This window comes from Staurois parvus, unplaced genomic scaffold (genome assembly GCF_062004578.1).
Source record: "Staurois parvus isolate SC_StPar_1 unplaced genomic scaffold, SC_StPar_1.0 ptg000082l, whole genome shotgun sequence".
Taxonomy (NCBI): Eukaryota; Metazoa; Chordata; class Amphibia; order Anura; family Ranidae; genus Staurois; species Staurois parvus.
In genome coordinates this window covers 3,464,219-3,608,397 of record NW_028317878.1, presented here as the reverse complement: position 1 = coordinate 3,608,397, position 144,179 = coordinate 3,464,219, and the positions used below count along the sequence as shown (strand labels likewise).

Sequence of the window (144,179 nt, the reverse complement as noted above, 5' to 3'; positions counted from 1 at the left end):
TTAAATGTCCAATCATAAATTCTTGCTAAAATTACTGCTTTATAGTATCTCCTGACGTCGGGTAGTCCCATTCCCCCTTTTTCTTTAGTCCTACTCAATATTTCGTATGATATTCTTGGTTTTTTATTCCTCCAAATATATCTTGTTAACATTTTTTTTATTATCTTAAAAAAAGCCTCTGGGAGTTTGATCGGAACCATTTGGAATCTATACAGTATTTTAGGTATGATTACCATTTTAACTAGGTTTATACGTCCTATCCATGATGAGTTTCCTCCTAATAATTTCAATTCTTCCTTAGTCTCATTTATCAAGGAAATATAGTTTAATCTACAGTTGTTTATAAGAGATAGCGAGTTTTATTCCTAGGTATTTTAGATCTTTTTCTCTCCACATAAAGGGGAATTCTTTTTGTAACTTTTCCTTTTCACTCTTTAATATATTGATGTTCAAGATCTCTGTTTTTGTTGGATTCATTTTTAAATTTGATAGTTCCCCATACTCCTTCAAAAACTTCATTATATTTGGTAATGTTATTCGGGGGTTACCTACATAGAACAATAGGTCATCCGCATAGGCCGCTACTTTGTGTTCTATATTTTCGATCTGGATTCCCTTTACCGCACCACTATTCCTTATCATTGACAACAGGGGTTCCAATGACAAAACATATAGCAGGGGGGACAGAGGACAGCCCTGTCTTGTTCCATTGGACATCTCTATGGATTCCGATCTCTCTCCATTTACCGTAATAATTGCGGTGGGCTCCCTGTATAATTTACCTATCCACTCGCGCATTCTCTCTCCAATCCCCAACACTTCTAAGTTGTCCATCATGAAGCCCCAGTCCACTCTATCGAACGCCTTTTTGGTATCAATCGACAACAGCACCACCGGGGCTTTCCCTTTTCTACTTTTCTGGATTAGCATCAGGAATATTAGGTGTTACCTTGGCTCCAAGTCAGAGTGTCATGCTCTTCATCATGTTTTTGCTGTGACAGCATAGAAGATTCAACCAATTTAACAATATCAGATAGCTCATTGGGACTAATAAGCCTTTTAGTAGTTTGTAACATTTTAACAACAGCACCACTCTCTTCCTGCTACCCCTGCTAAAACGTATTGTTAACCATTTTATTTCTTCTTAATGATATGGTTACCATAATTAAAGTGTCCGACAATACAATAAAATCCTTTGAATTATAGCATATATAGTGTATTTATAAATATTTAACATTAACTAGTTTTTATGATTTACATAGGAGAAAATATCCGTAGGTGACTTAAAGACAATGACCATTGCCAATGTCAGAAAATTATGGGGTTTATTTACTAAAGCTGGTTCACAGAATCTGGTGCACTTCTGCATAGAAACCAATCAGCTTCCAGGTTTTATTGCTAAAGTTTAATTGAACAAGCTGAGGTTAGAAGCTGATTGGCTACCATGCACAGGTACACTAGATTCTGAGTGAACCAGCTTTAGTAAATAAACCCCTATATTAGGATCAATTCACCAAGGCATAATACATGTGATACTTAAAATAACAAAAAACACCTTGCTAATTTTGACAGTTGGAAAGTATTTTCAGTTTGCTAAAACTATTATCACATAGATCAGCTGAATTTAGTGATACTGTATATTGTTTATTTTTTTTATTTTGTAGTTAATAGTTAATCAACTGAGGTTATTATGCCTTAAAAGGTAACTGTATTTTTAGTGTATTGACCCCCAGTACCCCTCCCCAAGTCTTTCACTTAGCTATTCCTCTAAGATCTTTACCGTTTGACACATTGGAAGACATGCAGCCTCTTCACCAAGTCTTCTGGCAGGGTCGTTCACTGTTCTGATATATGAAACTATCCTTTCTTCGGATACCTTTCTAGCTGGTGTGAGTTGCAAGGTATCTATTAAAGGCAACAAAGGAGCCATTTTGGGAGGATATAAAATACTGACTCATGAGTGATAATAGCTTTCTTTAGAAAAATAACTATTTCATGCAAAGTCCAGGATTATGCAGTATTTTGGTATGTAAAGTGAATGTTTTGAAGTGAAAATGATCAAGTGATAAAATACCAAATACAGATAAATTAACTCATGCACTACTATCCACTGTGCATTTATTCTTGATAGTGTATGCTCTTGTTAGCTGTATATAATGCAGGAGCAGGGGCGGACTGACAACTCATGGGGCCCCCGGGCAATAGGGGATCATGGGGCCCCTGTTTCCTTGCCCAAACTCAAAACAGCCAATGAAAAAAGGTACCAGGGGCATCTCATGGGGCCCCCTATTGACCCCGGGCCCCTCTGGCAGTGCTCGAGTTTCCAAATGGTCAGTCCGCCCCTGTGCAGGAGGTGGGTACTATCATTGTAAATGGTGTAGGATCAAGAATTAAAAAAAAGAAAACAGTACCTTGTCTAACAGGGCCGAATCTAGCCTGTCTAATGTGAGGGTGCAGTAAAAATTGTCAGGAGGGCAGAGGATAGGAGGCCAGTAGAGCGGTGTACAGGGGGTAAGCAGGGCAGAGGATAGGGTCAGTAGTTTGTAAGGTAGAGTTCAGGGGTTATAAGTAAGTGACACAGAGGGCAGATTTTGCCTAACAGTAAGAGGAGCTTAAAGGGGGATGATTAAACAGAATCTGTGCCTAGTCGCTGTATACACTGCAAACATATACCACAATCCTTGTATTATTATTAATATTATTATTATAATGCAGAATTTATATAGTGCCAACAGTTTGCGCAGCCTTTACAATATAAAGGGAGACGGTACAATTACAATATATTTTAGTACAGAAGGAATATGAGGGCCCTGCTCATGGAGCTTACAATCTAAAAGAAGGGAGAGGTGGTACAAAAGGTGATAACTGCAGGGGATAATGAGGTGGCTCAAGTACAGTTCTTAGGCGGAGATGGGGTAGGCTTCCCTGAATAAGTGAGTTTTCAAAGATCGCCTAAAGGCAGACAGGGTGGGGGCTGACCAGACATATTGTGGTAGGGAGTTCCAGTGGATGGAAGAGGCTCTGAAGAAGTCTTGGAGGTGAGCGTTGGAGGAGGTGACGAGGGAGCTAGAGAACAGGATGTCTTGGGAGGAGCGCAGCGGGCAATTTGGCCAATATCTGTGGATGAGGTTGGTGATGTAGCTAGGGGCAGTGTTGTGGATGGCTTTGTATGTTGTGGTTAGTATTTTGAATTTTATACGTTGGGTTAGTGGAAGCCAAAGGAGGGACTGGCAGAGAGGAGCAGCAGTTGCTGATAGGTTGGTAAGGTGTACCCACAAAATACCCCTACTTACTATTTCTCAAGTGAATCTCACAGATACATATAAATCTCAGAAAGATCATTTTTAAAAATGTAAATGTTTCCATCTCATTCTCATATGCTTTTCTGCACACAAAAAGTGTTCACTTTGTCTGTCTGAGCTGACCCTAAAGAAGAACTTTATTAAAACCAGCAACTGTTGAAACAATGAACACTTTGGTCAGGACTATGTAATGTCCACATAATGTCTGCTTGCATTAGTAAACAGTTAAAAAGTTGCAAAGTTCATATAGTCGGGTATTATGGTGGTCCCGGCTGTGTGAGATGAACTTGTATTTTCGACCTGTCAGGAGTTGCAAGTTGCCTAAATTCCTATGTGTGGCATATGAATGCTGTGTGCCAGATTACTGTTAATCCTATTTCCTAGTGACTACACCATCAGAGAGACTGTGCAATTTACTACGGTTGTATATATTTCACTTTAAAGTGGTTGTAAACCCTTTTTAAAGTGACGCCTCAGGCAATACACTGAGATGAAATAAATCCTCCTACATAAATTGTACCTGTTTATCTGCGGCCCTTTTCCTCTTTCCAAAACACACAAATTAATGGCTATGTCTCAGTTTCAGCAAGCAGAGGTCAGTGATCTGAAGTCACACACTGCATAGAATAGAGCAGGGAGCTGAATGTAAACTGATATATGAGTGGAGGGAAAATATGCACCCCCTCTACACAGTCCCATAGGGAAATATGCATAGCTGAGGCTGTCAATCACCTTCTGTGTGTTGACCATCTGTGACCAGATGTGACCATCTTCTGAGATTCTGTGGTGTCAGGGTAACCTATCAGAAGTGACTAATGCAGATAGAACAGAGAAGAGAGAGGAGGCAGAAAGAATAGAGAGGAGACACTGCTGGATCTAGGGCTGTGCAGGGGTGGGCTGTAGTCCTCAGATTTCAGTTGCATCCCCCTCCCAAAGCCAACAGCCCCTCTTCTGCCTCCACCCTGGGACACTGTGCCCAGCCACTAAATTACAGCCACTAAACAGAGCCGCCACAAGGAAGGTACACTGAATAGAGGCAGAGATGCATTGAGAGCTCCAGCAGCTTAATTAAAGGAGATTAAAGGAAATCATCTCCCCTGATAACAGAACTTTCAGCTACACAGCCTGGTCTACTGCTGGGCTGACTGTGTATTTCCACCTCCACTCTATACTGAACAGTAAATAAGGCTGGGCCAGAATGTGCAGTGATCGTTCATGCTTGTTTGCTGGACCTGTCAGTGTAGAATGGAGGTAGAAATACACAATCAGCAGGGCAGTAAATAAAGCTGTGTACACTGAACATTCTGTTATCAGGGGAGAAAGTTTACTTCAGTTTAACCCTTTATTTCTGTGCAATTGTTTGCTTGGCTACTTTTAGGCTATCCATACATTATGCAATTTTCGTTTGGTTCCCCCATCAACAGATTCAGTGTTGATGGAGGGAATCCCTCCCATGGAGCTATTATATTCTGATAGCTGGAGTTTTCCCAGCTGTCAGAATACAATGATCACTGCTGCTGGCTATATCTGCCGGCAGCAATTGTACGAAAAAACGCTACAGGCTTGCAGTACTGAAGTCAACTGATACATCGATTTTTGTACAACTAGTCTGCCCATACAAAATTTGCCCGGTTCCTGCTGAACCTGCTAAATTTTGATCCATCTATGGCCAGCTTTAGAAGCGCCCCCTTCATTTTATCTTTCATTCTCATTGCCTATAATTCAAGAGGGGCTCTTAGGACCTTGATGTAAGGAGAGTGGGGACCCTGATGAAAATAGGGGGACTTTGGGCCTGATGTAACTAGGGATTCTCTGGGGACTCTCCTTTAGAGAAGTCACTGTAGGGAAACTGATGTAAGGGGGGAGTGGGGGCTCTGAGGACCCTGACATAAGGGGGTGACTCTAGAGACTCTGATGTTAGGGGGTAACTCTATGGACCCTGATGTTGGGGGGGGGCTCTGGCTACCCTAATGTAAAGGGTGTGATTCTGGGGACCCTGATGTAAAGGGGGTTACTCTGAGGACTCTGATGTAAGGGGGGTTCTGGGGACAATGAGGTAAGGCTGAGGAACCCCAGAGACCCCAATGTTAGGGGGGTGACTCTAGGGACCCTGATGTATGGGGATTACTCTGTGGACCCTGATGTAAAGGCGATTATGTGAGATGGGGAAACAGCTCTCATTGTCTGAACACTGTTTGTGTGGAAGTAAATTAGTGTTTTGACTGACATTCTGCGGTTTAGCCACAAGATGTCACTGTTTTTCTAACATAGCCTCAGACTGCATAGATTTTTGTATATTCATGAAGGGGTGGGGTTTTTTGCACACAGAGTTGGAGAGAACAGGAAGGAGAGAGAGAAGCCATGTTTTGGAGCATGGTGAATAAGGGGCCCTGTGAGCTGAGAATCTGATGACATTTAGGTATGAAAGCATCCCTCCGTAACCAGAGCTTCAGCTAAGTGAAGCTGATGAGATTGCTGCCAGGAATGCTGATGAGATTGCTGCCAGGAAGGCTGATGAGAGCAGAGGAACTAAGCAACATATACAGCGAGACCGCATGCTTGTTGGAGACATATTTGTTCTGTTCAGAGTCACCAGCGGATGCAAAGCAGACCCGGGTCGGTAAGATTGTGCACACACCTCATTTCAGTGTTGGCGCCTTGAGACTGAGTCCAGGCCTATAGTTAGTTAGTGTCTCTGTTTGTGTCAGGCCACAAGTGTTGTTACTGATCACTGGAAGGACTCCACAACTTAAAGTGACATTTCACATTGGAGAGCTGATAAAATCCTACAAACTCAAGCCAGACTGGCGTTTTGCTCAGAAGGAATACTCAGGCACGTGCTACAGGACCAGTTATGGGAGAGGGAATACTGTAGATCTGTGTAAGATTGTAAGCTGTTGTGCTGCACCGCAGGCTACCCCATACCATACACCCATACACTGATTCCTGCTCTTTTAGGGTAATAACAGGTAAGGGGTGGCAGCTTAGTTGTGCCCGCCAGTAGGTAAATTACTTCACTTTCTACATTCATCAGAAGGCGCCGTGCTGTGCAGCACAAGGGTCTCAGCCTTTGGGCTGGGTGTATGTAAATTTATTGTATGTTTCCAGCATTTGTGTTTATTTGCCACATCTAAGTAAAATTCTGTTGTGGCAAAAGCTGGTGTTGGGGTTGCTTTCCTCATTCTTGACTTTACTGTATCCTGGGGAGCCCACCCCGGTACACGGCTTACAACTACTCTCGGGATCCTGATGTTAGGGGGGTGATTCTTGGGACGCTGATGTAAGGGGGAGGACTGTGATGTAGAGGGGAGACTCTGAGGAGTGATTCTGATGTGGATTCTTGATGTAAGGGAGATCTGATGTGAACAAGTGGGCTCAGCCTGATGCTGCACTCAAAGAAGCTCTGAAAAGAAGGGAAACTCTGCTAACTTCTATAATCCATTACTAAGCTCTGGAGCAACTATACTTGCAGTGCGCAGTCTATTTTCTTTTAGTAAAGCAACCCCAATATTTTTAAAACTGAGGAAAAAAAAACCCTAGCGTGGAAGTGAAGTTAAAACAGAGCTTCACCCAATGCCTAATTTGGCATGTCATTTTTTTTTTTTGGGTGAGAGCGGGTACCTAGCTTTGACAGGTACCCACTCCCACTTCATCTCAGATCACCCCTAGGCGATCCAAGCAGAAATAATCCTCTTTCCCTCCCTCCCTGCAGTCCTCTGGGACACATCACAGGTCCCAGACGAATGCTGGACCATTCACAAACTGCAGAGTGGATTGTGCATGTGCAATGGGCAGCCGGCTGGGAGCCACAAGCAGCACAGCCGACTGCACACAGTTAAGATGCTGGCACCGGGAACATGAAGGCTAGTGAAGGACTAGCCCGGTTGAGGATGGTGTTGGATCCATTGACAGGTAAGTGTCCTATTTTTAAAAGTCAGAAGCTACAGGATTTGTAGAAGTCAGTCAGTTGCTTTGTGGTTCTTTCCCTCACCATTATTAATTAACCTCTGTAAACCTATATGGGTAAATACATGGTGCTGCTTCTATGTAAAAGATTAGATCTTTACACTCACAGCTAATGTTGTCCTCTCAGGGTATCAACCTCTTTATATACACTATCTTCCATTCAATATGTGGTACTTGTAAACTTTTTTTACCCTCCCTCATTAGGGTGGTGATGTGAAGAAGATGGTCATACGATTGAAACACGGTGGAAAGCAGGAGAGCACAAGCATTTTCAGTCCAGTTTCCTTGGGTTACCACTGAAGGGAGCTGGCCTCTGATGGAAACACTTTGGTGACACTACGTATTTTATTGAATTGGTAAGATTAGAGAATGATGAAAAGAGAGGATATATATAAAAAAGATGGGGAATGGGAGCTAGGACGATAGGGTAGAGGAGAGGAAGGTCTTGAGAATAGAAAGGAAGAGAAGGAACTGGGGAAAATAGGGGAAAAGAAATGTGTGGGCGGGTGGATAGGACTGGGATTGGGTAGGGGGATGTGGGGTGCAATGAGATAAGGAAAAGTTTTTTTATCTTCTCTTTTGTTTGTATTGTTGAATAATGTGATAATGGACTTTTGTAATACTGAGATTATGAAGCTAATAATAAAAAAAATACATGTACTGTATATACGTTTTTCATGCAGTTTTGATGTGCTTCCATTGATGTCTATGGACCCAAAAGTGCACAGTCCTGTGTGTAAAAAAGTGACTGCACCTTTTCTAAAAACACACTGCAGGAAACTGTAGAGATGTGAATGGGACCCATAGGAAATAATATAGATGGATTGCAGTGTATTTCTGTGTTTCAGCAAGTGCAATAAAAAATGCACAGATGTGAACCTAGCTTTAGGCCCCATTCATACCTGCAACAGGAAGAAGGGTCAGCCGTACACTGGAGGATTGATGAATATAGTGTATATTGATCCATAAGATACACAAAACACCAGGACATGAATACAGGACCTGTTAATGCTTTTCGCAGGATCTCATGCTTAACCACAATGCCCCCCCCATCCCGGTGCCCTAAGGCGGCTGCTTAAGCTGCCTTGTGCTGGCGCCGGCCCTGTGTGACAGGCAGACCCGGGCTGTCATTAGTACATAGCAGCGATCAGTGGATGGTGTCATGTGGGAGAAGTGATGAGGAACTCAGATGATGCCAGCCAGGGATGTGCCCCCCCCATTGTGGTCAGGGCTGGCACAGGGCTCCCTGGCTCTGGCAGTGATGAAGGGGGTGATGATGTTTCCACCCTCCCCAGACAGGTCCATGACCAGTATGAGAGAGAAGTGTCTACTCAACACTCACTGATCTCATTAATCCCGGCTGTCTTCTTCCACAATGCTGCCCACCCTGCTCCTCCAATGGCTGCACAAAGCCCAGCACCAGCTTCACAGCACCCAGGAAGGGAGGAAGGCAGAGAGCTGACACTGGCATCACTCACATCCCAGGGACAGAGGAGGAGAAGAAGGGAAGATGGCTGCTACAGGCTGACTGAATGGCTGCAAATCTCCCCCTCCTCCTTGGTGTGAGTCTGGGGTTGATTTACTAAAGACAAATAGTCTGAGCACTACAAGTCCACTTTCAAGTGCAGTTGTTCTAGATCTAAGGGGAAAATCTGAAATGAAGGGAAGCTCTGCTGAATTATATCATCCAAACAAGTGCAGGCAAAAATGCAGTTTTTTTAATTTTGCTTGCATGTGATTGGGTATTCTTTGCAAAGTGAAACTTTACCTCATTTACTAAGCTCTGGAGCAACTGGACTTGCATTGCACAGTGTATTTGTCTTTAGTAAATCAACCCCAGTGTGTGTGTGATTATGGCTGCAGAGCTGGGAGGAGACGAAGACAGGCTGGGCTATGACATCCCCACTCTGCACTACACTCCACCACCACAGGTGGGCACAGGAGCCTCACTGGGGACTACAAACACTGCACAGAGGATAGCTGCACCCTAGATGGGCAGTGCATTCTAGGTGGGCAGTGCATTCTAGGTGGGCAGTGCACCCTAGGTGGGCAGTGCATTCTAGGTGGGCAGTGCACTCTAGGTGGGCAGTGCATTCTAGGTGGGCAGTGCATTCTAAGTGGGCAGTGCACCCTAGATGGGCAGTGCATTCTAAGTGGGCAGTGCACCCTAGGTGGGCAGTGCACTCTAGTTGGGCAGTGCACCCTAGGTGGGCAGTGCACCCTAGGTGGGCAGTGCATTCTAGGTGGGCAGTGCACCCTAGGTGGGCAGTGCATTCTAGATGGGCAGTGCATTCTAGATGGGCAGTGCATTCTAGGTGGCTGTCTAGTTCACCTAGCAGTAGCGCCGGCCCTGATTACCCCCTTACAGATACCTAAAACAGATCAATGGTGTCAATGGAAACTTATGAGAGGCAGAAATTGCTTATTGCTCAAGGAACCCCTAGCGACCTCTGAAGGAACCCTGGTTGAGAAACCCTGCTCTATTGTTTATTCAAAGTGACAATGAAAAAAAATTCACAGTCATGGAAAAGGGTTTTCATTCCTGAATCCTGCATGCCGTTTTTATCTAATGTTCAAATTGAACACACCTGTAAATATATTCACCGTGCTAGCATCCACTTTGGTAAGGACAGTTCACACTCATCCATTTTCCTGCATTGTGCTACATTTAAATGCATTGCAAGTATAAAAAATAGGCTGCAGAATTTCTGTGCATTTACATGGCAACTGAAATTATTTATAAATGCAAAGAAATATTATATTATATTATACAGTTTTGTGTATATTCCAAATGTTACAGCCTCAGGCTTTATGAAGAAACAAAAAAACACATATAAATGCATTTACATGCTTGCTTAAAGAGGTTGTAAACCCTCCCAGATACTGATTGAAATGACCAGCCTCATGTGATACACAGAGATGAAACAAATCCTCCTACATAAGTTGTACCTGTTTCTCTGAAGTCTTCTCATCTCTACATCCATTCAAAGTGCAGAATTTTCACTGGCTTTATCAGCTCTGAAGGTATCCAACACTTCTGGTTGTGTCAACTGCTGCATACCCCACTGCATGCTGTGGTTTACCTTGCTGGCCACTACATCCATAGTATTACATACATAGTAGTACTCCACTCATTGCATTGGTGACTATTACTAATCTTTTACTAACTGCCTTTAGTTTAATTTTGCTTGTGGGTCACTTTAAATTAGACATTACAAAAATAGCTCAAAATACAAACTGAACTTTGCCTTTAAGGCCTTATTCACACTGGCACTCCTGCATAGAAGTTATACAGGATGTATAAACAACTTTTATGCTACCTTCATCACTTTTTCCTGTGTTTTAGATGTTCCTGTATTAAAGTGGTTGTAAACCCTTACATATACACATTGAAATGACTGGCTTCAGGTAATACACAGGGATTAAACAAATCCTCCTACATTATTAATATTGTTATTATTATTATTATACAGGATTTATATAGCACCAACAGTTTGCTCAGCGCTTTACAATATAAAGGGAGACAATACAGCAACAATACAGATCAATACAAGAGGGTTAGGAAGGCCCTGCTCCTTGGAGCTTACAATCTAAGATAAGTTGTACCTGCTTATCTGTAGTCTTCTCTTCCAGTTCATCAGTTCAAAGTGCAGAATTTATAAAGCTTGTCTGAGCTGTCAGAAAAAAGGTGGTGGAGAGCTGACGTTGCATCGGTGAGGATAGCTCTTTTATTTTTATCTGGGCTGTTTTTCAATTCATATTTAACGTATCACTGTTGTAGCACCGTCCTAGTTTAACTAGGGGAAGCTAGACCATAATGGTTAATAAGGAGCTGGTTAGCAGCTCAGTTGATATAGCCAGAGGGGCCAAAATCTGTTCAGGACTGAGAGACTCTGCAGGCCAGCCCCTCTGGACTTTCCCCCTGCTCTGAGGCTTTCAGAAGAGGGCCTTGGAGGCAGTGGATGTATCTGAGGAGTGGTTGGCTGCACTTTTAATGGACCTTAGCCAATCCCCAACAGAAGGCTTGGCAAGGGGCTGGACTCCCTTAAAAGTGTTGGAGCCTGCTCAGTAGCAAGAGTGTGGAGAGTTGGGTGGAAGAAGAACAGAAGATGTGAGGCTGAGGAGGAAGGCTGCCAGGAGGCCTAGTCGGATGGGGCCTGCCTGCAAGCATGAAGCTGGAAAGGAGGAAAACTCAGTACTCACTGGCCCCCTGATAGAGGACCACCTGAATGGTGGAAAGGAGCAGCCCAGCCTGGTAGCAGCAGCCATTCCGCAAGCGGTACAGGAGAGGATCTGAGTGAGTACACCTGCACCCTCTTGGCAGATAGGGGAAGGAGCACTCTGGTGGGAAACCAGATTAGCCATCTGCTAGTGACTTTTACCCATTTAAAAGAACAGGAGCCAGATCTCCTGCTCAGGAAGAAAGTATTCAGATTGCTGGATGAAGAGGAGTTCTCCTAGGGTCTGGGGTAGTACAACTGAAGCTGTTGGCTAGAACTCCAACAAAGACTGTGTTAGAGAGAAAAGAAGCTGTGTATAGTTCAGGAAGTTGTCCTCAGATTTTGTTTCCCTTGGGCATCCTATACACCCCTTACCCTATACAAGTTTAATCCCTTCATTAAATAACAAAAAAAACCACTCAAGGCCTGATTTCTATCTACGGATGAAAGCTTGTGTGAAAAATGCTAACTGACTGGCTGTGCAGGACTAAAGGGGGACCCAAACTTCATCAGCAATCCTTAAGGAGGTAGTGCTACACTGTTTATTAAACACCCCACTAGGGGATTTTTATTGCTATAAGCACTGAAAAGTCTTATCATCAGCTTTTCACTTTAAAGGGTGCATTCAAACCTGTGAATGCATCCTGCCTCTGATTGGCCACAATAAGCTGTGAGAGGCAGCCCCATTGAAAGCAATGGCAGGCTGCTGGTTCCCGCAGCTAATCGTGGCCACTCACATGTAATCTGTCATGCAGCTATCACATGCGACTGATGGGCTCTGGATGTAGATTACATTCCAATGGCTGCAATTAGCTGCAGGAGCCAGCAGCCTCCCATTGCTTTATTGGGGCTGCCTCTTGCAGCTAATTGCTGTAAACCCCACTGAGGTTCCGGAATCTAATTGGAGGCAGGGTGCATTTGCAAGAGTGAATGCACCCTTATTAAAGTCTGTGAATAATAAATGGTGAAAAGCGGATGATAAGCATTGAATAGATATTTCACCACTTATCATGGCAAAAGCCTCTATAAATACTCACCATACAGAATGTTCAGTGTGATTCTACAGCTGTCTCTGCAAGCTCTATAGCCCTGTACACAGGGGCCGAATATTAGGCAGTATTGGCAGGTTGAACAGAACGTTTGTCTGGCTTTTGTCAAAGGGACATGACCGAAAAAGGTCTGCCGATCATCTTCCAATCAGCACTCTCAGTCAATGGCGAAGAGCGCTGACCAGTGTGTTCTGGTGGGGGGCAAATCTCCCTGTCAGGACACAATAGCACAATGGCGGAGATTGCTGTACTAACACCACTTGTGTTAGTACAGCGATCTCTCAGGTTTTTTTTTTTGTTTGGCCTGCTAGGTTGTTAGTGTGTACAGGGAATGAGCCTAGGAACTGAGTGATCACATGACCACAGATCATTCAGTTCTTTGTCAGTTCTGGGCAAAGTGCGTTGACTGTCAAACACCACTCTGTGATCTGCCCCTCCAGCACTCAATGTAGTGCTGGGCTGTGGAGAGGGCAGGAGTGGCTGCCTCTCAGTCGCTGATCAGACATCTGGTTGGCTGATTCTGGATCACAGGAAAGCACAAGTAAGTACACTCCTGTGACCCATAAGAGAAGTATGTCCAAAAAACCTTTGGCCATACTTCTCTTTTAATAAACAATGCTAAGTAAGGTAGGAACTGAATATCTTGTCCCTTTTATTCACTGTACGCTATAAACATGTTTAATAAACAGTGAAAGGCACTATGATATTTAGTCTTTTCTCTGCATATCACCATGATTTTTTATCACTGCTGAGGAAAAAGTCTGTTTAAGAGGCTGAATTATCATGGTGATAAGCTGTGGTAAGTAGTAGTAAAATATCACCAGGATATGCAACAAAAAGGCTGGAGGGAAGGACAGGGAAGGTTTTTCAAAGATGCGCTGTGGGTGGAACCTAATAGAAAGGGTCATACGTTAGTCCTCCCATATACAAAAATTACAAATAAAAACATATATATAGCTCCATAATATTAGTATTAATATTTGTATTATAAAAAGCCCCCTAAACACTTTGCTGCTTTAATCTGCAATTTTTTTCTAAGTGTCCAGTTCACACTATAATGCTGTGTTGTGGTGCCTTGTGTTGTAGTGCATTTCATAAAATGTAGCTTATCTTCATTTGTACTCAGCACAATGCACCTCCCTGCATTCCACCAAACTGTAGTGTGTCACAGTGCACTGTAGTGCATAGAGTTCAATGAAGTGTAATTTTTTGGTCACTTTTTAAAAAATAGAAAAAAAGGTAAACTGATGAATCACACCACCCCTAGGCAATGCATACCAGTGTGAATGTGTTTTTGATTGCAGGCTGGTGTGAATGAGCCCTTACAAATCATAAACATGAAAATGTAAATGGTGAGATGCATTATTAATATGCAAACCAGAGGATGCATTATATGCATTATAAAGTGCAAAAAAAGAGAAATAATAATCAGCGCAAATACTGGAACCAAGTCCGGAACAGTCTGATAGTAGGTCAAGATGGTTAGGGTGACTTGGATTGGGGGGTCCGTATGGCACTAAGGGCAAGCTCCATGTAGTACTGTAGCAGACTCTGTGTAGTAAGGAGAGAAGGAGAAGCGCCTCTAAGTGCAGCAGACCACTTTAATATAGCATAAAAGTAGGAACACTCAAATGTAGGTAGATTAATACAGGCATGTTAAATGTAAGGTTTTGAACACCAAGTAGAACGGCTGTCATTGGTGCCCACTGTGTCCGCGTCTCACTGGAGCAGCGTGGTAGCAGGAGGGAGACAGCTGTGGAGCCGGCCGGCGTGCACGTTCTCCTCAATGGCAGCTGGAACGCACGTTGGAGCGCAACGTCGGTATGGGCGTGATGACATCAGTGACCAGGTAGCAATACGAAGTGTTTCGGAGCATGCGCTGGCCTCTTGTGGAGGAAGCACTCTCCTTTGTCAAGCTTGACAAAGGCGTGACCAGGGTGCAATGACGCCAGTGACCAGGATGCAATGCAACGCGTTTCGGAGTATGTGCTGGCATCTAGTGGAGGAAGCGCACTCCTTTGTCAAGCTTGACAAAGGAACACGCTACCACCACTAGAGGCCAGCGCATGCTCCGAAACGCGTCGCATTGCATTATGGTCACTGACGTCATCACGCCCACGCCGACATTGCGCAGCAGCGTGCGTTCCAGCTACCATTGAGGAGTACATGCACGCCAGCCGGCTCCTCAGGTCTCCCTCCTGCTACCACAATGCTCCAGTGAGACGTGGACACAGTGGGTACCAGTGACAGCCATTCTACTTGGTGTTCAACACCTTACATTTAACATCTACAAGTATTATTCTATTATTCTACCTACATGTGAGTGTTCCTACTTTTATGCTATATTAAAGTGGTCTGCTGCACTTAGAGGCGCTTCTCCTTCTCTCCTTATTATAAAGTGCACCTGCTGTTGTGACTAAGCCTCAAATTCATTAAGTGCAGCGGTTGCAAGCAGCAAAAAAATGGCTCTTGCCAAACTGAATGTGTTGTGTGTCTTTTCCATTGTGTTTGTGCACCAAAAACAGTCCTATAGATGATAATGAATTAGCCCCCTGAGGTTCAAAGAAAGAGAAAAGATGAGCTACATGCTGCAAAGCACCCAATCAGCACAAACAATCCTGTAGATACAGTGCTCAGCATAAATGATTACACTCCTTTTGAAAAGTAAAATTTAATCAATATCTTAATTAGAGATGAGCGAATCGAACTAGGCGAACCGGAATTCGAGTCGAATTTCAGGAAATATTCGATTCGTGTCGAAACCGAAATTTTGCCTACTTCGGGTGCGCGAATCGAACATTTCCCGATCAGCCGGCAAAAGTGTCCCTGCAGTGAGCTCCGCTATTTCTGACAGTTCTCTGACAGAAGGAACACATGTTTAGCGGTTGAAACATTGTATCTATTAGTTTACATTTAGGATACAGATGTTTCAACCACTGTACATGTGAAGAAGTTGTGAGAGAACTGTCAGAAATAGAGGAACTCTGCACATACACTTTTTGCCGGCTTGGAATTATTCTTCTTTTCATCCTACTTCTTCTTCTTCTTCATCCTCAGAAGAAGAGGATGAGGATGAGGATGAAGAAGAAGAAGAAGAAGAAGAAGAAGAAGAAGAAGAAGAAGAAGAAGAAGAAGAAGTAGGATGAAAAGAAGAATAATTCCAAGCCGGCAAAAAGTGTATGTGCAGAGTTCCTCTATTTCTGACAGTTCTCTCACAGCTTCTTCACATGTACAGCGGTTGAAACATCTGTATCCTAAATGGAAACTAATAGATACAATTTGTATCTATTAGTTTCCATTTAGGATACAGATATTTCAACCGCTGTACATGTGAAGAAGCTGTGAGAGAACTGTCAGAAATAGAGGAACTCTGCACATACACTTTTTGCCGGCATGGAATTATTCTTCTTTTCATTATACTTCTTCTTCTTCTTCTTCTTCTTCTTCTTCTTCTTCTTCTTCTTCTTCCTCATCCTCATCCTCTTCTTCTGAGGATGAGGATGAAGAAGAAGAAGAAGTAGGATGAAAAGAAGAATAATTCCAAGCCGGCAAAAAGTGTATGTGCAGAGTTCCTCTATTCTGCAGATACACTTAGAGGAGCTCTGCAGATACACTTAGAGGAGCTCTGCACATACACTTTTTGCCGGCTTGGAATTAATCTTATTTTCATCCTACTTCTTCTTCTTCTTCTTCTTCTTCTTCTTCATCCTCATCCTCATCCTCAGAAGAAGAAGAGGATGAGGATGAGGATGAAGAAGAAGAAGAAGTAGGATGAAAATAAGAATAATTCCAAACCGGAAAAAAGTGTATGTGCAGAGCTCCTCTAAGTGTATCTGCAGAGCTCCTCTAAGTGTATCTGCAGAATAGAGGAACTCTGCACATACACTTTTTGCCGGAAACCGCTGTATGGAGTGAATGTCCCAGAACTGTCAGAAATAGACTATTTATGACAGTTCTGGGACATTCACTGCATACAGCTGTTTTAACCGCTGTATGGAGGGAATGTCATGGAACTGTCAGAAATAGACTATTAATGACAGTTCTGGGACTGTCCTTCAATGCAGCGGTTGAAACATTGTATGTATTTGTTTCCATAAATGGATCCATTTATGGAAACAAATACATACAATGTTTCAACCGCTGTATGGAAGGACAGTCCCACAACTGTCATTAATAGTCTATTTCTGACAGTTCCATGACATTCCCTCCATACAGCGGTTAAAACAGCTGTATGGAGTGAATGTCCCAGATCTATCAGAAATAGACTATTTATGACAGTTCTGGGACATTCACTGCATACAGCTGTTTTAACCGCTGTATGGAGGGAATGTCATGGAACTGTCAGAAATAGACTATTAATGACAGTTCTGGGACTGTCCTTCAATGCAGCGGTTGAAACATTGTATGTATTTGTTTCCATAAATGGATCCATTTATGGAAACAAATACATACAATGTTTCAACCGCTGTATGGAAGGACAGTCCCAGAACTGTCATTAATAGTCTATTTCTGACAGTTCCATGACATTCCCTCCATACAGCGGTTAAAACAGCTGTATGGAGTGAATGTCCCAGATCTATCAGAAATAGACTATTTATGACAGTTCTGGGACATTCACTGCATACAGCTGTTTTAACCGCTGTATGGAGGGAATGTCATGGAACTGTCAGAAATAGACTATTAATGACAGTTCTTGGACTGTCCTTCAATGCAGCGGTTGAAACATTGTATGTATTTGTTTCCATAAATGGATCCATTTATGGAAACAAATACATACAATGTTTCAACCGCTGCATGGAAGGACAGTCCCAGAACTGTCATTAATAGTCTATTTCTGACAGTTCCATGACATTCCCTCCATACAGCGGTTAAAACAGCTGTATGGAGTGAATGTCCCAGATCTGTCAAAAATAGACTATTTATGACAGTTCTGGGACATTCACTGCATACAGCTGTTTTAACCGCTGTATGGAGGGAATGTCATGGAACTGTCAGAAATAGACTATTAATGACAGTTCTGGGACTGTCCTTCCATACAGCGGTTGAAACATTGTATGTATTTGTTTCCATAAATGGATCCATTTATGGAAACAAATACATACAATGTTTCAACCGCTGCATGGAAGGACAGTCCCAGAACTGTCATTAATAGTCTATTTCTGACAGTTCCATGACATTCCCTCCATACAGCGGTTAAAACAGCTGTATGGAGTGAATGTCCCAGATCTATCAGAAATAGACTATTTATGACAGTTCTGGGACATTCACTGCATACAGCTGTTTTAACCGCTGTATGGAGGGAATGTCATGGAACTGTCAGAAATAGACTATTAATGACAGTTCTGGGACTGTCCTTCAATGCAGCGGTTGAAACATTGTATGTATTTGTTTCCATAAATGGATCCATTTATGGAAACAAATACATACAATGTTTCAACCGCTGTATGGAAGGACAGTCCCACAACTGTCATTAATAGTCTATTTCTGACAGTTCCATGACATTCCCTCCATACAGCGGTTAAAACAGCTGTATGGAGTGAATGTCCCAGATCTGTCAGAAATAGACTATTTATGACAGTTCTGGGACATTCACTGCATACAGCTGTTTTAACCGCTGTATGGAGGGAATGTCATGGAACTGTCAGAAATAGACTATTAATGACAGTTCTGGGACTGTCCTTCAATGCAGCGGTTGAAACATTGTATGTATTTGTTTCCATAAATGGATCCATTTATGGAAACAAATACATACAATGTTTCAACCGCTGTATGGAAGGACAGTCCCACAACTGTCATTAATAGTCTATTTCTGACAGTTCCATGACATTCCCTCCATACAGCGGTTAAAACAGCTGTATGGAGTGAATGTCCCAGATCTGTCAGAAATAGACTATTTATGACAGTTCTGGGACATTCACTGCATACAGCTGTTTTAACCGCTGTATGGAGGGAATGTCATGGAACTGTCAGAAATAGACTATTAATGACAGTTCTGGGACTGTCCTTCCATGCAGCGGTTGAAACATTGTATGTATTTGTTTCCATAAATGGATCCATTTATGGAAACAAATACATACAATGTTTCAACCGCTGCATGGAAGGACAGTCCCAGAACTGTCATTAATAGTCTATTTCTGACAGTTCTATGACATTCCCTCCATACAGCGGTTGAAACCGCTGTATGGAGTGAATGTCCCAGAACTGTCAGAAATAGACAGAAACTGTCACAGAACTGTCCTTCTTCTCATCCTTCTCCTTCTTCTCATCCTTCTTCTCATCCTTCTTCTCATCCTTCTCCTTCTTCTCATCCTTCTCCTTCTTCTCATCCTTCTCCTTCTGCTCATCCTTCTTCTCATCCTTCTCCTTCTTCTCATCCTTCTCCTTCTCCTTCTTCTCATCCTTCTCCTTCTCCTTCTTCTCATCCTTCTTCTTCTGCTTCTCCTTCTCCTTCTTCTCATCCTTCTCCTTCTTCTCATCCTTCTCCTTCTTCTCATCCTTCTCCTTCTCCTTCTTCTCATCCTTCTCCTTCTCCTTCTCATCCTTCTCTTTCTTCTCATCCTTCTCCTTCTCCTTCTTCTCATCCTTTTTCTTCTCATCCTTCTCCTTCTCCTTCTTCTCATCCTTCTCCTTCTTCTCATCCTTCTCCTTCTTCTCATCCTTCTCCTTCTTCTCATCATTCTCCTTCTTCTCATCCTTCTCCTTCTTCTCATCCTTCTTCTTCTCATCCTTCTCCTCCTTCTTCTCATCCTTCTTCTCATCCTTCTTCTTCTCATCCTTCTCCTTCTTCTCATCCTTCTCCTTCTCCTTCTTCTCATCCTTCTCCTTCTCCTTCTTCTCATCCTTCTCCTTCTTCTCATCCTTCTCCTTCTTCTCATCCTTCTCCTTCTTCTCTTCCTTCTCCTTCTTATCATCCTTCTCCTTCTTCTCATCATTCTCCTTCTTCTCATCCTTCTCCTTCTTCTCATCCTTCTTCTTCTCATCCTTTTCCTTCTTCTCATCCTTCTTCTTCTCATCCTTCTCCTTCTTCTCATCCTTCTTCTTCTCATCCTTCTCCTTCTCATCCTTCTCTTTCTTCTCATCCTTCTCCTTCTCCTTCTTCTCATCCTTCTCCTTCTCCTTCTTCTCATCCTTCTCCTTCTTCTCATCCTTCTTCTTCTCATCCTTCTCCTTCTCATCCTTCTCCTTCTTCTCATCCTTCTCCTTCTCCTTCTTCTCATCCTTCTCCTTCTCCTTCTTCTCATCCTTCTCCTTCTCCTTCTCCTTCTTCTCATCCTTCTCCTTCTTCTCATCCTTCTCCTTCTTCTCATCCTTCTCCTTCTCCTTCTTCTCATCCTTCAACTTCTCCTTCTTCTCATCCTTCTCCTTCTCCTTCTCCTTCCTCATCTCCAAGGGCATTTAAATTAAAGGTACAGTGTTCTGCACTAATTTAAAGGCTCTCTGAAGCCTAGAAACCCTTTAAATAAGTCATCTTCGTAGCGGAGAAATTCGCATCGAATCGAATTTCACACTGGAATTCGCCGAATCAGCCGAATCGAATTTTTCATTTCTTCGCTCATCTCTAATCTTAATGAACACAAGAACAATTTCCAAAATTTTGACAAAACTGAGTTTTATAGAACATTTGTTTAGCTCATTACATGAAAGTAAGGTTAATAATATAACTTAGATTACAAAATCTTCAGTTTTGCTCAAATTAGTTAATGCAACAATGAATACACCCCACAACAAAAACAACTACAGCTAATATTTTGTATGACCTCCATGATTTGTAAGGACAGCTCCAAGTCTTCTAGGCATGGAATGAACAAGTTGGCAACATATTGCAACATCAATCTTTTTCCATTCTTCAAGAACAATCTCTATTAGAGCCTGGATGCTGGATGGAGAGTGATGCTCAACTTGTCTCTTCAGAATTCCCCATAGGTGTTCGATTGGGTTCAAATCAGGAGACATACTTGGCCACTGAATCACTTTCACCCTGTCCTTCTTCAGAAATGCAACAGTGGCCTTAGATGTGTGTTTTGGATCATTGTTATATTGGAAAAGTGCATGAAGACTAAGGGCATGGAGTGATGGTAGCATCCTTTCAATATGGAGCAGTACATCTGTGAATTCATGATACCATCAATTAAATGCAGGTCCCCAACACCAGCAGCACTCATGCAGCCCCCCAGGAGGACACTGTCACCATCATGTTTCACTGTAAGCACCATGCATTTTACTTTGTACTCATCATCTTTGAGACGCCATACAGTTTTGAAGCCATCAGTTCCAAAAACATTTATCTTGGTCTCATCACTTCAGAGTACAGAGTTCCAGTAGTCTTCATGCTCAGCATGGGCCCTGGCAAATTTTAGGCGGGCTTTTTTGTGCATGGGCTTTAGGAGAGGCTTCCTTCATGGATGACACCCATGCATGACATTCCTCTGCAGTGTACTTCGTTTTGTGTCATGGAAACAATCACCCCAGTTTGGCTTTCTATTTCTTTAGCTAACTGCAGTGAACTTGCATTGTGATTTTCTTCAATCCTTCTCATCAGAAGACGCTCCTGTCGAGGTGTAAACTTTCATGGACAGCCTGGACATCTCTATTAGATGGTTGCAGTCCCATCTTTGTTAAATGTCTGTACCACTTTTGCTACAGTATTCTGACTGATAAGGAAAGCTTTGTTGATCTTCTTGTAGCCTTCACCTTTTTTGTGTAAAGAAACTCAGGCCTTTTCTCTTCCATTTGGTGCCATTTCTCTTCCATTTGGTGCCATTTCTCTTCCATTTGGTGCCATTGCTGACAGCATGAAATGGGAAGGGATTTTCTTTGTTAAGTAAAACCCTTTTATAATCAACTGTCTGCTGGACACCTGTTTAATGAATAATTTGACTCACCTGTAATTGAATTCTTGTTAATTAGGATTTTGTTGTCTAAAATTTAGCTTTGCTTCTATAAGACTTTCATTGGGGAGTGTTAATTTTGCTACATGGTCTTGAATTAATTTGTTCGGAAAAATACTTTTTTTGTGTGTAAAAATTTACAAATCTTGTTTGCAATCAATGGCCCACATTTGTGCAAGTACTTTGTAGTATAGTGTCCCATAGAAAATGTTGATTCTGAAAGTAAAGTAAATATTTTCTGACAAATTTGTTGGGGTGTATTCACTTATGCTGGGCACTGTATGCCTGATTAATATTAAATGGGCACTTCCTGGCTTCTTTTTCAGTTTTTCACCAAAAGAAAGGCCTTTATTACCAAGTTTTAATTGGTGATAAATACAGGGTGCTTTTCTCCATATTTATCAGGGTGCTAAAACAGATTTTTGCCTTTCAAAGTTTATGAAATAGGTCCATTCCTATTACTTTCTGTGTACTTATCAACAAGAATTAGTGGTGAAGACAAGCAATGAAAAATCCCCTGAATTTTAATTCCTGTGACTATGTCCCTTATGTTTATCACCATGTCAGACTTGAAAGACCTTTTTCTGGGAAGCACTGAGAAAAGAGCCAGGAGATTGCCATAAACCTATCTCATGGGCAGACAGAGCAGGAAAGAGCAGCATAATTCCCTATGGACATTATACATCTTTAGCTATGTTTGATGAGGGTAATTTCATTTTAGCAGCAGAAGTATTTGCATTTTCAACAGTTGTGTTTATTGTAGCTCAGGAACTGACCAAGAATGTTAGGTTCAGAAGGCTTTATTTGTCCAGGACACACATAGTACTGAATGAGCTATCTGCTAATGTTGTGGAGGAGATGTTTAGACTGGACCACTAGGTGATCCCCAAGGTTTACAACCTAATTGCAGAAGATATTGAGTCCCTGGCAATGACAGGGCATGTCATCCCAGATATGGATGAAATGCTTTGTGTTAAGCTACCTGGGGAATTGATCATTTTCAGGCCAATGCGGACATCAATGGAATCAGTCACCCTAGCCTACAGTGCCTCTAAAAAGTATGCCTTGAAATTTTCTACATTTTGTCATGTTACAACCAAAATGTAAATGTATTTTATTGGTATTTTATGTGATAGGCCAACACAAAGTGGCACATAATTGTGAAGTGGAAGGAAAATGATATATGGTTTTAAAAAAATAAACATCTGAAAAGTGTGGCGAGCATTTGTATTCATTTGTATACTTTGCAGAACCAACTTTCGCTGCAATTACAGCTGCAAGTCTTTTTGAGTATCTCTACCAGCTTTGCACATGTAGAGAGTGAAAGTTTTGCCCATTCTCTGCAAAATAGCTCAGGCTCTGTCAGATTCGATGGAGAGCGTCTGTGAACAGCAATGATCAAGTCTTGCCACAGATTCTCAATTGGATTTAGGTCTGGACTTTGATTGGGCCATTCTAACACATGAAACAGCATCATAGTTTGACCCTCCCCTGTCCCTTTCCATCAGTGCTGAGGTCACAGTAGCTCAGTGATGGAGAAAAACTGAAGGAAAAGAGAAACACTAAAATACTTGTCAGTACCAGTGTGCAAAAGTGTATTTGCTTTGGAAGAATAAATCACCTCTAATGTTGGGTGTCCTACATGTGTGGATGTTGCTGCGTTATATAAAAGTATTAGAATAGTTTTTTCACATTTTACAATGGGGTGCCCTTTTAAAATTATGGACAGTGTAGAGGCACCCTATTTTAGAATGGGGTGCCTCAAGACTGTCCGTAATTTTAAAGGGTGCCTTGACTGAAAAAAGGTTGAGAAACACTGAATTAGAGGTCTGGTGGCATGACAGATTTTAAGTTACCAGGGACTAAAAAGCAGGATAGATAGGCTAGCCCTAAGTTCAAGTATCAAACCACAGTTTCTGCTGGTGAGAAGAAATGTTTCAGAGCGGTTGGACAACAGTTGGAACGTTCCCCCATCATCACTGACTCTGTCTTCAGGTCTTTGACACCAAGGTAGGCGCTGCATCATGATTATCATCAACTAGACTTTGCTACAACATTCATCTGAAATTATCTCTAGTAATACCTATATATACCTGGGTATAAGTGCACAATTCCACCAGGACTCCTGAGGACCCTTTTTATATTACCTGTTTGTACATTGGATATCTGTAATATTATTAACTTTTTATTACAAAAGCACCTATTCTTCCTATACTGGTGTGTATCTATATACTTATGGTTAATGGTATATGCTGGTTTCATTGATTTATTTATTTGAAATGTAAATTTTTAAAGCCAAACTCTGCCTTAGCAATAAAAACCCTTGCAGTGGGGCCCCCTGCACTATAAGGATTAAATTCTTGTTATGGGCATGAATGTAGCCTAGCTAATTGGGACAGCATAGATGCGATCATGTTACAGCTTCCCAATGGTGTTGCTGAACTAGGTTCGGACTCAGTTTGGACTGAACCAAGCTTATCCCTACTTTAGAGCAACCATTTAACTCTGACAGGTGCATACAAATGTCAGCTTTTAGGATGCATTCAAACTTGCGAAGAACCCCAGCGAGGGTTTCCCTGATTAGCTGGGAGTAGGCAGACCCATTAAAATCAATTGAAGGCTGCCAGCTCTTGCAGCTAATCGTGCCCACTCCCATATAATTGTCCATGCTGCAATCACATGCGAGTGATTGACCTTGGATGCAGACTGCCTGCATTGCTTTCAATGGGGTTGCCTACTTTTCCTGTGCAAACCTTCTGAAACGGGTTCTTTCAATATGGTGTCCTCACATATAGCTGCTGGTGAACTCTATACCAGTGACTTTCAGAAAGCCGTCTTTGGATCACTGATACCCTCCCCATATCCTAAACTCTCAGATTCGCCAGCAACCATAATCTCCACATGAGATCGCTCAACTTTATAGGCCTACAATGAGGAGGACCTGCACTCCCTCATTCTTTCCCTCTTGACAAAAAAGGAGCTCAAGCCTCTGCAGGGAGGATTGAGACCATCTTCAAAGATAAACTCTGCTTGGTTCAACAAAAAGCCGCCTTTTGGATTATAAGTTTTCAACTTTAGTGGGAACCTAGTCCCATATGGAAGGGCAACTAGCTGCTCTGAAGGCCCAGTATATCTCTCAACAGCAACAGATTATTACCTTTCAGTTAAGGTTAGAAGATGGTAACAGAACAGCCTACAGCTCTGTGGCATCCCTGAGTGCATGACGTGTCCTTAGAAGATCCTAAGGACACGGTTAACTGCTATTTTGAACCAAGTCTTTATGAAACCTACAACAGAACCCCTTGAGGTGGACCATGTTCATCATGTGACTGGAATTTTCAACCCTTCACCTGAATATCCCAGGGATGTTCACTGCAGGGGCCACTTTTACACAATTAAATTCTCCAAAGGGCATAACAACAGGGCCAAATTTTTTTATAAGCAGCGGATATCCATATATTGTCTGATCTTTCCAGCCATAGTCTATTTGTGTGACGACTGTTGAAACCCCTACTGAAGTGGATTCAGAGTGACAAGACTAGTTACAAGTGAGGATGTCCCTTCCAGCTAGTAGTCTGCAAAGAAGGGTCTTCTTTTGCTTTTCACTTACCTTCACAGTTACCACCATTGTTTCAGTTCTTAGGGTGTGAGGAAATGTTTGTGCCTGACTGGCCTTCAGTCACAGAGACACAGAGACCCATGGGGCTCCCTCTGCCATGTCCACAGAGGCAGCAATTTTCATGGTTGCATGCCTTAGATAGAGGTTATATACATGGTGTCCTGGACTCAACTAATGCACCTTTGAGCACTTTTGTTAATTTTAGGTAACCCGTTTTTTCATTCCATCATTTGACTGCTATGTTTTCTGATTTTTATTCATTTGGATAATGTAACTATGTAGAAAATGCCATACCTGAAAATCTTCTTTAATATATTTTCTGCTTACTTGGCTGTAAAAGGCCTAGTTATCCTGCCATCATTATCATACCTATGCCCATCATAAAATATGCAAAGTGTGATTCTTTGAGTCTGAGCTGATCAGATGTATTACAGTTTCATGAATTCTTAAATATTACTCCTTTTTTTAAATTAAAACAGGAAAATAAATTACAATACATAACAAACAAATGTGTACAAATTTGACCTGGACCCCCAGAATAGACTCTAAATAATTTGAATATGGTGGTATTTCAGACAAAAATTGTGTTCTATAATAAGTATCACACATGTCTTGAATCTTGTAATCAGACAACCAGACTGGAAGAAAGCAAAGAAGGGGCAGACTCTCCTCGTGCATTACCGTGATAAAAAGGAATTTATTTAAAAATTACAAAAGTATATACTCACAAACCAAGATTCATAAAACAAGCTAGGAACCAATGTGACAGTCCGAGCAAGTGGTAGTCTGGCAACAGGGTATTCTAACGCATTTCGGGAGACATACTCCCTTCTTCAGAGCTCTGCAGAAGGGAGTACGTCTACCGAAATGCGTTAGCATTCCCTGCTGCTAGACTATCGCTTGCTCGGACTGTCACATTGGTTCCTAGCTTGTTTTATGACTCTTGGTTTGTGAGTATGTATTTTTGTCATTTTTAAATAAATTCCTTTTTATCACGGTAATGCACGAGGAGAGTGCGCCCCTTCTTTGCTTTCTTCCAGTATTATCAAGATTCCCCGATCTTTAGAGGGCTGCACCTCAGCGAGTGACTGCTACTGTGGTCCTGGGATGCTCACAGACTTGAGCGCTTGTGTTGTTTTTTTTTCTCTAGACAGCCAGACTATTTTAATGGAGAAAATGATTGATTCTAACCATCTCAAATCAGCTTGATGTTCATGTGACCACAGTTACATATATTATCATAAAGGATAAGGTTCATGGGAGCATTGCCAATCAACCTGGATGTGGTCACAAGATTAAAATTGACTCCTGAGCACCATTGATTTGTCTTTATAAGCACCAATTGACTACCACTGAAAAGGGGCTCTTAAGAAGGGGGCAGTGAGCATTGACCACAAATGCCACATTGGGATACTAATCACCAATGCTGGGGGGTGACTACTAACCACCAATGCTGAGAGGGGGTTAGCACTAACTATCAATGATACTGTGAGCACTTACAAAATGCTACAAGAGGTAACTGACCACCAGTGCTTTAGGGGGCACTGGTCACGAAAGCAAAGGGAGAGGTGAGCACTGACCATTAATTATACAGGAAACATTGACCTCAAATGCTCCTGGGGGCACTGGCTACTAGTGCTTAACCACTGTCATATGTTGTCTTGACTCCTCCATTTGTGTTTGTGATCAGATTTCCCAGGGTGTCTTGCAAATGGCTTGAACAACTTATTGTCTCTGCTAGCCTAGTTAGCCATTGAGCCTTAAACGGTGGCTGCCCTTTCTTGTTGATGCTATGCTGCTGCATTTGGGGCATTTTCTGTGACAGATACTGGCTCCAGCTCTATGTATGCTTTTTCTGGGACTGCAAGATCCAAACATGTATAGTAAAATTAGAGATAAAATGTTATAATTACAATGTCTCAGTGCTTATCATTTATGCCTTCTACAAATGGGGCTCTTGGTTGTAATCTTCACCAGGTCACTACATGCATGGAGTTTGTATGTTCATCCTGTGCATTAACCCATCCTCAAACAATAAGATAGCATTCAGTTGTCTTCTATCAGGGTCCACTGGTGTTTCTGGTCTGAAGGAAGTGGCAGCCCCCTGCTCTGTTAATGATGTAAAAATATAATCTTAAAAATGCATTAGTGTATAATTTTTGTTCAAATTATGTCTTAAAAATGTACAATGTACATTAGATCCTCATGGAAGTAATTTTCTAATTTAGCAATCTAATTTAAATTAAAACATTTAGCCTCATTCAGGCTAGCTATGGCATCTGATCCTGTGCGATTGTACAGGAGATGTGTTTTTTAATGTGCCCTGGTGTACAGGTAAAAACAGATCTCAAAGGACACGGATGCCACAGATGTGACATGTGTGTCAGTTCTGGTTTTTATACATCGTCAGATGGCTGATGGACAGACCCTGCTATTTCCTATGGGGTAAATGGTTGTAAATGGATGCACACACATATCACACACACACAAACACACACCAATCATATGTATACATCCCACAAACTTGCACTCACTCACACACGGACAATTGCTGAAGGGCCATACATGTTAAGCACATAGTTCTTGCTTCTCAAATCTTAATCACTGTCTCTGGCAACACCTTCAATAACATCAGGTCCACCAGTCTTTTGATGTCATTTAGGTGTCTTTTACAGGTTTCACTTTTACTATTTGCCACACCAACATCATTTAGCTTGAACCACCTGCTCCTATATGTTGTTTTTGTCTGAGAAAGGCCCCACTTCTCAACAACTCTTTCTACTAAAATGCTGTTCTCCTCCATTGAGAATCTTGTATTCCTTTGATCTTTGGTCACTCTCCTTTTATTCCACGGCCATCATTTGTGGAGGTGCCTTTGGCAACCAACCTGCACCAGCCTGCTCCTACGAGTGTAAATGTCTTCCTATTTAAGTTAGGAGTGGCAGTGGTGGTCTGTGTCAGTAAAAGGGCTGGAAATTCCCACATGGAAGAAAAATATATTTGAAATATATTTTAAAAATATTCTTCCCAAAAATATTGACATATATTTGAAATACTACAATTCTGGCCATATTCAATATATTTCAAAATATATATATATATATATATATATATACTGTATGTGAAAATGCGTTTTTATTACAAAATATATGAAAAATATTTTAAAAATATATATTTTTTAAATATATTCTTCAGTTTTTTTTAACATATAAAAAAGTCATTTTAACATTAATGTTGATATATTTTTACATATATTTGTAAATGCATTCCAAAAATGTAGATTTGTATTTTTAAAGACATACTGTAAAGTATATTTGAAAATGTATTTTTAAAAATATTTTTCATATATTTTGTAATAAAAGTGCATTTCAACATACAGTATATACATTTATTGAAATATATTTTGAAATATATTGAATATTACCAAAATTGTTATATTTCAAATATATGGCAATATATTTTGAAGAATATTTTTTAAATATATTTCAAATATATTTTTCTTCCATATGGGTTGCTGCAGGCAGTGGAGTGGAGCAGACAGATGGCTGCAGATTGCTGTGGGTGTTGGAAAGTGGCAGGCAAATTTCAAATGGCTGTGGATTGCTGCACGTGTTTATCTGTGCCAATGGAATGGCTGCAAATTGCTGTAAGTGGTGGCTCATAGCAGTATAGCAGTGCTAGTGAAATGGCTGAAGATTGCTGAAGGTGGTGGCATTTGATAGGTACATCTACTGCAGGATGCCGGTTGGTTCCATGGTGGTCTGTGCCAGGGAAATGGGTGAAAATTGCCACAGATGGTTGCGTGTGCCAGGCAGATGGCTGCTAATTGCTGCAGGTGATGGTCTGTGCCAGGAAATGGGCTGCCAATTGCTGCATATTGTGGTCCATTCCAGTGAATAGCTGCTGACTGCTTCAGGTGGTGGTCTGTGCCAGTGAAATAATTACACATTGCTGCAGGTGTTGGAGTGAGGCAAGCCGATGGCTGTAGATTATGGTTATTGTTTGTTTCTGTTTCCATCCCCATTTTTAGGGGTCTTTCCCTGAGAAATAGGTGTCCCTGGAGTTGCCTTGGTCAGAATTGCAGTGAAGGGACTTCCCATCTCTTCTGGGGAGCCCCAGGCCCTGATGTTGTGACCACCTGACTCTTTTTTAAAAGCCACAGTGGACGTACAGAGACAGGGAAGGCTCCCCCTAAGCTCCTCCTCAACCTTGATGTGCATTTTCACTGGGCAATATAGAAGACTTCCCCATAACTGTGACCTATCACTGTATCTGAGGTCTGGAAAGGGATTTCAGGAGAGTGGGGGTGCCTATTGTCTGTTCTGGGGGGGAGGGCCAGTGGCCTGTGCTGAGGGAAGAGGTCTGTACTGGATGGGGGACTCTGTACCCAGGTAGGGAGGTCTATTTTGACGGGGATTTATGTACTGGGGTGAATTGTGAGGAGAGAGCTCTGTACTGGGAGGGACTTGGGGGGATAGATCTGTACTGTGGGGGATTCGGAGGAAATCCATACTGGGGGGATTATTACTGGGAGGAAGGTAACATTTTGTAAATATGCATTCTGGGGATATGATATTTACATAAAACCCTCCTGGAACGCAAGGTGTGCTGGATCCACAGGTTGGTCTTAACAACTATTGGGATATGGATTTATTATAGTGTTGATTATATTATAATACAGACCATGGAGGTTAAAAGATAATTCTGTTTTTTGTAGGATATATGCTATGTAACAAGAAATATAAATGGTACATTTGTGACATTGTGCTGATTTTAGCATTTTTCATTACATTTTCACACAGGTGCTCTTTACTTAGGCCGTGTCCCCTTCCAGGTGGGTGGGTATATAGGCTATAAATATGTACTTTTTGATGCTTGCGTTTGTAGTCAGGGGTCACTCTGTTGCTCCTTTAAGGAAGTTCCTCCTATAAAATCCTTCCAGGAAAGAAAAACAGTTAATTTCTGTTAGAATGCAGTGTTCAGGTATTTTGTGCGACAACTAAATCAGGATACAGTAGAGATATATTCTTCAGCCGGTAGGTGGCAGTGTTTAAAAGTTTTTAGCTGTATCTATGGTACTGTAAACTCTATGTCTTTTTTCTGAAAATGAAGTTTCCTGTTTCCTTCTTGCAGTGAAGCAAGCAGCAGAAAAGCACATGCGGGCTGTGCACTGTGTGTTCTGTAGGGCTATATACAGAATATCTAACAGGTTATGAGCCCAGAAGCATAGGAAGCCCAGCCATAGCCAATTACAGCAAATAAGTACAAGGTACAGCAACATAAAGAAGAATGCAACAGAAAAAAGAAAATGTCTAGTGACACAGCTGAAACAAAGCTTTCATTTGCAAACCTGACGAACCAGAACTACCAGTCTTGGAAATTCAAGATGAAAATGCTGCTAATAAGAGAAGGTACGGAAGATGATCAAATCATGCATACACTATATTGCCAAAAGTATTGGATTCAGTTATTCCAATCACCTTCATTGCCACAGGTGTATGAAATCAAGCACCTAGGCATGCAGATGGCTTCTACAAACATTTATGAAAGAATGGGTTGCACTTAGAAGCTCAGTGAATTCAAGCGTGGTATCGTGATAGGATGCCACCTGTGCAAAAGGTCTATCCGTGATATTTCCTTGCTACTAATATTCCATGGTCAACTGTTAGTGGTATTACAACAAAGTGGAAGCAACTGAGAACAACAGCAACTCAGCCACCAAGTGGTGTACCACGTAAAATGACAGAGCGGGGTCAGCTCATGCTGAAGCACACAGTGTGTAGAAGTTGTCAACTGTCTACAAAGTCAATAGCTAAAGACCCACAAACTTCATGTGTCCTTCAGATTAACACAACAACACTGCATAGAGAGCTTTATGAAATGGATTTCCATAACCGAGCAGCTGCATCCAAGCTTTATATCACCAAGTCAATGCAAAGTGTCGGATGCAGTGGTGAAAAGCACGCCGCCACTGGACTCTAGAGCACTGGAGATGTGTTCTCTGAAGTGACAAATCACGTTTCTCTGTCTGGCAATCAGATGGACATGTCTGGGTTTGGTATTGAGAATGGTACTTGCCTGACTGCATTGCGTCAAGTGTAAAGTTTGGTAGAGGGGGGGATTATGGTGTGGGATTTCTTTTCAGGATTTGGGCTTCGCCCCTTAGTTCCAGTGAGGGGAACTCTTAAGCCATCAGCATACCAAGACATTTTGGAAAACTTCATGCTCACAACTTTGTGGGAACAGTTTGGGGATGGCCTCTTCCTGTTCCAACATGCCTGTGCACCACTGCACAAAGCAAGGTCCATACAGACATGGATGAACAAGTTTGGGGTCAGTGCCTGACCTCACAATTCTGGAAGACACTCTCCTAAACCTTGTGGACAGCCTTCCCACAAGAGTTGAAGCCGTTATAGCTGTAAAGGGTGGGCCAACTCAATATTAAACCCAACAGACTAAAGCTGGGATGCCAGTAAAGCTCATGTAAAGGCAGGTGTCTCAATACTTTTGGCAATATAGTGTATATGTAAGTGTGAAACTGCTAAAGAAATGTGAGGATTGCAAAAGGTGCATGTAAGAGCTAATCTCAGTGGATGTCTAGAGGGAACTCCACCCTACAGGCAGAGAATTTACTTTCTACTCTAATCCCCATGACAGCTTTTGTAGGATCGACCATGTTTTTGTGACCTTAAGGGGCATCTCATCTCATCTCATCTATAGGCAAAATTACCATTCCCTCCTTCCCATGGTCTGACCCTGATCCCATAGTATTCTTCTTTACAATTTCATGGCTGACCTGTCTTCCTTCCAGTGGAGACTTAACGAATCCCTCCTTACATCTCACTCATCTTACTATTAATTCTCATATCCAAACTTTCTTTATGGATAATGCGGGCTCTGTATCCACAATATCCTTATGGGAAGCCCACAAGGACACCTATCGAGACCACCTTATCCAGCTAGCTTCCACCAGGAAAAGGGAGAAAGAGCGTAGACTGCAGGAGCTGACCTCGTAGCTAGCCTCAGCTGATGAATTATGGAAGTCACACCCCTCGGCTTCCAAAAGGAGAATGCGTAATTCCTTTACTGCAGAGCTAGACCTTCTTTCCTTAGAAGACCTTCAGAAGGACAATACATAATGTCAGCACCTGTGGTAGTGAGCCCTTGTAGATAGTCAACTTGGGGTATCCCAGGGCGCGGAGTTTAAGCTCCAGCCTGTTTCTTCACCAGAGCCCCAGAGATGGTGGGGATGGACTTGCAGCAAGCTGGGACCAGGTCGCGGCCCCCGAGTACGCCCAGCTGAGGATGAGGAGACCGCTCGCAGAAGCAGAGTACAATGGAAGGAGACAAATGGAAATCCAATAGACTAGCCGAGGTCAGGATGGGTGGAAAACAAGCACAGTCAGAGAATGAAGCCGGGATCAGTACAAGAGTAGCCAATGCAGGATACAGGAGATGGCAACACACAGGATACTCAGACAACTAGGAAGTTGCTCTTAGGAGGTCTCCCCACTTTATGAGGGCCAGGCTTAAGGGGAAACTTCTGATGAAAAAATTCCATCAGTATAAGGAATCCAACACCTCTCCTCAGGACCATATCCCTTCCAGTCAATTAGATACAAGAGCTTCCCTCTGATGAATTTAGAATCCAAGATTTGCTTGACTACATACTGATCTGAAGTATTCACTATTGGGGAAGGATGACGATGAGGACGGGAAAACCTGTTGATGATGTAGGATCTCAGAAGAAAAACATGGAAAACATTAGGGATTCTCAGATGTGAAGGGAGGTGAAGTTTGAAAGCAACAGGATTGACCTGGTGGAGAATGGTAAATGGACCAATAAAACAAGGAGCAAAATTCATAGAGGGTACTCGTAGACGGGTATTCTTGGTAGAGAGCCAAACCTTGTCACCAGGGCAAAATTTGAGACTCGCCCGGCGATGACAATCTGCAGCTACTTTGTACTTGGAATTTGACAGATGTAAGTTCTTGGAAACATTTGCCTCAGAAGGAGTAAGAATGGTAGAACATAAGACAGGAAGCTGGGCTGGAGCAGACACCAATAACCAGGATGAAGAGTCTGGTGAGGAGGCTGCCAGGGGGGACACAGGAGTAGGGTGAAGGCTTTGATTTGTAGAGTGGGCAAGACAGGCTGTGCAGAACAGTAACCTGGGGTAATACAGGGGACAGAGGGCACTATAGGGTGTATGGGGACAGGACAGGGGACAGAAGGCACAGTAGCTACTAATGTGGAAACCACGGCTGGGTCCAAAGCAGCTGAAGGCCACATGAAGCTGGGAACTCAGATGGTACAGAGGTTACAGATGTTGGGGCCTCCACCCATCCAGAAAGTAGTGAAATAGGAGCTCTGAGCTGCACAGTATGTAAAGGGACTGATGGTTTGGGCAGCAAAGAGGGTAAGGAACTAGAGGTGGACAGCACCGGAAGGGGGCCTGCAATAGGAGTAGGCAGGGGAGCAGCTTTACTACAAAAAACATCTTGGAAGGCCTGACGATGTTGAGGGAGCATTGAAGAGGTGGTGACCTCAGCCACGGGTACAGTGCGATATGGGAGCACCTTAGGGAGACAAGTCCAATTGCATTTAGACCCCCAAGACAATACTTGGCCAGAGTTCCAGACAAAATTGGGTGAGTGTTTCTGCAACCATGGAAGTCCAAGAATGATGGGACTAGAAGACTTAGGGGGGATCAGGAAGGAAATTTCCTCACAATGAAGAGCGCCAACATGCATAGTTATGAAGGTGGTTCGGAAGCGTAGAGGTCCTAAGACCAAGGTAGAGCCATCAACTGTAGATACTGATTGGGGTGTCATCTAGGGGACAAGAGGATTGCCCAATTCAGTGGCCAAAGTTTGCTCGATGAAGTTCCCTGCTGCCCCAGAGTCCACATAAGCAGATACCTGGTACGAGTTCAGGGCCCAATGAATGGAGACAGGTATGATAAATCGAGGGAAGGAGGCATAATTCAGGTTCTGGTCTAGATCACCTCCATCAGAGTGACCTAGACCCGAGAGTTTCATGGACGTACAGAACAGGACTTAATTATATGAACTTCAGCCCCACAGTAAAGGCATAGACCAAATCTTAGGCGCCAAGATCGCTCTTTTGGAGTGAGCCTAACTGCATAGGCTCTTCAGATGTCGGTATGGTTGCAGAGGTAAGTTGATCAGGGGCTTTCTGGAAAACAGGAAAGAATGAACCCACTGGGGGGGGTGACGTAGACGAGCCCTTTCCAGAACTTGCTTCTGGAAGCGGATATCGATTTGGATGCTAAGAGCAATCAAGTCATCCAGAGTGGTGGGTATGGTTCTTCCAGCTAGTTCGTCCTTAATACGGTCTGCTAGACCCTGCCAAAAAGTTGCAGAAAGGGTCTTATTATTCCATGACAGTTCTGAAGCTAAGGTGCGAAACTGAACTGCATACTGTCCAACAGTCATGCTATCTTGACAAAGCCAAAGAAGAGCTCCTGCGGCAGATGAAGTCCTGCCGGGCACATTGAAGGTTTTACAGGAAGGCTGTAAATAGTTGCTTGCAGGAAGGCTGTAAATAGTTGGATCTTGACGCTCCCACAGTGGCGAGACCCAAGCCAGTGCTTCACCAGAAAGGAGGTACGCCACCTTGGAACGGTCAGTAGAAAAATGGTGGGCTGCTAGCTCGAAGTGAATTGCACACTGATTGATGAATCCCCGACAAACTTTGGAATCACCAGAGAAGTGAGGTGGTGGAGGCAGCTGGAGTTTCGAAGGACTGTGTTCCACTGGAGGAACAGTGGGGGTTGGAGCAGCAGGAACCGGAGCAGGAGCCGAAACTGAGGGTGAGGAAGGGGACACAACCTGCAGCTAATCCAACCGGGAGGAAAGTTCCTGCAGACACTGCATAATACGTTCCTGATAGGCCTGCTGGACATCGACTCTGCGCCAAAGACTGGAAATGTTCCAGGAGAGGCTGCAGGGTCTCCAAGGAGCTCATGGCCTGAGCACACTGTCAGCAGCTGTGGTAGTGAGCCCTTGTAGATAGTCAACTTTGGGTTCCCCAGGGTGCAGAGTCTAAGCCCCAGCCTGCTTCTTCACCAGAGCCCCTGATGGTGGGGATGGACTTGCAGCAAGCTGGGACCAGGTTGTGGCCCCCGAGTACACCCAGCTGAGGATGAGGAGACCACTTGCAGGAGCAGAGTACAATGAGAGGAGACAAACGGAAATCTGATAAGACTAGCCGAGGTCAGGACGGGCGGAAAACAAACACAGTTGGATAATGAAGCCAGGGTCAGTACACGAGTAGTCAATGCAGGATACAGGAGATAGCAACACACAGGATACTCAGGCAACTAGGAAGTTGCTCAGGCAAAGTGGGCTAGACTGAGCATGTCTTATATAGGCAGGCAAACAAGGAGGCAGGCCAGGAAGTGATGGAAGGGAAGGAAATAAAACCCAGAGAACAGCAGACGACGCCCATAGGTGAGCACAGACAAACACACATGTGAAAGGGATCAGGAACAGCACTGCAGCAAGGAGGTAAGAATGCACAAACAAGAAACTGCAGGCTAACTTGTGACACATAAATTTCATACCTGCGCAAACAAGCCTGGCACCATGTTGACTTGGAAACTGAATGCCGTGGGACGTTCTTACAGACCCATTCACCTAAGAATTTTATCACTGAACCCTTCTAAGTAACCTCTTCCTTTGCATATTTCTTATTTTCACTATATGGTATACCAGCCTCTTTCTCCGCAGACCTTGCAGATCAGTTCTTCCAAGACCTTCGCCTTCCCCCTCTTTCTGACTGTGCCTGCGATGCCCTTAATGCTGATGTTTCTGAACTGGAGGTTGCCCAGGCCATCAAATCCATGTACACCTCTAAAGCTTCTGGCCCTGATGGATTTTCAGGCCTCTCCCTCTTGACGCCTCACCTGATGGCATAATTCAATAGCCTGAAATGAGGATTGTTGCTTTCTATGAATTTGCCTAGGGGGCATATCATCATGATTTCCAAATCTACAGAGGAAGCAATAGATCCCCAGATGCTCCGACCGATTTCCCTATTGAATAAAAACATGAAAGTCTTGGAGGAAAATTTCAGATCTTTGCATTAACAAATATCTGCACTCCTTCATTCATAGTGACCAAGTGGACTTCCTCCTTGGATGACAGGCAGGGGACAGTATCCATAGGGTGATCTACCTGATTCACTTATTACACCACTGCAAACTCCCCGGCTTTCTCCTTTCACTTGATATCTATAAATCTTTTGACTCCCTTTTTTGGGATTACCTATTTTATGTCCTGGATTGCTGGGGCTTTGAATGTCACGTGGAACGGCCGCATACACACAGTTAAAATGACCATCCTCCTCAAACACCTATACTTCTTCTGAAGCCTACCTATCCATGTTCCCTCCTATTTGCACCTTATCCAGAACAGGGCCCTTTTATTTGGGCCTATAAATATCCCAGGGTCCCACGCTCTACCCTATACACAAATAGACTTTGGGGAGGGCTTGGGGATCCTAACAAAGAAAAATATTACATGGCAGTGCAAATTTTCCAATTGACCCAGCTCCATGCCACTACAGAAGTCCCGTTGTGGGTGCTCTTAGAAATCCCTAATTGTGCACCAATTCCAGTGTCAGCCCTACTGTGGATTCCTCATGAACTCTGTCCTCCCTCTTTAGGTTCACTCATGTTACATGGCTACAACTCTGGGACTCGGTCTGTTTCTACCCCTCCTTCCTCTCCTTAAAGTGGTAGTAAAATCCTGTTTCTTTATTTATACCTACAGGCAAGCCTGTAATAACACTTACCTGTAGGTACAGTACATAGCTCCTAAACGTGCACTGTTTAGTTGATATTTACTTTAGCAGCACTGGTGATGTCACAGCGCATGCGCATTGCGCTCTCAGTGAACGGTGTGCCGTCTTTTGAAAGAACATGCCATGACCAAGACTCCAGCCAGTGCGTGGGAGTGACATCTTCATGGCTTGGCCAGTCAAACCCGCGAACCTGGAATGAAGACCAGGTGAACATGGAAACCCTGGGGAGCTGTGACGGTGCTCCGCTGGAGGGCTTCGTTTTAAGGTAAGTCTATCATATTGTGCTAGTATGCAATGCCTACCAGCACATTATGCTGTTAACTTTCAGGGGGATAATTTTTTTGTTTTATTTTTTGTGGTTTATTACCGCTTTAATAATCCCACCAGGTCTCAACCAACCGGAAACCTTTTCTTGGTGGTCGTCTCATGGCTTCACACTAATTCACCATTTCTTCATGTCCCACACCTTTCGCTCTTGGTCCTCCCTACAGGAGACCCACGAGGCACTACCTGTGGAATTTTCCATTACACAGAACTTCATCTTTAGATAACCTCTCTAGAATGTAACTCCACATATCCTTTTCAAAAAATGGCCTTTGAACATATCTGCCTACTTTCACCTGGCTTGCCAGGTACCATTTCAATGGTTTACTCATCTCTGAATGCTACAGATTCACCAACTTCTAGCTCCTACAAATCCGATGGGAATGTGATCTATCTACCTCCATTTATCCAGAGGAGTGGAGTAAAGCCTGGTCTTTCCATTGCAAAATGCTACTTTAATACTGCAACCCTAGAGGCGGCATACAAGCTACTGTATAGGTGGTATTGGGTCCCTGCCCATATAGCGAGTTCAATCCCATCATGCAGTAGTAGGTGCTTCAGGGGATGTGGCCAACATGGAGATGTTGCCCATATGTTGGTCTTGCCCTGTGTTTAACAGGGTTTTGGTCCAGGGTTTTCAGGTTTCTTTACACCCTATTTCATGTGCCCAAACGAGCCATAGCTAAGACCTGGAAGAAACCCTCTGTTACGTTTGCTGTGGTAAACAGCAACCTGACCACACTCATAATTAATGAAAAGATGTCTAGCATCGTACATGACTCCCATGCTACATTTCCTAAAGTGCAGGAACCATGGTGGTTATGCACTCCCCACCCTGAATCCGACTGGTTTGGGTGGCCTATAATCAATTCTACCTCTATCCAAGCCCCCCCCTTTTTTTCTTCCATTTCCCTTTTTTTTTTCTTTAACATGCCCCTGGGCCCTCGGACCTAGGAATCTTACGCTGACCCGCGGCCCACATCGTAAGGTCGACCTGTTGCTTGTTTATTATACAAAATTGTTATGATGTATGTGACCCCACCAAAGTATTCATTTATGCCTCCAGTTATGATACCCCTGCGTGGATGACCAGTTGGTTATCTGTTTACAGACCTTTCAATAAAATGACTGTACCAGAAAGAGATAATTAAAGCAATAAACTGTATTTGATTAGAATGCTATACCAAACCAAGCTGATGAAAGGCCAGGATATGCAGAATTACATAAGGCACACTTTGGAATTGGTTGAATGCCTGAAAAAGAAAATAAATAAAAGAATTTCTAACAGATTTTCATGTCGCAGCACTATTACTTAGTGGTTTACCATAAAGATTTTAAACACTTGTTACAGCACTTGACGCATGCCCAGGTGATGAACTGACATTGGAATATGTTAAGGGCAAGCTTATGGATGAATATAAGCATAAAACAGAAAGCATTAATAGTGATGGTGCTTCTATCGCAGAGTCTGCTTTAAAGACAAAAAATAGGAATAAAAACGGTAACATGCAATAAGAAACACGTGAGAGCTTTGTGTGCAAGAAACAAGGCCATTTAAAAGCAGACTGCAGAATTTGGAAAGATAGAATGCAAAATCAAATTAAACTACAAAAGGTCAAAAGTGCAAAGAAAGAAACTGATTTTTCTTCAGATTATGAATATGATTCTCAATCCAAACGTTGCACCTCATCTTTGCAGGCATGGTGTGTAGATTCAGATCTATGAGTCACATGACAAATGACAGAAATCTCTTTATTCACCTTGACCAGAGTAAAACAGAACAAATTACCACAGCTAATGGGCAAATATTGAAATCAAAAGGAATAGGAGGTTGTTTTCTTTACTGACCTTTTTCCCAGAGTGTCACCAGAAAGATACCTGTGAAAAATGTACTGTATGTCCCTGCTCTTGAAACCAATCTTTTGTTAGTGAAGAAGCAGAGGCAATCTCCCAAGGTGACAGTTGTGCCATCACAAAAGGGGATATCTTGCTGGCAAAAACTAAAATTATAGATGAAACTTCAGTGTGTTAAAAATTTCATGAACTAACTCAAACGCTTCAAACTGAGTGAAATTCCACATCAGTGCCATGAGAAGATAAGCAACAAAGTGACACAGAAATAGAAATTAATGCAGATATTGTAAAACAAGAAACCAGGTCACAAGAGCCTTCAATCCATTGGAAGCAATAGAGGCATCCCAATCAAACACCTGTCCTATGTTGCTCTGATAGCAATAAAACCAGAGCCAGATATATGTAATAAGATGCAAAGACTCCCAAGCCATGATACACAAAAGTGGATCAGAGCTGCTGATGAAGAGATTACATCTTTTAGTGAACTGAAGACATGGACACTTTCAGAGCTAAACAGATTTATAGAACTGAGATCTGAAATGGGACTAATATAAAGAGTAGTTGTGGAGTGGGGGTGTTGGAATGCAGTGTTTATGTATTTTGTGAGACAAATAAATCAGTATTCAGTAGAGACATATTCTTCAACCAGTAGATGGCAGTGTTTATAAGTTTGTAGCTGCATCTATGGTACTGTAAACTCTATGTCTTTTCTCTGAAAATAAAGTTTCCTGTTTCCATCTTGCAGTGAAGCAAGCAGCAGAAAAGCACATGCGGGCTGTGCACTCTATTCTGTAGGGCTATATACAGAATTTCTAACAGTTTCCTTCATGGCCGGATCTCATAAATATTTGGGGTGGAGCTTAGCTCAGGGGAAAGTAACCAGGATAGAGAGATTATCTAAGAAGCTATTTTTTCCTATATTACCCCAGGGATGGGCACCCCTGCATTCAGGCACACAAAGGTACTCTGCCACTCATTATTGAACTCCTTCTTGACTATTGAAAGAGTGAATAAATTCATGGACTTGTGCCAAGAGTTGTTATAAAAAATTGAGTTGAAAGAAGCCTGTGGCTGTTTCATTTGTCTAAAGTGGATTTTCAGTATCCTTGCTGCTGTAAGCAGTAAGTAGCACACCGATAAGTCATTCTAGACCATGCAACGCATGAGCTACACACTGGAAGAAGAATAATCCTGGTGAACCCAACTGATTGCAAACTTGTTTGGGCTAGGGATGATGGTGGATGGAGAAGTGAGGGTCTGTCCTGGAATTGTGTGCAAATCGCCAAGCCTGATGCAGGTTGTGTCCTCAGCCAAAGAAGCAGTGCTGACAGTAGTGACCAGGAGTATTGTATTTTTTGTGTATTGGGCTCACCTGTACATGCAGATATTAATTTCAAGGGGCTGCCCTACTCACAGAAATGCAGGGAAAGAAGTCCTTGGCCCTCTGTTTAAAATTACACTGCACCAAAAACACCCCGCATTTACAACTGTGTGGGGTACTTTTAAGAATTAATGGCACCCCTATGCATCTGCTAAAGAGCAGAGCATTTGTCTGTGTGTCACAAACGAGTGTGATTTTGCATGCACTCTGCGACATGCAGTAACATGAACCAAGTCTTAGACTGGGGTGCCTCAAGATTGAAAATACTGTTTAAGGGCTCCTTGACTGGAACAAGGTTGAGAAACACTGATCTATTTCATGAGTGAAGGTGAACAGGAACCTCCGCCAAGCACTAGCATTGCCTGGAAATTAAAAATTTTAGAGATGTCCCCAGGGCAAAAGGTAAGAGGGTATCTCCCAATTGGATATAGGAGTGAAACCCATGCGCTACCTCAATAATGAGAGAGAGGAAAAAAAAACAAACAAAAAACAACAACAAAAAAAAACCACACACAAGCAGAAAGGAAAATAAAAATAGTGTGATGATAGTGGCTGCTGCTAACATCAAATTGTGTTCCCACAATAGTAAAGCAAATTAAAAATAAATAAGTGATGTAGCGCTACTAAATAATAGCTACAAAAAATAAAAGTGTGACATAGCTGAATAAAATGTCCATGATGAGTCCATATATGTAAAATCAATCAATTTGTAATAAAGATTCTTCCATAATTCATGTGTTTTCTTCTTGTGCTTATATCCCAAACACCATCAAGTAAAATAGTGCACATAACATATAGTGCCACCTCAGTGCTCACAGAACTCTCACCTTAGAGCACATGGAAATGCACTTTATGATATCAAATAGCCAAAAGGATTCTTCACTTTTTCAATCCACAGCCATGTGATAGTAATCAAACACCTTTGAGCTTTCAATAGATTGCCAAACCAGAGCAAGGGATCGGTCCCTATAAGGGTGATGGAGGTCACACCTTCCTATCTATTCATGTCTGCCCAGAGCCAAGCCCCTTACAGGTTACATCACGCCCAGGTGACTTCATCAGAGGGATCCTCTGATGAAGTCACGTGGGCGTGATGTAACGCGTAAGGAGCTTGGCTCTGGGCAGACATGAATAGATAGGAATGTGTGAGCACTGTTCTGTCAGCACTGAGGTGGCACGATATGTTATGTGCACTATTTTATTTGATGGTGTTTGGGATATCAGCACAAGAAGAAAACACATGAATTATGGAAGAATCTTTATTACAAATTGGACTCATTATGGATGTTTTATTCAGCTGTATCACTCTTTTATTTTTTGTAGCTATTATTTAGCAGCACTACATCACTTATTTATTTTTAATTATCTCCCAGTTGGGACACTTCTTCTGGGGACACCTCTCTAAAAAGGGAATATCCCTCATTTTGGGAGATTTCCACTGACTTCCTGCTGTATCTCTGGGACAGATAGTGAATGGGAAATGTCCCCAATGGTATGGAGATGGCAAAAAAAAACTGGAGGGGTTTTAATTGAACCCTTCTCTACTCTATCCAAAACTTTAAAATATGTTTGCCTACACATACACTTATACTAGAGGCAGCGAGTAAAGAAGGTTAGTAATCCCAGTCCAGCCAATAAAAATAGTTAAGTCTAAATTTACCAGTCTGGCCAGGAAAAGAAGATAAGGAACACTTACCAGTATGGCCAGTAAAAATAAGATTACTTACTAGTACAGCCAACAAAAGAAGATTAATTATTATTATTATGCAGGATTTATATAGCACCAACGGTTTGCGCAGCGCTTCACAATAAAAAAGGAGACAGTATAATTACAATACATTTCAGTACAGAAGGAATTGGAGGGCCCTGCTCATGAAGCTTACAATCTAAAGGGAGGAGATGATAGCTGCAGGGGATGATCTGATGGAGGTGGCTCAAGTACAGTTCTTAGGTGGAGGTGGGGTAGGCTTCCCTGAATAAGTGAGTTTTCCTAAAGGCAGACAGAGACAGGGTGGGGGCTGACTGGACATAATGCAGTAGGGAGTTCCAGAGGATGGGAGAAGCTCTGGAGAGGTCCTGGAGGCGAGCGTGGGAGGAGGTGACAAGGGAGCTACAGAGCAAGATGTCTTGGGAGGAGCGGAGCAAGCGATTTGGACGATATCTGTAGAGGAGGTTGGTGATGTAACTAGGGGCAGTGTTGTGGATGGCTTTGTATGTTGTGGTTAGTATTTTGAATTTACCAGTCTGATACATACCATTGCAGGAAACAGAAACTCCAATGTTCATTCTCTTGAAGAGGTATGTCTGCTACAGGCAGGGCTGCTGTTAGAAACCATGGGACCCCATACAGCTGACCTGACAGGGGCCCCCTCCAAAAAAAACCCCAACAGATTACAATGCTACAATTATGAATGAACACAGTGAGTGATTGATACTGATCACTCATTGTGTTCTTTCAGGAAAAAAAGGGGCTGGTAAATGTGACATGTTTACTGAACCCTTCCCCCACTCTCCATCCTGAAGGATCCTATTGTGTGCTTGCAGAAGAGGGAAGCTGGAAGCACCGCGGGGGCGGAGGCACACAGGGGGATCTGGGCAGCAGAGGGAAACGTATGGTGCACAGGGAGGGTGATGGGTGCAGTGGGGGGAGGTGTAATTATTGGAACCAATTATCTGTACGGCTATCTCTGCAGCCAAGAGGGAGAGGAGGAAAATCCAGCTTTCAGCTGCTGTAGGAAGAGCCATACAGTTGTTAATTTCCAGTAATTCTCCCCCACATGCTGTGCCGTGCCGTTCACCCTCTCTGCCATATCCAATTCGCCCTGCCTGGGCCCCCCTGCTGGCCTGGGCCCCATACAGGAGGACTGGTGGTACCCCCTTATGCACAGCCCTGGCTGCAGGTATCTGACACTTCTGGGTGTGTCAAATGCTGCATACCCCACTGCATGCTGTGGTTTAACCTGCTGGCCACTACATCATTAAAGAACATAGTAGTACAGAATAGTTGTAACTCAGCAAAATTGGAGTCTCCACCCTCTGCACTGGTGAGTATTACTAATCTTCTTCTACTAACTACCTCTAGTTTAATTTTACTTGTGGGGTCACTATAAATTAGACTTTACAAAAATAGCTAAAAATACAAACTCACAAAAATAGACTGAACTTTGCCTTTAAGGCCTTATTCACACTGGCACTCCTGCATAGAAGTTATACAGGATGTATAAACAACTTTTATGCTTCCTTCATCACTTTTTCCTGTGTTTTAGATGTTCCTGTTTTAAAGCGGTTGTAAACCCTTACATATACCCATTGAAGTGACTGGCTTCAGGTAATACACTGGGATGAAACAAATCCTCCTACATAAGTTGTACCAGCTCACCTGCAGTCTTCCCTACATCAGTTCAAAGTGCAGAATTTATAAAGCTTGTCTGAGCTATCAGAAAAAAGGGGGCAGAGAGCTGAAATTACACACTGAAGCGGTCAGTAAGGAGAGCTCTGAAAGCTGATTGGAGGGAAAGGACACCCCCCCACACACACACACACACGCACAGCACACAGGAACAGAGCTAAGGTTGTCAATCTGCTAGAAGTCCCTCCCTTGTCACCTTCTTTCTCTTGATGTTAGGAAAACTTGTCAGAAGTCATTCATTTAGATAAATGAAGAAGTGGGCAGCAGATAGAAATGGCACTTAAAGTGTTACTAAACCCAGGACCCTGCATCCACTATGGTGTCCCTTTATCATGGAGCGGTAAATCATTCTCTACCTCTGGGCTGAAGAATCTGGAGGGAGAACACAGATCACCAGTGAAGGGCTGACATCGCTCCTTCATACACTGGCAGTCTGTGTGCTCAGATGATCAGTGGAGAACATGTTCTCTGCTGATCATCTCTGTTTCCTAAACCATTAATGATCTGAGATCAGCAACGATCCTTAGGATTGCCACTGATCTGTTTCATAAAAGGACACCTATATCTGGTCTCCCACAGTACACACAACATGGAAATGCAATTATTTTAGTAAATATAAATTGTTATCAGCAGTTAGAGCAGTCTTGTGACATCTAACATTGTTCAGCTGAGCACTGGCAAAGTTTGTAGGAGTTTTCATTCTGCTCTGACTGTCCTATGAGGCTGCATAACCCCTGACCCTCTATCTGGACAATACTGAATGGTCCTGTGCTGATCACATGCACCCTCCCAAAGAAAAAAAAAACTCTCTAGCAATACACACCAACTGAGCATGTGCAGAGTGACTCCTAGAGCTCTGTGCTATCAGCAGATGGTTTGGGGACAGTAGAAAATGGGGAGGATCAGAGAAGACAGGATAAAACAGCCTTTTTACACAATGCAGAGGTTTAACCCCTTAGGTTCCACAGTAAGTATAACAAGTATGCTTTACTGTATATACAGACTGATTTTACTGCTGTGGGTTTAGTAACACTTTAAGTGCTCTGGATAGAGACAAGTATACACTATAGAGGGATATGCTTTGTTAATATTTCATGCCTGAGGTTTACAACCACTTTAAAGCATATTTTGCTGCATTTAGACATGTTTAATTGCTTTTAGACATGTTTACAATTTCTAATTAGATCCTGGACACACAGTATTCTATTTTCTGTAAACAATTGTTCAGTGTGAATGGTAAAATTGAAAAATCATTACATACATTTATATGTGTTTAGAAATGTCCTGTGAACTCATATAAAAACAGGTTTGAAGTGTCAGAGTGAATGAGGCCTTAGGCTACATTGACAGCCTCCTAAATTTGGTTTACGTAAACACAGGAGAAATTATCTAGGAATTAAAAGCCACTTTATGCTTGCCACATCAACTTCTCCTGCATTTAGATGTACTTGTGCTTACATGCGTTAATAACACAATCATCATTATAGGCAGAAAAATGCAAGGAATGACTTTAAAGGGATAGTTCACCCTTACCAAAAAACTGCCTACGCAGGTAATGGGTATCTGTAGATGAAAACAAACTGGGCGGCTTTGACTAAAGTTGAATAACGCCCTTGCTGTATGTGTAGGCCATTTATGCTTTCCAGATCACTTTCATTCAAATGTAGCTGCGTTTACATGCATTTATAGATAATAAGCGTTTGGATGCACTCAGAATATCTGATATGTTCCTAAACACACAGATTTCTGTTTTCTCTAAACTCAGGTAACTTGAATGCATCTAAATGCAGTGAAACTTACAAGATGAAATATACCTGATATGAAAATGCCCTATAAATGCATGTATGCCACTGCCAGTGTAAATGAGGCCTATGGGGACAGCTGCAATTAGGGACAAACCAGGGGCGGACTGACCATTTGGAAACTTGGGCACTGCCCAAGGGCCCGGGGTCAGTAGGGGGCCCCATGAGATGCCCCTGGTACGTTTTTCATAGGCTTTTTTGAGTTTGGGCAAGGACACAGGGGCCCCATGATCCCCTATTGCCCAGGGGCCCCATGAGTTGTCAGTCCACTCCTGGGACAGACAGTGGATTTCTGTAGTAAAGACCAGTAGGTTCATGTGCCTGGGAACCCAGGTGTGTACAAGCAGCAGTGGCTACTCCTAGATTGTAAGCTCCAAGGAGCAGGGCCCTCGAACCCCTCGTGTATCACATTGTATTGTTATTGTACTGTCTCATGTATTGTCCCCCATTGTAATGTACAGCGCTGAGCGAACTGTTGGTGCTTTATAAATACTTTATAATAATAATAATACTCAGCCTGTACAAAGTTCTGACAGGTGTCACTGCTGCCTGCAGCTGTCTGCATGTATCATCACACCAAGTGGTTACCGGCAGTTAAATACAGATAGTTGGATGTAGATGCAGATAGATTGTGTTTAGGAACGATCATCTAGTTGCCTAATTGGATACATGTGAAGTGTGGTGGATAGTCTCAGTTCCTGTCAACCTGTCATTGCTTTGTACAAGTTTCCCACCGGCAGCTGTTCACACATACCCAGGGGCGGACTGACCATTCGAGCTCCCGGGCACTGCCAGTCAGTAGGGGGCCCCATAAGATGCCCCTGGTACCTTTCATAGGCTTTTTTGGGTGTGGTTTGAGTGTGGGCGAGGACACAGGGGCCCCATGATCCCCTATTGCCCGGGGGCCCCATGAGTTGTCAGTCCGCCCCTGCACATACCTGTGATTCCAGCCACAGGAATCCACACAGAAACCTGCAGTCTGGCCCTAATCACAGGAGTAAATGAGCCCCTAGGTTCACACTTATGTGGGTTGTGTGGGCCTGAGTTTGCACAAACGCGGCAGCCCATTCATTTGAATAGAAAAGAGAAGAACAGGAGGCACATCTGTACTGTGCTTCCATGGTATGAACTGGCCCTTAAGCCCTCAGGGCCAGTTCACACTATAGAAACGCAGTCCAGATGCATTCCGGATGCAGTTTCTCATGCACTTTTTTCCTTGTGCGTTTTTGACGTGTTCCAGTGCGTTTTTATGCATTCCAGTTAATTTTTCCCTTTCTCTTTTTCTTCAATGTAAATAGGGACATGTGCATTCCAGTGCATTTTGGCGTGTTTTAGTGCGTTCCAGTACAGTTCTGTGCAGAAAAAATACAGCATGTTCTACTTTTTTTTTCTGCACTGGAACTGCAATCACTGATCTGAACTATGACATTGACAACCATATAACCTACTTTCTGTGCGTTTTGGATGCAGAAAAAAGCAACTGAAACGCATGTAGTGTGAACTGGCCCTAAGGGCCAGTTCACACTACAAAAATGCACTCCAGATGCATTCAGGATATGTTTTTGCTTACAGTTCACTCCACACGCAGTTCCGGTGCAGTTTTGATGCAGTTTGTTATGTTCCAGTATGGTTCTGTACAGAGAAAATGCAGCATTGCATTCTTAATGCAGAAAAAAGCACACTGAACTGCATTTAGTCTGAACTAGCCCTTTGGGCTGGTTCACACTATAGAAACGCAGTCCAGATGCGTTTTTTGGATGCACATTTTTCATGCATTTTTGGTGCATTCAGGTGTGTTTCTGACACATTTTTAGTGCGTTCCAGGGTGTTTTTATGCATTCCAGGTAATTTGTTCCCCTTTTTCTTCAATTTAAATAGGTACGTGTGCGTACGCTCTGCAGAAAAAATGCAGCATGTTCTACTTTTTTTTTCTGCTTCCAGAACGCACTGGAACTGAAAGCACTGATGTGAACTATGACATTGACAACCATATAACCTACTTTCTGTGCGTTTTGGATGCAGCAAAAATGCAACTGAAATGCATGTAGTGTGAACTGGCCCTTAGTTGAAGAAAAAGAAAGTGGAAAAAATGAACTGGAATTGATAAAAAAAACTCACTGGAACGCGTCAAAAACTCACTGGAATACGTAAAAAATGCACATGCAAAAACACATCCAGAACGCATCTGGACTGCGTTACTATAATGTGAACTGGCCCTTAATCTTTTACTTTTGTCATTTTCTTATGTCATATTTGGCACAGTTATTTCTATAGACTACTTATGCTTGTCTTAGGAATCCTGCACATTTCACTCATTTTACCGCAAGAAAATTGACGCTGGGTCGGCGAATCGCTCTCCCTGCGTCGCTCTTTTCCCATGGCTCATTCCTATTGCTGGGACAGTGTTCCCTGTACACCAGATCCAAGTCTCCAGGATAAAATTCCTGCACTGTGATCAGTGTGCCACTGTGTATGTTCTGGAGGAAGTCCAAACCTCCTGTGACCTGGACGCCCTGGTATTATAAAATGCCAATGTTCAGGTTTCCTTCTGCCTCCCGTCTAGACTTCATATATCACACCACATATATTTTACATGGAGAAGTGTCAGCTTTACAGCATCCATCACATCCACTCTCAGCGTTCAGCAACGTTCCGATCTTTGATGGATCTGGTCCTCTGTGCAGCATGCTGTGTACACTGATTTGGGACTCAATTTCTTGTAAGACATCAGAGTCTGCGGCAAATGACTGATTTAACCCTATAAATGAAAGTGTATTCAGCTTCCTCTTCGGAAATGATTTTAGAGTAAATATGAGCTCAGCCAACAATAATCAGTTTAGTTGCACGTCCAGCAGGACAACCACGTTCAATGGTCTGATCGTGTCCTTAGAGGGAAGCGCTATGGAAGCGCTGACGCTGTCATCTGATGTCCTGCATGCTGCTCACCGGCGGATGGGGGCGCAATAACACAGCAGATAGTTCATCAGTCTCAGCTCTGCTGATAAGATAACAATGGAGAAGGCAGAGGATCAGCACAGACCTAGACTGCTGCTTTCCGAATCTGCTCTAGCAGTAGAAATCAGGCTTAAATTAGTTTCAGTGATTTTTTTTTTGTATTTTTATTCTTGATTTTCCATCATTAAAAAAATACAGCACGAATTCTTGTTTGATATTTGCTAATACTGTCATTGTTTTTAACAAATTAAAAAAAAAACGTCCATGACTGTCAGCACTGACATCATGCTGTTTACCAATTTTCGGTGGATCTCCCCAATGTGGACGTTGTCCAGTCTAATGTCTACCAGCTACTGCTACATAGAAACTGAGACTTCAATCTGCCAGCACACGATCTGTACACATGAGCATCCCTGTACACTGGAAGTACAGCTCGGATCTCACCGCACAGGAGTCAGACAGACCAGGACAAGGGAGGGATGTACTAAAGAAGTGTGTGATCCTACCTGGGGCAATACCTGGAGCGGATCCTTCCTTCAGCCTGGTAGCCATTAACAAGGAGAGGCAGTAGACGGAAATGATAGGTCATAAAACGGACGTGCTGGGGAAGCTGCCAGCACAGAGGATGCCCCCCAACCCAGGGAGGGGGGGGGGGGATTTCATCATTCATTGGTTAACTCTGGCAGCAGGGGAGATCATTTGTTTTCTGGTACAAAAGGGTCACTTCTGCAAATTCAAAGATGTTGTTGCAAGCAAAAGCAAGGAAAAATAAAGACAAAATAAAACAAAAAAGAAAAAATCAAAACAGAACGAAAAACAAAACAATTTTCTTTCAATTTACACTATCTCTCTCTATCAAATAAATATGAATAAAAAAAAATTAAGAAAAATGTATGTATATATACAGTTTTTAACACTCTTGTCCGTTTATGAAGGAGAGAGAAGCAGCGATCCTGATGGTCATGGCTTATCTGTCATTTGTTGCAGTTTATGTAGCTGAGATGAGAAGCTGATAAAATGTTCTCCACTTCTCATCAGGGCAACAACAGGTTCTGTCAAGAAAATGGCCAGTTCATGAGGGTGAGATCTGAAGATCTCACTGGCCGTTAGTGGGAAATATCTCCATGCCAGCTTCTCCAGCCCAGAGGTGGAGAATCTGGGAGAGAAGCTGGTGCGATGTGAGGAAGAAGACGTCTTTCTTCTTATATGTCAGCACGAGAGGGTTAAAAATTAATATGAAAAAGATATGTGTGTGTGTGTGTGTGTGTATATATATATATATATATATATATATATATATATATATATATATACATATATATATATATATATATATATATATATAAAAAATATATATATATATATAATTTTGGAAAGCACTGTGCAAACTGTTGGTGCTATATAAATCCTGTATTATAATAATAAATATATATGTATTTACATGTGTGTGTGTGTATATATATATATTTATTTATTTATAATAATATAGTATATATATAACTTCTACATATATGTATCTAGCTATTGAGATATATATATATATATATATATATATATATATCTCGATAGATAGATACATATATGTAGAAGTTATATATATACTATATTACTATAAATAAATTATATATATATATATACACACACACACACACATGTAAATATTTAAAATGTTATATATAGTTATACTGTATTGTCTTTTAGGCCCTGTTCACATCTGAGCAATACAGAATCATGAGCAAAATTGCATGATTCTGCCCACGATTCCAAATCACACTAAAATTGTATCAAAATACTCAATACACTTTTGGGTACTACATTGTTAATGGCACCTCAAATGCGGCTAGCAGACATGCATTTTGCAACACATTTTGTTATGTGAGAAATGCACAAAAAACATGCACAACACTGCATTTTTTAAAATGTGTGTTGTGTGCATTTTGGTGCTTTTTTTTTTTAACACGCAGTTTTGTGCGTGTTTTTGTGCACATTTTGGAAATGCATGCCAAATGCATGCCACGCTTGCGATGCAGTTAATTGTTAATGGCACCCTAAATGAGACTAGCAGATGCATGTTTTGCAAAACTGCATAAAAATGTGCCAAAACATTAAAAAATTTACAAAATGGGTGTTAAAAAAGAGGCATAATGCATGTTACACACCACACCACAGTGTGCAATAAAAAAGTGTGCCAAAATGTGCATTATTAAAGCAGAAAAATATGCATTTAAAAAAAAACCAATATGCACATTAAAAAACCTGAGGCAAAATGCATGTTAAAGAAAGCGCCAAAATTGCATAAACATGCCAATATGCTTAAAAAGTGCCAAAATATGCATTTAAAGAATGCTCCACAAAGGGCATTAAAATTTGTGCCAAAATGTGCATTAAAGAAAACACGAGAAAACACGTTAAGAAAGCACAAGTGATTAATGCTTATTATTTTCATGTAATTCCGTTTATGACGCAGAGAATAGCTGCGATTCAACAGATCTCAGCTATTCTCTGGTCATTCACAGTTTATGACACTCAGGAGATCATGTCAGCCCTTCTCTGGAGATCTGGGTTCTCCCTCCAGATTCTCCAGCCCAGAGCTAGAGAATCAGAGGGACCGAAAACTAAGCAGAGATAATTTACCTCTGCTTAGTAAACTGATCTTTTACTGTAATCTCGCGAGATTATAGTAAAATCAGCCGTTTTCCAGAGTTTGTAGACCGTTCTCCAGCGTTTGGAGACCGTTCTCCCTTCCTTGGGAGAACTGCTTCATAAACTGCATTCACAGGAGAACTGTGTTCTCCGAGAATGCCGGAGAACTGAGCAGCGATCATTTACCGCTGGTTCATAAATGGACACCATTGTGCAAATCTTAATCTTGATTTATCTGCAATTTGCAAAAAGTTATTTATATACAATTTACTGATGGATCAAGATTATCATTTGCATAATAAAATGATAAAACATAATAAAATACAAAATGTGATATATATATATATATATATATATATATATATATATATATACAATTATTTTAAACTTTCAGATGGGTCAACATTAACATTTGCATAATAAAACAATACCAAAAATTATATAGTTATATTATTTTTGTTGTGTTTTATCATTCAAGTGTAAATCTTGATCCATCTGCAAGCTGTTAAAAAATGAATAGCCTATCCAAGATTTGTATACACATCATGTAATGTGCAGTCCTGTGACCGCTCGTTCGGTGTAGGTCCATGTGACAGACTTCTCCGTTTATTGACGTACATCAGCGCTTTGCTGGGGGTGTTGATTTGATAAACAGGCCCTCAATATCCAAGGACCCTGCAGTATCTGTAGTATCTGGAGAAGAAAACATATGCTGAACGGCGTTTTTTTTTTGTCATTGGTGTCTGTTGTATATTATGCAGCGTTTAGTTTTCTCCAATCCTCCCTTATTACCTCTGTCCTATTATCACATATACGATGTTACATATTTATCTGACACTTTACAAAATAGTTCTGTGCAATTAATGCTTTTAAGTGAAACACAAAAAGAGAAGGGTGTTAATAAAACAATTCTCAGCCACAAGCTGGAATCTTGAATCTTTAAGAAGCAGACAGGACTTCTGGCAATTCAGATTATGTAGGGCTGTATATATATATATATATATATATATATATATATATATAGTGTGTGTTCTTTTTTCCGATATTTTTAACTGGGCGATTCCTCTACGATTTACAGCTAATATATACCCTGTCACAATAAATATATATATAACAGCGATAGCAATAAATAAAATTACCAAGGACATAGAACGCTTCTGTTTTAGCCATATTCCCCGTTTGTCCCTTTCTCACAAGTATTTGAATTATTTGCAGGACAAACATGGTAGAATAACTGTGGGATGTTCTCTACGTGAGGTCCCTGGGACAGTAGAGGGGCGATGCTAACTCCATCCACAGATCTTCTGCGCTGTTTTCTGCCTCATTTTGTCACTACAATTTAATAAATCAAAGAGTCTCAACATTTTTTATTAGTAGCTGTTGATTTTGTCTCGGGTAGCAGAGGCGTGCAACAGATAGGAACTGCAATAAAACATATATGATCAATATATAATAGCAAAAAATATATAAAAGCAATACAGTACTGACTGGATCTCATGGGAAATATTGAACACTGTATATTGTTTATATACCTAAAGACCTCTAAATATTACAGCGATAAATTAATAACATAAATGTAACTGTGAATGTTGGGAAGAAAAACTTTGCTACCAATAAACATAAAAGTAACACAAAATGATTGTACAAATTAAATAATGTATAAATGTATGCATGTATATGACAAAAAAGTTTATTACATGTAAAATAAATAAATAATAATAAAAAAGATGTTAGCTATATATATATATATATATATATATATATATATGTGTGTGTGTGTGTCTATATCTTTGGCTGTTCCAAAGATATTTTCTATCATTTTATTTTTTCATTATTCAGGTAATTCATTTTTTTCATTATTTTTGTCATTCCATTTTTCCATTTTTTTTTTCTTCTTTTTATCTGTCATCTCAATTTTTATATGCTTTTATTTTCTTAAGATTTGTGCTTCTGGTCATTTCAAACCTGATTTTAAATACAAGAATGTATTATAAAAAATTAAAATAAAATTAATTTTTAAAACAAAAAAATATAAAAATAAATATATATAAAAAATTATGACCAACGCTTTAGTAACAACAGGAACACTTCTACTTCCGAGGTCACGTTATATGAACATTATAATTTGGATAAAAAGATATACACGAACGTTCCCAGTTCTGTTCCCAAGTATCCATCATTTACATGATATTTAATTAACATCAATCCCAGACACCTTCCCTGTCTCTAGAAGTTTTAGGGCCGACTTCAGAGGACATAGAGCAGACTCATGTGTACAGCACTGTTCCAGCAAACGTGACTTTGACGTTGCAGCTATCACACCTCTGAGTCGGTGCTGCCTATTAAATCTTGTATATTCAATGCCTTACATTTAAATATCTCCTACAAAAGAAATCATTCCACCCAAACCTATGAATCCACAGGTCACCTTCTGTCGGATTTCATGTAAAAATAGTGACGAAATTCGACACTTCTAATCCTTCTTAAATATTCCAGTAGACTTTGGTGAGAAACACAAATAGGAAGCAGGTTCACAAGAAACGTGTTCCACTCCATAAAAGACAGAAATAAAAAGACCATGGTATTTCATAAACCGGATTCTGAATGGAAATGGTTATAAATCTTTATTCATGAAATAATTTATGTATTTATTTGTTTCTATTAAGCCATTATTGTAGCAGATCAAGGAATGGCATTGAAGTTAAAATAAAATGCGATAAACCATTTTAATAGGTTTATATTTTTATGTGTTACATTTACAAACTGATGATAATTCTAATAGGCTTGATTTAGTAAAGATGTAAGAAATGCTCACTTAGAAGCTGGGTTCACTTTGTGTGCCCAAATATTAAACAAGTAACAAAAAAAAGAAAACAAAATAGAAAGGAAGAAAGAAAGAAAGAAAGAAAGAAAGAAAGAAAGATGAAAGAAAGACAGAAAGAAACAAAGAAAGATAGAAAGAAAGAAAGATAGAAAGATAGAAAGAAAGAAAGAAAGAAAAAGAAAGAAGAAAAAAAAAGAGAAAGAAAAAAAGAAAGAAAGAAAGAGAGAAAGAAAGAAAGAAAGAAAGAAAGAAAAAGAAAAAAAGAGAAAAAAAAAAGACAAAGGAGTCTATTCACTAAGCATTAAATAACGACACTGAAAAAATGCGGTAACTTTTTGGCAAATGTGCAATTCACTAAGAATTTTGTGGTAAATAACTCTTGCGGTAAAATATCTGTATTGTAGTAATTACTGCATATTTCCACGCCGTAATTTATCACAGGTAGATGGTTCTTAAGGAAGTCAGCTGCAGGGTCCTTAACAATGGATGACTCTTAAGCTGTCAGGACGTGTCCACCTGACAGCTGAATGTAAACAAAACATGCCAGGAATTACAAATGATAAAAAAACAGTGTGGGCTCCCCTCCCCCATCCATACCAGGGCCTTTGGGTCTGGTATGGATTTTAAGGAAAACCCTACACCAAAATAAAAAAAAAAATGGTGTGTGGGTTCCCTCACAATCCTAAGGGATTTTGAGTCTGGTATGGATCTGGGGGGACCCCACGCAATTTCTTTAAAAAAGAATTGCCATGGGGTTCCACTTAATATCCATACCAGATCCCTAGGGGTTTGGGGGGACCGCCTTGCTGCATCTGAAAAAATACCGCATATGATACCGCCAGCAAAACCCTGGTGGTAAATATTGCATCTTTTAAGTTTCTGTTCTGTTTGTGAATTGGACTTAACAGCTTACCGCATTTTTTTTTTTGCGGTATTTACAGACACATTTTTAATTTTGCGTTAAATACCACAGAATCGTTTTTTTTTTTGTGAATTGGACATTTGGTTACCGCTTGCAATAATTTATGCTAATTAGTCACATGATAGTGTTATCGCATGCGGTAACCTTTAGTGAATTGACCCCTTTGCCTTGCACATATCTGTATGGAGAAATTCTACAGAGCTTCGCTTTATGTACTAAGCTAAGTACCTGTTCCCTACTGTTTTGATAAGTCAGTCCTATTATGCATTAGGCCACCTGCCTGAGCATTTAGGGTACCTTGAAACCTAGGCATTCCTTTGTGGTATGTTAGCGGTACGTTAGAAAATGGATGTTATGTTACCTGTTCATGTATGTTGCTCAAGCCCTTTTTCACATAGGCAACAGGCTTTACTGCCTTCTGAAAAGCAACAACAGTGAATCACTTCTCATGCGCTGGTAGAGTAACAGCTTCTAGGCATTCAGGAGGCTATCCTGCCACCTTCTGAATACATTTGTTTTTTTGGCTGTTTGACAAGTAATGCTGCCTGTCATAACACAAGTCGAGTTTAAGTTGTCACAGCCAAAGCTTATGTACTATCATCTTCAGCTGCTATGGTAGGCTTTAGGTGGGTAGTAAAAGCATGGATTAATTGCCTGTTTTTACTGCCGCATTGCTGCTTGTGAGAAAGGGGGCCTAGTGTATTGGGTTTGAAATGGATTGGTGTGAATGGGCCCTTGCTGACTGGGCATGAATACTAGGGTACCTCATTTTGCTGCTGCAGTGTGCTGTGTTGTGCTCCCCCAAACTTCTGCATACAGCATTTAATTGACAGACCCCTCTTAGGGCACCTTATTACTGTAATGAATCTGTATTTTGAAAAGGACCCACAGAAATCTGAAAAATGCCTACATCATGCTGGCTGGGAAAGCAAGCCATGGACAACATGACAAAAGTGTGATATACTCCTGATTGAGCTTTGAATCAAATCTTCTCTCTTCTACAGAATTTAGGTGTCCTTTTATGAAACAGAGATCAGCAGCAATCCTGAGGATCGTTGCTGATCTCTGATCATTAGTGGTTTAGGAAACAGAGATGATCAGCGGAGAACATGTTCTCCACTGATCATCTCAGCACACGGATGGCCAGTGTATGAAGGAGTGATGTCAGCCCTTCACTGGCGATCTGTGTTCTCCCTCCAGATTCTCCAGCCCAGAGGTGGAAAATCGGGGGAACCGCAAATGAAGCAGCGGACTGCTTAGTAAACAGTGTTTGACTGATCTCTTACTGTAATCTTGCGAGATTATAGTAACAGCAGCTGTTTTCCATCGTTCAAAGCGTTTGTAGATCGCTTCTCTCCTCATTCGGAGAAGCGATCTACACCGCTTCATAAAAAGACATTCAGAGGAGAACTGTCTCCTCTGAGAATACAGGAGAACTGATAAAAAGACACCACAATGAGGCTCTGTAAACAAGTTATGAATTGTGACAGTTCCTGGTGTTCTTCATATGAAGACCCAAAATCCTTCCAACCATTGTTCCAAGGAGATGTGTGCTTATCTATGGCCAGCTTTATATAGAGCAACCTAGGTAAAGCTCCTATTACACCAAGTTAGTAGAGTTTTTTTTTTCCTGGTTCAGACCTGCTTAGCTATGATAAATAAAGTGAGCAATGCAAATGATCATACACCCCTTTCTCTTTTCTTGGAGAAATTAATAAAAATACTATTCATATACCAGAACAAGAAATTATCAGTAATGATATCATTTCTCCATAATTTCTTTTTTTCCTGATTTTCACCCATGAAAGAGAATACAAAAAATGACAACTAAAAGTTTAGGAAGCAAAGTTATAGTGTTCTAGAGCAGATTATTGGACAAGCAGACAGGTTATGGTGAGGTAGATTAAAAAAAAAGCAAAAAGCCGCCAACCCAGCAGATCAGAAATGTGTTCATGTTGTGGTAAATACGGTAGTTTTTACTTCAATTCTGGCCATGTTTTAGAGCCATCTAATACTGCCCTGTGTCTGTAATAATGCAGTGTGGAAATGTAGGATCATCTTGGACATGGGTTTGTTTGCAAGTTCAGCAATGGGGGATTTGTATTGGTTTCAGGAGCTCCTTTCCATGTATTGTCCATTCTATTACAGGGAATAGGGAAACTGTAATGAACTTTCTGTTACCTCCGGTGCTTTCCTCATTTGTAGGGCTTTTCTACACTGGTCACATTGCTGTGCACTTTGTTAAATTTTTTTAATCAACTGCAGAAAAATGCATGAGCAAAAGTAAATACAGCTGAGTTCACTTCAATAAGCCAGTCTTGTGATAGAAAAAATAATTTTCTCCATTTCCCTTGTATGAGTGTGCATTCAGAGTGAACACAGGTTCATTTTATTTACCAGCATGCACTATGAAAAGTGAACATTCTCTACCACTTTAGTCAACAAATCCCATCAGTTTCAATTAGAAAAGTGTGAAAGTGCATTGTGAAAAAGTACTGCATTTTTTTAGGAGCATTAACCTGATTTTTGCAATTCAAGTCAGAATGGAAATCTTTATAGAGTATAATGCAAAGCAATGCAATGTCAACCAACATGTGCAATCAACATGCAGCAACACAACATATAATATGTGCATTTCTGTTGTGTACCCACATTTTTTTCATACACCTTTATTAAACTTGCCTAATTAATTCAAAGTGGATGAAAGTACCACCCCCCCTTTCCATGTATGAGTTGGTGATGGTCTGCTTTCATGTTTTGATTTTTTTTTTCCTAAATTAAAGTGGAGTTCCACCCAAAAGGGGAAGTTCCGCTTTAAAGATTGGTCCCCCACTCCCCATTAAGGATTAGCACCTTTGGGGAGCGGGGAGGGAACAGGTACCAGAATTTGACAGGTACCCGTTTCCACTTCCGCTGTGGTCACCTAGGCGATCGGAAACGGAAGTTGTCCTCCTACCCTCTCTCCCCGAAGTCTTGTGGGACACGTGACAGGTCCCAGAAGATGACGGGGCCATTCAGGAAGCGCAGCACTACTCGTGCACAGGGGCAGACTGACCATTGGGTAACTCGGGCACTGCCCAAGGGCCTGGGGTCAGTAGGGGGCCCCATGAGATGTCCCTGGTACCTTTCATAGGCTTTTTTAAGTGTGGGTGAGGACACAGGGGCCCCATGATCGCTTATTGCCCGGGGGCCCCATGAGTTGTCAGTCTGCCCCTGCTCGTGCATGCACAGTGGGCACCTGGCTGTGAAGCCACAAGCTGTCACAGCCGGGTGCCCACACTGAAGATGCCGGTGCCTGAAACACAGGATGGCCAGTGAAACAGGCTGTGGCGGAGGCAACGCTGGATCAAGGGACAGGTAAGTGGCTGTTTTTTAAAAAAGTCAGCACCTACCTACCGACTTTTATTTTTTTACAGAGTGAGTGGAACTCCACTTTAAGAAAGGAGATCTCAGCATGTCAATAAATGATTTAAGTCTCTGAAAAGTAGGTCTAGTGAAGTATGTGAGGGAATTGCACACAAATAGAGACACCTTAAGGTTAAAGGGACCGACCATAATCAAAATGTTGGACAGACCAGTATGACAAGTCTGTAGTATACAAAAACTGTAGCATATCATAATACGTGCCTATATTTGATTGTGTACATACATATGTATTGGCAGCTTAGCTCAGCTGTTACAATTATCCTGACATGAAATGATAGTGCTTTCCCCGTGCCCATCCTACTACATTAAATTCAAATATATTTAAAGAATTAACTGAATATTAACTGTTTTTAAGAAACTGATTCTAGAAATCCCATCTAGTAATGGACCAAATACCTGGATTTTGGTCATTTCACTTCACATCTCTATTGAAGGGGAACATTACAGTTTAGTCTGGTTGATCCTCCTATTCAGCATAGATTATGTCATCAATTGCTTAGGAATGGTGGGAGCCTAAATAAATAAAATAAATATTAGCATCCAATATTTAATTCTGTGGGATTTAAATATTTATACATCAATAATATTATTTTTCCATCTTTTAGACTTAAAGGAGATGTATGGGTTAATAAAACAACAAACATTGATACTCACCTCAATGCTGCAACATCACTGTGATGCTGAAAGCTGTCTTATGTTGGCTCTAACACCGGGAACTGAACAGCCACACAGGGGCGGACTGACAACTCATGGGGCCCTCGGGCAATAGGGGATGATGGGGCCCCTGTGTCCTTGCCCAAACTCAAAAAAGTTAATCAAAAAGGTACCAGGGGCATCTCACGGGGCCCCCTACTGACCCCGGGCCCTCGGGCAGTGCCCGAGTTTCCAAATGGTCAGTCCGCCCCTGCAGCCACATGACCTCTGATCGCTCAGCTCTCGGTCTTCTCAGAGCAAAGAAGAGTGACTGTCAGCCTGGGTTCACACTGATACGGTGTGGAATGCGCAGTGGTTTCAGTATGAATTCCGCACCACATCACAATCGCACCCCATTCATTCGAACCGCTGCGGTTGTGTATGTTAAGTTAACAACAACCCGAAATCTGCCAACAAACTGCGGTGAGATGTGCAGAATCGGTGTGAATACCCATGTGCTCTGATTCTGGTGTGAACCAAAAAAAGGGTCCTGCACCTTTTTATGGTGGGATGTGGTGCGATTTGAGCCATATAAAATGTATGGCTCAAATCGCACCGCACAGAATTCACATTTGATTTGCACTGGAATGCGGTGCGGTTCCTCTGTGAATACATGCGATATGCCGCACTGCACAAGGTTGAACCCAGGCTCAGTCACGGCTCTCTGCTCTGCCCCTCAAACACTCACTGGAGGGATAGGCTGGAGAAGGGGGCACACACTGAGAGCTGGAGTCAGCTGGATGGATCCTGACATTATGGTCAGAATCCTTCCACAGCCTAGAGCAGATCTGTGATGTCAGCTGACAGCTGATTCTGGATCATAGGAGAGCAAATGGCACTAGTTCAACCCATTGGTGGAATGAGAAAAAAACGAATCCATTTAATCACCGGTGAGTTTTTTAAATTTTTTACTATATATAGAAAAACAAAAATGTTGAAAAAAAACAATACATTTAGACCAAAATCTATTTTGCTACATGTGTTTGGTAAAAAAAAAAAAATCACAATAAGTGTATATTAATTGGTTTGTGTGAAAGCTATAGCATCTACAAACTATAGGATACCTATTTGAAAACTGATCAATCCTGATGCACTGATGGCCTAGCTCATTTCTTGAGGCCATTAAAACGACAGGAGAGTACATATACCATCCCAGTTTTTTACTTTTTAAAATGTTTTTACTATTTTTAAATTTTTTTTTGCATGCTTTTATCATATTAGTCCAGTGATAACATAGTAACACTGTACTACTCTGGGGGAGCGATCATGGTTTTTTTTAACACTTTGATTGCTGATACAATAAAAATATTTGTACCAGCAATGCTTTGAACTGTCATGAATGAGTTTCATTCATGACAGCTGTGATTACTAGTGACCTGTGATTGGCTACAGCTAATCACATGTTACAGGCCTGTATGTGTCTCTCCGTCGCAGTATATCTACTGTGGTGGTTTGGCAAGTGGTTAAAGAATATGTTGAGGAAATAAACACAATTAAGGCATCTCTGCAATGCATGTACACTTCCCCATATGTGCGAGATATATAGGGCCAGAATTATAATATGCTTCTACTTTCTACCTTCTTCTTTTTTTTGTATTTCCACATAACATAACTTTATAATAAATGTAAAAAATACATCTGTTTTTACACACTTTGTTATGGGGCCTCCCAGTGCTTCAGCTATGCATATATGTAGAAATTATAATAATTTTTTTTTAAATATTCTTTATTTTGAAGAAATTACATAAATCATACAGAAAGAACAATAAACATCAAGACAGAATGTGGTATAGCACAGCCCATCCCCAACACACAAAGACTGTACTGATCCCTTAAAGAAAATCATTGATATAGACAACATCTAGAACAGGCAGAGGTGAACCACACCATCCACATCCCCAAGAAACACCATTTCTTCTTTACATTTTGTCCTTTTACCAAAAGCAGTAATAAAACATTTTACCACTCTACCTTCCTCTTTGATATGACAACACAGTGTATTTTTAGCTCTGAATTTCTGTGCATGTGGTGTCAGTCCTGCCTAATTCTTTTTTGATGGATTACAAAGACCTCAGACCTCTCCCCATCTCTCCGCACTCTCCTCTTCTTCATAACCCCCCCTTGTGCACAGGCCAAGAACACAGGAAGTTAGTAACTCACAAAATTTGTGGCAAAATTAACAGGTAATTGTTGCACTTGTCAGACAGATATCACACATTCCTTACCATTGCATATTTAGCAGGCCAAAATGGGGCAAATAAAGGAGTCATTGTAATGACTTACATATACTTTGAATACTTAGATGTTGATTATTTTTGACTGGATCCAGTAATGATCTAAAGTCTAGTGGGCACCTGTAGACACTTTAGGAAATGACTCATTTGGGTGAATACAAATCCCACCTATCTCCTTATGCCCAATGTGATTATTTGTGTTTATTGATATACTGGCTAAAATAGATCACTGAGGGCAGTTCAATCACACCTGCAAATCTGACCCTTTATTTTCCATGGTCAGCTTTAGGCTATCCATAGATGTAAGACTGTGATTGAGAAACACAAAAGAAGAAAGCACACCAGCCTTGCATATTACCTTAAAAATGTTTCTTGATGTAAAAACATAAAAATATATACTCACAAACAGCTGTATGTCACAAGCCCATCAGAATGATAAAAGATCCATGCTGTCAAGCCACTTTATGTTTTCCAATCTTGGGAGGATGTCACTCAGACTTATGTTGCTGATGCGTTTCGAGAGAAGAATCCCCTCTTTATGAGAGCCTGAAATAAAACGTTTTTTAAGGTAAATTTCAAGGCTGGTATGCCCTCTTCTTTTGTGTTTCTCTAGCTATTAGGACTTATTCAGCCCTGAGAGGGCGGCAAAGCATTGTGACTACACATACCTGGAAAGTGGGTGAATGAAGGTCCATTAAAGTCTGAACATCACACTTGAGCATTTTGTAGTAAGGAGTTATGTATGATGGTTCCATTTTCTTATATTCAATTAGTAGACATCCAAGAAGATTTTTTTGTCTAACAGAAAACAACCAGCATATTATCTTTCTTTAGATCAGCGGTTCTCAACCTGGGGGTTGCGACCCCTTTGGGGGTCGAACGACACTTTCCCAGGGGTCGCCTAAGACCATCGTCAAACACATATTTCCGATGGCCTTAGGAACCGAGACACCGCTCCTCTATCCGACTCCAGGTGTGGGCGGGATGACATGCAGTCCCTGTCATCTGGACACACCCCCGGGATCAATCCTCATCGGTGATTGGCCGCCGGAACTGTAGCTCAGGAGATGCACACAGGCAGCCAATCACCGGCGAGGAGGTGGAGCTTGGAAAGGAGGAGCCGAGCGGCACTGCGAAGATCGAGCGAGTGAAGAGGAGGAGAGCGGCCGGAGAAGGAAGACATCTGACCGGTAAGTGTCTGTACCATGGGAGAGGGAGGGAGGGAGCGAGCCCAGGCTGGAGCAGGGGTCAGCAAGATAAGTATCATTGGTGTCAGTGGGAGGAATAGTGCCCAATCATTGGTGTCACTAATACCAATGATGGGGCACTATTCCTCCCCCCACTGACACCAACGATGGGGCACTATTCCTCCCCCCACTGACACCAACGATGGGGCACTATTCCTCCCACTGACACCAATGTTGGGGCACTATTGCTCCCCCTGATACCAACGATGGGGCACTATTCCTCCCACTGACACCAATGTTGGGGCACTATTGCTCCCCCTGATACCAACGATGGGGCACTATTCCTCCCACTGACACCAACGATGGGGCACTATTCCTCCCACTGACACCAACGATGGGGCACTATTCCTCCCACTGACACCAGTGTTGGGGCACTATTCCTCCCACTGATACCAATGATGGGGCACTATTCCTCCCACTGATACCAATGATGGGGCACTATTCCTCCCACTGACACCAATGTTGGGGCACTATTGCTCCCCCTCATACCAATGATGGGGCACTATTCCTCCCACTGACACCAATGATGGGGACACTATTCCTCTCACTGATACCAATGATGGGGCACTATTCCTCCCACTGACACCAATGATGGGGCACTTTTCCTCCCACTGATACCAATGATGGGGCACTATTCCTCCCACTGACACCAGTGTTGGGGCACTATTCCTCCCACTGATACCAGTGATGGGACACTTTTCCTCCCACTGACATCAGTGATGGGACACTATTCCTCCCACTGACACCAGTGATGGGGCACTATTCCTCCCACTGACACCAATGATGGGGCACTATTCCTCCCCCCACTGACACCAACGATGGGGCACTATTCCTCCCACTGACATCAACGATGGGGCACTATTCCTCCCACTGATACCAACGATGGGGCACTATTCCTCCCACTGACACCAACGATGGGACACTATTCCTCCCCCTGACACCAACGATGGGGCACTATTCCTCCCACTGACACCAACGATGGGGCACTATTCCTCCCACTGACACCAACGATGGGGCACTATTCCTCCCACTGACACCAACGATGGGGCACTATTCCTCCCACTGACACCAACGATGGGGCACTATACTTCCCACTGACAACAACGATGGGGCACTATTCCTCCCCCTGATACCAATGATGGGGCACTATTCCTCCCACTGACACCAATGATGGGGCACTATTCCTCCCACTGATACCAATGATGGGGCACTATTCCTCCCACTGACACCAATGATGGGGCACTATTCCCCCCACTGACACCAATGATGGGGCACTATTCCCCCCACTGACACCAATGATGGGGCACTATTCCCCCCACTGACACCTATGATGGGGCACTATTCCTCCCACTGACACCAATGATGGGGCACTATTCCTCCCCCCACTGACACCAACGATGGGGCACTATTCCTCCCACTGACACCAACGATGGGGCACTATTCCTCCCACTGATACCAACGATGGGGCACTATTCCTCCCACTGACACCAACGATGGGACACTATTCCTCCCCCTGACACCAACGATGGGGCACTATTCCTCCCACTGACACCAACGATGGGGCACTATTCCTCCCACTGACACCAACGATGGGGCACTATTCCTCCCACTGACACCAACGATGGGGCACTATACTTCCCACTGACACCAACGATGGGGCACTATTCCTCCCCCTGATACCAATGATGGGGCACTATTCCTCCCACTGACACCAATGATGGGGACACTATTCCTCCCACTGATACCAATGATGGGGCACTATTCCTCCCACTGACACCAATGATGGGGCACTATTCCTCCCACTGATACCAATGATGGGGCACTATTCCTCTCACTGACACCAGTGTTGGGGCACTATTCCTTCCACTGATACCAGTGATGGGGCACTATTCCTCCCACTGACACCAATGATGGGGCACTATTCCCCCCACTGACACCAATGATGGGGCACTATTCCCCCCACTGACACCAATGATGGGGCACTATTCCTCTCACTGACACCAGTGTTGGGGCACTATTCCTTCCACTGATACCAGTGATGGGGCACTATTCCTCCCACTGACACCAATGATGGGGCACTATTCCCCCCACTGACACCAATGATGGGGCACTATTCCCCCCACTGACACCAATGATGGGGCACTATTCCCCCCACTGACACCAATGATGGGGCACTATTCCCCCCACTGACACCTATGATGGGGCACTATTCCTCCCACTGACACCAATGATGGGGCACTATTCCTCCCACTGACACCTATGATGGGGCACTATTCCTCCCACTGACACCAATGATGGGGCACTATTCCTCCCACTGACACCAATGATGGGGCACTATTCCTCCCACTGACACCAATGATGGGGCACTATTCCTCCCACTGACACCAATGATGGGGCACTATTCCCCCCACTGATACCAATGATGGGGCACTATTCCTCCCATTGACATCAGTGATGGGACACTATTCCTCCCACTGACACCAATGACGTGGCACTACTCCTCCCACTGCAAAATTACAGTTATGAAGTAGCAACGAAAATAATTTTATGGTTGGGGGTCACCACAACATGAGGAACTGTATTAAGGGGTCGCGGCATTAGGAAGGTTGAGAACCACTGCTTTAGATAGATCTTTATTTTGAAAAATCTCTTAAACATTTGACTCAGAAAGGTTCTCTATGCTGCTATCTTATGCCTGTATGTAGTTTAGCCCTGCCGGTGCAAATTTATTTATTTATTTCAGGTACTTATACAGCGCCATCACATATATATTGTACATTCACATCAGTCCCTAACCCTCAAGGAGTGTACAATCTAAGGTCCCTAACTTACATTCATACATACACATATTAGGGCCAATTTAGACAGGATCCAATTAACCTACCAGCATATCTTTGGAGTGTGGGAGGAAACCAGAGTACCTGGAGGAAACCCACACAAGCACAGGGAGAACATGCAAACTCCAGGCAGGTGGTGCCGTAGCTGAGATTTGAACCAGCGACCCTAGTACTGCCAGGCAGAAGTGTTAACCATTTAGCCACTGTGCAGCCCAATGAAGGAAGTCCACAGAGAAATGAAAAACTGAAAATTTAAGACAATTTAGGAAATGTACACAAACCTGCTCAAAATGTCAATTTGACATATTCACTCTTCTCTTTCCTAGATCCTCTCTTGCTTCTTTCTTTCTAGGAAATAAATGCTGTTGGAAATCAAAAACAGCTAAAAGAAACACAAAAAATACTGACAGAATCTAAAAGTACAAAATGTAATTAGCTAAAAGTATACTCCCAATCAAATTCCCAAATACTGGTAGAAAACAAATAGTTTTACTATTTGCAATTCTCAGTATTCTTTAATAGCAATAGAAGTAAAAAAACAAATGATTACAGCAGTTCACAATAATATGGGAGCTTTCATATGGGTTTGCAAGTGTATTAGTGTGGGAAACGTTTTTCTTGTTGGATGATTTTGTAAGGACTAGCAAAACTTATCACCAGGGTTGAATGCCCAAAGTGATACTAAAGTCTTGTTTTTCTTTTTTTAAATAACGAACATATCATACTTACCTGCTCTGTGTGATGGTTTTGCACAGGGCAGCCCAAATCCTCCCTTTCTTGGGTCTCCCACCAGTGCTCTTGGCCCCTCCATTCTATCAGGTGCCCCCTTAGCAAGCAGCTTGCTATAGAGCAGTGTTTCTCAACTCCAGTCCTCATGGACCCCCAACAGGTCATGTTTTCAGGATTTCCATTATTTTGCACAGGTGATTTGATCAGTTTCACTGCCTTAGTAATTACCACAGCTGTTTCATCTGAGGGAAATCCTGAAAACATGACCTGTTGGGGGTCCATGAGGACTGGAGTTGAGAAACACTGCTATAGAGGCACCCTTGCAGGTGCACTCCGGAGTCAAGGCTCTGCATGTCCATTCACACAGAGAGACATGGAACATCCCCACCCCCTTCCTCTCCTGATTGGCTCACTGGCTGTGATTGGCTCAGCCAATCAGGAGTGTGAGTCCCCAGAGAACCAAGGCTCTTGTGGACTTGTGGATCGGGATGGGGCTCAGGTAAGTGTTAGGGGGGCTAGGGGGCAGCTACACACAGAAGGTTTATTACCATCATGCATAGACTGCGTGAAGGTAAAAATCCTTGAGCCTTTAGAACCACTTTAAATGAAAAGAACCTGTGAACATGTGGAATGCTGCACTCCCATCCTGACTGGAGTGTAAGTACAGGTGTAGGATGGACTCAGCCAGCACTGCTCTGCATGCTACGCCCCTGATGCATTTCGCCCCACCCACCAGGGCTTAGTCATAGAGATCAGAGTACCTCTATGGATAAGCCCCCGTGGGCGGGCAAAATGTGCCTGGTTTGCAGAGCAGTGCTGGCTGAGGCCATACACTCCAGTCATGTTGGGAGTGCGGCGTTCCTCATGTACACAAATGAGTAAGCTAGCACCCCTCTTTCTGAGGACCAGGGGGATTGAACTCTTCCCCTTGCTTAGAGTGGTATTCTGAGCTTCTTTCTGGGGTCACAGTGGAAAGAACCCATGTTTGCAAATATTCAATCGTTCAGTTAACTTTAGTAAATCACACTCTATATCTGTGTCTGCTTAAACCCTTTAACTGCCACTACTATTTTTTTTTTGGTCCAACTTTACACGCCACACCCTCCACCTCCATTATCCTCTCATACTTCTCCTGGGATCCTGAAACTGGAAAAACTGTCATGATGGAGTGTTCACGGACCATTTTTCCGGGTTCAGACCTGACAGACCCCAGCCAGAGCAGCTGGGTAAAACCTGGACTTCTATTCTAGTGCAAGGGAGACATTAGGGGGTTTATTTACTAAAGCTGGAGAGTCCAAAATCAGACTCACTTCTGCATAGAAACCAATCAGCTTCCAGGTTTCATTGCCAAAGCTTCATTGAACAAGCTGAGGTTAGAAGCTGATTGGTTTCTATGCAGAAGGGAGTCTGATTTTGGACTCTCCAGCTTTAGTAAATAAACCCCTAGGGGTCTAATAAACTCCTGAAATTCCAATAAAGGGTACCTGTAACAAGCAAATTCCTATCACACTGGTAAACCTGCAGGTAAGCCCGGTTGTGATTATTGTTTATTCATATAAAGGATTTATAACAGTTTGCACAAAATAAAAGGAGACAGTTACAATACAATTCAATACAAGAAGGTTCAGAGGGTCCTGCTCATAACAGCTTGTGATAGTAATAAATTAAAAAATACATTTAAAAGCCTCCCCCTAACCTCACACATAGACAAATACATACATGTACGTACATGCATGTAAACTATTGTGTCACACATCAAGGTGTATCTCTACTCCCTTGGAATAAGAGGAATCATTTTAGGTGTAAAGGTTGACTATTTACAATTATGGTAATTTTTTTGGCCATTTCACAGGTAAAAATCTTTGAGATTAAAATTAATTTGAGTGTATTCCTTATTGAAAATACGCTTTTTATTTTAAAAAATGCACAAATATAAGGCAATATAAAGATAAATTCAATAACGCCCCAAGGACACTTTTCTGGCAGTTGTTTTCTTTAGAACTACCAGCAGCTTATTTGGACAAGCATTTGCATCATTTTCAGTAACATTACTGACTCAGGTGTTGAATTCAGTTAGTTCTTTCTACTGCCGCATTAAGAACGTTTTGCTATGGCAGCAACAGATTCTTGAAAAAAAAGTGGAAGAAAAGTATAACTATTCTTGAAAAAGTCCCCTCCCCTCTCCTCTTCTCTTACCTATCCTACAGTTCCTGCATTAAAAAAAAAATATTTGTACTAGCCTAATTTTAATCCACTCCATTCCGGTTTTGCAGCCCTGCAGCTTCTACTCTCCTGTGTCAGTGAGTGGCCACTGCAGGGGAGAGGAGGGAGCCTATGGGTGATGTCATGCCAGGAATTTTTGGCTGTTGTCAAGTGCTCAATTAAAAAGGGGAGCTGGCACTGTGGAATCATATGACCAGACAGGACCAGACTAAGTATACAGATATTTTTTATATAGGGCATACAGGATATGTAGGAAGAGGGGGGAGAGAATGTTTTGAAGAATAGTTAGTGTTAGGCTTTACAAACACTTCAAGACCAACTCTGAGCTGGTGTGCAGAGGTGTATGAGTGCTCAGAATGGGGCATGTCTGTGCTGGGAAACTGTAATGAATGTGACACAGGGCTTTATCTATGACCCCATTCAGCTGTCGGCCAGGAATATTTGGGAAATGACTTGAGTCACTGGGTGAGCAGAGCCTGATGGGGAACTGAGAGATTCTTCTCTCTTAGGGCCACTTTATTTTTGATTGACAGCAGATCTCAGTGGGTGGATTTGAAAGCCACTATTGGATTGAGTAGCAGCTATGGAACCACCCACTGCTGGGCACAGTAAATCAACAAGACGCAAGGTAGACCTGCTGGGAAACTAGTCTCTGAGTTCCCCGTCAACTCTGCATCACACTACAAAACTCCTCAGCCATGTGCCTGTCAGGGTGACAGGCACAGTAGTCGGGGAAAAAGCACAATGAGAAGGCGTATTCAGTATGGGCACTTGGGCCTCAATGCCAGGTAACAACAAATTCATGTACCTGCCTATGACAAAAACAGGAATTGCCCATAAGCATTTTTGGTGCAGTGGCCCAACAGAATGCTAAGGCCTTTATAAACGCTTCCTATAAAGATTTGGAGGTTTTAAGTACATTTTTGCATTTTAAAAAATGCACATTTAGGCATGTGTGGGAAATATATAAAAAATTGGTCTGGCAGCGAAAGGGTTTAGTAGATAGTGATTTAATACAATATATAAACAGGGTAATAACTTGAAGGGAAAGGACTTGGGTACACGGTGACATTACTATAAACTCTACAACTTCATTGTGGTCTGTTCAATGCCAATGTGCATGTGGAGCCTCACAGCAGGATGTGGTCACTTAAAGGGGATGAATAAAGTTTTATATTTCTTTTCTCAGAACTCATGTTAAATTATTTTTTCTTTTAAATTTTTAGTGAGGTAAATAAGAAATATTATATAACTATAGATAATGATATAAATGTATTATTATATTGGATTTATATAGCGCCAACAGTTTGCACAGCGCTTTACAAAATGACATATAAATATATATAATGTTGTTTATAGATCTCAGTAGCTGAATATCAAATTTAACACACAACTAAATATGTGGAGTGACTCCTCTTCTCTCCTTGTCCACTTTATTTAGATGGCTCCCTTAGACTCTCCTTATCCACTCTATTTAGATGGCTCCCTTAGACTCTCCTTATCCACTCTATTTAGATGGTTCCCTAGGACTCTCCTTGTCCACTCTATTTCGATGGTTCCCTTACACTCTCATTGTCCATTCTGTTTAGATGGCTCCCTAAGACTCCCCTTGTCCACTTTATTTAGATGGCTCCCTAAGACTTCCCTTGTCCACTCTATTTAGATGGCTCCCTAAGACTCTCCTTGTCCACTCTATGTAGATGGTGCTCTAAGATTTTCAGTCAAAGAGCAACAGTTTGAAAGCAAACTGCTTATGCTGTGCTCTCAATCTAGTCAGTGATAAGACCTGCTTGAAATATTAATTACATTTTAAAAATTAACTCCAGGAATTTGACAAAACCTACCTTTTCAGTGGGGCCCTACTGCATTGCAAAGGTTAAAAGCTTGTTTAGTCTAGAAGTGCTGCAACAAACAGAAATACTTGCCCAGCTCATGCAGGCTCCATCCATCTATTCAATTGCCCAAACTACTAACCTTTCCTAGGTGCTTCAGGTCCTGTTGCAAGCTTGCCTCCTCATATACAATGCAGGGTTAACACTTGCTGCACCGCATGGTTTGACACAGAGGGGCCATCTACAGCCTGAGCACAGCCTGAAGCTTTGGACAGAAGAGAAAAGAGCTGGAGTGATAGATAGGGTAAGTAATACATCAAGGTTGATTTACTAACACTGGAGAGTGCAAAATATGGTGCAGCTGTGCATGGTAGCCAATCAGCTTCTAACTTCAGCTTGTTCAATTAAGCTTTGACAAAAAAACCTGGAAACTCATTGGTTTCTATACAGAACTACACCAGGTTTTGCACTCTCCAATTTTAGTAAATCTACCCCATCACATCCCTGCACCGCCAGACTAAATGGGTATTTAACCCTTGCAATGTAGATGTCCCACTGAAAGAGTGTCTAATTCCCAGAGTTTAACTTTAATTTGAAAAAGTGCATATAAAGAAAAAATAGTTTGAAAAAAAAGTATAAATGTAAAAAAAAGTATTAGGACAAAAGTAATATAGTTTCTCTTCAATGCCTCTCCAGAATCAGGGATATGTGCCAAGTTCTTTAATACCTCTAGCTGGTGCTGAGGAAGTGGGGGGAGTAGGAGCCTTGTGGACCCTGGAGCTGCAACACTAGGGCACATTCAAAAAAGTGGGGCTTTGCTACTTGAAATATTTTCCTGTTTACTCTTCTGCTGCTTTGTACATGTTTATTAAGACTCTGGGGTATTATATTTTGGAAATAGAGCACTAGGTTGAATTGCAGACCTGGCACTTTCCATTTTCTTGTATAGGAGGTTTTAGAAGTCTATGTTTTGATGTATTTTATCGTTGGGCGATGTATAAGTAAACCAATGCATGCCCTGCCACGTCTGGAATATGGCACTGTTTTCCTCTCTCTTAAAATATTTGCATCTCTGCTGCTATTTGCCAACAATGTTTACATCAATATATCTTTTGCCACTGTGTAGGTCCAATAAAATGTATGGCACATCCAGTATAAAATTGACTGATATAAAAATATTGTATGAAATGTTTATTAGTAGTTAAGATAAAAATCTTTTTAATGAAATAACATAAATAGTATTGTACGATAACCCATTCCTTTTGGAGAAATCCACAGATATTGAAACGGGATTAACTGATTTATATTATTAATAAAATATTATGATGTTTTGAGTTTTATAGGCTAGTTCAAATGAGATAACCATTGTTAGTACAACAAAATGGTTTGCACTGTAGTTCAGATTTTGTTATACTTGTGGTATAAAAGTGTGTATTTTTGAAAGAGGAAAATAAAGTGTCAGCATGGACAGACATTTAAAGTATATCTACTTTTTTTTTAAATTCTTTTTTACAACCAAATTGTGCTGTTTTCTGTGTCCCCACACCTCCTTGGCCACTGTTTCCAGTGACAAATTCCTAAGGGAGAATCTCTGCTAAACTGGGAATTTTTCCTAATGAATGTTTTACTGCATAAAATATTTACAATATACTGGCAAAACAGCATTTTATTAAGAAAAGGGAACTTTAAATAGAAATATTCATTTAAAAAAATTACATTATTATTAATAATAATAATAATAATAATAATAATAACTATTATTATTATTATTAGTAGTAGTAGTAGTAGTATTCATTATTATATTAACGTTGCTTGGGTATTACTAAGAAAATGAGGGTATAATACCTAGTATGGTAGTTATTCTTTAAAAAATCTAATTTGAATACATTTAAGAACTGTTTTATTCACATTTGGTAGGTCACTTTACAATTATACATAATCAGCACTTGTGGGGAAAGTGACTCTCCTCTCAGAGATTGTCATGGGGTGTGCATCCCTCTCAATGGTTCAGATAAAAGAGTACCCAGTGAATAGAAGGTTAACATTCTGTCTGTTAAGTAACTGAATATGTTTATCCATATTCCTTTCTTTAGCTAGTGTAAAAGCTACTGCTTCAGTAGATTACCCTTATGTTGTAAAATTCTACCTGTTACTTTATTTCTTTACCATTATGTTTATTTGATTTTCATGTCATAACAAGCACAAAGTTGCCCACGCAAGGAGACAAAACAATTGTACAAAGTATCATCCAAACGAAAAAGAATGTACTTAAAATCAAACAAATCCGCAAAATATACGGGATCCTAGGCCGGTATCAAGCTGTGCAGGGTCTGTTAGCTTGCCTAGAGGCCAGAAGTCCCACTGTACTTGCAGTAGAGAAAGGGAAGAGAAAGTAAACAAGAGTAACAGGAGAGGAAAAGAGGGCAAAAAGGTGGGGGGCACCTGGGGACTGAGGGCCAACATAAGATGTGTCACAGGCGATCTAGACGGACCAATTTTAGGGAGGGAATTGAGTAATTCACCCAAGGTTTCCAAACCTTAAAAAACTTAGTGTGAGAGTCATTTAAAATGCTAGTCAGTTTTTCATTTGCCATTAAGGTGGTCATGCTGTCCTTCACTCCCTGAAACGGGACCGACAATTTTATTCAAGCCTGAGCAATGGGCCACTTAGGTAAATAGCTAACTTCTTTTGATATGCAAAAATGTCTGGAATAGGGCAATATGAAAGAGCCAGTTTAGCATCTTTCCCAATTGTCAGATGAAAAAGAGTATGTAGCAGGCTGTAAACTCTAGACCAGAATCCTGTCAGACACTGACAAGACCACCAAATATGTAGGACTTCCCCTTTTTGAGTAAAGTTCTTGAAACATCTGTCACTGTAACCAGGGATTGAGTGGGCTAATCTAGCAGGCACCCAATACCAGCACATGAGTATTTTAGAGCCGGATTCCAAATATTCGTGTCAAAGGAGCACTTTGCCACAGTCAACCAGGCCTTACTTCATCCCCCTAGGTCAATCTTAGTTCTGTCACATGTGATCTGGGGAAGCTCTGGAATAACTGCCAGTCAGATTGGTAAAAGCAAATCAGTTCATTTATTTGAATCACAGATAAGCAAAAAGACAGCTTACTTTAGCCAAAATCAATAAACAGTCCAAATGCTAGTATCACAAAATTAAACCCCACTATCACCACCAATCTTTGGTCCCATACAGGGGCTAGGCAGGCCACTCGAGGGGGGTTAGCAGCCCGCATCTCAGCTTGTCTGAAAGCTCACACTTGCTACACTGCTAGTATATAGTTACATAGTTAGTCTGGGTGAAAGAAGACAAAAGTCCATCCAGTTCAACCAAAAAAAAAGTTATAATCCTACACCCACTGTTGATCCAGAGGAAGGCAAAAAAACCAGCAAAGCATGATCCAATTTGCTCCTGCAGGGGAAAAATTCCTTTCTGATCCCCCAACAGGTAATCGGATATTCCCTGGATCAACTTTACCTATAAATGTTAGTATCCAGTTATATTGTGTGCATCTAGGATAGAAGAGAAAGTTATGAGTCTCTCTTCCACTCACTTCCCTTTGCTGATTTCCTACTTTGTACCTCGGAAATCCTGAGTCCCTAGAACAAATTTAGCAACCCAGAGAGTAATGGAAATCAGTCCTCTCCAGCCGAACATAACTGGGACAACTCACCACCCCAAGCAAGTCAGTGGAGGATGATATATCTAAACCAAAAAAACAAAAATGTTATATATTGCAGCTTTAATTTCACATGAAGTGACAAGGATCAATGGGCATTCCTGTACTTGCAGAAAATGTTCTTGGTCTGAAAAGCGAAAACAAATGCCTCAACCACATCTAAAGACTGGTGAGCTGCAATTCACGGTTGTCAATGATGTCTGGAGCCATAGTTTTCGTGCTACTTACCAAATTTAAACATTTTTGTGTATAACAGAGAAAACATATTTACTTGAATTTAAATTAATGTGTAAGAGTTTATTTAAAAGATTATGTGGTACTGTTTTATTTGTAACATAGCTAAGAATATTGTCTACAACTCTGAAATTCAGCTTCTATGCCAACACTAGAGTTGTCATCTGAATAAGTCACATAGCAGGTATCCCAGAATAGTAAGGGCATGGTATGTTAAGCAAGTGACACCAGGAAGCACTGAAATCTTTTCAGGTACTTTGCTGATCTCAGTCTAATGGGGTCTTACAGAGTAAACCAACCATTTTATTACCTGTAAAGTTTGTTATCTATCAAGCTGGATTTGTTGCATATCATCGGACAGAAAGAGACTAAATCTGGGAAAGAATATGAATAAAATAAGGAAGACTGTTTATGACAATGAAACGTGAGGGGCCTGTGTTGTAATGTCATCATTCCTCCCTGCTCAATGTGCAACAGTGCTGAACCTGGTCTTTTTTAAAACAATTTTGTGAGTACATGTGAGCATTCTTATAAGTAACAAAGTTGGGAAGCATTGTTCACCTACCATACATACCTTGGGGTACCCCACTTTCCACTCCAGACCAAAATGAGTACTCAGAATGGTCTGGAGTGGTAAGTGGGGTACTCCAAGGCTCTGCCCTGGGACCAATTATTTTTAATTTCTTCATAAATGATATAGAGGTTTGTATAAATTGCTCAATCTCTGGGTTTGCTGATGACACAAAGTTAAGCAGGACAATAACTTCACAAAAAGATATAGAAACCCTACAAGAAGTCCTCAATCAAATATAGGAGTGAACAACTACTGTTCATGACAAATGAGGTTTAATGTTGAAAAATGTAAAGTAATGCACTTGGGGGAAAAAAACATGAAATCAAGTTACTTGCTAGGAGGAGAGCCATTGTGGGATTCCAGGAAGGAAAAAGATCTGGGAGTTTTAGTAGATTACAGGCTCAACAATGGCATGCAATGCCAAGCTGCAGCAAGCAAAACCAGCAGGATTTTAGCATGCATTAAAAAGGTATTTACTGAAGATATAAGACCACTTTAGAAAAGCTCTGGTTCAGCCACATCTTGAGTGTGCCACCCAGTTCTGGTCACCAATCCTCAGGAAGGATATGCTGGAACTGGAGAAAGTCCAGAGAAGGACAACAGAGCTAATAAGGGGTCTGGAGGACCTCAGTTACAAGGAACAACTACAAACACTAAAGTTAATTACCGCGGAAAAGAGATGCTTAAGAAGAGACACTTGATAGTGATATACAAGAATCCCAATGTTGATTCTAGCATAGGGAAGAAATTAATTCAGTTTCAGGGAGCTTAGGAAGACACGTGGCCACTCCATGAAAATGGAGGAGAAGCAGTTTAACCTTATACTACCTAGGGGGTTCTTTACTGTTAGAGAGGTAAGGATATGGAATTCCCTTCCACAAGCAGTGGTGTAAGCGGGAAGTGTCAGTAGTTTCAAACTCTATCATGGGCATCTTAGTGAATGCAAACTACAGGGTTATGGGAAATGATATTGACATAAACACACATACACACACCAACACAGGTTGAACTGGATGAACTGGTGTCTTTTTTCAACCTTACCAATTATGTAACTATACATGTCTATGTGACCTCCTATTATATAGAGGTCCATCTTTTCTGGTAAGATGCCCGTGTTCACTTAGGTGTTGGAGCATCTGGAACCATATTGGATCACAAGATTATTTTCCAACATCCCCTTTGGGTTGATTCTTTGGGGATTAATTAAACATGGCATGAACTTTATGATTTATAGTTATATTATAGATTTTTATTTGTACAATTTAGTTGCTTTGCGGTTTAGTATGATCTTTTGATGATTATGTACACTTGTGATTTTGCACTAATGCACCATTTATTTTTTGTTTAATACAAATTTGTTGATCATGTTCACGTTGTGATTTTTATTGGCATCTTAAAGGTAATTTATTCAGATTGAATACGAATTTTTATATATTATTTGCGCTTTTTGATTTTTTGTATTTGTTATTTATAGAAACAGCAGACCTATTTTTTGTATTTTAAAAATATGAATAGTTTGGAGTTTCATAACTTTCCTCAGAAGCTAGTAGATGAAGATCACTCATATACTGTATCTTCTTTCAATCATATGACTTCCTATGCAACTTCAGTTTTGTTGCCCATAACCACAATATTTTGTGGTTGCATATCACTATTTTTTCCCTGCAGGAGAAAATTGGATCATGCTTTGCTGTTTTTTTTTGCCTTCCTCTGGATAAACTGTGGGTATAGGATTATAATTTTTTTTGAACTGTATAGACTTTTGTCTTTTTTTCAGCCAGACTAACTATGTAAATATATATCTCTAATATTATTATACTACAACTAAGACAACATTGGGTAAAAGAGGTTTTAATTTTTTAAGGTTTTACATACTTTTGAACTGAGTTTTTTCGTATCATTTGTATCCTTTGGCAGTGTATGTAGAAAGATTTTTAGTGCTGTAAAAAAAATAGGATTTTTTTTGGCAAGCTGTTAAAATAGCTAAATATAAACAATGTTATCAATATCTGCTATTGCTGTAGAAACACTGTAACTATGTACAATTTGTAAATTATATATGACATATTGGCTCTGTTTCCTGCTTTCCATTACTACACAGTGGTTATGTTTTTTTACCATGCAAAACAACTAGTTCAATGTCATAAAAAAAATAGATATAAATAATTCAGGTTGCTTACTATAATCTCTGGCTTCCAATCCTTTAGCCTAGGCACATGTAACATCACCACAGCCATACTGAAGCCTCCTGGGAATCCCCCCATGGCTCCCTCTATTGGTCAATCTGCAGATCTATAAATTGAATACATTTAGAAAATTATACTAAAATTTAGCAATTAGAAATGTGAAAATAAAAAAAATTACTTTTGTAAATACTGCAGTAATAACTTTAAATATGCTCTGACTGAAAATTCACAGTGTTTTCCCCTTAAGGGTAGCCTACTAGTGATGTGAAAAAGTGCCTAGTGGGAATTAGTAAATACAGAATATTTACATTAAATATTTTATACTTACCTAAAGTCAGTTATTGCACACTATATACAACTTTTAAATATCCCCTTGTGGACTAGTGAAGTACCTGTACATTGCTAGGATTCAAGTGGTTATATCGGAGTGTTGCTTGCAGCATTTTTTAAAGCCAGCGGTCAGCTTTCTTATACAAGCACTCTGAGCAGCTAACTAGCCACTTGCTTGCTTGTGCAAGCAGTGGGAGAGGATGTCCCCCCTCCCTCTACCTTCTGACACTCTCTCAGGATCTCCCGTCCCACTGGGAGACCAGAGCAACCAGCTGGCATATCCTCTAGCTGGTCAGACAGCTGAACAAAGCCAAGATCTTTGATTGGCTCTCTGTTATAGTAAACCGCGAGCAATGACCTGACATCACTTCCAGTTTACTCGGAACTAAATGGCATAATTTTTTTAAAGAAAAATGGAAGCATTAAAAAACACTGATCTTTGTGTTTTGAATGCTTTCAAGTGCAGAGCAATGATTTGGGGTCATATAGACTTCAGATCCCTCCATAAAGAGTACCTGTCACGCAGGCCCGGATGGGGACAAAAAATAGGCCCGGGCATTTTAGACTGAACAGCCATATTCTGAGGGGAGGGTGCAAGGGCATTCGCGGGGGCAGTTGGTGACAGAATATTCACGGAGTCTGTCCTCCACACTGTAATATAGAGGGGACTGCACTGTAAAGGGGCACTGTATTGATTACAGTGCCGCTTTACAGCGCAGTTCTCTTTATATCACATTGCCCCTAGAAATATAATCACAGTGCCCCCTATATATTCAAAGAGATGGCCCAATCCAGCAAAAAGACATCTCCATCCAGGAAAGAGACAGGATGTCTCTTTGCTGGACAGGAATGCCTCTTTGCTGGATTGGGATGGCCCTTGTTGGACTGGGCTGTCTCTTTTCTGGATTGAGATGTCTCTTTGCTGGACCCAACTGACTAAAGAGATAGCTCAGTCCAACAAAGAGACATCCCAGTCCAGCAAGGAGACAGTTCATCCAGCAAAGAGACAGCCCATCCAGCAAAGAGACAGCCCATCCAGCAAAAAGACAGCTTGTCCAGCAAAGAGACAGCTCAACCAGCAAAGAGACAGCCCATACAGCAAAGAGACAGCTCAACCAGCAAAGTGACAGCCCATCCAGCAAAGAGACAGCCCCTCCAGCAAAGAGACAGACCATCCAGCAAAGAGACAGCCCAGTACACCACCGCTACAGACCTGTCACAGTGTGCCCACCAGTGAAGGAGAGAGGCAGTGCAGCTGTGTGCAGCGGCCAGCCGAGGAGGTGTCTGTGTGTCTTTGGCGGCTGCTTCCTGCTGTTCACTGGAGCCGTCACTGCTGCTCCTCCTGTCGGCCCTGCTTTAGGCATAGCTGCACAGCGGGAGCTGAGTGGCGGCCGCGGTCTGTGTTTGCTCTGTCCAGGCTGCGGTCGTTGCTTACGTTCTGCTGTGCGGCCGGTCATCAACAGGCTGCTCTCCTAAAGCCTGGTGGCCCCGGTGTGCCCTATGGTCAGTCTGGACCTGCTGCACATGTCTATTGTTTACATTCCTTGTGACAGCAAGAAAACTGATTAAAAAAAATGTAAAGTGACAGTGTAAAAAAAGAATGATTAAAACATTTTTTAAGTCCCCTCATCCACCCATGCTTGCAAACCCACGTGTCAGTCCCACAAGCATGCAAAAAGCAATCATCCCACATATGTGAGTTATCACAGCAAACATCAGATCATACACAGTAATTATGGCACTAGATCTCTTCTGGAAATCTAAAATGGTAACCTGCAAAGTCTTTTAAAGCATTGCCTATGAATAGTAAAATGTACGTTGTTTGTTGCCATTGCACAGGTGTGCTCAATTTTAAAGCATGACATGTTTGGTATCTATTTATTCAGCATAACATCATCTTTAATACTTTACAAAACACTAAGTTATGCATTGTGTATTTTTGCACTTAAATTTTAAAAAGTGTATTTTTTCCCCAAAAATTGCGTTTGAAAAACCGCTGCGCAAATACTGTGTGACATAAACAATTGAAAAACTCACCAATTTATTCTCTAGGGCCTCTGTTTAAAAAATAAATAAATAAATATATATATATATATATATATATATATATATATATATATATATATATATATATACTGTATATAAAATGTTGGGGGGTTCTAAGTAATTTTCTAGCAAAAAATACTGATTTTAAAATGCGAACAAAAAGTTCCAGAAATAGCCTGGAGCTGAAATGTTTGTGGAATGTTTGTTGCCTAACATTATCTTCTGAAATATTGAAAATGTGTAAAATTTGATGAAAAACCTGCCGTCTGGCATTTCCCTGACACCCCATTTCTATAGAGATGTGTTGCCTTTCTATAAATTTAGATACATGTAAAACATGTAGTACTTTTTAAATATATTTTGCTAATAAAAAAAAGCTTATCAATTCGCATTTTAATCAATGTATTTAAAATGTTAGCAAATCTCATACATTGTTAGCACAGACATCCAATTTCACTCATCCTGTAAAAAACATGATTGGAATATACTTAGATTTTCGCTACAATGCTGTTAATTATTATTATTATTATTATACAGGATTTATATAGTGCCAACAGTTTGCTCAGCGCTTTACAATATAACGGGAGACAATACAGCAACAATACAAGAGGGATGTGAGGGCCCTGCTCCTTCGAGCTTACAATCTAGGAGGGAGGGGCTAGTGGTACAAAAGGTAACATAGTGAACAACTATATACTTAAAGTGTATGTAAATGATAAATTTATTTTTACAGTATGTTTGGCATTATGCTTCACTGTTTTTTGTTTTTCATTCTGCATAGAGTAAGGGGAGCTATAATCCCTGTCAGGTTTTTTTTGGCGATTTTAGTCCCACTGGGGCAATTTCTCTCCACTTTCTGTTCCATAGCCACTGCAGGAAGTTAGAGGAAATCCTTGCAAAATGAGGGAAATCCCTGGTAGTCATCAGGGTCACCAGAACTAGAGTTTCAACTTCCCTATGTCAGTGTCCACTCAAAATTTGGGATTTTCTTTCATTTTCATTTTCCATGATAATGGTCACCAGTACAAATAGAGAGGGTGAAAAAAAATTTGACTGGTGTTCTAATCTAAAACTAAAATAAAACAATGCTTGCAGTGCTCACATACAAATCCTTTGTGCACAAATGAACATAAAAGAGATAAATGCCATATATAGGGGTAGCATAGTGGATAAATGATTAGCACTTCCACCTGGCAGTGCTAGGGTTGTTGGTTTGAATCCCAACCACATCACCACCTGCCTGGAGTTTGCATGTTCTCTCTGTGCCTGTGTGGGTTTCCTCCCACACTCCAAAGACATGCTGGTAGGCTACTTGGATGCTGTCTAAATTGGCCCTACTATGTGTATGTATGAATGTGCATTAAGGACCTAAGATTGTATGCTCCTTGAGGGTTAGTGACTGATGTGAATGTATAATATATATGTAAAGCACTGTGTAAATTGACAGCGCTATATAAGTACCTGTAATAAACAAATAATAAAACGTATAACAAGTCACTCTCTCTATATTGCCAGCTGTGTTGCTTCAACATTGCTAATGCAGTGCAAGCATGTGTGTGCCTAATGACAGCTACAATGGAAGCAGAGCAAGGAACAGGAGCACTAATCAAATTATCACAAAACAGGCTGGGCCCTGGCCACTGACAGCCATGATATGATAGCAAAAAACTCTGATGACAGTATCGCCAATCTTTTTCAAGGAAGCAGTATCCAATCAAAACAGGTCAGTGTAGGCAGGAGGTGATGTCACTAGTACAGGGGCATTGCTGTACAGTGTGAACTGATATCAGATTTTGATGTGAAAAGGAAACTGCATTTCTGGCAAGATCAACAGATATTTTCTGTACTTGCCAAAAGCATCTTATTCTGGAATGTGAATACTAATGCAGCCACAACATCTAAGTAATGATAAACTGCAATATATTACTTTTTTGTTTTAGGTTTAGATGTGCTACCCCAACATTTTCATATTTATATTTTTGTTTGTCCGTGGTACCATGTACTTGTGTTAAAAAGTATCCTGTTTTATTTGCACTGTTTCCTTTGTATGAAATACCTGGTGATCCTGCCAGTTCCCCTTCTTTCCTATTTCAAACTGGCTATGGTAGAAAAGGAAGCACATCCATCCCAGTGTGGTCAGTTTTCTGGCTGTGTTGGGAGCACAGCTTGCCTATCCTCCAGTGCCAAGGTGTGTGCTGGTGTGTCCCCCTTCCCCCCCACATACAGCCATCCACTGGGAATATCAGTGCACTGCTCTCCTTCTACTGACACTCCCCCTGCAGTCTCCACCTCCAGCTCTCTAAGGTGTCCGTTTATGAACCAGCAGTAATAGATCACTGCTCAGTTCTCCGGCATTCTCGGAGAACACAGTTCTCCTGTGAATGCAGTTTATGAAGCAGTTCTCCAAACAAAGGGAGAACGATCTCCAAACGCTGGAGAACGGTCTACAAACTCTGGAAAACGGCTGATTTTACTATAATCTCGCGAGATTACAGTAAAAGTAAAGTTTACTAAACAGAGGTAAATTATCTCTGCTTAGTTTGCGGTCCCTCTGATTCTCCAGCTCTGGGCTGGAGAATCTGGAGGGAGAACACAGATCTCCAGCGAAGGGCTGACATGATCTCCTGAGTGTCATAAACTGTGAATGACCAGAGAATAGCTGAGATCCGTTGAATCGCAGCTATTCTCTGTGTCATAAACGGACACCTAAGTCCCTTATGCAGCTGGGAACAGAGGTCATCTGATCACTTATAGAAAAAAAAGATAAGATATTTATAATGTTTCTTTTTATATCTCTACACAAATGTTTTACCTTGCATATTAATATGCAGAGCATTCCTGTGTATTGTACATGAATAATGTTAGTTTACTTAAAATGAATTACATAATATTTTATATATATATCTTATGGTAGTCAGGAGAATTTTACACTTGGCACAAACACAATTTTATTGACATTACATGCTTATTTATTGAATACGTTAGTTTGTAAAAAGAAAAAATTAGCAAAAACATTAATGTGAAATGTTTGTTTATTACCCCTGCAATTATTTCACATAACTATTTAGCCATGAATATAATTCAGCCATTGCTTAAATTTCATGTTAATTACTAAGTTTAAATCTATATAGCTTTTCTTTAACCACTCAGCCACTACTCTACCCAGGAGCGGACTGAGCATTTGGAAACTCGGGCACTGCCCGAGGGCCCGGGGTCAGTAGGGGGCCCCATGAGATGCCCCTGGTACCTTTTTCATTGCATTTGGGCAAGGACACAGGGGCCCCATGATCCCCTATTGCCCGGGGCAATGAGTTGTCAGTCTGCCCCTGACCCTACCCCTACAGTCAGTGGATTGGTATATTTTATCCTACTTACAAGGGATAAGACTTGTAGAGAAATATTTTGCCTGTTCTGCATAATTTCCTCCTGCGTTTGAAAAAAAGAATAATGAAATCAAATAGAGTTTTTATTTTACTAAGATACCAAACATGTGTTTACTAATATCTAATATGCAATGCCACAATAAAAAAAGCATGCTACATTTATTCACACAGGTGGACACAAACAGACCATCCATTGTTCCCTATGGGGAGGCGGATGTAAACGGACATGTATCCTGCATCCAATTTGATCCGATCTCATCCGCTAAAAGCAGATGGATTGGGGATCCATTCCCCATTTATCTAGCGGATCGGATGACAGCCAGATGCAAATGGACAGCTGGTCTGTTTACACCCGACCCATAGAGAAAAAGAGAACAGCAGGCTGTGTCTGTGTCCATTCTGCAAAAACGCAGCACACACGGACCTGTCATCTGCCTGCTCAGCGGGGATCAGTGGACAGATCCCCTGCTGAAAAGGTGGATCCACTTGGTGGAGTCCACCCGTTTGAAAGGGGCCTTAAGGCTTGTTTACACTTGTGTTGGTCCTCTGAAGAGCAGTCCTCAGTGCATTGCTTTTCAGAGGGTGTTCAGCAGATGGTGAGGAGGTGTTTTGCTTCCTCCTCACTGCTTGTTTTTAACCCCTAAAAGCCCACACTACTGTGACAGAATTATATGCATTCACTTGGGGTCATGTCAGTAGACAGAATGCGATAGTGGAGATAATTTTTACTGCATGTGTATACACTATCATGGCTGCCTTAGCAACATAAGGGAGGTGGTTGGGGGGAGGGTGGTAAAATGCCACTCAACCACATATTTTTACCACTCCCCATCTGCAAGTGAAAACGAGCAATGCTCAGACAGCATATCTATGCATCATGTGCTTTTTGTCCAAAAACATACAACAAAAATCATGTTACTGTGAAAAGTTAATAAACTTATAATTATTATACAGGATTTATATAGCGCCAACAGTTTGTTCAGGGCTTTACAATATAACGGGAGACAATACAGCAACAATACAGTTCAATACAAGAGGGATAGGAGGGCCCTGCTCCTTGGAGCTTACAATCTAAGAGTTTAGCCCATAACCCTACCCCAAATGAAACTTCCTACATAATTCCTATCTAACTGTTAAATGCACTTGTGTCTATTGACATCAAATTATTTAGATGTTCCTAGCACACAGAAAAATAGCTCTAATCAAGCCAGCCGTGACTTCTCTTGCTGGTTGTCATGTAAAAGTATTCATTTTCAAATATCACAACAAATACTCTTAAGTGGGGTTTCAGTGGGTTTTTAACAACGTAGAACACCTGCTGGGTGTTTATATTGCAAGGCTGGCAGGCTGCAAAGATTTTGGTGTAATAGAAAGAAATAGGAAAAAAAACTTAGATTTGAGGCTTTTGCTGTGAACTTGAGGATAAACTTATCCACAATGCCTATAGCTACAGACATGAATGATGATTGTTTTGAATTGTTTTTACTGCTTGTTCGCAGACTATGTAATGCTTTATTGAGCATAGTCTCGGCTCAGATCTTCAAGCCCTACTTATGTATTTAACCCCAGCCTTAAAGCCCAAGTACAGCCTTTTTTTTTTTGTAAAGAGTGGGGAATGGTTAAAGTAGGAAAGGTTTTAGAAGGTCTGTCAGGATTTGACTGTTTTTGGTGTCCCCATGGGGGAGAGATGTTGCCCTACTTCCTATCCAGGCAATGCGTGTCAGACAGACAAAAAAAAGTGAATTGAGGTGAGTTGAGCTTTAGCTCTAGGTCTGACTCTAGACCTTACCATAGACCAGCATTAATCCCAGATTATCGCCATCATTGACCAAAATAAACAAACCATAAACCAAAATCCAAGCCAACTGTAGAAAATGAGATATTTTCCCTGTAAGATTTATAAATGTGTTATATTATATGTATGATCTCCTTAAAGGTTACCAAGAACTATGTAGTGTGAGAGTCTTCCTGGGGGGATATTAAATGGATTGTTTATGTAGGTTATGCTACAGAGGTTGCAAAGTCAAATTGTATCACGTGTACAGTGAACCCATCACTGATTTCAGGGACTTTCTTGAGTGGATTTAAATTCATATATACTCGTATATGTGAATCATTACACTGCATAGCATATTGTTAATCCAAAGGACATCGTGCAGACATTGTGAATTTTTGTGGCTAGCTTTACGTGCAGCACTGTTTTTTGGTCCGCACTAGAATTGGATCACATAGGTATTCACACCTATGTGATCCGATTCTGCACATCACACCGCGTTTTGTGGACCAATGTCGGGGTGTTGTTAACTTAACATACACACCCGCATCGGTTTGTATGACAGGGGTATGATTGTGATGCGGTGAGGATTTAGCAATGGAAACGCTGCGAATTCCACCTCTCATCAGTGTGAACCATCTCATAAAGTGTATGTATAGCCTAAACTTGTTTTTCCTGTTTCAGATAGAGTAGGGAAGGAATAAACTCCTACCAAATGTTTATTGCAGTCTGCATCACTGCTAGGCAGTTTCACTCTGGATTCTCCTAGTGATCATTGTCACTGACACCGAGACAGAAAGCAAGGGAAATCAAACAATTTGCAGTTGCCACCGGTACAAGAGGAAAGAGAAAATCTTCCAGTTGTAATACTTGTTTTGGTGTCAGCTGTCTAAAGCTGGCCATACACTGAGCGAAATTCATCCAGTTTAGCAGGGACCAGCCGAATTTCGATCAGTGTGTGGCCATCACTGCCTGACAGAAGTTGATCATCTGATTGACTTCCTCCAAAGGCCATACTAGCAAAAAATTGCTGAACAGCAGCTGCAACTTCTGTTCAGTGTATTTTGACAGTGGCAGGTCCTACTGGCAGAATACAATGTCCTAGAGTAGGGGTCTCCAAACTATGGCCCTCCAGCTGTTGAAATACTACAAGTTCCATCATGCCTCTGCCTCTGGAAGTCTTGCCTGTGGTTGTCAGAGCCTTGCAAGGCCTCATGGGACTTGCAGTTCCTCAACACCTGGAAGGCCATAGTTTGGAGACCCCTGTCCTAGAGGATGGGGGATTTTCTTCCTTCCACCCTGTTTGTGTGGATGATGGATCTTCTGGTTGAATGAAAGAAAAGAAAAATAACTATGGCCAGCTTAAAAGAGGAATTCTCCTCACTTTGTAGATTTCTTCACACTTTATTGAGTCTCCGGAACAGGATGTGAAGGGAAATCTCCCCAACGGGACAAAGGCAGCAAAAAGAAAATCAACTTACAAAGGTGTCAATGCTTCATTATTCTACAACGTATGAAAAAATTACTTTAAGGCAGTGAATCTATAACTGATTTCACAATAGCAGAAGGAAGTCTGGTGAGATCTCTAGTGCTTCTCTGTAACAAGGAATATCAAGGGACAGCCAGATTTCAGGCAAAAAATGGAGGGGATACCATAGAAGGGTGTAATGTTGACTGCCACTTTTGAACAGCACTGGGAAAGAGCAAGGGTCTTCTCACACTGTTTTAAAATAACACCTAAGAAATACAGAGTTAATTGAAAACATACTTCTGGCTCAGCTAAGCAGTTTTTCATACAAGGCCACATAAACAATACTGCATGTTGTAATTTCCTTAAAATCAGCTCAACATAGCTGTCACCTTGTCACACAGACCAGAGCAGCATCTACTCCAAAAAAACGACACGGCTTTCTGGAATGTATTACACGTCCTCATGTGACAGGGTGAGAGAGGCCCACATAGCAAACTATGCTGAACTCATATTTTTCCAACAACTCACTATAGAAAATTTGGATCAGTAGATATCAGTGCCAACCTCTCAACACTGGTACATCTTGGTACCAAACTGTTAGAATGTTGTGTTGACACTTCAGGCGCCTAAAAAAATGGTCATCCTATTGTAGTTGCTGTTAAGTGTGAGCTTAAATGCTAGGGGTTCAGGTTAGCATTGGAGTTTAGGGATTAATACATTCACTCCCAAGACCTCCTGCTCTCTAGCTCCCTAGTCTCCTCCACACTCACATCCAAGACTTCTCCAGAGTCTTTCCCATCCTCTGGAACTCTCCACCTTAATCAGTCCAGCTATCATCCTACTCTGGCCACCTTTACGCGATCCCTGAAAACTCACCTCTTCAGGGAAGCCTATTTGGCCTCTACCTAACAACTGAACTTTAATTCTGTCATTAGTTCTTCCCTCACATTAAGTACCTTTTGTACCACTTGCCCTACCATATTAGAAAGGATAAGCTCATATGAGCAAGGTCCTCTTAACCCTCTTGTATTGTATTGCATTGTAACTGTACTGTCTCCCTTTTCTTCATCTTCCTCTCTATTTCCTCCATATTTTAAAATGCTGTGCAAACTGTTGGCACTGTATAAATCCTGAAGAATCATAATAATAATAATGAGGGTTAAGATGAATTAGTAAAGGTTCAGTTTAAAGGTTAGGTTAATTGTTAGGGCAATAGTAAGGGTTAAGTTTTAAGGGCTCATTAAGTTAAAGGGTTGAGTTTAGTTTATTGTTAGTGTGCAGGTTAAAAGTAAAATTGTATCTAAACCAAAAAACAAAAATGTAATATATTTCAGCATCCCAGTCCTTAGATGTGGTGGTTGCATGTGTTATCTTTTTTTCAGGCTTTTTCCCTTCATTTTCAACTGGTGCTTCTGCCAGTGGCACCTTTCATACTGTATCTTACGGTGACAAAGTTAATTTGGTCTACTGCAACCATGGAAGAACAGCATTGCCCAGGGGCGGACTGACAACTCATGGGGCCCCCGGGCAATAGGGGATCATGGGGCCCCTGTGTCCTTGCCCAAACTCAAAAAAGCCTATGAAAAAGGTACCACGGGCATCTCATGGGGCCCCCTACTGACCCCGGGCCCTCGGGCAGTGCCCGAGTTTCCAAATGGTCAGTCCCCCCCTGGCATTGCCCCCCCCCCAAGGTAGCATGCTCCTGATGTGACTAACAGATAAGAACAGTGCCTCTGGAACTTGAAAAAATATAAATAAGGAGTATATTTAAGGAGAGCAGCTATCAACTCAAACAGGGCAACCAACCAAAGCACACCATTTGGACACTTTCCCACACTTTTTTATTACAGGTTTTTTTATATTTGTTTTTAGCACTTTTAGCATTAATTGAGATTTTTTTTGGGTAAAGTGCTATAAATTTCCTTGGTCGTTTGCTCTGGTTGGGTATAATACATTTCTTTCCATCAGTTCATCGATTGCTTCACGAATTGTTTCACATATTTATAGATTTTTTACTTTTTTCTTTTGAACACTTACCCACACTTTTGTAATTAATAGTTTTAAATACTTTTTTGATATTTTTGTTGATGTTAATCACACATTGTAGTTTTGGACCCTTTCCCACACTTTTTTTTCAAGTTGTTTTTCAGCACTTTTGTATTATAAGAGATCTTTTTGGGAAGAGCGCTGTCTTGACATTTAATGGTCCTGATGTGGAATACAGAATAACTCCCACTTCCTCACTCTGTAACAGAGATGAAATGGGCAGGGCTGATAACACTGACAGAGATTTCAATGCAGCCATGTGCACAGCAAGTTACAAGCTCACTGAATTTTTGTCAGGATTAATTGGTATTTATTTGCACTTTTAAAACAGATTTAGAAAATCACTTTAATTGTATAGCAAACCAAAAAGGAGAGAATGGAAGAAGTTTATTATTTAAGTGGTTCTAAAGCCTAAACATTTTTTATCTTAATGGATTCCTTGCATTAAGTTACTCAAGCACTCATTCGATCCAGTGCTGTGTATGTCTGCAGCTCTTCTTTTCCCTCATTTCCGTGTTTCACTGGCTTTGCTTGGGCACGGGAGCCATTGGCTCCCACTGCTGTCAATCAAAGCTAGTGACAAGGGAGTGGGGGTGGAGCCAAGTCCTACTTTCTGTGTCAATGGACAGTAGTGGGGCTTGGGAACAAGCACACACAAGTGCGCCCATGGGAAGTCGCTTCCCATTAGGGCACTAAGCAGAGAGGAGCAGCCAAGAGTGCTAGCAGAGAACCCGAGAAGAGGAGGTCCAGGGCCGCTCTATGCAATACCATTTGCACAGAGCAGATAGGTATAGACATGTTTGTTATTTTTTTTTTCCTTTACAATCACTTTAAGGTTTACATACAGTCATGGCCGAAATTGTTGGCACCCTTGATATTTCTCCAGGAAATCATGTATTTCTCACGAAACGTATTGCATTAACACATGTTTTGCTATACACATGTTTATTCCCTTTGTGTGTATTGGGACAAAACAAAAAAAGGGAGGAAAGAAAGCAAATTCGACATAATGTCACACAAACCTCCAAAAATGGGCTGGACAAAAGTATTGGCACCCTTTCACAACTGCGGATAAATAAGAATGTTACAAGCATGTGATGCTCCTGTAAACTCACCTGGGGCAAGTAACAGGTGTGGGCAATATAGAAATCACACCTGAAAGCAGATAAAAAGGAGAGACGTTCACTTAACCTTTGCATTGTGTGTCTGTCTGTGCCACACTAAGCATGGACAACAGAAAGAGGAGACGAGAACTGTCTGAGGACCTGAGAACCAAAATTGTGGCAAAATATCAACAATCTCAAGGTTACAAGTCCATCTCCAGAGAACTAGATTTGCCTTTGTCCACAGTGCGCAACATTATCAAGAAGTTTGCAACCCATGGCACTGTAGCTAATCTCCCTGGTCGTGGACGGATGCGGAAAATTGATGAAAGATTGCAACGCAGAATAGTCCGGATGGTGGATAAGCAGCCCCAAACATGTTCCAAAGACATTCAAGCTGTCCTGCAGGCTCAGGGAGCATCAGTGTCAGCGCGAACTATCCGTCGACATTTAAATGAAATGAAACGCTATGGCAGGAGACCCAGGAGGACCCCACTGCTGACACAGAGACATAAAAAAGCAAGACTACAGTTTGCCAAAATGTACTTGAGTAAGCCAAAAGCCTTCTGGGAAAACGTCTTGTGGACAGATGAGACCAAGATAGAGCTTTTCGGTAAAGCACATCATTCTACTGTTTACCGAAAACGGAATGAGGCCTACAAAGAACAAAACACAGTACCTACGGTAAAATATGGTGGAGGTTCAATGATGTTTTGGGGTTGTTTTGCTGCCTCTGGCACTGGGTGCCTTGACTGTGTGCAAGGCATCATGAAATCTGAGGATTACCAAAGGATTTTGGGTCGCACTGTAGGGCCCAGTGTCAGAAAGCTGGGTTTGCGTCCAAGATCCTGGGTCTTCCAGCAGGACAATGACCCCAAACATACGTCAAAAAGCACTCAGAAATGGATGGCAAAGAAGCGCTGGAGAGTTCTGAAGTGGCCAGCAATGAGCCCAGATCTAAATCCCATTGAACACCTGTGGAGAGATCTTAAAATTGCTGTTGGGAAAAGGTGTCCTTCCAATAAGAGAGACCTGGAGCTGTTTGCAAAGGAAGAGTGGTCCAAAATTCCGGGTGAGAGGTGTCAGAAGCTTATTGATGGTTATAGGAAGCGACTGATTTCAGTTATGTTTTCCAAAGGGTGTGCAACCAAATATTAAGTTAAGGGTGCCAATACTTTTGTCCAGCCCATTTTTGGGGTTTTGTGTGACATTATGTCATATTTGCTTTTCTGCCTCTGTTTTATATTTGTTCCAATACATACAAAGGGAATAAACATGTGTATAGCAAAACATGTGTTAATGCAATACCTTTTTTGTGTGAAATACTTGATTTTCAGGAAAAATATCAAGGGTGCCAACAATTTCGGCCATGACTGTATACATGATAATTAGTTTTCAGGGTTAGGTTAGACCTCATATCAGAAGCTTCTATAGTGCAGATTTCAGAACTGTAGCACTCTGGTTCGTAACTTTAAAAGATTTCCTTGTGCCGACTGGGTTCTTTATTATAATGATCACTAGAGCCACAAAGTAAGATATCCTTAGTCTTGCACTTATGCACATTTATGGCTGATTTTTCATAAGCACTTGCTCACACAATTTCCTGGACTTAGAGTAGAACTATCATTAGGAGACATATTTTAGTAAATGCTTCGCTCACCCTCACCAACTCAACTGGGCATAGTACTGTGCAAGCACAAGGCAGTTATATGGATTCCTGCATGCAGCCTGTACATCAGCTAATAGACCTTTAATAGACAGCTTATAGAGGTCTATTCAGGCTGCCTTGCACTTCCAAAGTACTGTGAGTAGTAAATTAAGCTGTACTGTGGATCAGTAAGCAGTAAAATATAAGCTTCTGATCTGAAGTCTGCATTTATATTTATAGTAAGAGTTGGTGAGAGTGAATGAGGTCTTTACTAAAATATGTCTCCTCATTTTAGTTCCTCTTAAACTCCAGGAAATTGTGTGAATAAGTGATTGTGAACAATGAGCCATAATGCTGATTTCGCACTGATCTCGTTTTCTTCTGCAGAAGAAAAATGCATGACCATTAAATCCTATGGAACTCTTCTCCCTGGTCAGTAGCTGGTCCGTTGTGTTTTGCAATGTCTTGCTTGCTGTATTTTTGGTGCAGTAAAAAGAACGCACTAAAAACTCACCTCTCTATTAAAATGAAATGCACCAAAATGCACTGGAAACGCAGCAAAAACACGGCAAAAACGTGTATTTGTTTTTACCGTGTTCTTGCAATGGAGCAATTTGAAAGTAAGGCCCTCTGTAAAACTCGAAAATGTTTTTTTCCCTACTGGAGTTTATAGGAACTTTTAGCAGCATGCGCGGTCATATTTGTTGATGCACGTCCCTGAGGGCTAATGCGTGTTTCTGCATCTGGCGTTAATGCATTCTATTGGCCATAATTCTGGCCATTAGAATACATTAATGGGGGAACACAAGTGTTTTTGAGCATTTTTTTTATGCTCAAAAGCTGTTTTCCTGAATGCAAAGTGATGGTATTTTTTCTGTCTGTAAACTCCCCCACCACTAAACTCCTGAAAATTCATTTATTGTGCACAGACACATAGGCTAACATTGAGGGCAGTTTACAGGCAGAGAGAAATAAAAGCTCAAAACAGCTCAAATGAGTGGAGGAGCATCTTCTTTGAGCTGCAGTGTGCATGAGGCCTAAATATGCATAAGTACCAGATATGCATAACTCCATTTTTGGCTGTTAGTGTTCAATATATAAATTTTCAAAATGTACCATCTAAACACCATACCAGTTTTTCCATGTAATATTTCTGTATCCTATCTGGACATGTTTTTTATATATTTACATGTAGTTCAACATTTTACATATACTTGCAATGAAATTAATAAGTACTTAACACTCCATGTGTGCTTAAATAGAAAAGCATCTTTAATAAACAATATACAACATCCCGATAATGGGTATTTTACAAATGATCAGCAGTATCAGGCATTGTGGCTTGCAGTGCAACAATATCTGACATGAGCAGCATACACTGCTTCTACATTAAATTCCAGTTAACTTTACACTACATGGGGGCATTTTTAAAATTACTTTTAAGTTAAATGAATGTCCCCCTATAACATATTTAGAACAATATTTGTAATGCATATAATTGCTACTTTAAATAAATAAATACAAATATTGCAAAACTGTTTACATTTTACAACTTTATAATATGTACACTTGATTGGTTGTTTTGAGCAATTGATGCATTAAAATAATTTGTGAGATATTTTTTCAAGGTTTTTTTTCTTTTCAGTGTTTTGTATGTAAGGTTATAGCAGGCAGTGGCATGTATGCCTACAATGATTACAAAGCCTTCAAATAGACACCACTCTGCCACTAGGGGCACTGTGGTAGAGGTTTGCAAAGTGAACATTTTCTAAGCCATTGGAAAAAGGTATTGTATTCACTTTAAATTATGCAATTAGAAGTAAGTATAAAATATTTCATTTATTTCCATTGCATACAACTGTGTATTCAAGGAACATTTTCTTTCATGGAAGAAATACTGGTGATCAGGTCACCACAACAGAGACACATTACCATGGTTTTATTAGTGATGCCACCAAATAAACAAGGATAAAAATTAAGCAGCAATTAGTCCTTTCCTGTAATTAGAGACTAATGTACAGTAAATAGTTTATTGCAAAACAATGTTTTTTGTAAAGCTTTGTTTTGTGCAAATTACTCAATTAAGTACATTAAATGCATTGATAAATTAAAGTGTGTGGCACTCATTGCAGAGATTTTCAGAATGCTTGAAAGTACATGTATCCAGTTAAAGCATACCTCTAGCCAAATGCTTTTTTTTCAGAGTGTTAGGGGGTTAGAATTGTATGTGTTCCTGCTGCAGAGATTACCCGCTATATTTGTCTTGGTCACCATTACCACAAGGGCAGAAAGAAATGGAAAATCCAAATAGGAGTGAAATTATCAAGGGGGACACCTGTTCAGGGAAATTCAATTCACTTTGGTAAGATTTTCTCCCACTTGCTGTTGTGTCTTTGGGACAGGAAGTAAAGAGAAGTTTCCCTAAAGAATCACAGACAGCCAATAATTAAATACTGGCAGGTGTTTTCTCCCTTTCTGATACTATCCAAAACTGAAAAAAGAAAAAAACAGAGTTTGGGCTTTAGATATGCTTTATTGGGTTTCATTCCCTGTTGCCTACAGAAAGGGAAATTATCACTTCATATACAAGTATTGATAGAAAGCAAAATAGCAATGTACTCATACTTGCAGAATACAATATTTGATGACTTTTATATCTCAGTAAAAGAAATTAGAGGTCACAGGCTGCTTATACAAACAGAGCAAATATAGCCTGAATAAAGTTGCTGAAAACTGAACTGGCCACTAAATGAATGAATAAAAAACAGTTTTCTCTTAAAGTGGCCACTGAGAATAGGTCCGGGTTCCTACACACACCAACTATACAGGCTAAGTGTTGGGGTGTATTTTTAGTATTTGCTGCTGAATAACTTGAACAGGAAAGGGGTTTAGGGTTAAAGGATACTCCAAAGCGATAATAGCAATCAATGGGAGAACAAACTACTTACTAATTTTCTCTATAGCAGCTTTCCCTGGAGGTAATAGGCAATGGTCATTATATCTAGGCCTGACCCAAACCTAGCATCATGGAGGTTGTCAGGAAATGCCTTCCAGTAGTCCAGGTGAAGCTCTGCTGTGCACAAATATGCGCATGCGCAGGGTTCTGGTGAGCCGAACAGATGTGCGGGCGCCTGGACAGAAGCGTGTGTGGCTGCGCTCTCGCATGCGCACGCGCACTCGCACATGCGGGTGCGCGCCTATCACTAATGCTGACGCCAAGAGGGCTATTTAAACTGGCTGCTGTGGTTACCTCATTGCCGTATTGTCTTTTCCCCTGCTATTGTTCCTGACTTGTTCCCTGTTGCCAAACCAGCCTGTTTCCTGACTTCTGATTGATCGCCTCCTGCCCTGACTACTGGCTTGTCCTTGGATTGCTCTTCTGCCTGCTCCGGCTTGATTGACCTCCTGTTATTGAACCTGGCCTGTGACCCGACTATTCTCGTGCCTGCCGTCTAAAGCCTGATCTGTCTCATCTAATACCGAACCCGGCTCGTCTGACTTCGCTTCTCTCTACACGGTGCTCCCGCATCCATCCATCCGACACGGACACATCTGCACCCTGCTCTGGTCTGCTACTCATCAGTCCAACTGCTATCTCCGGACAGATCTCAGGCCCTCATACCCCACCGTGCTCTTGCGACCGCTGTCCCACTCTCAGCAGTCCTTGAGCTGTCTTCACGACAGGCTCCCTACCCAGGTACGTGACAGAGGTGATGAATGGGTAGACATTTATTAACCCTTTTTCCTTTTCCCTTTCCTTCTTTCTTCTTTCTTCCCTTGTTTCCCCTATTTCTTGCTGCCATGCACAGTATTCTGTATCACATGTTCTGTCATGTGCAGTTGCTTTTTGTTGTTTATATTATTTTGCTCATTGTGTGAGATTTGGACTTATTTTTTGTTTGCCTTTACAGTGCAATATTTTCCAACAGCAATGTTTGCGAGGCTTCAAAGGTCCTGATGAAGTAGTTTGTTTGAAACGCGTAGACCATAAATATAGACCTCATTGTACTTGCAACTTAACCTCCTGTATTATGTTGATTTTAATAGTGTTTTGAGATGCCTTTTTGTCAGTTTTTGTATTAATTGGTAATAAAATACGGTTAATGTTTTATCATATGATTTTGTGATGTATGCTTTGAATATCAGAGGGATAAATTAAATCTCATTGGTACTATTTACATTTTTTGTGAATGCAGTAAGAACATGAAACATGCCAAAGTTGCCTACAATAATTTTTTTTTCCAAACCAAGTTTACTGAACAAAAGAAATAAATGGGGGATACAAATATCCGGAGTGTGCTATACAAAATTCAGGAAAAGTGCATTATCTTAGTTGCATACCAAAATACATCTGGTGGCACTTAAGCACCAAACATATTAGAGTGGAGAAATCACAAAATATTTCCAGAGCAACTGTCTATATGATAACAGTATATCATATATAGTAAGATGTAATTAGTGCTGGGAATATAAATGTGAGTAGATAATGGTAAATTTCAATTTCAAGCATAAAGTTGCTTATAGGCAAGTTATATCAGATTTTAAATATGTATTGTGTCCCTAGGTGACAGGGTTGATATAAGTGTCATAGAGGTTCTTCTAAGACTTGTACGTGGCCTGTAATAGCAATTCTCAGAAGGATAAGGCTGATATTGATAGGTGTAGGAGGATCTGGATTTGGGGGGGGGGGGGATAAATGATAGCAGGGTAAGAGTGTTGATACAATCTTATTGCCATGTGTTGTAGGGGCTTATGGTCTATGTGATGTTAAGTTGTGGTGATTAGAATATGCATCTCCTTTTGAGGAGATATGAATAGGGTAGTAAGTGTAGTGGAGGTAATATAAAAAAGAAAAGAAAAGAAAAGAAAAAAAGGCGGGAAAAGTTACCACCGTCAGCCAGTTGATATGCCATTTTTTTCCTATAATAATTTTTACTCAAGCATGAAGACAAATGCTTGCTATAATATATCTTTGAAGATATTATTTTTACAATTGCCTGCTGGCCATGAAGCTGTAAAACCAGTTTGCCATGACATAAACATTTTTATTTAGGATGAAGCATAATTTTAATTTACAAATTATTAAGGATGCACATTTTTGAGAAAGCACTTACTAAAAAATGACTTTGTGCCAAATGAGAAAAAGCTGTCTATCCTTCACTTCTCAACACTGCATGGCCTTTGAACTTAGGTCAGCTGGCTTAGAAGGGCCATTATGTACTATTCCCCCTCACCATAAAAGGATGGATTCCCAGCACCAATTGTCAGTGTATGTTGGAGTAGTTTAGGGATAGCTGACAGTCTATGTAGGTGAAATGCTATACAGCACTCATCTGTGTTATACTGAGATAAATTACTGTGGATTGCAGTATAGTGGGCTACATTTTCTTTTGTACCCCCTGTTTACAGTTCAGAGACCCAGTATTGTTTTTTAGGACTATCTTTTTCTGTACATCAGCAAAAAAATACTTGCTGTTTAACTGCTGGGTCTTTCTTTGATTTTTTTCATTGCCTTGTTTCATTTTTTTTTTGTTTCTTGTTTTTATTTTCTTTTATTTTGAATTTATCCATATTTATTCATTTTTTGGTAGGTAAAAAAAGTTGGGCATTTCGTTTTTTAGGGCTTATTTTTTAAGATGAGGTATATTTTATTTTATTTTGGAATTCACATTGCTCACGTGTTGCCAAGTCTGCCCCTTGTTTGCAGGGTATCAACACATACTTGTTTAATACAGTATTATGCACCAAAAGCATATTTCCCAATTTTCATAGGTGCTGTTAAATATAGGCAAACTCCTTTTCTAAAAATGTGAGGCAGGAATAAAGGTAGAGACACAGGTTTTGCATATGGTGGTGGTAGGGGTAAGCAGGTTCTGCAGGACAAATTGGTGCTCAGGTCACAGCATCCATGCTATACCGCCACAAAATGCAGAGGAGGTAGTTAAATGGATGACAAATCCTTCCTTTTCTTCTTGCTCCTAAGTGCAGAGTAGCCAGTTGTCTGCAGTCACTGCTAATGTGCCCTATTCTCCCTCCTCCTGATTTGTTTATCCTGCCATAGCCCAGCAAACTGGTAATGAGTGGTTGGCAAAATTGTTTATCACACAATCACTAACTTGCTGCAGGAGAATGATTTTAGTACCAGGACCAGAGCGGGAGGACACATTAGACAGGGAGCGACAAGAGGCAGTGATATTTCAGTGCCTGAAGCTTATTGCCAAGTGGTGGCTCCATTGATGAGGAAGGGGTGGATGATGAGGTGGCAGACTATCCATGGGTGCCAATGATTGGCAATGAGAAAACATTTGACAGAGAGGCATAACAGCAGTGAGAGAGGATTTTTTCCAGGGGAAGGGACAGCTTGCAGAGGACTTGAGGGAGAAAATGTCCTAATTTATTTGACTGGATTGGAGATTTAAGCAAAATAAGAAATAGTCATCCAGATATATATAGTTATTCCAATATGAACCTGGATAAATTATGTATACAAAGAGTTTAGAGGGCCTCAATAAGGCCCCCTGCTGACAGACACTTCACTTCTCCTGTCAATATCCTGTTTAATTTACATCTGCTGTTTTGTCTAGCATACTTCAATCTCCATCATTAAGCCTGGATGAAAGGGGTTGTTTTGAGGCCCCCACAATGTGTTGGCTCCATCTTTTATCTGAATTCATATTGTAATAAATATATACCTCTACAATTAACTCCTGGTGTGGTGCTGTGATCTCACATCATTCAGGCACAAGCCCAAGAAACTGTGGATATCCTATACTAACAGGGTAACCATAAGGCTTCAGCACCAATTTTCCCACTTTCCCAAGTCTAATTTATTTGACAGGATTGTTTTACAGGAACAGGCCACTGCTATCCTTAGGGCTGGTCTTCTGCGGACAGCATGGTTGTGGTCTATAATGTCTGCCTGCAGCATATCAGCGGTGGTAGCCAAGATACCTAGCCATTTGGGTACCTTGATGAAGCATATGGCTCTGCACCACTTTGAGATTAGCACCTTGTTGAGACAAGTTGGCAGCAAAATTCTGCACTCCTCCTCCTTCTCACTCTTCACTTTCCATATTCCTCCTCCACAAAACACTGTTGCTGCATCGGCTGCAACCTCTGCTGCCTTGGCTGCAACCTCTGCTGTCTCTAGTGACAGTAAGAGAAGTCTCACAAAGGGGTTCAGAGGCTAATGCTGGATACACAGACAGTTTTTTTCATTCAACTAGTGCATTGAAGAAAAAAAAAAAGTTACAGATTCCTGCATCAACACAAGCGATGATGATGCAGGGCTCTCTCCAGCTGAGATTCCCCCCAGAATACACTGATCAGCACTCACAGCTATCTGCTGCAGGTGCTGATCAAATGCAGGTTTTCTAGGATGACCTTCGGTTTCTGTTGAACAGACAGCTGTATACACAATTTCTGGCCCCTGTGTGCTGGGCCAAGTGAGTTACAGGGGCCACACTGATGATGGTCAAGCAAAAGCTTGTTGAGGACAGTGTTTTCCCCAATGACACTGAGGCTTGGGGTCCTCTGCTATAGGCAATGTGTGGCAAATAGGGTGTTTAATGCTCAGGTTCCTGTGTAAGGACCCCAGGATTTGGATCATCAAAGAGGGGGGCAACTACTGGGTGGCCACCCTATTAGGTCCCCACTAGAAAGGTAAAATGGCCAATCTCCTGCCACTCTCCCAGGGGGAGCCTAAAATGGGGAACCTTAAAAAGGTGCTATGTAAGAACCTTTTTGACACATCTCATGACAGTAGGATCCTCTGATTACCAATGTGCCTCTAGTCATTTTATCCCTGAAAGGTTGCAGTGGCTGCCACAGAGCTGCTTTTAAGAATTTTTTCTTAAACAATGGCTTCCAGGCCCAGCTGATTGAAGGCAGTGCTAACAAGCAGTGCCTGAATTTCATGATTGCTGACTACATTGGGTCCAGGGCTGATGGTAACATACACAGAAGTGAGGACTCTGTAGACTATTGGGTGTCCAGGCTGGGCCATTGACTGGAGCTTGTACAGTAAGCGCTGTAGCTTTTGGCTTGCCCTCAAACCAGTGAGCTGTCTGAAAAGGCCATCGGCATAGCAGGAGGTGATTTTCGTTAAAATTAACCAGTCTTCCAAAACTAGTGACTACAAAACTGCTACTGCTGATGCTACAGACTAAATTTTTAATTGTTGACAAGTGCTCCCCCAAAAATAATTCTTGTCATCATTACCAGCTTCTGTGTTAGCAGGCTGTTTATACTGAAATAGGGGCAACATCCATTCTCATATATCATACTGTGATCAGTAGCTTTGACACTAGGTGGTAATGTTTATTGCTTGCATAATGTAATGTTCTTCTTAGTGGAACTACAAGGTTATGATATCATTTCTGTCTCTCTGTTCCTGTTATTTTCCAATAAAACAACACCATCTTGACTGGTAAGAGCCATATCTACAGCTGCATACCAACACGTCATGGGTTCAGCTACAGCCTCAGTACTAAATGCTGCATATACAGATATAGCATCTGAGTGTCAGCAAAACAGTCTCTAAAAAACAAAAAGGTCAGAAAACATACAGTACTGTTGTGGCCACAAATATTGGTACCCATACATTTCTGTCAGATAATGCACCACTTTGCCCAGAAAATTGTTGCAATTACAAATGTCTAGGCATTCTCATGTTTATTTCTTTTGTTTGTATTGGTATGACATAAAAAAATGGGAGAAAAAAAGCCATATCTGACACATTCCATGCAAAACCCCCAAAATGGACAGTAGAAAATTACTGGCACCTACTTAAAATTATAAGAAATAATTGCATTTCAAGTTTGTGTTGCTCCTGAAATTTGTAATTAAACTCACCTGTATCAATTAACAGGTCTTAATGTTACTGTGTCCACTGTGCACAACATTGTCAAGAGGTTTACAGCCCATGACACTGTAGATAATCTCAGAGCTAACAATCAGAGCTACTGATCACAGCATGATATATGAGAATGGATGTTGCACCTATTTCTGTATAAACAGCCTGCTAACAACAGAAGCTGGTAATGGTGGCAATAATCATTTTGTGTGGTGCATTATCTGATAGAAATGCAGAGGTGCCTATATTTTGGTCATGACTGTGTATGGTGGCTACTAACAAACCTTGATCAAAGTTAATTTGACAAACCAGGATTACCATGGTGCTGATAAGAGAGGATACATAGAAGTGTACACAATCCAGACCAAACCAACCTACAGATGAATGAGCAGAAAAGGATAAAAAGTTCAAAGTACTATATCCGTGAGCATAGATGATAACCAAGTTGTGTACATATGCAAATGTGAAACTGCAAAAGAAATGTGGCAAAAGCTTCAGAAAGTACACCAGAGCAAATCTTAGCCATAAACTGTACTTGATTAGAACGTTATTCTGCTATACTATCAGAACACGTTAATGAAAGGCCAGCACATGCAGGATAATATAGGATGTACCGTAGGAATGGTAGAAAGGAAAATAAATAAAAGAATTTCACAAAGCAGAAATACTCATAAAGGAATCCTCATACTAGCTAAAAGAAGAAAAAAATCACATAAGAACTGTATCAACTGAAGTACAGTGAGGTAGAAAAACATTTGAACTGGTTTCACACGTGGCATTGTTGTCATGGACAAACGAATCCTGAAACTAAAAAGAAACCAGTTGGTGATCAGCATGCCAGTGGCATTAAAATAAGTCCATGAAGGCGCATGCACGGGCTTCAGAAGGATTGCTGCTTTCTTCTTTCTCTGTCTTTTTCTGTGTTCAGGGCAATGTCCTGTAGCCTGGTAAGGCTGAACACTCAGTTCTTCCTACATGGAAGATAAATATATTTGAAATATATTTTAAAAATGTTCTTCCCAAATATATTGACATATATTTGAAATGCTACAATTTTGGCCATATTCAATATATTTCAAAATATATTTCAATAAATATACATATATATACTGTATGTTGAAATTAGTTTTTATTACAAAATATATGAAAAATATTTTTTAAAATACATTTCAAATATACTGTATGTCTTTAAAAATACAAATCTACATGTTTGGAATTCTTTTACAAATGTATGTAAAAATATATGTTAAAATTACTTTTTTATATGTTAAAAAAATCTGAATAAGGCGGCGAGTGAGAGTGAGAAGTAAGCACTCTCCGGCAGCCAGCCTCCTATCCTTCAGACACTGCCCTCACAAAGCCATCAAGGATACCCGAAGAAACCTACTGGTGAGAGGGGGGGTCTCGGTGGAGGAGTAGTGGCCCGAGCAAGGTGAAGGGGTGACGAGGCTTCCTTTGGGTCTGCTGCAGCGGGATTACTGTGGTCCCTGGACGGAGCGGCGGGCTACTTGGAGACAGAGGGACGCGGTGACAGCCACGTGACCAGCCGCAAAGGAGCGCTGGGAGGAGGAGAAGTCGACTGGCGTTTCACAGGCAGAGAGCGACGCCGGTCATTTCCCTGTGAACACGGGGCTTGTGGGACACGAGACGAGACCCAGTGAGAGGAATCTCCCCCTAAGTGTGGAAACAGCATTGGGAAGCATAGCCCCAGAAGGAAAAGCCTGAAGCCACCTCACGGAAGAGAGGAGACGAGGGGAAGGTGAGTGAGAGCGGCTGGGCTTGATGTACTGTACGGAGTGATCAATTCATAATGTGAAATTAAAGGGGGAGATCCCCACCCCCAGGGGGTCTGAAAGAAGGAGAAGACAAAGTGTTGTGGCGCAGGTCCCAGAAGAAATAGAATTTAAGCAATGGGGGAATTAAAGGGACTAACGGTACAATAAAATAATTAAATCCTCCCCAGCGCTTGGATAAGGGAATTAAGCCTTATTGATGGCATGAAAAATAAAATTGCCAAAGAAAGCGGGCCCAAGGATTCCCAATCAGGTATGATTAAAAAATATACCTCACAGGGAAATGTGACCCCAGAAAGACCACAAGGAATAAGTGAAAGGAGTGAGATGGAAATCAGCATGGAAAACAGCCCTAGACTATCACTAGGAATGGTTAACAGCAGTCAGCAAATGATAGACAGAATGGAGGTGGGAGAACAAGAAAAGGAATTACAACTGCCAAATAAAAAAGAAATAGCAGAAATCTTGAAAAATCTTGAAAAATCAATAAAAAAAGAGATAATACAGAAAGATCTGGCGCAAATGTTATCTAGAGTGGAAGAGACAGAGGAAAAAGTAAAAAAACACGCCCAAATTATCTTGAATTAGAAAAACGGACAATAGAAATGAGAAAAGAACAAAGAAATCTGCTTTATAAAATGGAGGATCAAGAAAATAGGGATAAGAGATGTAATCTAAGGATACGAGGAGTAGCAGAGATTTCACAAGGGGAAGACCTAATGGGAATAACATGTAAAATGTTGAACACTATAATTGACAGATCTGCATTAGAGACTCTTAAATCAGATGGTGTTTACAGAATAGGAAAGTTCCAACAAGAAAGGGGTAAAGAAAAACCTAGAGATATAATTGTGCAATTCCATAATTATGGGGATAAAGAAGAGATATGGAAGAAGATCCAAGGAAGAACAATTATTAAGTATGGAGCAATAAATATCCAGATTTTTGCAGATTTAGCAGCTGGGACACTGACAAGAAGGAGATCTCTGAAACCATTATTAGAGCAGATGAAGAAGCAAAATGTGTAATATAGTAGATGGTGTCTAATCGGATGGAAAAATGGAGTCACAGCAAGTTTGAGATTTCCTGAAGATATGAGAGACTTTTGTGAGAGACTTGAATTGCAGAGAATGGAGATACCTGGGTGGGAAGAGGAGGAAGGAGAGATATGGGCTATTGAAAAAGAGGAATGGTATCCAGTTAGAAGGAGACATAGAGAGTAGAGAAGGGGGGAGGGAGTGAGAGGGGAAGTGTAGGGGGGGGTCTTTTTTTTTTTTTTCTTCCCCCAGTCTCTCTTTCCCTCCAACCCTCCCACTCGGATGGCTTGCGGGAGACCTATTGGATTAGAGAATGGAGGGACACTGAGGAGGATGGGGGGGCTGGTGAGTCGTACATGGGCGGAGCATCACCTCAAGGTTTGAATCTAAAGTGGGATTAGGTCCACAAATGATTTGTAGGCAAAGTACCAGCCTAAAAGAGGGGAGGGTGGGTACTGGGGAAGGGATAGGGGAGGAGCGGCGGATGGGAGGGTGAGGGGGAGGGAAGAGAGGGGGTGGGGGGGGTGAAGGGTATGGGGAGAGGGTAGGTTGGTTAAGACTCTGCGACATAGTAGGAGGTACATTAGTATGGAGAAGATATGGAAAAGAGAGGAGGAGAGAGGGGACGGAGGAGAGGAGAGTAAGGAAGAATGGAAGAGATACAGTTTGTAACTTACAATGTTAATGGATTAAACAGCCCCGGGAAGAAATTTAGGTTATTTAAGGAGCTTCAGCACAGATTGTCTTCAGTGGTTTTCTTACAGGAGACACATTTGGGGAGAGAAACATATGTGAAATTCAATTCTAGATACTATCTAGCGTGGTTCTATGCAGATTGCCCAAATATAAGAACTAAGGGAGCGGCAATAGGATTCGCAAAAAATATAAGGTTTGAGTTGGAGGACAGATTGGTAGATCCTGAAGGGAGATTTCTGTTTTTAAAGGGTAGATTACTGGAAATAGATTGTACATTAGCAAATATTTATTGTCCAAATAAGAAATCGGAGATATTCTTAAAAAAAATAATGAATTTCAAAAAAGGTGGTTTGATTGTGGCGGGAGATTTCAGTCTGTGCATGGATCCGCAGATAGATATGACATCTCCTGTGCAAGGGGAGGAGAGTAAGTCTCTGAGATCCTTGAAGAAGATGATATTTCAGTGTCAGCTTGTGGATATATGGAGAATTAAGCATATGAAGGACAGAGATTATAAATTTTTCTCACATGCACACGAGATGTACTCAAGATTGGATTATATATTGTTGGAACCAGGGGCAAACTGACAACTCATGTGGCCCCCCGGGCAATAGGGGATCATGGGGCCCCTGTGTCCTCACCAACACCCAAAAAAGCCTATGAAAAAGCCAATGAAATGTACCAGGGGCATCTCATGGGGCCCCCTACTGACCCTGGGCCCTCGGGCACTTCCCGAGTGTTCAAATGATCAGTCCGCCCCTGGTTGGAACATCGACTTATAGAGTCTCTGGTCAAAGTAAAAATAGAAGTAATGTCAATATCGGACAATGCTCCTATTACAATGAAATTAATATGGGGAAAGGAGTTGAAAGGGGGAAAAGTATGGAGCTTAAATGAGACACTTCTCCTGGATCAAGAGACTGATCAAAGAATTAAAAAAGAAATAGAGCAATTTTTTGAGGAAAATGATACAGGAGATGTGTCTGTAGCAACAGTGAGGGAGGCTCACAAGGCTTATATTAGAGGAATCCTTATTGCGATTGGAGCAAAGTAGAAAAGGGAAAGAAGAGAAAAAATTATTGGGCTCTTCAAGGAACTCTGAACTTGAACAGACGCATAAAAGTAGAGTAAAAAAGAGATAATGCAGAGGGTAATAAATAAAAAAGAACTAAATAATTTTCTGGCAGAAGAAAAGAGAAGAGCATTTAATAAAATGATAAGTGAGAGGTATAGATGGGGAGATAGGCCAGGAAAGTATTTAATGAGGGCTCAGAGGAAAAAAAAATCTTCAAACTATATAGAAAAAATAAGAGACCCCCAAAGGAGAATTAGTATATTCAACCAAAGACATTGCTTGGGTGTTTAAAGAATATTATAGTAATTTATATAATATTACTCCCCATAATTCTACAAATATTGATGGAATAGGAAAAGTAGAAAAAAGACGGACATATTTAAAAAATGCAGGATTACCGAAAATAAGTGAGGTGCAATTGAATTCCCTAGAATCAGAAATACCGCAGGAGGAAATACAATTAGCATTAAAAAGTACCATGGTTGGGAAAAGCCCAGGGCCAGATGGATATACGGTGAGGTATTATAAAAAATATAAAGAACTATTAGTACCTAAATTAAGGATATATATGAACGCATGGGGGGGGAGAAATGGAAATGAAGGGGGAATCCCTACAAGCACATGTAGTTCTCATTCATAAAGAAGAAAAAGATGTCACTCAATGTTCAAGCTATAGACCAATTTCTTTACTGAACACAGATACTAAATTATATGCAAAAGTTCTGGAAAATAGGTTGAAAGACCTAATGCCTGAATGGATACATATAGATCAAGTGGGCTTTGTTCCAGGGAGAGAGGGTAGAGATAACGGTTTGAGATCCTTGTTCCTCATCCTTAAAAGCAGAAAAGAGAAAACCCCTGTGGTGGTGCTCTTGATCGATGCCAAAAAGGCTTTTGATAGGGTAGACTGGGGATATATGATGGATACACTGGAAGTACTAGAGATGGGAGTTAGAATGATAAAATGGATAAGGAAGTTATATAGTGTATCCTCTGCAGCAATCATGGTCAATGGGGATTTAGCAGAGTATTTCGGGATGCTAAATGGAACAAGACAGGGATGCCCTCTGTCTCCACTATTACATGTTTTGTCATTAGAATCTCTATTGTCTACAATAAGAAATAATGCGGATATAAGGGGAATACGGATAGGAGACACAGAGCATAAGGTGGCAGCTTATGCGGATTATATGTTGTTTTATGTAGGGAGCCCTAGGATAACATTACCAAACTTAATGAAATCACTGAAAGTGTATGGGGAGATATCAAACTTAAAAATGAATCCAACAAAAACATACAACAGATTTTAAATATAAACCTTCCAAATAGAGAGAAAAATAAGATACAAGAGGAATTTCCCTTCGTCTGGAGAGAAAAAGAATTAAATATCTAGGAATAAAATTAACTGCCTCCTCCAAGAATTTATATAAAGTAAACTATATTCCATTGTTAAATGAGATTAAGGATAAACTAAGGAAATTAGGAGGGGGAACCCCGTCATGGAAAGGTTGTATAAATTTGATAAAAATGGTGATTGTTCCAAAAATCTTATATAAGTTTCAAATGATACCAATTAAACTTCCAGAAGAATATTTTAAAATAATGAAAAAAATGAGAACAAGATATATTTCTGCTATCTCTGGGTAAATGCTGCTATCTGCTCTCCACTCTAAACTATAACAATGCATAGACTCTTGCTATCTCTGGGTAAATGCTGCTATCTGCTCTCCACTCTAAACTACAACAACGCATGGACTCCTGTTAATTTCTGAACAAATAGTGTATATATATTTTGTCTATGTTGATTAGTTCTCACCTCTTGCTGCACTCTTTTTATGACTGTGGCCTGTGTCTGGTCTGTGTTTGAGAAATATCCCACCCTATTCATGTGATCCTTATCAGTTCCTATTTGGGGTGAAGAAGAGTGCTCATTTGACCATCTCCCTATAAATTTAGATCAACTCATGGGGGCTTGGTCCCAGATCGGGGGGGCATAGTCACAGATGGGGTGCTGCTTTTGCGTGAGTGCTGTTTTTGATGGAGTGCGGAGACGCAGTTAAACACAGCAGTTTAACTAAAGCAGGATAACTCAAGCAGCAGGAAGATACAACAACAAGAAACTCTACTGCATGCTGGACAGACTGCAAGCAAACACCCTGTGAAACATCTCTTACAAGTCTGAGTCCCACTCCGTGAACTTTTTAATATGTCCCCTCCACTCCTCCTTTTCATATTACTATCCTGCGTTCCCAAAATCTCCTTTCTTTACCCCTCTGCTCCACCCCAAAACTTGTACATCTCACCCTCACTGCTACCATCTCCCTACTACTGTTATCATACCCTCCTGCTGATACTTCACTCTCCTACTACTGACCCAAACACCAGGACTGGAAGGCATGTGCACTCATCTACATCCTGCTCCCATGTTACTTTCCTCACCCTTCTTCTTCTCCTAACCTCTGGGGATATCTCCCCAAACCCTGGTCCTCCAGTATCTCACCTCCACACCAGGCATCCTCTTTTTTCAGGGAATAGCCGCAATCCCCTCAATTTAATATCAGTCTTCGTGCTCCCAAAAACCACCCTCCCTTTTTCATGTGCGCTATGGAATACCCGCATTGTCTGTAATAAGCTCACCTCTGTCAATGGCCTTTTTGTCTCCCACTCCCTTAATCTACTAGCTATTACAGAAACCTGGCTTCAAGCAGCAAATTCTGCTTCTCCCGCAGCACTGTCCTATGGAGGCCTCCTCTGGACCCACTCACCCAGACCAGTGGTCGGAAAGGTGGTGGAGTTGGTTTGCTTCTATCCCCACTGAGCACCTTTCAAGTCCTCCCTAACCCTCCCTCTCTATCCTTCTCTTCCTTCGAGACTCACTGCATCCGGCTGTTTTCTCCCATTTCTCTGAGGAGTTCAGTGATCTATCGGCCTCCTGGACCGGTGTCCCACTTTCTTGATGAATTCTCCACCTGGCTACCCTACTTTCTCTCCTCTGAACTACCCACTACAATTTTAACATCCCTATTAATGTCAACAACCCGGCTACATCCCAACTCTTCAATCTAACCTCATCTTTTGCATTAGCACAATGTATACAGTCCTCCACTCACTCTGATGAGAATATATTAGACCTTGTTTTCTCCCGTCTTTGCACTCCCTACAACCTCACAAACACCCCCTTTCCTCTCTCTGATCACAATCTCATCACCTTCACAGTGTCCTCGTCTTCAAACACCTATCCCTCCAAGCAGCAAACAATTACCCGCAGAAACCTTCACAACTTGAACCCTGCTCCTTTCCACTCTGCAACTGACCGCCTCTATGACAGAATCTCTCCCCTGTCCTGCCCTGACCTGGCCACTGCTGTCTACAATAGTTCGCTTTCATCCACATTAGACTCACTTGCTCCTCTAACAACACAAAGCATCAGGCCCCGACAATTACAACCTTGGCAGACTGACGACACCAGAAATCTTAAACGACATAGTCGTGCGCTGGAGCGATTGTGACATAAAACCAAATCTCAACAAGCATTCACCCAATATAAATCTGCATTCTTAATATACAATTCCTCCCTTCATGCTGCCAAACAAGCCTACTTTGTCACTCTTATTAATACCTTGTCATCCAGTCCTCGTCATCTCTTGTCTACTTTTTACTCTCTACTTTCTCCACCTCCACCTCCACCCAGTACCTCACTCACTGGTCACGAGATTGCAAATCATTTCAAAAACAAGATTGACGCAATTCGTAGGGGCATCGCCACTGCACAGACATCCATCCCACTTAGCATACCTTATACTAAACCTCCCTCAACACTTTCCTCTTTTGACCTTGCTACTACCGAAGAGGTCACTAAGGTTTTCTCAGAAGCCTGTCTCGCTACCTGCCCCCTGGATCTTGTCCCCTCACAACTACTATGGTCACCCTCTTCTTCCATCCTATGCTCCCTCACTCACATCTTCAATTTCTCCCTCTCTACTGGTGCCTTCCCCACCCCTCTAAAGCATGCACAGATCACTCCCATACTTAAAAAGCCCTCGCTGGATCCCACCAACCTGAACAACTTAAGACCCATCTCCCTGCTGCCGTTTACCTCTAAACTCTTAGAACGCTTAGTCTACATTCGCCTGAGCTCCCACCTTATCGACAACAACCTTCTGGACCCTTTACAGTCTGGCTTTCGCTCACTACACTCCACTGAAACTGCCCTACTAAAACTCACTAATGATCTAATAACTGCTAAAACCAATGGCCACTACTCCATACTCTTACTACTTGACCTCTCTGCGGCTTTTGATACAGTTGACCATCCCCTCCTCCTCAAAAAACCCCACTCTCTTGGCCTCAGAGACTCTGCTCTCTCCTGGTTCACCTCCTACCTATCGCAGCGCTCCTTCAGCATTACCTATAACTCTGCCTCCTCCTCTTCACTCCCTCTTTCTGTAAGGGTCCCTCAAGGTGCCGTCCTATGGCCCCTTCTCTTCTCTATCTACACCTCCTCCCTTGGTCACTTGATAAACTCCCATGGCTTTAAGTACCATCTCTATGCTGATGACACACAAATCTATCTTTCTACCCCTCACCTCACCCCTTCAGTCTCCTCTCGCATTACTAACCTACTAAGTGACATATCGGCATGGATGTCACTCCACTTCCTCAAACTCAATCTTTCCAAAACTGAGCTCTTAGTATTCCCCCCAGCCCGTGCCCCCCCCCCCTGACTTCTCCATCAAGATCAATAATACAACAATCAGTCCCTCCCCTCATTCCAGGGAACTAGGTGTAATCCTAGACTCCCATCTGTCCTTTCAGCCCCAAATCCAATCACTGTCCAAATCTTGTAGACTTCACCTCCGCAACATCTCCAAGATACGTTATGTTCCAGGCTCATGTACAATACAGTTCAGAACAAAATACAGAGAGAATAAAATGCACTTTATGTGAAAGAAGCATGCTTTTTGATTATGCCACCAACATACTGGAGAAAGGCAATTAGGACAGTGTTCTCTCCAAAACAGCTTACTTGAAAAATTAACATCATATGGGGAAACTCCATATGATGTAAGGAGTGAAAAGAAGTCTAGCCTGAAACATATCAAAGTCTTTGAAAGCAAAGCATACGCACATATTCCTAAAGAAAAGCGTACAGAATGGGAACCTGTCAGTTGTAGTAATTATCAGAAGGATTATAGAATTTTGGAATACTAAATTCTGGCAACTTAAAGGTAACAATCAGCATAAGTGTAATTATTAATGAAACCTTATAGCTGGTCAAACACTATGACTAATATTTTTTAAGAATGTTCTTTCAACTTTCTAATTGGCGGTGTGGTCAAATCGTTGTTCTTTTCCAACCTCAGTGATAAAAAAAATTCAGAGGAGCGGGATAGAATTTTTTTCTCGAATGAATGACTTTCTAACAGTGGAATGTGGCTTTTGTTTGGCAAATCCTATTCACTCCAAAACTGAACGTTAAAAGCAAACATTTTGTAAGTACCTTTGAATGATATTCATCATGCCATTGATTGTATTGTGAGAATTTTCATATGAATATTTGTATGACTGTTCATGTAGTGCAGACCCCAAGCTGGTCTGCTATTTTGTCACAGGTTCTATTCTCTCTTGAGTGCATGGCTGCCAGGCACACAGTAGCTTTCCAGTCACTCAACACAATAACCAGGCTGCAAGTGTCTTTTTGAAGTGACTGCTGGTTAAACTTGGTTGGAGGTGTAGGGTGAGCTATGGGATACTCCAACTTTAGTGCAAACTGTAACAGAGGACAATCTCTGGTAGTAGCTAAACTTCTCAGGATGGACCTCTTTGCGATAGGAGATAGTGGACATACAGCTCAGAGAACTCTAGTCTGGGGACTCAGCAACTCTAGTCAGTGCCAGGAATAAGCAGCAACAGTCTCTCTAGGATCTATCTCACTCTCTCTCTCAGACTTTCTCCAAACTGTTCTCAGCAGCTATAGTGATGAACACCCCAGATCTCTCTGTGCTGGGACCTCATTGAAACTCCTGTAGTCTTCAGCTAACCTGTCCAGAAGGGCAGGAGCTCTTCAATCTGGGTTGTCTCCTTCAGGACAAGGACCCTGCTGTTCCGGGCCCCAGACTTTTATACAAACATCAGCCTTCTGCTGGTCATCCCCTTGATGTAGTTTGATGAACTCCTCTAAATCAAATCATCTAATCTCTAATTAGGAATTTGGATTTAACACTACTAACATACTGGGTACCCAGCTTTTATGAAAATATAAAACTGACCAAACTACGAAACACTATGCCTTCAGCTATTAAAATATTTAAGGGTGCGTTCACCTTAAAGTGATATTTGTTTTTGGTAAATACTTAAATTTACCAGTTTCCCTTATCTCCCAGGAATTACAGTCATCAGATATCCCCTTTTGTCTTCATACATGCAATTAATAGAGGACACTACCTTACTTGGTTTGGTGAGATCTTGCTGCTGGACTCACCAAAAGTTATAAGACGCAAGCAGCATGCATGTGACTCTGAATACAGTCAAAATACCTTATTTGTGTGGACTAACCTTTTAATATTGAACACTAAACAGCAGAGTAAAAACCGTGGTTTAGTTTCCAGACAGACAGCATCACCTAATAAAAGTTATTGTATGATATATCCCAAACATTCAAACCTAACCAAAAAAACACAAAGAATGAGAATAGGAGATATTGGGGGAGATTTACTAAAGATGGTGCACACAGAATCTGGTGCAGCTGTGTATAGCAACCAATCAGCTTCTAACTTCAGCTTGTTCAGTTAAAGTGTTACTAAACCCACAACAGTAAAATCAGTCTATATATGCAGTAAAGCATGCTTGTCATACTCACTGTGGAACCTAAGCAATTAATCCTCTGCATTGTGTAAAAATGCTGTTTGATCCTGACTTCTCTGATCCTCCCCTTCTTCCAGTGTCCCCCTCTTATCTCCTGATAAAACATATCATGTGGAGACACTCTGCACATGTTCAGTTTAGTGTGTATTGCTAGAGAGGTTTTTCTTTTTTCTTGCATGCATGCGATCAGCACAGGGTCAATTAGCACGGTCCAGACAGAGGTCAGGGGTTTTGCATCCTCCTAGAGCAGAAAGAAAACTCTTCCTAAAAGCCTTAACCAGTGCTCGGCTGAACACTGATAGAAGTCTCGACTGCTCTAACTGCTGATGAGAAAAGGTATTTAGCAGTTTATATTTTCTAAAATAATTGCATTTCCATGTAGTATATACTGTGGGAGACCAGATATAGTGAATGCAGGGTCCTGGGTTTAGTAACACTATAAGCTTTGACAATAAAACCTGGAAGCTGATTGGTTACAATGCACAGCTGAACCATATCCTGTGTGCACCAGTTTTAGTGACTCTCCCCCAATGTGTACAAACTACCGTATTTATTGACATCAGACCAAGGGAAAATGGGAAAATGCAGACTATCAATTGTGATAAATAAACTTTCCAAAAATGTACTCTAATGATATTCTGCCTAATCTGCTTAGCAACATTCAACACAGTTGTTTTTTTATATCTTTTTTCCTTAAGTGTGTTCAATAAAACATTTCACTGATAGAAATCACCTCTCTGCTTCAGACGTTCACTAGCTCAATGCCCTAAGTATAGATTTTGTTATTGGGATACATTGAGGGTTGGTGGGAATGAATATCCATATGCTTGTGAATCTGCATGGTTGGAGTCAAATCTGACTTCACCAAATTTGGCTTGCTCATTCCTAAATAACAGCACTTTAAAATAAAGGTGATTATTTGAATTTCTCTTCACATATTACTTTCAACTCTAATGGCAGATTTCTGTTAATTCATTGATTTTACCATGTAAGAAAATGTTTTGTTACCTTATGTCTTGTCCTTGTTAAAGCTGGATATAGACTTTAATAAGCAACATCGCAGGAATGCATATTCATATTGTATAACTCTACATGCCAAATTTATTCCTGGCAGGCACCCTTGATAATTCGGGGGGAGTGATAACTTTTTAAATAATAATGACAGAAAGAAACAGGTGACAGTCACCTGAAGTATATGGCCATCTTTACCCAGTTCCCTGAATGGGAAGATCACTTGCCTCACCATACTGATGAAATGTGGCATGCTCACTGTGTTCTTGTTTTAATGTACAATTAACAGATCTTTTTGTAGATAGCAGATATATTCAATGCCTTTGATTACCCTGTTTCTCATTAATCCAAATATCAGAAGCAAATACATTCTTCCTGGACTGGCAAACTATTATGTCATGAACTGATTACATTTCTCAATCCTAGAACTACAAGACCAGAATACGACCAAAAGTGTACATATAAGAGATCATTCTGCAAGACAATGTTGACATTCAATAAGATGTTTTTACTGCATACACAATAATTCAAAAACTTTAAATACCCTTGTCATTTCCTCCTTGACAATTAGTCAGTGTGTCACAAAGTATGGGAGTGTTTTGTAAAATATTTGGAAAAGTAAATTACTTCCTTGTATTAATATTCAACCCTATTGGGTCAATTCATGGAAGCTGGTATTTTATTATAAGTTGAAGCACATAAATTTACACCCCCCTTGGCATGTAGTCCCACCTTACTAGTTAATTTTCATGCTTTCAAATCCTTGGTCCTGCGTGGGTACCTCCATCCCCTCACGAGCAGTCAGAGAGAGAAAGGGACGTATATCACCAACATAGCTATGTTGGCTTGATAATTAATTTTTTTAAATCCCTGGGGGCATTATATAGCTTGCCAATGTATTTACATTTTGCACATTCCTAAAATTTGTGAAATCCCATCGGTTTTTCACTCTCTGACTGCATGCTTCTCTGACAGATTTACTGTTCACTTTTTAGGTCAGAAAACCATGGGTATTTGATCTCATGAAAGAGATTGCAGGGTTGGATTAGGATTTCATGGCTTGCCAGCAAAGCAAATTTTGGTTATTCTCTCTAAAAAGAATAAAAAACATGCATGTGTATAGACTACTACATTAACTGCTGTTTATACATACATTTCTCACTAAAGGAAAACATTTCTTTAAAGGTTATTCATTCTCTCCGAATTTAAAGTGGTTGTAAACCCTTACATATACCTAGTGAAGTGATTAGCCTCAGTTGATACACAGAGATAAAACAAATCTTCATACACAAGTTGTACCTGTCTATCTGTTGCAATTTCTTCTCTACAGCCATTAAAAGTGCGTGATTTATAAAGCTTGTCTGAGAGTTCAGAAAACAGGGGGCAGGGATCTGAACTAACACACTTCAGAGTTCAGTCAGGTGAGCTCTGAAAGCTGATTGAAGGGAAAAGACACACGTCCCTTCACACAGCTCACATGAACAGAGCTGAGGCTGTCAATCTGCTGGAGGTCCCTCACTGTCACAGTTTTTCTCCTGGTGTCAGGAAAATTTGCAAGAAGTGACTCATGCTGATAGCAGAGGAACAAAGCAGCAGACATAAATGACACTTAGTGCTCTTAATTGAGACAAGTACACACTATAGAGGGATATGCTATGTTCATATTTCATGCCTGAGCCTTACAACCACTTTAAAGTAAAACTTGTAATACTTGGATGGTAGAAAATTACACAAATTAAGGGTTTATGAAGACAAAACTGAGCATCTTGAGCAAATCATCCCGATATGGTCTATATTTAACCGATTCTGCACCACCCTATACCAGAAATACTATTACAGGGTGGCACGGGTGCGCAAAATCACGTATATATATATATACGTGACTTTGCAGTTTCTGGGTAGGGGGGCGCATGCTCCCTACGTGCGCTGCCGTTTGCAGCCTCGGCTGTCAATCACTGGGTCCCGGCTGGTGATTCCTCGCCGGCATCCGGTGATCGCCGAGTATCTCCGATGGGGGAGAGACCTGTGTATAAACAACAGAGATCTCTCCCCTGTCAGCTCCTGCAGACTTCTTTGTATGGCTCTGCATAGTGTAAAGCACACTGTGAAACATCACACAACACACAGTTAACCCTTTGATCATCCCACATGTTAACCCCTACCTGACCATTGCCATTAGTACAGTGTCAGTGCTTTTTATTAGCACTGATCACTGTATTGGTGTCACTGGGGATGTCAGTGACACCAAGTCAGTTCCCCCCAGTGTCAGAATGCCTGCCGCAGTCCTGCTATATGTCGCTGATCGCCTCCATTACTAGTAAAAAAAATTCCAGTATGTATACCGCCATTTGTAAATGCTATAACTTTCACATAAACCAAATATTATACACTTATTGGGATTTTTTGTTTAGCAAAGACATGTAGCAGATTACATTTTGGCCTACATTTATGACGAAATGTGATTTTTTAAATTTTTGTACTGGACATCTTTAATAGCAAAAAGTCAAAAATATAGTTTTTTTCTCACAATTGTCATTTTTTTTTGTTTATAGCACCAAAAATAAAAAACGCACAGGCGATCAAATACCACTGAACAAAAGCTCTATTTGTGGGAAAAAAAGGACGTAAACTTCATTTGGGTGCAGTGTTTCATGGCCGTGCAATTGTCAGTTAAAGTAACACAGTGTCGTATCACAAAAATTGGCCTGGTCAGGAAGGGGGGTAAATCCTCTGGAGGGCAAGTGGTTAAACTATCAGCAACATATTTTAGTCTGAACATCCAATGGCATAAGTACTCACAGTTTTGATGAACCCTACACCAGTAGATATGTTTTCTGGAATCCATTACATGAGGAATAGCAGTGGGTGGTATCGACATCCTCCTACCAGACAACTTCAGTATACTGTAAACTTGCCCTGCAGATGAAAAGTATAACTTAGTATAGTAAGAATAATTTCCAAAATACTGTATATCACAAACATTAAGGCTGAAGTTTAATCCGCCGTTTTTTCCTCCCCTGTTTCCTCCTGGCCCCCTCATCAACATGTTAAACTGTAAAATAACACCCTTCTGTTTTCATTACATTCCTTATGTAGAGCCAATGACATAATTACTGGGTCTTTGTACCTCTGTTTGCAATGTGGGCAGATCAAGGCTGGTGAGGGGAGCCAGGAGGGTGTTGTACATAAATTCTGGAAAACAATGCAGTTCCCTGCCCCAGTACTCCACTCAAGAGTCTTCAGCCTTGGTGCAAGAAGTGGGCTTGCTCTTGGGAGAAATGTCATTCTAAGGAAGTGTGCATTCCCAGGCAGGCTGCATTTACACAGAGTCTGTCCTATGTAATGCTCACGTATGTTGCTGAGCCTCCATTATTAATAAAAAAAATGAAATCCAATTATGAAAATCCATTCTGACTTCTAAACCATACTGTGAGAAGCTTGCAGTGTGCAGTGAAAACAGAGTAAGCACTTTTAGTACAATAGAGGAGCCTGTTCAACTGTACAAGACTGTAGGTAAATCTGGAGCCAGGGGCAGACTGACCATTTGGGCACCCGGGCACTGCCCAAGGGCCCGGGGTCAGCAGGGGGCCCCATGAGATGCCCCTGGTACTTTTTATGGGCTTTTTTGGGTGTGGTTTGAGTGTGGGCAAGGACACAGGGGCCCCATGATTTCCTATTGCTCGGGGGCCCCATGAGTTGTCAGTCCACCCCTGGATGGAGATCAACTTTAAACCACCGAGTGCCTAAATACTAAAGCTCTAATGTAATAACCAAGTTTGGTAACCTCATTTCATTCTTTGACATAATGTCATCACTAGACCCAACAACACCATGGAAAGTATTAGCAGTTTTAGCTTTTATAAGGGCTTTTATAATAGCTGCCCTGATCAAAGGTCCTGCAATCAGATTAATGACTCAGGCCCCTTTCACATAAAGGGTCCAATCAGGTCTGCCTATCACTTTTTCAGGCAGACCTGATTGGACTCTTCATTCACCCTATGGACTGGTGGGTGTAAAGAGATTTGTGGATATGATTGGAGGGCAGTCTGTGGAGACTGCGGAGTCTGTTTGGGCCAGGCCTCCCATAGAGCAGAGCGTCCTCTATCCATGTCTGTTCTGCTTAAACTGGGCGGACACGGACCTGTCATCCGCCTGCTCTACTCTGATCAGTAGGGGATCATCAGACAGATCCCCTGCTGATCAAAACAGAGTCCACCCAATGTGAAAGGGGTCTAAAGGATATATTTTACATTTGTTAGGTAATGATAATCTCTTTAAACTTCTTCCATCAACATTCACTACAGCGTATGCTGCACATTATTGCTCTGGACCAACTTACTAATCAAGTCAATGGTGGACCATGATTGTACAATACATATCGATATGGCCTCTTGTAGTCCCCACCAGGGACGTATATGACAGTGTAACAATGCTGGAGTGCATATAGGTAATCGATCAATGTCACCCCAAACAGGATGTGCCTCAGCAGGAACTTTACTGGCAGGATCACCAGGTATTCTTTTTACTGAAAGCTGCATATTTGAAAACAGCTTTTAAAATTACATTAACATGCTAAAGCTAAAATTAAATTTTCATAACTGGGTTTGGGTATACTTCCGTGGTGAATTTCTCTGTAGTCAACAGCAACCAATTATAGCCCCACTGTCATTTTCCTAGTGCAAGACAAAGCATGAATAGAAGATTCTGATTATAGTTTTATGGCAAGAAAGGCTTTTCCACCTCCAAGTCATTTTATACAGAGATTCTCATGTAATCAGACTAGGATCATTTGCAAAAGGATATAGTAACAGTCAGTATATTACCTAAAATATTATACTGTATACCTTAAAAGAAAAAACAACATACTGTAATTAAGAACTGTTAAATTGTTTGTGAGTAATATGACAATATACTTTTCTTCCAAAAAACACATGGGGAGAGATTTACTAAAACTGGAGCACACAGAATCTGGTGCAGCTGTGTATAGTAACCAATTAGCTTCTAACTTCAGATTAAGCCTTGACAATAAATCCTGGAAGCTGATTGGCTACTATGCACAGCTGTTCCAGGTTCTGTGTGCTCCAGTTTAAGTAAATCCCCTCTATAGAGGTCTACATATGTTTTCAGGATTTAAATATTTTTTCCAATGAAATCTAAACTGTGATTGTTTTTTATATGAAAACATTAACAAACCAAACCAAACTAATAATTGCATACCAGTATAAGAATGTTATAGGGTGTATCTCGCAGAATTTAGGGTAATTAAACTAAACATTTCCAGTCTACCTCCTAGTGTTAACACCCTAATGTTATTTCTTACATTTGTCAATATTATACTGTATACAGTATATCGATAATGATAAAAGGGTTCTCAAACAATTTGGCTAATTATAATTACTCATAAATGGATTAAAAATTATCTTTATTTAAATAGCTGTTTAGGTGCACTGGGGGTATCCAAATGAGAACACCTATCATGACACTCAATGTAAGGTGCATCCATAATTTACCATGCAGGGGTAGATTAGCTAAAGGCAAATAAATTGTGAACTTTGCATGTGCAGTTGCACTGTATCCAATCACATGCAAAGAAAAAAAACAACACAAATTTTGGCTTGCACATAATTGGATGATGGAAGTCAGCAGAGCTTCACCTATTTACTATGCCCTGGGTCAAATTCCCTTGCAAAGTGCAACTGCATTTGCAAAGTGTAAAGTCTATTTGCCTTCAGTAAATCAACCCCAATGTCAATGTGTACTGAGCTCTATTGTATAGATTTGAACTGAACCCTATAATAAAATATCACAGTCCTTACAGAATTTTAGTGATCATGTGGTTCACCACATGGGTAAACCGCTTTGGTGTGAATAATGGTTTAAAGTAGAACCATAGGCAAAACTTTTTATTTTTCATTTTGGATAATGTAAGGGATGGCTCTATCCCCCTGTCAGATTTCTTTTTTTTTGGCCATCTGTGTCCCATTGCACAGATTTCCCTTCACTTCCTGTCCCATAGCTAAAAAGGAAGTGAGAGAAAATCCCTGAAAACTAAGGGAATTCCTTGGGGACCCCCAGGTCATCAGAACTAGTGTTTCCATTGGAAGATTTCCCCCTTTATTACTTTTCTGGGGACAACGAAAAATTTTGGATTTTCTTTTACTTTCACTCTCGATGATAGTGGTAAACAGGACAAATAGAGAGGATGAATTTCCTTAATGGGAGCACATACAGCAATAAAAACTTACAAGTGTTCTAATCCCTCTCAACTCTATCAAAAACTAAAAACTAAAAACAAAACAAAATGGATTCCCTTTAGTTATACTTTAAACTCACCACACACATTACAATCTGATTGTACAATCCCCTTTAACTCTAACAAGAACTGCCTGATTGAATACAGATTGTTTGGCTAGATTAGTTATGTTCTCATATTACATAGTTTAGGTAAATTTTAAGTTGCTTGTACTGAGATAGTATGGCCAGATTGTAATGTGTATGTGTGTGTATGTGACTCTGACAGTCCATTAGCCTGTAAACATTTTTTGGGTGTAGGGGCTAATATAAATGGTCTCTGTTCTCTTTAAGATGGTGAAGAATTTGTTGGCACTGTTCAGATTATAACAATGAATTAATACATTTTGTTATAAGGAAAATTCTACTTAATTATGAACACATGGATAATATTATAAAATTGATAAGAATTGTTTACTTTGGGAGTTGCAAATTTTCACTCAACGAGGTTGACTTACTGAAGGCATTGAGAGTCTTTTCATTTCAATTTTCCAATCATGTGCAGATGAAATAAGTATACAGGAATTTGCTTTTCAGATGAATTTCAAGTGAATCTTCATATGAATGTACTGTGTGAGCATTCTCAACTCCCTTACTGATTTCACCTCTTAAAATTGCAGTGATGTTCACTTAGCAAAACCCAATCATGTGCAGATGATGCAAAAAAAATAAACTGAAATCTGTTTTTCACATGATTGGACAATCAAAGAGACTCTGAACTGAGATTATTGAGTGTTGATTCTCAACTCCTTAAATAGTAAATCAGTCTCACCATATGAGGTATTACACTGATAGGTCAGTGAACCAGTATGAAATGAAAACACAGAGGGTGCGTTCAAACCATAATGCACGCGTCAATGCGTGTTGCGGTAGGGTGCATTGCTGTATGCGTTTACGAACCAGTTCACACCATGGGATAGATTTACTAAAGCTGGTGCATTCAGAATCTGCTGCAGTTGTGCACGGTAGCCAATCAGCTTCTAACTTCAGCTTGTTTAATTAAGCTTTGACAATAAAACCTGGAAGCTGATTGGTTTCTATGCACCAGATTTTGCACTCCCCAGTTTCAGTACATAAACCCCCATGTCCTTTGAGCTGTGCTGCTTTGCATTGTGCAAGAACACATAGAAACAATTGTTTTCTATGTGCCCTGCTCACACCATAATGATGTGTTGAGGTGGGTTGCCATGTGTTGCAACATAATATGAACAAACTGCATTTTAACTTAACAGCACCACAACAAAGTTGAAAAGAGTAAGCATTGAGATGTGTTGTAATAACCACCTTGCATCTATTTTAGCACACTGAGTGGTGTGACTGAGATATAAATGCATTGAATTGAAAGGATCCCCCACAACGCAGATGCAAAACGCCATTTTTTAAACACACCACAATGCAGATCATATGCAAAAATTGGCTCCATTTAAAAACATTAGTTTCCTTGTATCCTGCATTTTGTCTGGGCTGCAAAACTCAGAAGGGCACACCAGTGTGAGTGAGCCCTCAACCATGACCAATTAACGAACATCCCTGCACATAGAACTGGCTGTAAGAAGCTGCCAGAGGTTCAGCTGGCCAAGGGAACTGATTCCTTTAGTAAACCATAAAAGAAAAGTGAGAGAAATAGACAGAGGCACTCATTCACATAACTAAGAAAAATTCATTCATATTCTTCTTGCCTTTCATATGGATCAAACCAATGCAGTAAACACTTGTGTGCAGGAGAAAGGTAGAAAACTATGAAAGGATGTCTTCCTTCCTAGTCTCCTTGGCTGTGTATGTGTATATGAGACTAATTGTTTAGCTGTATGTTGGCCTAATTGTGATGACTATAAATAGTAGTAATTGCTATAAATAGTAGTAATTGTGTTTTGGTTGGTTCCGCTCACTTGGGTAACCTGGAGACAATCAAAAGATCACAATCAGCACTATAATTACGTCTGTTCTTCTATATGGACAATGAAGACTTCTGTCTTCTATGCCTGTTCCGAAACTGCGGGCAGTGCTGGTTTTGGTACTCCTGACCACACAATTCTGTCAATGTATTCACTATAGCTCCGTAATCACAGCTTTTATCTACGGCATATAAAACGATACTGGTGATGATATTAAAACGTGCTGCATTTATCCTATTACCTCTGTTTTTTTGTATCCCTATATAATTATACATTGCATATAGCTCAAGCACAGTGCAGAGGTGCAGCCTGAAGATTTCCCAATATATGCAATCCTACATTTGTAAACATCATATTATATACCAGCAGATTGGATTGTCCTTATACAGAACTGCGTCCTTTTGCACATAACAGTATCATTTTATAAGGAAATGATATTTTCATGATCCTATCCCTGACCTGGAATACAATAAAGCTGGCTTGTGTCTTAGTGAAAGAGAAATGTTTATCTCAGGAATTTACAGGGTTTTTGCTCATAAAGCTAAAGTTTGTTCTTTTTTCAAGGTATAAACTTTGCACTATTTTCTCATGCTGTTAAATTCAGTTTTGCATAACGTTGTGAGTGTGAGGGCTGACATTCACCCAATTCAAACATTTGGACGTATTTTCCAGGCTAAATAGGGAGCTGAAAATCTTTAAATGGAGAAGGTAGTCTGTCACCATTGACTAGCGTTCATTAAAGTTTCTTATAGCAAAAAACACAGTGCTAGGTTTTAACGTTGATCACAGTAGAGACGGGGCATAGGAATATATATATATATAAATACACACACAAAAATAAACCTCACGAGCAGTAACTGGATAAATGAAAGAATGGATAGATATAGATAGATAAATAGATAGATAGATGGATGGATAGATAGATAGATAGATAGATAGATAGATAGATTTATCTTTGTGAATTGAGCAAGAAAGTACAACATAATAGTGAATATTGAGGGACAGATGCATAATATATATATATATATATATATATATATATATATATATATTGTATTTACATATACGTGCAATCTGTCACGTGCAAATACAGTAAATAGATGGGTAAATAGATTTCTTAGATGGTTTTTAGGTGGATATGCACAGTATTATACATGTATAAACATAAACAATACTGATATAAAGATTACATATATATATATATATATATATATATATATATATATATATATATATATATATATTCTTAAAACAGGAGAGTGCAAAATCTGGTGCAGCTCTGCATAGAAACCAATCAGCCTCCAGGTTTTATTTCCAAAGATGTGTGTGTGTATATAAATATTATATGAGATATGTATACTTTCTCTCTATATATTTAATATACAATATGAGTGTGTGTGTGTATATATATATATCATATGAGATAGGTATACTTTCTCTCCATATATATATATATATATATATATATTATACAGTATGTGTATATATATATATATATATATATATATAAAATTAGATAGGCATACTGTCTCTATATATACAGTATGTGTGTGTCACTTAAATACATACTTCATCAAGTACATCGGCATAGTGACATTAACTTACTGGAATCATATTTAGAGTTTCAATATCTGAGCTGTGGTCAAGTTAAATAGATAATCACACATGCCACAATCTGAGATCAACAAAAAAAGAGACCGACAAAAAAATTATTACCTATAATAAAATTGGAAGACTTGCACACAATATTTATCTACAGTCTGGATATATTTATAAACAATGGGAAACCCCAAGGAGAGGTCTGCTTAGCTCACTTTTGGCCAACTGACTGGCAGCCCATTAGCCTGGCACCCAAGAGGTTAAAGGCAGCCATGCATTACTTCCATACAGCCTCCAGCTGCTATGTGGCAGTTCACAGAGCATCAGTCAATATCTGTGCCTGGCATATGCCCCATCCAAGGCGCTGCTAGCATGTCCTATAATGAGCTTCGCTTTAAATGAATACAATGGAAGAAAAATCGCTATGAGGCATTACCTGCTCATTGTCCTAATAGACTTCAATTGCTGGGGCGGAAGGAGCCAAGGGCTGAGAAAGAGCAGACAGCCAGTCCTCTTCCAATAAGGTGCTAGAAATTCCTGTTCCTGGAACATAGAGGGTCTTTAAAAAAAGGAAACACTTATTTTGCAACTGTATTCCTGAAATCTGCTGCTAGTAAAGTGGAACAGTTTTCACTGGATTACCATTTACTGACTCATTTACATGAGGCATCAGGGGGGTTCACATTGCTGGCTATGGGACTGTATCATTAACATCATTTTTATATCTATTTTCCCACTGATTTCATCCCTTATGACACTCACTGTTATTTTTCACGTCTTATTATAAGATATGAGGGCAGTTCCCAGCTCTACAGTAGAGAAAAGCTTCCCCATTACCCAGATGGCAGACCGCTGGACATGGTGCTAGAAATACATAAGCGTTCACAGAGCTTTCTCCCTGGAGGAAAAGAAAAACACCATTCATATTTCTGCTCTTTATACTCTGGGAAGATTGTGTGAAAGCACTGGCTCGGCTTTATGATGGAAATCAAAATACAGTCAGCCAGTCTATAAAAATACTGGGGATGGTAAATGACAGAGTGGAACCTATATTTGCCTTTCTAATACAATAAATGCAGATTTAAAACGGACTTGGGTAATTATATTATAGCTTCTTCTAAGATATTAGAAATATATTAATCTGTAATCATTATGTAACGTTTGAACAATTGAGAAAGGAAAGAAAGAAAGAAAGAAAGAAAGAAAGAAAGAAAGAAAGAAAAGAAAAGAAAAGGAAAGAAAGAAAGAAAGAAAGAAAGAAAGAAAGAAAGAAAGAAAGAAAGAAAGAAAGAAAGAAAGAAAGAAAGAATGTCATCTGTCTGTTTTTTTTAATTCTGAGAAATCCTGACTCAAGAAGCCTTACACAAGGAGAAGGTTATTTATTTATAGCCATGTGACTGTAATTTTAAAATCTCATTGGGTAATGCTGAAACTGTCACTTATTTTGAAAATAATTATTCTTATCTAGGTGTTTTATTTAGCTTTGTGAATTGAGCAAGTGAAAATTGAGGGATAGATGCATACTAATATATATATATACGAAATATATATGTCTATGTATATATATATATATATATATATATACTATTATTATAATAGTAATATATATAAATATATATTTTTTTCTACTATTATAATAATTATTATACATATGCATGTATTTTTATCTAACACGTGCAAATATAAATAAAAAAATAAAAATCACACAAGCATTAAGGTAAGATCTGCATTACAATCAAACTAAGAAGGAAACTTTTTTTTTATCTTGTAGGTATGTGTAGGCAGTAAATGTTTTTAAATATAGTATTATACAGGATTTATATATGAACAATGCCAATTACCTTGCTGTGCCAAAGTTGGTAAAAGACCAGAAGCGAGTCAAATTAGATGTTTGATGCAGGCAGCTCACCACAAATTCGCTATTTCAGGAATCTGAAGAAAATAAATACAAAGAAATATTAATATTTATGACTAACAGTAAAAAGTGAAGAAGTAAGAATATTCAGAAATCCAGCAATACAGTCCTTGAGGGGTGAACAGACTATCTCCACCAGGAAAAGACAAGAAAGAAAAGTTCTTCAGAGATAAGTGGAAATAAAAAGGACAGTTATGGCACTCAATGACACATAAAGTGTATATATCTTAGAAGAATGACAATTTCTATGTCAAAAAAATATATAAAAGAAAAAAATAGAAATGATGGATCCTCTGATGAATTATGCAACAAAGGAAGAAATAACTAAAAGCATACTTAATTATCGGGTGATAGAAATGGTGAGAGCTATATGGTGCTGCTGAGAGTTCCCTCTGGAACACTAATACAATGCACGATACTCTTGTCCTTGTTTGTTTGCAGATGTATATCTTTGTTCACACTTTGTGCATCATCCTTGTTCATCTGGTGCATCAGTACCATAAACCATTAGCTCCGGCTTTCCTTTCATCTTGAAGGTGGCGGACGTTGCTATTTATCCAGCAGCAATCAATGAGTGGCGTCAGCAGTGGTACTGTAATGACGATTGCACCATTAAGGATGACAGCTTAGAAAGAAGAGGGCAATGGTGATCCCTCCCAGAGCCAGTACAGCACAGAAGAGTGCAGGCAGCACAGGGTCAGCTCCATCTCTCTATTGCTCATCTGCCTGTCGCTGCTGCCAGCACTAGTCCTCCCTGGCTGACTCAGAGACACAATGGAAGCCAGAAAGGAGATGGTCATGTTCCTGGAGGGAGGTCAACTTGGCACTCTAGTTGGCAAGAGAATGTCTAATTTGTCGGACACAGTAGGAAGCCCCATTCAGGAGCCGCAGGAGAAAATGCATGCTAGAAGTTGCCTGAGCCCTAGATCTGGCCCCTTGGCAGCCAGAGAGAGAGCGGAGGAGGAGGTGGAAGTTGTCTCAGGGACAGGAGCGGCCAGCAGATCGCCAGCGCTGCGCCTCTCCTCTCCCCATCCCGACTCCTTATCTGGGAAAGGACAGCACAGCGGCTCCGACACCGAGTCGGATTTCTATGAGGAGATAGAAGTCAGCTGCACCCCGGACTGCACGACGGCCAGCAGCGACTACCAACACAGCAAAGGTGCGGGTCACAGCCTCCATTCCTACTACCTATCTACATCCATCTCTATCTATCTATCTATCTATCTATCTATCTATCTACCTGTCTATCTATCTTTATCCATTAATTCAATTACTATATATATATATATAATCTATTTGTCTGTCTCTATCTGTTATCTAATCATCATATATATAGTTTATCTGCCCATTCATCTTTTATTCTTCCCTTCTTTAATCTATCTATCTATCTATCTATCTATCTATCTATCTATCTATCTATCTATTTATTACGTTTATACACATATAACAGTATGTCTATGTAACAAACTATCTAATTTATCTATGTATGTATGTATGTATCTATCTACATATCTATCTATCTATCTATCTATCTATCTATCTATCTATCTATCTATCTATCTATCTATCTACCTGTCTATCTATCTGTCTATCTATCTTTATCCATTAATTCAATTACTATATATATATATATATATATATATATATATATATAATCTATTTGTCTGTCTCTATCTGTTATCTAATCATCATATATATAGTTTATCTGCCCATTCATCTTTTATTCTTCCCTTCTTTAATCTATCTATCTATCTATCTATCTATCTATCTATCTATCTATCTATCTATCTATTTATTACGTTTATACACATATAACAGTATGTCTATGTAACAAACTATCTAATTTATCTATGTATGTATGTATCTATCTACATATCTATCTATCTATCTATCTATCTATCTATCTATCTATCTGTCAATCTATCATTTATTCATTTCATTTATTCAGTTATTGCCCATGTTTATACAGTCTCTCTCTTCTCTCTATCTATCTATCTATCTATCTATTGATCTAATACTTCATTTATTTGGTTGCTGTTCATGATATTGATTTTATATATATATATATATATATATATATATATATATATATATATATATATAAAACTTCATTTAATGTTTATATATGATATTCATCTTTTTTAAATATAGATAAGATTTTTGTGGTTACATTATGTTGGTAAATGCTTCAGATGCAATTGAAAGCTTAGTTGTGTCCAGCTGTGCATGCTGATTCTATAGTAAGAAATGATTTCCAGAGATATTGAGGTTGCTCATATACCTCCAGGGCCATGCCACCATCCTCTGTGCACATGAAAGCCTTCCAAAGATTTCATTTTTGTTTCTGAATATTAGAATGGATGTCTGTTAAGACGATTTTAGGCACCCAATATAACAAATCAGTGTGGTGCCGGGGCCTGAGAGCATGCTGGCCTCTGTAGGTTGTTTGACACCTTGGTCTGTGTCAGAGATCAAAGGTTAGAATGAGGAAGCTCGTCTGGGCCGTTGTGTATAGGTAACCATAAAGACAATGCCATGGGGTTTGGAGTCTCCTGCCTGCCTAGGTGCTGCTTTGCATGCCCCTCCTCACACACCCCAAGCAGCCCATGACTTTCACAAGTAGCTGGCGCCAGCTCACAAATTGTCTCTGGGATGTTAAAGGAGGCTCAGGTGTCCGACACAAAAAGCCCAGGCTGCATTTGAAAGGACACCAGTCGGATGACCCTCCTATAGCCCAGGCGTGACTTTGAGGAGCCCAGGTAGACTTCACACCTTGCTAACTCCGACCCATCAATAGGCAACTTACAAATGTCCTTTGTGTAGACCAGCAACCATTCTGAAGGCATTTTTTAATTCGGATGGCCATTTTACCGTCTGTGAGAACACATAGCTGTGCAGTGTCCATCTGCTTTCTATCTACAAGCTGCTCCAGTATAATGGACATGTATCTTCATTACAAGATATCTATTCGGGTTGTCGTAATCCATAATTTATTGGACAGCAGATAGATTGCTGAATTGCATGGTCGCCTGGACAGATTAGTGTGAAATTGGTACATGCACGGTAATTTAGGGGTTACGACCGATGGTGGCTCTTATAGTTCCACGTAGACCTGTCATTGCTGCTCGACTGCTTGGGGACCATCTCCCATCCATCCCTTCCAGTGCCAGATGACCCGGGGGTCTAGAAAAAGGTGTATTTTCCAATCTTGTTTTGTAGAATTGTGCAGTTTAGTTCTACTAGCACATTTATTAAAATTAGATACCTCTGGTAATAAAGTCGAATGGTAACATTTATATTTGGAGTTGAATGACAGCTTTGGTGTCCATGAATGGTAAAGAGGGTCTGCTTGTAAAAGTGCCACCAAGGCTTGGCCAGGTCATGAATGGAGTTAATGACTTGTGTTCCTTCTGTGCAGGACACTGCTCGGACAGCATGGGGGGCAGCCCTGTCCAGAATGGCAGCGATCCATCCAAAGGAAGCAGCGGGTCTCAGAGCTCTCTGTCCTGTGCTGGGGACCAGATGCGCAGATACAGGACAGCCTTCACCAGGGAGCAGATAGCACGTCTGGAGAAGGAATTCTACCGGGAGAACTATGTGTCAAGGCCCAGGAGGTGCGAACTGGCCGCAGCCTTGAACCTGCCAGAGACCACCATCAAGGTAATATTCCAGCCTTGGGGTCTTGGTCCATGTATTTTAAACTGCCAGGGACCACTGCAAGGTATTATTCCAGCTTGAGGGTCTTGGTCCATGTAATTTAACCTGCCAGAGACCACTCCCAAGGTATTATTCCATCCTGGGGATTTTGGTCAACAAAGTCTAACCTGCCAGACATCACTATCAAGGTATTATTCGATCCTGGGGGTCTAGGTTCATTTATTTTAACCTGCCAGAGACCACTCTCAGTGTATTATTCCAGGTTGAGGTTCTTGGTCCATGTATTTTACCCTGCAAGAGACTACTATCAAAGTATTATTCTATCTTAGGAGTTTTGGTCCACAAAGTTTAACCTTCCAGAAACCACCATCAAGGTATTTTTCCAGCCTTGGGGTCTTGGTCCATGTATCAACCTGCCAGGATCACCATAAAGATTCTGGTCCACATATATCAACTTGTTAGAAATCATGTATTATTCCTGCCTGGGGGTTCTGGTCCATGTATTGTAACCTGCCAGAAACCACCATAAAGATGTTATTCCAGCCCGGGGTGGGGGCTTATTCCATGTTTTTAACCTGTCAGAGAACCTGTCAGAGACCGCCATCAAGGTTTTATTCCAGCTCGGGTGTCTTGATCAACATATTTTAACCTGCTGGAGACCACCATCAAGGTATTATTCCAGCATGGGGGTCCTGGTCCGTGTATTTTAGCCTGCCATAGACCACCATAGAGGTATTATTTCAGCCTGGGGGGTTTTGATCCAGGTATTTAACCTGTCAGAGACCACCATCAAGGTTTTATTCCAGCTTGGGTGTCTTGATCCACAAATTTTAACCTGCTGAAGACCACCATCAAGGTATTATTCCAACATGGGGGCCCTGGTTCATGCATTTTAGCCTGCCAGAAACCATCATAAAGGTATTATTCCAGCCTGGGGGTCTTGGTCCATGTATTTAACCTGTCAGGGACCATCATCAAGGTTTTATTCCAGCAGGGAGGTCCTGGTCCATATATTATAACCTGCCAGAGACCACTGTCAATGTACTATTGCAGCCTGGGGGTCTTGGCCTATGTATTTAACCTGTCGGGGGCTATCATCAAGGTTTTATTCCGGCAAGGGGGTCTTGGTCTATGTATTTTAGCCTGCCAGAGGCCACCATAAATGTATTATTCCAGCCTGGGGGTTCCTGATCCATATATTTAGCCTGCCAGAGACCACTATCAAGGTTGTTTCAAGCCTGGAGGGCTTGGTCAATGTATTTTAGCCTGCCAGAGGCCACCATAAATGTATTATTCCAGCCTGGGGGTTCCACTATCAAGGTTTTTTCAAGCCTGGAGGGCTTGGTCAATGTATTTTAACCTGCTTGAGATCACTATCATGGTGTTAATCCTGCAATGGGGTCTTGGTCCACAGATTTTAACCTGACTGAAATCAGTATCAAGGTATTATTCCAGCTTAGGTGTCCAGTTATTTTTGAACAGTTTAATATCATGTCACTTCATTTGAGCTAGAGTTCTGTTTTTTTTTTTTGTGATATTAAATTACTTTCTAATGTTTGTTAGATTAAGATGTTCCTCCACATTTATTATTGTTCTGAAGGTTGACCTGATCCTAAATATATTCTTTTCTGTTCACAGGTGTGGTTTCAGAACAGAAGAATGAAAGACAAGCGACAGCGGTTGGCAATGACCTGGCCTCACCCAGCAGACCCAGCCTTTTACACCTACATGATGAGCCATGCAGCTGCCACTGGCAATCTACCTTACCCCTTCCCATCTCACCTACCTCTTCCTTACTACTCTCACATGGGTCTTGGCACCACTTCACCCTCAGCTGCCAATCCTTTCAGCTCACCACTAAGACCACTGGATACCTTCAGAGTCCTCTCTCACCCTTACCCTAGACCAGAACTCCTATGTGCATTCCGACATCCATCCATCTATGCCACACCTGCCCATGGACTTGGTGCTGGGGGTAACCCTTGCTCCTGTTTAGCATGCCACTCCAGCTCTTCCAATGGGCTAGCGCAAAGGCCTGCAGGCTCTGACTTTACCTGCTCCTCCTCTACAAGATCAGACTCCTTTCTGACTTTCACCCCTTCAGTCCTGAGCAAATCATCTGTCTCCCTAGACCAGAGAGAGGAGGTACCACTGACCAGATAAGATGTACCCACCCTCTCCCCCTGACTGAACTACCTATCTTGCCAATGTCTTTTTGGGCACCCTGTCAAGAGGTGGCATTCCAGGACCTTTCAGGTTATCACAAGCTTTCTCCTCCAGATCAATGACTTTACTATAAAATTAGCTCATTATCTTCAAGAAGACAAAGGACTACTTTTAAAGAATGAATATTTTATAGGCATTGCCACACTTTTGTTTATTCTATGTTGGTAACAAAATGGCAGACGTGTAGATTTTAGGATTACCTTGCTGGGATACTTGAATATTAAGTTAACACAGAACAATAAGGTCATTAATGTGTTTTTTCCCTAAATGTACAAAATACATTTTAAATATCAACAAAACACAGTATTAAGATGTTACATTGTTATATTGCAATGTACCTGTCTCTTTACCCAACCACCAATTTATGACACCTTCTATGAATGGTTCTTACGTCAGAAATTCACAGTTTTTGTGTTTTAAACTCATATTTTTTATAATTTGAATTTTTGATTAAACACTGGGCTTGGGGTTATGTCTGAGCCGTGCAGAAAATTACAATATTTGTATAAGGAATGGCAATGGTTTATCCTCAGCTGCTGAAAAGTGAGCACACTGATTAAATTATCAAGTGATGTATATGTAAGGGGGATCTTTCTGGATGTATAATAATTTTCCCAGAGTGCAAACCTTCTGCTAGTCCTTAACAAGCCGCATAGGGAAGGGATTATGTCGCCAAAGCTCTGCAGACAGGCGCCCACCTCTGCAAATTAGTGTACAGGCACACTGTTAACAGTCTCCATCCATTATGCTTGTGTACAAATCTTCACCAAACCACAAGGAGGGTTTTCGTTTATACTTTTAATTCTATTTATATTTTTTATATCTATGTTGTGGTCCATACTTGATGATCAGGGATGTTCAGTTTACATGTCATTTGTTTATTTATATTTGCTTTTGTTGCACATGTGAAGCTCAAATGGAAATGTCTACCTGTCTAACGTGTCCTTTGACGTCTTTCAGGAATGGGTAGAGCGTTCCTTTGCCAAGAATGTTTTTGTTTGTTTGTTTTTATTTTTTGGTTTTGTTTTCTTTATTTGTAAAATTGATTTTCAGCACCGTCCAAAATTATAACAATAACAACTACATAATAAACACTGTTACAATAATCTGCTGAAATTCGCAATAAAATTAATCACAAGGACAAATTGCTATCCTTTTTCTAAAAGATCTCACCGATCTTAATGGAATATTATGATTTATTTTTTTAGAGGGTGGTTTTAAGTTAGTTGTAATACACTGATGAATTCACTTACCTGTACATGTTTTCATAATACCATATATATATATATATATATATATATATATATATATATATATATATATATATATATATAATTTTGTCTGTAGCAATCTGGCTTCAGACTTTACAAATTACAGCCAAAAAGGTAAATTTGAATACAGACTTTCCTATAAAAAATGGAATAGAAACTAAGTAGATATAGCTTTCCTTTTCTTGTCAGTTTTCCAGTGCTGGTGCATTGTATGTAAATCCCCGACATGGTAGAAAGTCACATGTGGGGTGGAGGGCTTGGATCAGTAATATTCCGCAATGAATGAGTAATATTCCACAATGAATGTAATTCAATACATTTGATACCGAAATACTGCAAAACATTATCTAAATAGTGAACTGCTGCATGTTCGATCGTTTCTTGGTGACAGGTTTCCTTTAAATTTGAAATATTATACAATTTAGGAAAATTACAAGCTTCCAGATTAGCATTACTGTGTAATTGTATCTTTTATAACATTACAAAAATATATATATTTTTTGGGGGGGCTTTATTTAGCAAAACAGTGATGTACTATCATTCATATTAACCAGTCGCCGTTCGCTGGTTCTACAGTACACTGATGCAGTAACCCATAAAATCCAATCATATGTCATCTGCTTACAGTAGACAGAACAATGCCAGATGATGGCTGATAAGTAGAGGTTACTTGTATAGGATAGAAAGAGCAGTGTTTGTTGATTGGTTGCTATGGGATACCATACTTGAGATAAGCAGAATAATGATGGATGATTGTTGATTGGCTGCTATGGGATACTACGCTTTTTATAACTTAAGCAGAACAATGACAGATGGTGGTTGGTTGATGTGGGATGCTACACTTTATATAACATTAAGCAGAATAATGACAGATGATGGTTGGTTGATGTGGGATGCTACACTTTATATAACATTAAGCAGAATAATGACAGATGATGGTTGATTGTGTGTTTTGGGATATTACACACTGGGGTTGATTTACTAAAATTGGAGAGTGCAAAATCTGGTGCAAGACTGCATGGTAGCCAATCAGCTTCTAACTTCAGCTTGTTCAGTTAAGCTTTGACAATAAAACCTGGAAGTTGATTGGCTACCAAGCACAGCTGCATCTGATTTTGCACTCTCCAGTTTTAGTAAATCAACCATTTTATGTATCTTAAAACTAATATTAACAGATGATGGTTGGATGGTTGTTATGGGATACTATGCTATGGTTGAGAGTTACTAAATCCAGTGCACACAGAATCTGGTGGAGCTGTGCATAGTAGCCAATCAGCTTCCAACTTCAGCTTGTTCAATTAAGCTTTGACAATAAAAACTGGAAGCTGATTGGTTACTATGCATAGATGCACTAGATTCGGTGTGCACCGGTTTTAGGAAATGTCCCCATTTATATAACTTAAGATGAACAATGACATGCATTGTTAATTGGTTGCTCTTCCATAATACACTTGTATAGGAAAAGAAGAGCAAAGAGAGATGACTGCTGATTGGCTCCTATGGGATAATACACTTTGTTCAGAACAGGCAGAGCAATGAGTGGTGACTGCTGATTGGTTACTATGGGATAATGCACTTTGTACAGAATAGGCAGAGCAATGAGAGATGACTGCTGATTGGTTACTAAGGGATAATGCACTTTGTGCAGAATGGGCAGAGCAATGAGAGATGACTGCTGATTGGTTACTATGGGATAATACACTTTGTTCAGAATAGGCAGAGCAATGAGAGATGACTGCTGATTGGTTACTATGGGATAATACACTTTGTTCAGAACTGTCTGCTGATTGGTTACTATGGGATAATACACTTTGTTCAGAATGGGCAGAGCAATGAGAGATGTCTGATGATTGGTTACTATGGGATAATACACTTTGTTCAGAATAGGCAGAGCAATGAGTGGTGACTGCTGATTGGTTACTATGGGATAATACACTTTGTTCAGAATAGGCAGAGCAATGAGTGGTGACTGCTGATTGGTTACTATGGGATAATACACTTTGTTCAGAACAGGCAGAACAATGAGTGGTGATTGCTGATTGGTTACTATGGGATAATACACTTTGTTCAGAATAGACAAAACAATGAGAAATGATTGCTGATCGATGTCTGCACAGATAATGCAAAACAAAGACAGATTCCTGCTAATTGTTTTTTGTTGTTGCTTACAACACTTTATATAAACAGAACAATCAAGAATGATTGCTATATGTATGTTATAGGTTATTACACCTTATAAAGGCTAAACACGGCCTTTAGAGAGGTGTATGATTGGTTGCTGTGGGTTACTTCATTATGTACATAGCTCCTTACCTTACTAAATAAGCCTGACAGCCTCATAAAGCACAGAGAAGGAGAAGAAGATAGGCTGAAAGGCTTTCCTGCAGCTAAATAGCTCATGGCAGGTGAATCGGCTTGCTGCAGGTGGCTGGAAAGCAGACAGGACTTGGGTTTAACAAGGAGGTAAATGAGATGTCCGAAACAATATTAGCAGATATAAGATCAATGATAAGCTCTAGTGTCCACTCCGAAACATTTAATTGCCTGTATTTCCTGGGTAATTGTTCCAGGATCATGAAACTGAACATGTTTCAGACATTCTTGTATGGAGCTGGCTTGTCCTGCTATTACCCATCCCTCTATATCACCCATTCCCTATAGCATGTGAACGAATCAGTAACCCTCAACACATTGCTTCTTCCTATGGCAGTCATTTGGAAAAGGTATTAGAGGGAGAAAGCGCTTTAGTCGCATTATGCGGCTTATTTCCAGCAGAAGAAGCTGTGTTGGCCTCTGCAAGGATGAGGAGAATCTGGTTAAGTACTTGTAGAGATCCCAGAGGATGCTGTGTTCATACAAGGCAGAGCCCAGTCCCCGACATCCCCTGGTTGTTAGTATGTGATTGATTGCCTTATTAAAGCGTGTTCTTGTAAGTGTGACCAAACTGATTGCAAACTACATGTTTAGAAGAAAAGCTCTATGCTAACAGCCGAGGAAAAAAGGGAGGGAGGATATGAATAGCTGGTTAATAATTTATCATCCCACTGGAGATCTGGTTAACTAAATTTACACGGTGTACAGGAAAGTTTCTGGGTGTAATCAGTCATGCCTTCATCTGCTCTTCGACTTCGTGTCAAATTAGAGGAGAAATCTGCTGGTTAGTGCGGAGGGCCATCATTGGGTGGGTGGCAAGTGACCTGCAGGGTGACAACGCTTAGGAGGTTATTTACATGGTGCAAAATGTAGTGCAGCTCTGCACAGAAACCAATCAGCTTTCAGATTTTATTGTCAAAGCTAAATTGAACAAGCTGAAGTTAGAAGCTGATTGGCTACTATGCACAGCTGCACCAGATTCTGAGTGCTCCAGTTTTAGTCACTTCCCACTTAGGGGGTTATATACATGGTGCAAAATCTTGGGCAGCTCTGCATAAAAACCAATCAGCTAGCAGATTTTATTGTCAAAGCTAAATTGAACAAGCTGAAGTTAGAAGCTGATTGGCTACCATGCAGAGCTGCATCAGACTCCAAGTGCGCCAGTTTTAGTACCCCATCCCCCTTAGGGAGTTATTTACTAAACCTGCGTGGTGCAAAATCTGGTGCAGCTCTGCAAAGAAACCAATCAGTTTCCAGATTTTATTGTCAAAGCTAAAGTGAACAAGCTGAAGTTAGAAGCTGATTGGCTACCATGCAGAGCTGCATCAGACTCCAAGTGCGCCAGTTTTAGTACCCCATCCCCCTTAGGGAGTTATTTACTAAACCTGCATAGTGCAAAATCTGGTGCAGCTCTGCAAAGAAACCAATCATCTTCCAGGTTTTATTGTCAAAGCTAAAGTGAACAAGCTGAAGTTAGAGGCTGATTGACTACCATGCAGAGCTGCATCAGACTCCAAGTGCGCCAGTTTTAGTACCCCATCCCCCTTAGGGAGTTATTTACTAAACCTGCATGGTGCAAAATCTGGTGCAGCTCTGCAAAGAAACCAATCATCTTCCAGGTTTTATTGTCAAAGCTAAAGTGAACAAGCTGAAGTTAGAAGCTGATTGGCTACCATGCACAACTGCATCAGATGCTGAGTGCTCTAGTTTTAGTCAATTCCCACTTAGGGGGTTATTTACAACAACTGCATGATGTAAAATCTGGGGCATCTCTGCACAGAAACAAAAAAAAACTTCCAGGTTTTATTGTCAAAACATAATTGAACAAGCTGAAGTTAGAAGCTGATTGGCTACCATGCATAGCTGCATCAGACTCTGGTTGCACCAGTTTTAGTACCCCCTCCCCTTTAGGGGGTTATTTACTAAGCCTGCATGGTGCAAAATCTGGTGCAGCTCTGCATAAAAACCAATCAGCTTCCAGATTATTGTCAAACCTAAATTGAAAAAGCTGAAATTAGAAGCTGATTGGCTAACATGCGCAGCTGCATCAGACTCTGAGTGTACCAGTTTTATTATTATTATTATTCAGTATTTATATAGCACCAAAAAGTTTTCTCAGCGCTGTACAATATAGTACAGTTTTAGTACCCCCCTCCCTTAGGGGGTTATTAACTAAGCCTGCATGGTGCAAAATTTGATGCAGCTCTGCATAGAAACCAATCAGCTTCCAGATTTTATTGTCAAAGCTAAATTGAACAAGCTGAAGTTAGAAGCTGATTGGCTACCATTCAGAGCTGCACCAGTTTCTGAGTGCTCCAGTTTTAGTAAATCTCCCCCCTTAGTGCCTGCAGGGTGAGCCCTAGGGGCTCTGCTCACATGTGGCTCCTCCATCACTGGGGGCCAATCCAGCCTCCCTCATCACACCTGACAGTCCCTTTGTTTTCAATTACTATCCTGCTCGATTTGTTACATTATTTTACTCAAGTTGAGCAGTCACTGCATGTACCCGCCACCATATGTCAGCCTGCTCACCAGCTTGCCAACTACAATGGTTTAATGAACAGTCCCCTGGACCTTTGTTCCACAAACATGTCCTGATCTATTCACTCTCAAGCTAAATGTGTTAATCGTTTTGTAATAGGACCCAGAACTTGGGGTCAAAAGGATGGCGCTATCCACCACTGCTACAGGACCTGCAAATCAAAGAATGGCAAGTCGGCTGTGTTGGCTTATTTTCCATATCTATCTTAAATATCAGGCTAATTATATTTTTCAACTAGCTTATGTGACACATACTAATGCAAACCTACAATAACTGCAATATGATATATATATATATATATATATATATATATATATATATATATATGTGTGTGTGTGTGTATTCTGGAAAATACATCCATATGTGGTTACTGCAAACACATAAGGGTGACCTGCAAACCTATAGGAGTTGATTTATTAAAGGCCAATAGGGAAGTTTCACTTTGCAGGGGAATTTTTCCCAGAGCTTAAGTGAAAGTAGTGACTATTCACTTTGCAACCAGTACCCAAGGAAAAAAACAGCAGTTTTCCTTGTACATGATTGGATGATGGAAGTCAGAAAAACTTCTCCTGTTCACTAAGCTCTGGGGATAATTACCTTGCATAAATAACAGTTTATTTGCCTTTAGTAAATAAACCCCATATTGTCTCTTTCTAAATGTTTTAACATAAGAGCCACACAACTTTTTTTGACCCAGGATTTATACAAATTATTTCAATTAGAATCATTTGTGAATCTAGGGAGAAAAAAAGTGTGAAAACATTATAAAGGGGGTTGGTTACTAAAACTAAAGAGTGCAAAATCTGGCGCAACTTTGCATAGAAACCAATCAGCTTCCATGTTTTATTGCCAAAACTTAATTGAAGAAGTTGAAGTTAGAAGCTGATTTGCTACCATGTACAGGTGCATCAGCTTTAGTAAATCTCCCCCAAAGAGTCCAAACCAGAGATTGTAGCATTCTCAAGATACTATTTAGGAAACGTTCAGAAATACATTTTCTTTTTAAACCCATATGCCTCCTGGCCTCCTGGCTTGGGAAAGGACATGGCTCACCCAAAACTGTTGCTGTTTTTCAGCTTTAAAGCTGACGTTTATTCTACTTATATGTATATTATCTACCCTGGTTCAACCATCTCCCTTTATAAACATGCTAGTGAAATGTTTTAGATAATGTTTTCATTACATACCTTATTTTAGACCAAGTGATTTCATCACTGGGTCTCTGTTCTTCTGTGTGCAATGCAGGCAAATCATGGCTGTACATAGCTTACTTAAAGAGCATACCATTCTAGGTAACATCCACATCTGATGCTGAGACTCCATTATTAAAAAACTGAAATCCAATGAATGAATAGGGCATGCAAGGGTCAGTTTGGCTGGGAGGGGCATTGGTTGATGCTGGGCACTCTCCAACTAGGAAGTAAGATGAGCTCTAACTGGCTTGCTGCAGCTTCTATAATACACTGTGAGAAGCTGCCAGTGTGCAGAGAAATCAAAGTAAAAACGTTTTCATTGCAAGAGAGGAAGATGAACAACCATGCAAGATTGAAGGAGAGGCTGGAGTTTAGCTTTAAACAAAGACTATCTTAAGAGTGCTCTCTCTCTCTCTCTCTCTCTCTCTCTCTCTCATAATTCATTTTTATTATCTGAAATAAAAAACCACACTTTATAATCATATCCACAGTTTATAATAATTCCCAGAGTAGTATTGTTTAGGAATTTCTCAGGAATTAAAATTAATGATACATCAATGTTAAAGTGGTATTAATCCCAAAACCTGAAATGCAATATACTGCAGCTTACCAATCATTAGATGTGGTGGCTGCATTATTTTTCTTTCTTTTATGCCCCCTCCCCCTCTGTTTTCACCTGGTGATCTGGCCTGTATTAGAGTGCCCTCACTCTGGATGAAGGAACACAGGGGGCACCTTTGAACAACAGCATTGTCAGTCTGGGGGAAGGGCAGTGTTAGATGTACTAGCATATTTAAATACAGTAACAAACTGAAGCCAAACTCAAGCTAACACTTTATAAGCAGTTACAGCAAAAGTTTTGTTCCTTTTGGAATACAGGTTTTACATTAAAAAAATAAAAGCTGATCATTGTGAGCACCCCTATCAGTGTTAAATGATTTCTCTCATCTCTGTAAACGATACATTCTGCTGGACAGCTTGTTGTTTTGGAAAACAACAGACATACTGGCAGGATCACCAGATGAAAATAGAAGAAAGAAAGCCTGCAAGAAAACTAATGAAGCCACCACATCTCAGAATTAGTAATCTGCTATATAATAAATGTTTGCTGTGGGGTTTAATGCCTCTTTAAGTAGCTGGGCTTGCACTGGAGACACAACAAAACACAATGAAACAGTTGTAATAGCTAAGGAAGCAATACAATGTAGCTAATACAGTGTATGGATTTTTTGTTGCAAAGTAAAATTTTTTGCAGTACACTGAAATGGAATCATTTGTCGCAAAGTAACATTTTCTTGCTGTGTCCACACTTGTCCTTGGGTTTAAGGGCTGTCCAATCTGTTCACATATTTTGTATAAACAGTTCCATAGAATGTAAAGGTTGATAGATGTTAAATGGAGCAGACGGGTTTTGCACAGGGTTTATTTTGTTAAGTGGCTTTAGATCAATGTGTAATAAAATGATTGCATAAATATTTAAGTCAAAGCTCTGAACCCAACGTTCACAGGGAGAAACAAATCTGCGTCTATTAGTCTTCCTAGGATCTTGGATAGTCTGGAGAAAGAAGAGCATATTAAAGTCCTCTGCAGCCTCATTTGAATCCAGCTCTGCTTCTGCAGAATAAGGAGTGTGAATAGACCAATCACTTCATAATGATGATGAATGAGGAATTAATTCACATACAAGCAAGGCAATTTAGGCCTTCATCTGTTTAAATAGCCTCCCCAAATTATTCGCAATTGCAGGTCACAGATTTAATCAATTGACCAATCTTGTGAAAGTCATATCCTTACATCTCAATCCGAATTATTTATAGAGCAGCAGAGAGCAGTGAAAGGTATTGTGTTAACAGGCACAATTACTTACAGGAGAAGGCGCTTCAAATGGGAAACAAATGTCTTGTTTGGCAGCAAATGATGAAAAAGAGTCAGTGTTCATCTTGCTAAAACCGTGTAAAATCTTCCTCTGGGTCCATCACCGTTATAAACACATGGAGAGCCCAATTACACATCCTAATAGCGCTGGAATTAATACTGTAGAAGCAGAACGCATCAAAATCTGCACCAACTCCAGCCTGGTCCTTGTTTATCAGATAGGCAGACCTCTGCTAACTATCCGAAGGCCACACTAATATCACATGTGCAACATAATACAGGATACCTGTGTGTCTTCTTGTCATATAACATAATAGGCTGCGAGAAAAAATAGTGGAGGAAAGAAAGCAAGAAAAGAAAAGAAAGAAAGAAAGAAACAAAGAAAAAAAGAAAAAAAGAAAAGAAAGATAGGGCAGATCTTTACTGTAACTATTATGCAGTATTACGCAACTTTTTTTAAAATGGACAGTAAAGTGCACAGGAAGGCTGAAGAAATCACTAATGTTTTGTATGGGATACAGAGTTATACTGTATATACCGTATCTATACAGTGTATATATATATATATATATATATATATATATCTTGATCTTGCTAGCCTTTATTTGATACTGTAGCCTATGTTACAATTTATTCAACAATCTATCACTCCATATCCATCTGTCTTGATATACCTGATACAATAAAGTGGCCAGGGACAGTAATAGAATACATTTTATTTTATAGGGGTTACTAGCCAGTTCTTATTGCCCAACTGATCAATAGCAATATTATTTATCTATCTATCTATCTATCTATCTATCTATCTATCTATCTATCTATCTATCTATACATCTATCTACCTATCTATCTACTGCTGCATCTTTATCTATCTATCTATCTATCTATCTATCTATCTATCTATCTATCTATCTATCTATCTATCTATCTGTTCTTTAATTACGTCTATCTATTGTATCTTTATATTTTGTATTATCTATCTATCTATCTATCTATCTATCTATCTATCTATCTATCTAATCTATCTATCTATCTAATATACTTTTATGTTTATTATCTATTATCCATCAATCACACTTCTATCTACAACGCTATCAATCCGTCATCAGTTTATATATGCATCTTTGCAATGTGCACCATGACACATGGCATATACTGTGAGTGTATATATATATATATATATATATACAGTGTATTCCATGTGTCATTTGCATTGTCCCTGGACTCACACAGAAACAAACGTGGAGCAAAGTCTTGTTCCAAAGTCTAATTAGGAACCTGGAATGATTCCCTCCTCATGACATCTCTGTGTGTTGTAATATTCCTACTAACCTTGGTTATGTGTGACTGTTTTACAGTGTAGTTTTGTGTTTTTTTTTCTCTCTGTTTGCCTTCCTTATTGCGGGACTCTCTCCTTCTCCTCATTTTCTAGTTAATTAGCGCATTCAGATATTTCATAAAGGAAAATCGAAGCAGCGATGAGAGGGATTAGAGATTTGTCCGAATAATCATTTAGAATGATTACCATACAATGTGTAGGCAGCAGAAATGTGACAAATGAACTTTTCTTATCAAATAGATGCTGTGCATAATGAGTGGGATTTCTTGGCAGCCAGCGATCACAGCCATGCTGGTGGGGAGATGGAAAGGTGAGCTGAAGATTTCTCAGCCTTGGAGGAACCGTCTCAGCATTGACTTTGATGTATCGCTGTCCAATTAGTGCTTGTTATTGGTGTCCCATGGGATGGCCAGGCTGGGCCCGGAGCAGGGAAAATCCACTGCTAAATCTGCAAGGTAAAACAGGAGCTCATCACCATCAGGAGAGAAGAGTACATATAAACAAGGAAACAAACAAGGACTTCAACCATGACACATCAACACAGATATCAGCCCATTAACTCTTTATACACCTTGAATTGTAAGCTCCTTGAGGGCAGGGACTGATGGGAATGTATAATATATGGAAATCGCTGCGTAAATTGTCAGCACTATATAAATACCTGTAAAAATGATAATATACACTGTCTACCTGTAAGAGACTCTCACTACACCTACTATATTTCCAAACATTTACTATAGCATGTAAAGCATGTGCAGCTGGATGATTCTTTTTAAAAAAGCCCACCCTCCCCCATCTTTCCTATAGTTACCATGGCCTTCACATGGCCAGTTGGACAAGCACCCTGTGGAGTACTGCTCTGTGAGTTCAGGGTGATGAAGGCAGATTGAACTGAACTAAAAATAGGCTTCATGGATCTGTCTGGATGAAGACACTGACAGTAATCACCATGCTTTTATAATACATCCTACAAATCTGCACTCAAAGGCTTTCGGTGTGCTGATAAAAGGATCATTAAGCTGACCAAACACCTTAGATGACAGTTGGAAATGTAGACCTGATTCAAGCATCAAAGGAGTTCTTTCTAGTCACCTACAGGTTTGCCATGCATTCATGTTTATGAATTTAGAGGACAGGGGAGGAGGGATGAGACATTGGCAGCACAATTATAGTTCACAGGAAAATGTTTGGACAAGGTTATAAAAATTAACTGGACAAAATGTAACTCATGCCTATGACCAAGGTTAATCTGTACATAGATGGGCACATCTCTCACAATCAGCTAGGAAGGGGTCTCCAAACTTTCTAAACAAAGGGCCAGTTTACTATCCTCTAGACTGGGGGGCTGGACTGCGGCCAAGGGGGAGTAAAAAATCCCCCAGAATCAGTGGGAGTAGACAATGTCCCAGGCTTGGTGGTCATTGGGAGTAAAAAAAAATAAAAAAATTACAAACCACTTGTGGTCAGTAGGAGGAGGAATGGTGTCCCATTATTGATGTCAGTGGGAAAAATGGTGCTTTATTGTTGGTGTCAGTGGAAGAAATAGTGCCTCACATCAGTGGGAGGAACAGTGCCCCAAGGACCAGATGAAGGCAAGCAAAGGGCCACATCTGGCTTGTGGGCTGTGGTTTGGAGACACTGGGCTAGGTTGAGGGGCAATCAAAGATCTGCACAAGCTGTTCTCAGGAACTCACATTGCTTGTCAAAGGTGGTGCATGCCATAGACCATCTACCTCCCAGCTTGTTTATGAACTGTAGATGGAAACCACAAACAGCATTTTATTTTAACCGACCAAGATGATGAGGTTCATATACTAAAAGTGAAGACAGCCCATTTCACAAACTGAATACTCACCAGACTTAGTAAATTCTGTGTTTTAATTTATCTAGCACATAATTGGGTATTGGGTCTGTTCGAGGTGAATTCTGTGAGTCTGAATTTTGCGATCCCAGCGAGTATTTGTGAAAATATGCCTGGGAGTATTTTTTTTAAAACCATAAGGAGTAAGAAAGAATATGTTGGTTAGGACTTTATAAGCACCAAATTAGATACACCAAAAGTAAAAAAAATTACATTCTTTTTTATTAATTACAAAGATTAAAAGCAACCAACAGGTCAGAAATCCTAACACAGATGTAATAAAACCAGTGCGAACCAGCACAGATTCTATTTTTTACTCAGCATATGCCAATATCCTGTTCCGACACAATGAACATCAACGCATTTCAACTCATAGAGAGTCTTCACCAGGGGTGAAAAACAAGGTGCATTCTGAAATATAAATATATGTAAATGACACAATACAATAAATTAAATATAAACTTCCATTTCTTGACAAGCTTTATGTTGCAGTCATACATAATAGAATATTGGTAGTTGGAGTGAGTGTGCTCACCAATGTCATCCTCACAATGTAAACCAGTTTTTTGTTTCCTGTGTTGTGAATACTGACAGATTGGTTGCTTTTAATCACTGTAACCAATTAAAAAAGAATATCATTTTTTAACTTTTGGTGTGTCTAATTTGGTGCCTATAATACCCTACCCAGGATATTCTTTCTTACTGAATTCTGTTATGGATGTTGCACCATTTCCTTCATGTAGGCATGGACTGACTTTTTTTTATAATAAAACCATAATGCACTGCATGGCTTTTGAACTATGGACAGCAGGGCCATTGAGGGGGCTCTTGAATAAGTCATTCCCCTCACAGAGTAACCATAGTGTCAGTGAATAGGAAGTCATTGCAGGTACACCTGACAAACTGCATTGGTAGAAATTTGGGTCAGTTAGGAAACTGTATTTAAATTCCAATTGCTAGCTCTTTGGGCAATTCATAACATTTCTGTTTTTTTCTTATTATTGGGTGATTTTTGTGGTTGATTTGTGATCAGCGCTCACTTTTAGTTACTGTCCTGCAGATAGCAATTTTTTTTGGGGGGGGGAGGGCATATTTTCGTTTAATTTGGGGGTATATGGCATTTTCCTCTGTGTTGATAGGGTCTTTATTTTAGGTTAAACTGCTGAAGGTCTTCCCTGTAGAAACAAGTGGGCTTTGTTTCGGGAGTGGTATTTTTGTGGTTTTTTTTTTTTTTAATTTTGTGTGGGTAAATTCCCATTCATGTCTATGGGGATGAAGTGAGGGTGAGTGGCCCAGAATGCACACTGTCTGTCATTACTTACTCCATTGAAAAGAAAAGGAAAAAAAAAAGAATTGCAATCAGGGGCGGACTGACAACTCATGGGGCCCCTGGGCAATAGGGGATCATGGGGCCCCTGTGTCCTTGCCCAAACTCAAAAAAGCCTATGAAAAAGGTACCAGGGGCATCTCATGGGGCCCCCTACTGACCCCGGGCCCTCGGCAGTGCCCGAGTTTCCAAATGGTCAGTCCGCCCCTGATTGTAATATAGAATGCGCACAGTACATACGCCATAACACAGTAATATAGAATGAGACTATAGTAAGTGGGCAAGGGCTGGGGAGTGAAGTGTTAAAAGTAAAAGAAACTTGGAAAGGGTGGAGGAGGGATATGGGAAGGGAACAAACAAGCAGGGAAGTGAGAGGATATGGAATAGGGGTGATAGGAAGTAGTATTTGGAGATGGGGTCTAGAGATGACTCCTCAAGGCTTGCCCAGAAGAAGTGAATAGCAGTGAAAGAAAAGTTGTGCTAAAATGTACTCTGTTTAGTCAACTATATATATATATATATATATATATATATATTTATACAGTATATGGTCAATGGGCCTCCTAAAAAGTTGTAACCAGAACAACTATAGCTGGGTTGAATGAAAAAGATAAACTCACAGATGCCAGGCAAGTGATGTGGATACAAAGATTTCTTCTACTGTGCTATCGTATTCTGATAGTGCCCCTGCCCCTCAAAATACACAGATTAGCACTGCAGCCAATAATCAAATGCTGATTTTCCAGTAGGACTATTCAAAAGAGATTGGTCTAATGACCAGAC

General features: G+C 40.7%; 1 protein-coding gene and 1 long non-coding RNA gene across 7 annotated transcripts; one reads left to right on the top strand and one right to left on the bottom strand.

Annotated features, from left to right (window-relative positions):
- Positions 1 to 51,696: 51,696 nt before the first annotated feature.
- Positions 51,697 to 124,717, bottom strand: LOC149468605 (uncharacterized). 5 transcript variants are annotated; one of them, XR_016311673.1, is made up of 12 exons: positions 124,069 to 124,717; positions 123,659 to 123,749; positions 122,580 to 122,715; positions 122,254 to 122,360; positions 114,832 to 114,948; positions 76,896 to 77,007; positions 65,707 to 65,787; positions 62,010 to 62,139; positions 61,745 to 61,887; positions 58,811 to 58,927; positions 52,382 to 52,664; positions 51,697 to 51,935 (listed from the first exon to the last, which is right to left on the bottom strand). It is a non-coding gene; the product is annotated as an uncharacterized LOC149468605 (long non-coding RNA). The 5 variants fall into 5 exon arrangements; XR_016311672.1 differs by lacking the exon at positions 51,697 to 51,935 and having other exon boundaries at positions 52,258 to 52,664; XR_016311674.1 differs by lacking the exon at positions 51,697 to 51,935 and having other exon boundaries at positions 52,258 to 52,664; positions 65,707 to 65,773.
- EVX1 (even-skipped homeobox 1) lies at positions 124,065 to 130,760 on the top strand. 2 transcript variants are annotated; one of them, XM_089669891.1, is made up of 3 exons: positions 124,065 to 124,891; positions 127,151 to 127,392; positions 129,028 to 130,760. In XM_089669891.1, the coding sequence occupies exons 1-3, from the start codon at positions 124,507 to 124,509 to the stop codon at positions 129,550 to 129,552; spliced, it is 1,152 nt and encodes a 383-aa protein (XP_089526017.1). In that variant the 5' UTR covers positions 124,065 to 124,506; the 3' UTR covers positions 129,553 to 130,760. The 2 variants fall into 2 exon arrangements, with proteins under 2 accessions (XP_089526017.1, XP_089526018.1); XM_089669892.1 differs by lacking the exon at positions 124,065 to 124,891 and adding an exon at positions 126,353 to 126,491.
- The last annotated feature ends 13,419 nt before the right edge of the window (positions 130,761 to 144,179 follow it).

What these genes read in the sequence shown, in the direction of transcription:
- EVX1 (XM_089669891.1), top strand. Translation starts at nt 124,507, where the DNA reads ATGGAAGCCAGAAAGGAGATGGTCATGTTCCTGGAGGGAGGTCAACTT. An exon ending in CGACTACCAACACAGCAAAG is followed by an intron (nt 124,892 to 127,150) that starts GTGCGGGTCACA and finishes CCTTCTGTGCAG; the next exon opens with GACACTGCTCGGACAGCATG. An exon ending in TGCCAGAGACCACCATCAAG is followed by an intron (nt 127,393 to 129,027) that starts GTAATATTCCAG and finishes TTCTGTTCACAG; the next exon opens with GTGTGGTTTCAGAACAGAAG.